Genomic DNA, 121896 nt, shown 5'->3' on the forward strand with positions numbered 1-121896 from the left:
TTAAATAAATTGTCTAATCCTGGTCATATAAAATTTTTAAATGAGACTCCATTTTCACATATAGCTCTACTCCAGGTTTGTGGCGACAATTTGGGTCTCCATTCTTTTTTAGGATATACGGAAGGGTTTAATGCAAATTACAGATGCAGATTTTGCAAAGGTAACAAACAGTTTACTCAAACTGCAGTGGAGGAAGAAATATCGTTACGGCGTAATATGGCCAATTACAATGATGATTTAGCTCTTGGACATATATCTCTGACGGGGATTAGAGAAGCGACCACATTAAATGATATTCCTTCTTTTCATGCTACAGAAAATTATGCTCCAGACATTATGCATGACTTTTTTGAAGGAATATGCATTATTGAATTAAGATTAGCATTACGCTATCTACTAAAGTCTAAGAAGTTATCTTTGCAGGAAATAAATCATAAAATTTCGACTTGTTTCAAAAATAGTAGTTATACATTGACAAAATTTCCAGAAATTAATCAGTTATTTATTTATGACGAAAAAAAGTCCTGCTTCTCAGCTTCAGAAATGAGTAATTTTTTATTAATTTTCCCGGCTATTTTCTCAGAATTGTTTGATAATGACGAAATGTTAAGCTTAATACTAATGCTTAGGAGAATTATACGAATCTTATTAGCCCCTCTAATATCACGCCAAGGCTTGGCACTTCTGCGTCTTCTAATTACTGAGCACCATAAATTGTATATTAGTTTAACTGGAAACAATTTGACGCCAAAGTTCCACCACATTTTGCATTATCCTCATGCAATAGAACAACTGGGCCCTTTAAAAAATTATTGGTGCATGAGATTTGAAGCAAAACCTCGTTTTAGCAAAATTGTAGGGAAAAATGCTTATAATTTTAAGAACATTGGTAAAACAGTCTCCAAGAGATTATCGTTAAACTTCGCATTTTCAATTGCATCAAAGGATAGTAGCGATGAAATTATGCTAATTAAATATAATCATGGCGTTAGGGTAACAATTAATTATCTTAGATTAAAATTTGACTTTTCTTCATTACATTTTAGTGACAGAGAAGAAATATTATCAATTGAATCAGTTACCGTAAATGGCACCGTTATTTCTTCTCACAAATATTTTATTCTTGGCAGTTGTGAGAATAGGCAAAAGTTCTGTCAAACTGACTTTTATTTTGTGCACAACGAGAAAGTTTACATTTGTGTCTCGCCAATAATTTGCGAAGAATTATTCATGAATTCTCATCTTTTTAAAGTTACTGGTAAAGAGAAAAGCATAATAATTGAACCTGAATTATTAGACTTGGAGCATCCTTTAGTAATAGCTAATACAAAGTTTGAGTGCGACGTAATTTGTTGCCCAATTGAATGCGTTTAAGTTGAATCAGTTTTTTTTAAAATTATTATTAGTTTAGTATTTTTGTGTAAATATTAGATAGGTAGTGTTCAGCAGCAGCGGGTGATAGAAGACCAGCAAAGGATGTTGGAAATTATTTTGGTTTGTAAAATCGTATATATTAATAATTCAACATTTCAAATTATGAACTACAATCTTGTTTAATAATTAAAACTTTGTCATATATTTATAGCTCGACCGGGAGGGAAATAATTTAGAGCCAAATGAAAACAATAATGAAGATGAAACAACTACATCTTCAAAATTTGCAGAACAAGAAATTCTTTTATCTCCTTCCGATTTACAATTTGTAAGTTATGTAGGATTAAATACGTATAATGAAATCAAATATAATTTACTAGACTCAAAAAACAATTTGTGATTGTAGTGTATTAATCATGGACTATAATTTAACTTCTCTAGAATATCAAGGAAATTATTCTTCAGGCGGATCGAGATAAAGGAGTCAATAAAGGAGAAAAAACTCTGGAAGAGTGCGCCAAACTTGGACTTGCATCTTTCGATTTTGACTTCATTAAAAGGCGAACTGTTAATTATCTGGTTAAGAACTTCAGTAATTAGTAAGTCTAATGGAGATAATAATTTTGTGGATGACAGTTTTTATGAACAGTTTTTTAAACGTGGAACTTTATATATAGCCCTCCAAGGCATGTTAAGCAAAACTTGGCTGGGTGTATTGCCACGCAGATTTTTGGACATCTATCAGAGTCTCAGCAGTTGGATATTAATGTGAGTAGCAATTTTTTTAAATTAAGTAGTTGAATTTCAAGCTCTTATAATTTTAAATATATTTTGTTTAGAATTTGTTCTACAGCGATGCTAAAAAAATCAAAACAAGCCTCACTGACGAGCAAGGTAACTTCGTCTTCAAAACCAAACCGGCGACCGGATTAATTGAAAATCGACTCAAATATTTGCGAAAGAAGAATAAAATCACAATTCGAGGGAATAAGACAGTGACAAATATTTCACCATTAGGTTAAAATGTTTAAAAATAATAATAATTCTAGTTGTTGTCTAATTGTTTTATTAGTAATAATTTTTTGCTAGGTACACCTGTCGAAGAAGATTACGAGAAGAAATCATGGTTAGAAAACTCCAAGGGTCCATCAACCCAAATAATTCAGTACATGGAGGACACTTTTAATTTGCGAAGCGTTGAGATTAAAAATTCCACTAATTTATCAGACACTTTAAAGGATTGGCCTCATTTGCTCGAGACAAGCGGAGTGGTGATCACAATATTTTGAATGACGTTTCGTGAAATTTTGAAAAGTAATGAATTAATTTATGTTTTAGATTGACTGTGATTTTGAACGTCTTAATCCCGGAAAATCCGAATTGATGCTGCGGAAGTGGCCAGGCATTGCTAAGCAAATTTGCGAATTTGCTGAAACTTCAAGAACTAACGCAGTTTCAAGCACAGGAATAAAGAAACTGTTATCGCGATGGTCATTAGGTGATACAATTTTTTTTAAACAAGTCCACAGTTTAATTCATAATTTTCAATAATATTTATTTAGAAGAAATTTCAATTTGAGCTCTCTTACTTCTTCCATCCTTGACCTATAGCCCCGCCTACAAGAAAATTGGAAACAAAAAAGCTAAAATTTCATCTTCACAATCAGCAGAATATTTTGTCCAATTTGTTTTGGTAAACTAATTTTATTTACTTAATAGACGTACGAAAATATCATTTTAACCAACTTATAAAAAAACAGATTACAATTCTTGTCATATTTGTTTAGGCGACAGATGATTTGGAGACGCTTCGAAACACAGTCCAATAGAAAGCAGCCGTTTGTGATCTGTGTTGGGGACCTTTCAAATATTGTCATAAAAGATGTGTTCGTCATGGTGGAAAGGAAATTAATTAGATCCGCATCTTTAATTACAGCAGTTGATCTTTGTTTTAAGATTTTTCATGTTTTAAAACTTCAATTCCCGGATGAGTGTTTCCCTATCTGGTCGTTTTTTGATCATTGTGTCTACCAAACAAAAGAGATACGAACCCCTCCTAAATCAGTATTAACTCTTGGATCTCACATTCATTTGTAATTTTTGACCAATTTTGTTCTACTTTAATTCAATGTTATTTGTGTAGAAGTATAATTCATTAGTAATCCATATTTAATTTTAATTTTAAATTGCTCTAAATTTTATGTAATTTTGCAAGCATAATTTCTGATAAAACCTGCGAGTAAATAAATAATTTGTTGTGTGAATTTTATAAATTATTGATATTTAATTATTTGGTAAAATACATACAATATTTTGAATAAAATTTATGCAAAAGGTTGAACAATGATTAAACAAGTAGTTGAGTAAAATTTATCCAAGCCCTTCAATAAAAAGATTCAACTTATTACTAAACATTATCCAGCAGCTTGGAGAATTTTCATGCAACCAGTTGAGTAAATCTTGTTGATTGATTGATTGATTTATTAATTTAATAAAACCCTTTCGGGCAAAATCTGCCCATAGAGTACATAAAATTCATAATTATAAAGAATTTAGTTAAGATATTGAGCTGGTTTCGTTAGTGCCATGATTAGTTAGTGAAAGCAATATAATATATATTTAATATTAAAATCTTGTGAAACGGTTTAAAATTATTTAAAATTACATTAAATTATTTAATTAACAATCCATCTTCAGGCACATTCTTCTTAGCCCCTTTCGGTCAGCATCAATCCGATTAATGTATTATATAGCTTATTTTATTTTACGATGTGTATTTTAATCATATTTTGAGCTTGCCCTAGCTATGTTCACATTCTGCTCGTTGGATCTACGTGCTGCTTGAGCCTGCATATTTATCATAAAGCACATGGCCAGGTTCAGCGACATTACGGCTAATATCCCTGCCAGCAAATAATAATTATTACTATCAGATTTGTTCTCCTCCTTCCCTGCTTCTAACATGATGGCATTGTTTTTCTCAATTTCCTCCACCATTGCCGTCAGCCTCTTGACCATTTCCTCCAATTGGTATGCACTAACAACAATATACTGAAGGATACCTTTCTGTGTATCGTCGAACCCTGCTTATCACTGAATTCTTTTGATTTCCCAAAAGCAGCTCTCACACCAGAGATGAACTCCATGACCCCTGTCCAGGTACTTTTTGCAGTTGCAAACCTCACCAGGGCCCCATTCCCCTCCGTGGTTGTAGTAAAGACGGTAGCCAATAGAGCCACGACAAGATATTTACCGGAATGCATTTCAAAAATCCTGAATCCAATCGTAAAATATGAGTAAATTCCTCCTTGTCACTTGTAAGGTGCGACGCACTAACTTTTAATTATATAAAAACTCTTTGCCTTCAGTCTAACAAATATAAAGTTGTCTTTTTGTGCGATGCATTTATTTAAGGAAAAAATGTCATTTCTCCAGTACATTGCAATACCACCTTTTGCTCTACCTTTATCGAAGACTCTTTTTGCAGCTACCTCCACTTTCGAGAAACCATTTAATGCGGAGAAAGTAATGGGAGTTTCAGACCATGTCTCATATATGCAGATAATATGTGAGCTAACTAATTCTGCTAAATCATTTTTGCTCATGTTCAGGATTTGATATGCGCCTTCAATATTCCAAAACATGCTTCTTAACCTAATATTGTTAGTATTTTTAGCATTTACGTGAATTATAGAGTTTCCGTCCATGGGCAGCCATCCTCAGATTTGTTTGATCCCTTCCGTACTGTCGTACGTAAATTGTTGATAAAATTGTCCTGCTTTCCAAGTGGTCATTTTTCCACCCTCGTTGATGAACATGGTTAGATCCTTGTCCCTTGCTTTAAGTGAACGGAAGTGCTCCCGTAGTTTATAGTCCCTGGTTCGTTCCTCTGGGGACTGATCTTTCCTCACCAATACAGGGCTGGTTTTACCAAGTGCTTTCTTTTTGATCATGGTCAGGTCCCGATCCACTTTGCGTACCAGCTTAACCAGTAGAGCCCTTGGTTTCGCTGGATCTTTTTTTCCAATTCGAAAGACATCATCCACCAGAACTGACGCCATCCCAATCTTTTTCCATATCTCATCTTCCAGGGCTTTCAGCTTGCTCTCAACATTTTCCTTCGGGTCCTTTTTTATTCCATAAATAATCAAATTTTTCTCCCGTTCCTTCTTTTCGATGCTGTCTATTCTTTTTTTCAAATTTTCACTTGAGCCAGTACAAATTTGTGTCAATGCTCGCAACTCATCGCGGATGGGCTTAGCAATCCGTTCCACTACTTGTTTGATTGCTTCCAACAGTGCGGGGTCAACAGGTGCCATGTCACTATCACAATCTTCCTCCGAAGTACTTTTTCTCTCTTGATCCCCACCACAGGATTCGAAAGAATTGTCAACCGATTCTGACGTTTTATGCGATTTTTGTGTTGCTGTTGGGGATGGAGTTATTGCTTGCTCTCTCGATCTTTTTTCAGCTTTTGGAGTAGAAGTGGTTGGTTTTTCAGTAGGTTTTGATGTCGGGGTTCCAAATGGGAACGTTTGTATAACAACACTAGTAATAATTATTTCCAATATCTAGCCTGAAGTGAATACGCTCAATCCGCAGCTAAAATTAACCCGATTCTGAGCTGTTGCATTTCACTCACGGAGCTAGTAAAGTAAAGAACCTCTCTCGACCAGACCCAAAACTCAACTCCGAGTAAATCTTGTTCAACTATAGAATAAAATATTGTGTTCAACTAGGTTGAGCAAAATTCATCCAAGACTTCGCTTGGTGGCAATTTTACTCATAGTTGAGCAAAATATTGCTCAACTTTGAATAGAATTGGCTCAACTTTTTTTAGTGTGCAGAATTTATAAAAAATTTAGTAAAATATTACATACAACATTGATTTTCGTAATGTCAACTAAAACAGGTTAATTCCTTACTCGAGATAAATTCAAATCTTGGCATTCCTTAATTTACAAAGGTTACAAAATTTCAATTCAAAATTTTTGTTGAAAATAAATTTTCAAAATTGATTAACTTCGGACTCCGAAGTTAATCGACTCCGAAGTTCGGAGTCGATCTTTAAAACATTATATTAAAGAATTTAGACAATCACGAAAACTAGATGATAAAAAGCCATGTGTTCTAGTTTGTATAAGAATATCTAATTTCTAAAACAAGTTAAATTTGAATTAAAAATAAATTTGGAAGCATAAAAAAATCAATGCAAAATATTTTGCAAAATTATTAATCAAAGTATTTAATTCATTTTTTCAGGTAAAAGTAACCGCTTGCAGGAAATAACGGGGAGAAAGTGGTTTCTTGCAGGTAAATATTTTGACCTGGGAGAAATGCAAGGCGCTAGAAACGACGCCTCGCGCGCTATAGTACATACGCGCCTAGATGGCGCATATTTCTTGCAGTTTCTTGCATTTCTTGCATCACGCATTCCTCCCGTTTCTTCCCTTTCTAGTACAAGAAATGTGATAAACCCGTAGCAAAAGAAGCCCTGGCAAGTAACCGCTTGTGAGAAATGACTGCAAGAAAGTGATTTTTTTATGCAGCTAAATATTTTGACCTGGGAGAAATGCATAGCGCAAGAAATTACGATCCGCCGCTATAAATAGTTCATACGGCGCATGGCTACAAATAAGGCGCATATTTCTTGCTCATTCTTGCAATTTCTTGCACGACATATTTCTTACTTTGTCCTACAAAAAATTTGGTAAACCCTCAAGCACTATTTAGATTATTTATTGGCGGATAAACGGATTTTGAAAAAACATACGACAAGTAAATAAAATTTGAATATTCCCCAGATTTCGTCACTTAAATGGACGAATGTCTGACAAGATAAGAATTCCGAATTCGGAATATGTCGACGACGCGGTGGACGTTATTCTGCGATTCAATTCAATTACTTAGGATTAGATAACTTGCTAGCCATCTCTATCTCGTAAATGTATATAGGAATTTGTAATTTAAAAAAAATGTACACAGCTTACAAAATTTGATACGAATGTTTTCTCTCCTACTTGATCTTTAGCTTCTTAGCTGCCTCGTAAATTTTTAAGTTAACAAAGTTCATACCATTTACAAAGCTGGACGTGAAATTTTCAGAAATAGTGCTTATTTTTGAGAATGTTATTCGTAAATCTTGATCCTCCTAGTGATGCAAATATCTGTGGCAAACCTACGTACTGGAAGATCAAATCTCCTGCAAATTTCACTCTAATTAAATTATAACTATTTTTTGTCACTAGTTTTTGTAAAATAGTCGATCGGGTAAATTTTTAAAGGGTGCTTGTTTGAATTAGGATTATTATAAAAATTCGAAAAGACTCCAGAAATTGACGGACAGTTGAAGTTCATCTAACAATTATTAATAATTAATTTTCACAACACTCATCAATGGACATTTACATTTGCATAACTCACCTCAAAAGTGCATAAATCGATGATATATGCAAATTACTTATGGTTAAAAGATTTTAATTAGTCCGATTTTGGATTGATTTTTAAATTAGGTTGAAATTAGGTAAATTTTTCAAGAGTATTTGGTTGAATTAAAATTAAATTATGATATTTCTGTTTAAAAAATCTCCATAAAATAACTACCTGGGAAATCAGCTTGATCTTACAATTAATTAGTAATAAAATATCACAACATTTAAATATTTTGACTTTGAAGTCTAGCATAATTTAATGAAGTATAAAAAAATAATCATTGACTTTTTTACATTCGCATAATTCAAAAGTGCACACATTGATGGAATTTGCCAATTTAAAATACATTTTCCTCGGAATTTGGAAGGCTTGGTGAAAAATAAGGTTTCAATCAGGGAAATTTTTAAAGAGTGTTTGTTTGAGCTAAAATTATTATGAAATTTCGAAGGCATTCCATAAATTGATTAACGCACACGTCAAAATTTATCCAACATTTAAGGAGTAATTAATTTGAAAACCATTTAAATATTTCGACTTTAATGTTTTCCACAAGAGCATTCTAATCAATCGATTGCTTGCTCGAGTATCTCATTTTTATAATACCTGATAATCGATTAATTCTTGTCAGTTTAATTCAAAAGTTTGTATCGACTCCAAACTCCTAAATGATTTTAAAATTTTCAATTCGATTTTGAAATTTTATAAATGTAACATTCCGCTTGTGACTCAAATTAAAGTGTGTGTAGTAAACGTTGGGTTTGTCGGAAACCCCATTCTCATAGTAAAATCACCTTAAAAGATCCCAATTATTGCCAATTTTATCCAGAATTTTGTTTCGACTCGTAAATCCTACATTTACCCAAACCTTTATTGAATTACAAAAATTAAAATAGTGAAAATTTCACATTTTTCAACGAAATTTTGATTTTTTTTTGGAAATCCGATTATAAAACGGTTTGCGTACATCACATTACTTGTGTACATAACCTAAATTTTAAAGTAAAACCTACGCAAATTTGATCCCGAATTTTGTATCGAGCCGTAAATCCAAAATGTTCACACTTTAAAATCAATTATGTAAATTAAATAGTGACGATTTTGAAATTGAGCTATTTTCGATGAATTTTTAAATTTTATACCAGACCAGAAACCTGATTATAAATCTTAAGATTAAGGATTTTACACCACCTAAATTTCAGTATAACAACTTTTGCCAATTTTGTCCAGAATTTGTCCAGAATTTAGTAGAAAAATTTAATTTACACCCATACTAATAACTCGAAAAATGTGCCGTTGCTCAATTGACACCTTACGAAAGTTTAAAAGTTGCCAATTTTGTCCAGAATTTTATATCGAATCTAAAGTCTCACATTTTCACAAGTTTGTTTTTAATAAAATCTGGAAACTTTGAAGGTTTTTATTTTAAATAATTATTTGAAAATTAAATTTACTTTTAAAATTTCCATGAAATTTTGAAATTTTATGAAGTATTCGAAGTCTGATTACAAAACTTTCTGTGTAAATGTTAATCCTCAACGTCACCTAAATATTAATATAACTAACCTTCCCAATTACACCCAGAATTTTGTATCGACTCGTAAGTCTTACACTTTCACAAACTTTTATTCAATTCTGGAAATTTAAATGGCCATGCAATCAGAATTTTCACAAAATTAGACAGTAAAACCAAAAAGATAAATTCTACTAAAAAATTATTTGCATAAATACAATTTTCTTCAAATTGAGGATACAAATTAAATTAGGATTATGAACATTGGCCTCATCACAAAAATCGTCAAGATCTACACATTTTTAATTATCCAGTTCAATTTAAACATCATCAATTAATTAGTTAAACATGAATCAGTAAAAATTCATAATTATTCATAAATTTGATTTATATCATAATATACAAATTTGCATGTTTCAGACATCCTAGCTGTATACATTTTTCGTAACTCCCACACCTGAAAAAAATATCGGTGAATAATTTTTACTTTAATTTACATCTACCCAAACTTGACCTAAAAATTCTTTCCACTTTAATATTTTTTCGAAAAATTTATTTTTCGACTTGAAATAGTTACATTTTAATGAATTGCGTAGTTTACAAGTATTTTAGTGAATTTTTAATTCAAGACCCCCTCGCTAAAATCGGCAACATCACCACATTTATAAACATCTTTCTGTTCTGGGAATTTATTTTAAAATTCTTAGCGACAAATTTTTATTCAAATTGGTATTAGCAATTAATAACAAATTTGGCGGCACGACGGCACTCACGGCCATTTAATTAATAATTAATTGAATGGCCGTGAGTTCCAAAGTTCCAAAGTCTCAAGTTTCAATGAGTTCTAATTTTTCTGAAGGCTTCTTAAACATGAGATTTCCTTCTTCAAAAAGTGTCAAAATCTGGAGTGTTTACGGTATTTTAAAAAATTTACACTTCCTTGCTCTACAAATTTGTTTTCTAAAATTATAAAATAAATTCCCAAAGTGGAGAAAAAATTAAAAATGTGCTGACTGTGACAATTTTGGTGATGAGTCCTTCGTTAATCCTTCATCCGCTAATCATGATTAATTAGTCTCGAACCTTTGATAAGCAGGCAACGTTACACTAAAAGGTTGGATCTAAAGAAAATCATCCCTTTATAATTTGTAAAAACAAAATTTTTGACTTCAAGACATACCAAATCTCATTTTCCTGATTTTTCCCCCACACGCTTACAAATCCTGTCTTAAAATAACACCCAATGGTATTCCAAAGAAAATCTAATCTAAGTTTTCTAAAAACAGGTCCTATGCATTTAAATTTTGCATACATATTCCAGCAAAAATTAATCTAACGAACGACACGTAAAAAGGTTTGAAATTTTCTAACAAACTTAAATTTCAAAATTTCCAGATAAGAAAACGAATCCAGCCTGGTTTCTCCTCAGATGTAAAAGAATTATCAACAATTGCATAAATCCATCCGGAATATTGCATTGCATTAAAATTATTACCAAAATGTCCAAATTTAAAGCAATATCTAATAAAGTCCAATTTAATATTCTTATCTACAGAATTTTTTCTGACTCTGAAATATTACATACTTATTACGAAGAACTACGTGCTAATCCTAAGTTTGAAACAAATCTGAAAATTCGGTCTTTTTCTTCATGAAATTTCAATTTCCTTCATTCATATTTTTTTACAAAAATATTTGAATTTAACTTTTAACTCAATGTATTTCTAACTTAATATAGAATTTCTGAATAAAAGTATTAATAAAAGTATTATGAGAAAAATTGAGATTTTTTTTGCTAATGTTGGACGTCAAATTGTGTAATTTTATAATTTTATAAGCCTAACGCGGTTTGTAGATACGTCGCAACCATCCTCGCATTTAGGCGTGTCACCTCATTTGCATAAATCTCAATAGCCCATTTTCGGCGATACGAGCCTTCCATGTTGAGTAAACTCTATGACTCTCACGAATGCGTTAAAATATGCAAATGAGGTGACAGAGCCGAGTACGAGGACAGTACATACAGAGTTTAATAATCTTGTCAAAATTTCACCACATTTATTAAATAATTCAAGAATAATAATTTTTACAAAATTTTGTTGCACCATTTACAAAAATCGGAAGATTTAACTTGGCCCAACTTGGCCAATAATTCCTTCTATAAAAAATGCATTGGGAAAAATTGGGAACGCAATTCTTCCAGTAATTTTTTCTTCAAGTGAAAATCAAAGTTATAACGTTCACTTTAATTTTTGCAGTGGCCCAAGAAAAATTCACCATGTACTTTGGAAATGAAAGTGATTAGCATTGACAAAGAAAAAAGTTCAAAATCAGCACATTTTTAATCATTTCTCCGCTCTGGGAATTTATTTTAAAATTCTGGACGACATATTCGTAGTCAGAGAGTTGATTAATGGAATGGCGTTGAGTTTTTTGAGCCAGTTTCGACGAGTTCCAATTTTTATGAAGGCTTCTTCAACTTGAGATCTCCTCCTTCAAAAGGTGTTGAAATTTGGAGTGTAAATTTTCAAAAAATCGACAACTTCCTGCTCTACGAATTTGTCGTCCAGAATTTTTAGATAAATTTCCAGAGTAAGGAAAGAAATGATTGAAATTGTGCCAATTTTTCCATCGAATCCTACATTAAATAAAGAACTCGGGAGTGGTTACCAGATTTCGCGACTATTTTTCAAGGTTTCTACAAGAAACATTTATTTATTTGTGCAAATATGTGGTAATTTTTTACCTGAAAAAGCACAGAATTTGGACTTCGCATGCTCAGATAAAGTAAATAGGAAAGGACTTTTTTTATTTCATAAAAAATTTGATCGAATTATTTAATTTCACGATTATTTACCGGGATTTCGGTATTGAAGTATCGATATTTCGGTATTTGAATATCCTAAAAATCGAAATACCGAAATCAAGATTCCCCATCAGGAAAAATCGTGGAAACCACGCAAAAATAACAATGTGGAAAAGTAGTGACTGATGGCCGCTTTTTTTATGCGGAACTCAACAAATAACACTACCATATTACCACGGTGCTTTTCACGTAGAAATTTACGTTTTATTCAACAACGCATGCATGGTTGTTTTCACGTAGTTTTCTACAATTACACCACGGTTGTTTTATACATTAATACAACGGTGGGAATAGGTGCTTATATGACGGTGATTTTTAGGTTATTTACCACGGTTGACAATATCTGGAATCAACGATATATTTCATAGTTAATTTTAAATATAAAGTTTATTTTTTAAGTATTACATATAATCAAACTACACAGAATTTAATGCCCAATTACATAATGGGCGGACAACGAACTCATTATTATTAACAGGCATTAACCAACATTTAGTTTCAATTGAGCTAAAACTAGTTGTACATTTCTTTGACAATTTCCTTACTTTATATACATTTACAGTTGAACTTACACAAGGGTTTGTATAATACTCATCGCACTTTTTAAATTTTCTATAAATAATATTTCCTTCATTTTTTTTGCATATTACTACGAAATCACCAGACTTTAACCTAAAACAATTATTAGCGTTATTGAGCTTTAAAGGTTGCGTACTAATCCTGTTAGAATTATTTGTTAGAAAATTCTGCTCCCTTTCATGCATTCGATTGACACATTGTTCAAATGGCTTGTACGATGATCTCAAAGTCTTTTTGATGTATTGCATATTATTTTCATAAGGAAATGCACTGAAAGAATCTAGGGGACCAAACTTCAATGCATCGGCAGAAATGTGAATTAAATTATGTACATTGTACACTAAAAATTCTTGAGAATAAAGTTCTTTAACTTTTTTCACAAATAATAGCATTAGTTGATTAGCGAAATTATTCCACTCAACATTAGTAGCTTTTTTAGTCACCAAAATTGAGGTGGCTATGCTAAGTAATAAGAAATGTTGATATTTCGATTTAGAAAGGATATTTTTAAGAACTACTGGTCCTGTATAAAGTAAAAAGGTTCGAAATTCGGTAGCTTTCCATAAATCTATTTCTTTGGCAGTTCTAGGTTTCCTCACAAACTCTTTAGGGCAAGTTGGCGATAATGAACGAAGGTTAGAGTTTAATTTAGTTATCAATCTAGGAGATAATTTATAAGGAAGTGGTCCCTTTACCCAACTACGCAATAATTTACGTACCACACCTAGACAAATTAAATGCATATAATCAATTGGGACACAATTAACTAAATCAAAATCTAACTGAATTAATGATGAAATTCCTGTATGATGATTTATATCATGCTGACTTTTGAAAGATTCAAATGTTCTTAGTGGGGCGTCAAACGATTCAAAAATAACTCTTCCTTTCCAGGTGCCTTTATCTATACATTTTTCGCACCCATGATAAGAATTATGATTTTTGCATTGCTTTACAAAACTTCTTGCCGGGGCGTCAGCTATAATCTTAGATAATTTAACGAGATATTTCTTTGAGTTTATATAAAATCCGCTAGTACTAAGCAAGGCTAATTCTTCAATGAAATCTTTAAAATACTCAGAAACATCTTGTGGTTTAGTTTTGCCATAATAAATCCCTATCAAGAAAACGCCAAACTTGCTTTGTGAACAAATTGCCTGAATCGGCCAAAATTGATTAGAATTACTTTTTGATATTGGAAGACCATCTACACTGATTGAAATATCTAATACTGCTTCAGAAGGTTCAATTAACTCATGAAGAAGCTGCTTTCTTAACGAATTCTCAAGGCCAAAATAACAAAACTGTGAACCGTCCTCATAAATATGTTTAAGAAATCTGCTTTTGTTTGCCCTGAGTAAAGTTTTATGATCGCTTGGTAAAAAATTAAATATTTTACGTTTTTTCAGTATTTGTAAAAGTTCTTGAATTGCGATCCCTGTTATATTTTGATTAATTGCCCAATCTCTAAGTTCATCTCTTAAACTAATTAAATCGTCTTCTGAATGATTCAAACTTTCTGACAAACTACTATTTACACTATCGCTAACATTATCACTCTGGCTATCAGAACTGTCATTGGTACATTCACCGTTGACTATTAAATTATTTACAACACGATTATTATTTTCTAATATATTTGCAGCATGACTTGATGAAGCATTTTGTATATTTTCTTGCACTCTTCTTGAAACGATTCGACGAATATTTCTTGGAGATGATCCCGTTCTTTCTATGAGACTCATTGTGCAATTACTCCTTTAGGAAGCGAAAGTAATCCTTCGACACACTTTCAATATCGTCGTCAGTAGCTGTACTGTGCTTTCTACGAACAGCTTCTGTAAAATACAACAGAATTATTATTATAACAAGTTGCGCGCATAGAAATGTACGTTAGTGTACGAACACAACCAATAAAATAGTTTATTTACCTTTCACAACCCCCAAGAACTCTAGTGGTTTTAGTGAAATTTTCCCCCCCTTTCCAGTCCAATTTATTTGACGAGCAAACGAAAAAACGAAAAACTTCTTGTACAATTTCCTTACATTTTTTTGAGGAGTTTTACCGCCAGTCAAAGCCAAATAATCAATCTATAAAAATAATCGAGAATTTATATATGTCGTTAACGAACGACTTGCATAACAATTTATAATTGTTCATCAAAAGCGTTCATGTATTTTGATTTTAATTATGTTACCAGAGTATCACGGTTGGCCTTTGCATCACGTATCCAGTTTTCTAAGATATCCAGTTCCTCTTTATTGTTCAGTGGATGAGTGGGGATGACGGAAAAATCAGCTGTAGGTCCATCGCCGTTTGTCGCCTTCAGATTGTGAAGAACAGATTTAATATCTTTTATGTCAATATTTTGTCTTTCCAAAATTTCAAAACACTGTTTTTGAAAGCCTGCATAATATGTAGAATAAACAATGATTGCTCATAATAATATAAATGTTGGAATTACTTATTAATGTAAAATATTTACCTAGAATTAATTTCTTCAAATCTTGTATTTCTTGGGAGGAAGTCAGCAAAATTGCGCCACCTTCCTCATTCACGAGTTGTACTTCCGAGTCGAGAGGATGATTTGGAGGAGTGGCTTGAAAAACAAATATTTGTAAATAACCCAATTATCAGGTAAAAATATGTACATATATTTAGAAAAATAAATTGTACCTTCAGAATCCAAAGTTACGCTTGGAGGGACCACGGCGATATCACCTTCCTCCTCCTCCCCACTACTGTCAGATGAAATTTGGGGTGGATTCCCCTCAATTAATGCTTGGGGGACGTTATTTCTTCGACGATTTGGGGGTTCCTACTCGGAGTCACTCTCAATGTTGGAAGTTTCCTCTGCCACCTTCAGCTTTTCACATGCAATTTCCCAAGAGGCTAAAATAAAAATTTATTTAGGAAATAGAAATTAAAAATAATTTAATAGCCAAGTAAATAAGTGAATACAATTACCGTATTTTCCTAAGATTTTTTCAAAATTTTGTTGTCGCCATGATGGGAGTGGGAGGGAGGAGCCTTTTTTAGACAAACTCTTTAATTTTGCTGGTGGGGGCCAACATACCACCTTCTCTGTCTCGTCAATCCATGACAGTGGTACAATTTCAACTAATTTCGTCCCCTTGACGTCAATTTGTAAAATTGAAAACTTTAATGAGTCAGGCATTTTGAACACGTTGAATAAAAATGAAGTAAGAAAATGCACGCGCTCCCAAGAGAGAGCAAAACTCAATGTGGAATTTTACGAGAATTTTCTGTTGACTTTTTTGGTGGAAAACAACGGTGTGAATCTACGCTACTTCTACTATTATTTCATGCTAGGATTTGTGCCAAAACTCAACCAAATTCCCACAGTTATATTTATGTAGACTTTATTGAGGGGTTGACAACGGTGGAAATTAAACCGAGATTTATACGTGTAATTAACCATGTTTTAGTAACCGTGGTTCGTGGTAAAAGGCTACCATTTTTCCTATATATTTTCCACCAAAATTCCTGATGGGGTTACATGCCCTCTGTATTGTCAAATATTTTTTATGAAAAAAATTCAATTTTTCCTCACATATTTCTTATTACAAAGAACTATTAGTCATAAATTAAGTTAGGGATGAAATCCAAGTTGGTAAATGGTGTAAAATTGCTTAAATGTTTGTAAACTGTTCAAATTTAACTAATAAGAATGTCTCAAACGTAAATATGTAAGTAGTTTATTTAAAAAAATATAGTTTTAATAATTGTAAAAATTTGATTTTGCGGAAATTAGTGTGAATCATACCTGTTCAAAAAAACTTTTTTCATTCAAAGTTCAGTCATCCTCATTTCTGACTGATGATTTTCATTCACATTCAGTCATTTTCTTCCAAATTCACTTCATTTCACTTCATCCGACTTCATTCTTACATCGCCCCATGTACCAAGCATATTGTGAAAAATGAAATGAGTAAAAAAATTTTCATTCACAGTCATTCATCCGAAATGACGGAATCTTTCACTCATTTTCATTCCAATCACAGAAAATTCATTTTCATTCACTATCATTCTCTATCGTAATCAGTCACATGAATGAAAGTGAACAGCTATGGTGTGAATCAATGAAAAATTTAGTTAAGATGAAATTTGGGAAAGACACGATCTCCGAACGGGCACGTTTACCGGCAGAGATATTTGCATCCAAACAGGAGAAAACGCACAGTATATTTGGAAAGTGTAAAATTGTAATAAGTGTAAAGTGTAATATCTCAAAGTCGAAGAAAAGTTGTGTAAAACAAATATATTTAATTACATGTCTTCAGATGATATTTTGAGACAATTTTGCATAGTGAATTTGTAAAAAAGTGTAAAATTTGCCAACTTTTCTCCTCTTCGGATGCAAATATCTTTGCCAAACGTGCCCATCGTGGCTTTCCCAAATTTCATACTAATTAAGTTTGTCATCGATTCAAACTAATTGTAAGGCTTCAAAGTCAAGGAAAACAAATTAGAAAAGAAACATATTTATCTAAGTTTGACAAGATAGGTTTTATTGCTTAGAAAATTTTGAAAATTTAGTAATAAATTTAACTAAACTCAACATTTTCATAACTGAATTGTATAAATATTTCAAATATTTGAACAGATTTTCCATAAAGTTTGTTTAACTTACTTTTTTTATTTTATGCTTTTTGCCATTTTAAATTTTCATTAAAAAATCAATTTTATAAGCATTTGTACAATCGAAAGGAAAGATAATAATGACAATATTTTTGTCAAGACATGGACATTGTAATGGTGCAACCAGTGGCCGCGGAAAGCGTGGGACATTAACACTATAAGTAAATTGGGGATGGATGGTTTCATACAACGTGGGCAGATGACGAGGACATCGAACAACCTTGGGGACATTTTCCTTTTGCCCACACCCGTTCCGCGCCCACTGCTTACGTTAATTTTTTGTTGTTTTGCTAATTTACCATACCTGTTCAAAAACAAAATTGTTCATTCAAATTTTAGTCATCCCGATTTATGACTGAAGATTTTCATTCACATTCAGTCATTTTCATTCAAACTCATTTCATTTCTTACTTCGCCCCCCGTACTCAGCATAGGGTGAAAAATGAAAAGAGTGAAAAATCCTTTCATTCACCGTCACTCATCTGAAATGACTGAATCTTTCACTCACTTTCATTCAAATCACAGGAATTTCATTTTCATTCACTATAATTCTCTGTCATTCTCTATCATAATGAGTCAGATGAATGAAAGTAAACAGGTATTATTGCGTATTCAATTGTTTAATAAGATTTCAAAATATTTCAGTATCTAAATGAAATTTCCTAATTAATTTTCTAAACAAATTTACTTTTGACTTTTGAATATTTCAAAAATCAACTTTTATGAGCAAATCTTCAGAAATTATGAATTTTTCAGCAACGAAATAATTAAATCGTCGCCATTTTGAAAATGTAAAATTATGTAAAAGTTCGTCATTACTCGTATAAAAAAACCGTGTAACAAAATATCAAAATATATATAATTACAAAAAATAAAAATTAAATAAATCGTCTCAAAGAAAGAAAATGTAACGTCAGAATAAATCGTCTCAAAGAAAGAAAATGTAACGTCAGAATTTGAATTTTCAAAAAATTATTTCCAAATCGAATTGATATCTCAAACGTCGAAAGTTAATTTTGAGGAGAAAATATCTAATTAACAAAAAATTATTCAGATAACGCTTCATTCATTCATAATTCAAGTTTTTCTATTTGATTCCTGAGTTAATTTCCACTTTACTCAAATAACTATTTTGAAGAGAAATTTGAAAACCTATTACAAAATTTAAGATAGAAATTAATAATTATATTTACCAACTAAATAATTAAATCGTTACGCTTATTTGTAAAATAGTTCAAAAGTCAATCGTGTTACTCGAATAATCAAATAGTTTTGCAAGATTATCAAAATAGGCAATTACCAAACATGCATACCTATTTTAAATCGTGTCAATTGAATAAAATCCATGCTAAAATTTTCCAGTAAGGTCAAAAAAGTAAGCACCATTTCTGAAAAACTCCACGAACAAAATTATGTCTCAGTTGAAATAGTCAAGCGTCAAAAGTTATTTTTTTGCAAAAAATAATTACTAAATTTGATTTAGACGCGTTTATTTTTAATATGCAATCCGAGTTTATTTATAAATTAATTTGCACTTAATTCAACAATTGACGACGAATTTAATAGTTATATGTACCCACTAAATAATTAATTCGCCATTATTTTTGGCAAAATAGTTTAAAAATTCACCATATAAAACAGTTTTAAAAGATTATCAAGATATGCAACGACCAAATTTGTATGAATATATGCGTCAGTGCATATTATGATAATCTTATAAAACTGTTTTCGATTGGATTAATTATGATTAACTTTTGAGCTACTTTACAAAAAGTGGTAAGTGTTAAATTATTTTGTTGGTAAATATAATGATTAATTTTGTCCTCAATTTTTTAATATGATTGCAAACTTTATGTTTCTTACTGGTTATGTGAATAACGAACAAATTAATTTAGAAATTAAATAAGCTTGAATTACAGAAATGGGTGAAGCATATCTAAATTAAATTCAGCAATTAATTTTGCTCAAAAATTAATTTTTGACTTGTAAGTATGGCAATTCAATGATAATATCAATTCGTTTGAAGAATACTGTTTTTGAAGAGATTTTCATAAATGCATTTTTCAAATATATTTTTATTCAATATTTAAATCTGACTTTTCTTTAGTTGGAACTATTTAACTTATGAATGCATGTTTGGTAAATACTTCTTTTGATAATCTGCTAACAAGCAAGCATGTTTTTTATGGGAGAAAGTCGGAGAAAGAAGGTTAACTTTTGAACAATTTTACAAAAAATAGTAAGGGTTTACTCGTTTAGTCGTTAAATCCTGATTATTTTCGTCTTAAACTTTTTAACAGGATTTCGAAATATATTTTTTGCAATGCGTATATGTGAAAAACGTAGAAATTAATTAAAATAGACCGATGCAAACTGTGCTCATAAAATTAAATGGAAACCTAAATGAAATTTTGTAATTGTTTTTTATGTCTAAAACCAAAATTTGACTTTTTGGCAAGGTAAATTGATTGAGAAATAATTTTGTTCATTTTGACAGTTTTTTCAGAAATGGTGCATATTTTGAAGAATTTACTTACCATTATTGTGTATGTATGTGAATAGTGTGTGAATTAATTTAGGAACTTAACAACAAATTAAATGTCATTTCAATACAATTTCCCAAATTAATTTGAACTAAAAGTTAAATTGCTGCGCATGAGTTTTGAGTCTTTTTTTAAGCTTTTGGTTCTAGATTTTACTTGCAATTCGATTAAGAAATAACTTTTTTGCGCAGTTTTTCAGAAATGATGCTTATTTTGGAATTTGAATTGAAAATTTCGAGTTTGAAAAGTCGTTTTCAAGTCCCAAGAGATTAACATGCGGTACACCAGCCGGTACCAAACTAGCTGCTCTTCTGTTTATTATCTTAATTAATCCGATTCTGAATGCATTAAAAATCAAATTACTTGATATTAACCCCAATTTTTGTATAGCTGGATACATTGATGATTTGGTTATTGCTGAAAGAGTTATTGGTAATGCACCCAAATTGCAATCTGCACTCAATATTTTGAGTGAAGAGTGTAAGGCAGTTAAAATAACGCCCAATCCTCGTAAATGTGAAATATTGGTAGTTAATTTTGGTGGAAGAAGAGTTAATTTTCCTACTAAGTCCTTTTGTATTGATTCAGTTCCTATACCCGTTGTAAAGAGCTTAAAAATTTTAGGGGTGACTTTTTGCCCAAATTTTAGTTGGGATAGTCATATAAAAAACATTGTTGCGAAAGCAAACTCTAAATTATTTCAGTTAAGAAAATTATTCAATGCTGGCTTCTCCAGTAAAGAATTATTAATAGCTTACGGGTCAAGGGGCACAGTATCTAAATAAAATTTCCTAATTAATTTTCTCACTATTTTCTAAAATAGTTCAAAACTCAATCATTCATAAAACAGTTTTACAAGATTGTCAAAATCAGTATTTATGTATGCATTCCTAATTTTAGTCGTCTTAACTCAAGAAAATTCAGATTTAAATAATCAATAAAAGAATATAAAAAGCAGCATTTCTGAACTCCTTTTAAAAAAAGTATTTTTCAATCGAATTGTCATCTCAATAGTCGAAAGTAACTTTTTTTAAAATAAATAATCCTTATATTTTAATTAGATGTTTGCTCTTGATATGAATTTTAAGTTTATTATTTTCCAAATTATTTAAATGACTAATATGAAAAAATAAAATTTGAAATCATATAAAAAAATTGGAGACGAAATTTATCATTAAATGACTAATATGAAAAAATAAAATTTGAAATCATATAAAAAAATTGGAGACGAAATTTATCATCATATTTGCAATCTAAATAAGTCACTATTGTTTGTTAAATAGTTCACAATTTAATCATTTAACTCGTATAACAAACAGTTTGACAAGATTTACATATTTAAAATCGTATTCGTTTAAAAAAATTGTATTGATTTACGATTCAGATTGTAAAAAATTAGCACAATTTCTGAAAAGCTTAAAGGTATTTTTCATTATAATTTTAACACTTAAAAGTCGAAATTTAATTCTTTAACTAAAGAAAAAGTTGAAATCCTATTAAAACATTGAGATCGAAATTAGTCATGATATTTACTAACTAAATAATTAATTCGTGATCATTTTATTTGCAAAAAATTCAAAAAGGTCATCACTAAAAACAGTTTTAAAAGATTATCAAAGTATATAATGATCAAATACGCATACATATTTTAAATCACGCAAAAATTGCAATCAAAATTCTAAAAAAAATCTGCACCATTCCAGAAAAACTGCTAATATAAACGAATTTCCTAATCAAATTTCTATGTGAAGTCAAACTTTAATTTAAAATAATAATAATTCCTGAATTTTATTTAGATTTTTGTTGGCTTTCCGTATGTGACTGAAACACCATTTTCATTATTTCATCATTTAATTTCCTCGGTATTCGTATAACCACTACAAAAAATAAAATTTTAGATCATATTAAACAACCATTTTGATCATCTTTACATCATATTTACCACCTAAATTATTAAATCGTCACGATTCTTTTGCAAAATAGTTCAAAAAGTTTATCATGTTACTCGAATAATAAAATAGTTTTGCAAGATTATCAAAATAGACAATTACCAAACATGCATACATGTTTCAAATTGTGCCAATTAAATAAAATCCAGGCTAAAATTTTCCAGCAAAATCAAAACAATAATTAAGCACCATTTATGAAAAATTCCACGAACAAAATTATTTCTTAATCGAATTAGTCAAACGTCAAAAGTAAATTTTTAGGGAAAAATAATTCCTGAAATTAATTTAGACCCTGCTTTTGTTTTAGTTAATTTCCGCGTTTATGATATAACCATTACGACAAATAAAATTTGTAATCCTATTAAACAATTGCAGACGAAATTAATCATCATATTTATTAACTACATAATTAATTCGTCATATTTTTTTGCATAATAGTTCATGATCTTCATAAAAACAGTTATCAAAAATATAATTAGGATGAAATTTGCACATGGCACTATCTGCCAATTCGCAGGTTTGGCTGAGATATTTTCATCCAAAGGGGGAAAAATGCACAGTAAATTTGGAAAATGAAATATTTACCAACCTTCATTTTCTCTTTTTATGCAAATATCTCCGCCAAACTTTAGCAGATAGTGCCATTTGCAAATTGCATACTAATTAAATTTGTGATCGATCGATGTAATTTAGTCACTAAATGTTTTTCGAGTTCAAAGTCTTTCAAAAAAACATCATTAATTTTTGCATATGCATAACTCACGTCAAAAATGCATTAATGGATGAAACTTCACAAATTCGTGATTTTAAAAATACTTTATTAGCTCGCCCTGCGTAGCACGAGAGCTATTGAATTCCTCTTGTCCGTCCGTCCGTCTGTCTGTGTGTTCACGAGTTTTTTGCATCAATTGATGCTAATTAATAATCCCCTTGACCATTATAGAATAAATTAGGCGCACCATTGGTATCGAACAATCCGTGGCGCAAATGGTGCGAATTAATTGTGCAAATGGATTGAGAAAGCACTACAATTTTGGAATAAGTAGCACCGTTCGTATTGAACAGTTGGCTATCCAAGCTGATGCAAAACAATTGGATGAGCATCAATTGATACTCACTAGAATGGATCAGGTCCATTTTTTCATAAATTAATAGCACCGCTGGTATCTGACAATCGGAAACACCAAATGATGCGAAAGAATTGGGGGCTTTGATGCATAACGCACGAATAGTGCATACTACTCGGCGGATTTTATTTGACAATTCTGACATAAATTTTTCAAAATTATCGGTGATCGTTGGTAGGTAATTCTGCACCAGTGATGCACAATTTTTGGACTTTCCTCGATGCATAATAATTATTGATCTATGTTGTTTAATATTTCTGCACCATTGGTGCAATGTTGCATAAACATTATTGCTCTACTTTGTTGGATTTTTCTGCACCATTGGTGCATAATTGCCAAAAACTAATGTGTCTATTTTGTTGCATTTTTGTGCACCTTTGGGGCAAGTTACAACCAAATCATTATTACAGGGTGAGCTACTTCTAACGTTACTACAGTTTGCCCCATTTCTTCTGTACCATTAGTGCAATTATATATGAATAGCATGGTTCTATTTTATCCGATTTTTCTGTACCATTGGTGATCGTCAAACGTACTTTTCACTTCAAATTACTTGCATGGTTTTACACAACACCAACTGGGTTTCGGCTCTCTATAAGCCCAAGACAGGTCGCTACTCCCGTTCATCAGGTAACCAGCCAGGTTACGACCCAGTGCGATTTCTATTTATGAACCCATGACATCTTACATCGCATCTGGGCCCTGGTAATGTCAACATTACCAGACCATTTGAAATGATAATTTTATTTCTATTTATGAACCCCCTTACTACTCGCCATTAGATGCCACTACCTGTCCCAGTCAGTATCTCATTTGGGAAATAATTTCCTTGTACTTAACTCCGACCAGGAGTGCACTCAAATGAGACACTATTAATGACTTGGGACACCCTAATCTCGATGACTTCATTGCAAAAATGCAATAAAATACACCTACCTTTTTTAAACGAACTTGGGTAACTTTGAACCTTGATGTATCGTTTGAATCTGAAAAAATCAATTAGTGAACCAATCAAATAACTTGGATATTCCGATTGAACCAAAAAGATAAAGATCTGAAAATTGAATAAACTTAGATTAAATACATATATGACCCTAAAATTATATAAGGGCTGGTAGTGGCATACAGGGAGAGGTAATGCAAATAATTTTATTGTCGTTTTCAGTGATTATGATAATGATGCATATTTTTATGAGCTAGTTCTGGTAATGTGTATTCCAACATTATCAGGGCAGCGTGATGATGGTAGAATGCCATGTATGAATCAAGTTTTGTTTACCATTTTTGTGACCTTTCGTGAAGCTAGTTTTGGTTAGTATCATTGTATGAGCCATGTGCCCTGGTAATGTGTATTTCAACATTATCAGGACAGCTTGATGATTGTATGCACTGTATGAATCAAGGTTTATAAGAGATGCATATTAACTACGTGTTATGACAATGGTGACTTTACGAGAGGTTAGATAGTTTTGAAGGTGGAATTATGTAGATTTGTATAAGAAAATATAGCTATCGCCAACGCAGTCCGTCGAAACATAAACATTGTTATCATGATAGATTATCCAATCATTTTCACGTCTATAATTAACAACATAATGTCCTGAGTTTAAGGAATTGCCCAAATGACTAACTATAAGTGTCAAAGCGTATACATTATCCGAGCCAGGTAACGTAAGAACATCTGATGCATACGACTTCTCCGTAATTTTTGTACCTTGATTTGTAAAAATTTTCAGATTAACCACTAACGTTCTTGGCGCCAATATCAGGTTAGATTTGAAATTAACCAATCCTGAGAACTTACAGTTCTCACAGAGATATTCCTGCTGCCCGGTGAAATGATTATTAACGCACTCTTGTAAATTTTGCGTTGACCTTCCGATGGATAGGGAAGTACACGATTCATTTCTCGTTCCTTTACTTTTACAAGTGCACGTAACCTCAGTTTCTATAGTGGAAATATATTCCTCTAGAGATAAACCAGAGTTGCGTAAGTTCTGCAGGAGGTCAAGGAGAAATAGATGGGGGTCATCTTGCATTCCAATTGAGGAGTAGAAGGTCACTACTTGTCGGGCCCCGATTTCGATCTCCTTTGGATATGTTGTAGTACTACATGAGTGTAGAAAAAGTGAAGGAGGGTTAGACTCCATGAGCCCATTTACGCCCGCCACACCCCCTCAAAGGCGCCCAAACCTCCAGAGTTGCCGCACTAAAATCATCGCCAAAAATCGAGTTTTGGTCAGATTTTCAAGAAATTTACATTTTTGTGATCCCAGATAGTTGCTCTATCATATCCAATAGCAAACTCAACTTTTTTGAAATTTTCAATATTTTCGAAGATTTTCTGACCAAGGGTATGTATTGAAAAAATTCGAAATTTCAAAAAAATTGAGTTTGCTATTGGATATGATAGAGCAACTATCTGGGATCACAAAAATGTAAATTTCTTGAAAATCTGACCAAAACTCGATTTTTGGCGATGATTTTAATGCGGCAACTCTGGGGGTTTGGGCGCCTTTGAGGGGGTGTGGCGGGCGTAAATGGGCTCATGGAGTCTAACCCTCCTTCACTTTTTCTACACTCATGTAGTACTACAACATATCCAAAGGAGATCGAAATCGGGGCCCGACAAGTAGTGACCTTCTACTCCTGAGTATGATGGCATGCATTCAACTAACTCCAGCCTGGTGCTTCTAAGGTGGCTAAGTGAAACTGGGGTGACTAATGCGTGAAAGAATCCTATTAGACAACGAGATAGACGATCTTCACTACATTTCAGAAATGCTTGAATGGAAGGAGATTCATAGATTACGTGAAGAATTGTGCTAATGTAGCATGTATTTCCTAAATTTGGAATTCCGAGATGAATTGAAGGGGTTGGTTCGGAAATTACAATGTCTACAGATAAAGCTTCGTTCTCTATGTCCATTTCCGACTCCTCGGGTTCGTCGCCTATGTCATTTTCGCTTACATCTACCTCCATTAATTCGGTGTGGCAATCTTCTAATTCCACATGTGAAGGCAATATATCTACATCATTTGGCCAAGTCACACAAATTGGTTTATGATAGCTAAAATAGCTTTCGTAGAACCAAGCTGAAACGCCATTCACATTAGAAAGACATGCATCTATCGATGTATTCCCATCCGTACTACTTTCTAAAGGAGTTATTAATCTGAAACCCATTGAAGAAAAAATCTGCCTCATTTGAAATCCATCTTGGGTTAGAAAATTCAGGTTGAAGTCGCCGAAAACAATCATTGGAGAGCCTTTTGTGCTAGTTAAAAGATTTCTGATGTCCTGTAGAAAACTCGTCCTATATTGAGGACTACGGTATAACATGCAAATTCTTACACCGTTTTGAATCCATCGAACTATTTGCAAATGTTTAGTGACACTTAAATTTCGATGTGAGTATTGAAAATCTGATATGCTCGCAGAGAATGAGTCACTTCTAAACACCAGTGTTCCAATAGATGACTGCATAGACGGTGAATCTATTCGATGCAAAAGTGTAAATCCAGGCAGTTCTACCATATCTGAAATCAATGTCCGAGTTTCACAAAAGCATTGCATATCAGCTTCCATGTAGTTTCTATCAGCAACAATATCGTCATAGTGTGCTCGGAAAGACTGAATGTTGTGGAATACGAGTTTATTGGGATCATCTAGGTCTGGTAAATAGCTGAGTTAATATGGGAATGATAATTTTCGCAACCTGGAAAGCTCTAATGCTACAGGATGCTTAAAGTATCGATTGCACGTGGAGCATTGAAAGTACCGCCAATAAATAATCCTGATAACGAAGGTGCCCGACTCATAGCTACATATATCGCATCCCTTCTCAATCCTCGAGTTGGAATATTGGCAACTGTGTTTGGGATAGACAGACTCTGTGATTTATGGATGGAAATAGCATTAGCAGCAACCAGGGGAATTTGACGGCGAACAATTTGCATTCCTTGATAGTGCCCAAAACTATTTAATGCCTTGGTTTCCGAGAAGATCGGGGTCCAATGCAGCGGAATTTCTAATTGTTTGAGTAATCCTAAGTTATTTGCCCTTGCCAGTTGTCCTACCAATTTCTCCGAGAATTCCATAAATACAATCTTAACAGCTTTCTGCCCGTTAGTAAATGGCTTTTCAATTACCCTCATTAATTTTCCTGTAGCACCATTAAACAATCCATCAGATACGTCAATATTTGTTGTAATCATATAACGAAGGCCGACTCTCAAAGCTACGTGGTATGCCATTCCTCCGGTTTGCTGCAAACTTAAATATTCGGCGGACTCCAACATTGTTGGGAGCTTGTTGGGAGGCTAGAATCTTTCCACCCTGCACTCTATCTATGGCATATGAATTGTACAATGGCCCCTTTGCTCGATTTATCGCTTCGCGATTAAATTTATCGCAATCTGTGTTGCTGTAAAACAACCATGTTGCATCATCTGGAACAATTAAGTTTTTTCCAATTTCTCTACTCTTGAACATTTGGATATCTTCTTCTTCAAGCATTCCCATGGACAGTCTATTTAGTGCAGTTGCAAACTTGGCGTCATCTTTTTGCCTCATGATTTCCTTAAGCTCAAATAGTCTAAATCTATTCCAGAGTGGATTTCCAATGATCGGGCCTAAAATTTCTTTGCTATCCTCGAAAACAAATTGTCCAAACACCGGACTAAGCTGATAGAAATCACCTACGACCAAGAGGCTAACCCCTCCGAATAATTCATCGACGCCTAAAATTTGTCTCAATCTTTGATCAATTTGGGTGAACATTTTCAAGCTAACTAACGAAATCTCATCGATTATCAAAACTTTTAAAGCCTCAAACATCGCAAGATATTGCATGAACCATGATCCAGTGGAGTCATTTTTCCTGCGTATTGATTGGGTGGGAGTCTAAATGCCGAGTGCAATGTCATACCAAAAACGTTAAATGCAGCTTTCCCTGTTGCTGCTGCTACTAGCACAGGAATTGCTTCACCACTTAATCCAGGTTCCTTGTCCGACATCCTTAATATGCACTGAACTATTGCAGTAATTAATCTACTCTTTCCTACACCGGCCTGCCCATGAATTACGTGGAAATTTTGTCCCGATCTTGCTTTCAAATTATGCAAAAGGTTCAATACATATCTTCTTTGAGATTCGTTCAAAGTCTTCATTAACTTGAGGTAATCGTCTGTTGGTATCAACTTAGGAGGTCGAATAGACATAAACTTTGAAGTTGAGTCCCCTAACTCAACAGCAAAATCTTGGTCTTCGGCAATGAACTCGATTGGAGTATGGTCGACCCAAGCATTGTCAAAAGTTTCCTCATCTCTCTGTGCCATACTGAGTCCTACCTCTAGCTCAGTTTCAAGAAAACATGGATCATATATTTGTCGTTTTTGTGTAATTTGATCTAAGAAGTTTTGATAAACTGAAACATGATCAATATCAAGAAGATCTGTGTTTTCATCCCGCCATGGTACATACAGCATAATTTGTTCTCTATAAAAATTCTCAGGATCTTGATGGAGACCGAATCTGCGATATCGGATAATTCGAGAAGTTGTTCTCTCAGTTATGTACCCACTATTGTCAATCAGACTTAATGAGGTGATCGGTTGATTAATTTGCTTCCGCAGAGAAGAGGATCCTTTGGTAAAGTTATAGTTTGCAACGTAATCAGCTAAACAAAGATTATCCAATGCCCTTGGCCTCACTACATAACGTTCTAAAATTCCTTTGAGAGCTATGTCGCATGAATCTGGATCCATTTTCTCAAGTTCGTCGGCAGGCTTAACGAAAATTACCCTGTCGTCAGGTCTACTCGTATTGATAAATGTTACGTCACGCGAACTTTGTGTCATAGGAATTTTTAATAAACAGCAAGCGGCCTCTTGAGCCGATACCTCTGAGGATTTCGCAAAAGCATTGGCAAATGAGCTTAAGCGTTCTTTCAAACTAAAATTACCGTCCCTAATTTCCTTGCTAACCTGTCGTAAAAGTTTCGATACGCCTCGATCTGACTTGCTTATGTAATTCACAACATAACTGGCACAAGAATAGGGATCCAAAACAAATTGAATGTCAATGTTTGCTCGCCAGCATAAAAGAAGCTTCTTATTATATGCATTTATGTAAATTTCATGGGTTCCACGTCGAAGAAAAACTTTGGGAATTTTGAGGTTGGTACGAATTGAGAAAATATAATTTTCTTCAGTAAGATCCAGATCTTCAAGAAACCTATCAAAGTTAATTTCTTCTGCATGTCGCCCAAATGTGGCAAGCTTTTCTTTAATCTTGGCAAATTGTTCTTTATATTGCTTCACTTGGTTCGCAGGTAACGGAAGTAGTATTCTTGTCGTCCTCATAGGTGCAATTGGAAAACCGAACCTACATCCTCGACGTTTGTCTTCGCAAGTATGTGAATGGTTGTGGATTTGGTATGCCAGGACTTCCTTCATGTCATCGGATTCATCTTTCTTGCAGGTTATGAATTCATCTATGAATTCACAACAAGCTTGGTGAGTTAGCGAATTTTCTTTGTCAAACGTCGGAGCATCCTTAATCCAATCCATTCTATGTGTGTGAATTGACCCGCGTTGTTGAACTTCTTTCCTTTTAAAGAAGTCCTGGTGTACATAAGGATGAAAGATTCCACCCACTGGCTTGATCAAAAATCTGTCCATTGCCTTCTCCCGTCTGTCGTAAGCCATTACACATCCTATCGGGTCATGTCTTATGAGATCCGTTTTAGCATCGAACTTCATATTAGAAACTTCTTCATTAGTTAACACGGTCCCATACTTCCTATTATGGAGCATGGAGATCAACTCGGGCCATTTCGTCTCTGCAGCTGATGTTGTAATGAAAAATGTTGGGAGTCCAAGTTGACGAATCATGGCCATTACGTCCTTCTTCTTCTCTTCCAAATATGACGGTGAGTTGACAATGTTTGACAAAAGCCGATACCCGTCATCGTGTTGAATTAAGCTCTGGACACATTGCTTGTTAAGTAGGTTTCCAACACTCACGATCCCACGCTTTTTCTTTTTTCGAAGACATATGTTTATGTTACTAGCGATCCTATGAGTTTGAACGAGACGGTAGCTATATAAGATCTTGTCTGCTCGTCTGCAGCGTGGATCAAATCTGCGTAGTTCGGACTTTGCAATATCACTATATGACAAGTTAGCTTCTGGATTCAGTTTTCGTTTGATGCCGCAGTAAATGGATGGAAAAGATAACTCTTCGGCGTCGAGATCCATAAGTAAAGACAACGGGCGCATTCCTTCCCCAGGTCCCACTGCCATGATTAGTTGATCTTCTTGCATTAGAGTTTCCGTTAACGGTGGATCATTGTCTTCAGTTTCGGCTTTGTCACTGATAGATAAGTCTTTAATATTTTCTATGTCTGTATAACTTTGAGTAGCATCGCTTGGGTTTACTATATATTCTACTGTGTCTGTTGAAACACTATTAGCCCAGTCTGAGGATAGAAATACCTTTTCCTTTTTATACAATTCGGTACGTACTAAATAATTTGCTGCATGGAAAACTTTGTATGGTCGAATTGTTTGGAACATGTATGGATGTTTATAAGTCATGCGGCGCTTCAATTGAACCTGAACTGTACTCGTCTCATCAAATCGGCGGGGAATAACTTTGGCGACTATGTCCATGTCGTTTGGAACGTTTACTACTCCCCCTCGGATTCCGTACTGACGGTCGCTCCCTAACGATCTAATCTGAGCAAACGGTAGCCTCAATGCAACCAAACGTTCCTCTAAGCTAGTCATGCTCTGTAATTGATGTGGAATGGGAGGAAAATACAGTCCGTTTGACATACACAACCTGGGCACGTCACCACTCTTCAGCGAATCGTGACATGTGCCACATAAGAAGTACTTGCCATCCACTTTTAGATGGGCGAAAGGTTTCTTGGGATGAAGTTCCCTCACGACTTCCATTGTTGTCGGATGCATAGATGATCGATACCAAAGACCTCCACACGAACCACATATCCATTTAGGTTGATCAAGTATCTCACAATGGAAAGATTTACACAAAATATCAAAATTGGTCTGAGCCTTATGACGTGAAATTGCTTTTTTAATTGTGTTTTGCTGCTGTTCGGCCTATTTGAAAGTTTCGTCTTCTCGGCGGGTAGCATGTTCCATCCGATTCCGCTCATTTTCCGCGTCGCGATAATCCTCGTTTCCTCGGCGGGTAACATGTTCCATCCTATTCCGCTCATTTTGCGCATCGCGATAAGCCTCGTCCGCTTGACGGGTAGAGTGGTCAATCCTGTCCCGCTCTTTTTCCGCTTCACGGTAGATGGAATCCTTTCTGCGCTCGGCTCGTCCCGCTGCATCTCTTTGTTGCTCTTGCTGTCTTAGGTTTTCATCCATCCTTTGTAATTTTTGCGCAACTGCATTTTTCGCGGCTTCTGTTCTCCGGAACTCTTCGTGTTCTCTTTTTCTCCGCATTCTTTCTTTTGCACTAATTTTTTTGCGAGGCATTATGACACTAACAGTTACGTACCTCTCACACCGCTCGATAAGTCACAGCCGTCGATACGTCACACCACCCGATTCGTTACACCGCCTGATGTATCTCTCCGACTTGATAAGCTCTCCTCTGGATAAGTTGCTCTCCCTGTGGATAAGTTGCTCTCCCTCTGGATAAGTTGCTCTCCCTCTTGATAAATTGCTCTCCCTCTTGATAACTTGCTCTCCCTCTTGATAAGTTGCTCTCCCTCTTGATAAGTTGCTCTTCTTCTCGAGTAAATAATTGGGTATGCAATTCAAAAAAACAGCGACCAAGAATTTTTAATAATTCTGCATTATTAAAAATACGGATGTTTTCTAATTCACAGAGTTTTCTATTGTTTCTATGTCTGATTTGCCGGACCATAGCTACAAAAATTTAAATTAAATGATGCATTTCTAGAATTTATTTCCTAATATCCATTTTTATACACAAGTCTATAAAAATTTGAGCCATGATTATGTCAAAATTGTGTACCGATTCCACCCACTTAAGTATAACAGGGCGAGCTTCTTCTACCCCTACAACGGTTTATTTGATCTGATTTTGGAACGATTTTTTAAAAATTAGGTTGTAATCAAGTAAATTTTTAGACAGTGTTTATTTGAATTCAAATTATTATGAACTTTCGAAAAAAAAACTCCAAAAATAGTTTATCTAATAATTAATTAATGATAAATGTATCTAATAATTAATTAATGATAAATGTTTTCGCACATTTAACTATTTCGACTTTTAAGTCTGCCAATCCGAGATTTAGAGCTATTCACATAGTCATTCCAAAATTTTGTAAATTAGAAATATTTGGGAATTGAGCGTAAAAATGTGAGTTATTTATATTTCGGAAAGATTGATATTTTTATATAATTTTTGATATCCTGGAAATTTGTGGATATAAAATTTAGAATTTCAGTCCGTGGTAAAGATTATTTTTTGAAAATTTTAGTTTAAAAGACCAACGCTTTAGAAACGTCATTGCGCAGATGCGAAATATTTTGAACGCCGCAGGATCGCAAAATGCTCGGTTTCCCAGCAGAAGCGCCTAAAACTTGCAGAATTTTTCGCCATTGCGCTAGCGAAGTATTTAATTTTGTTTCTGAAGTGTTTGGTAAATAAGTAATCTAGGTTGAAGACGGTTTGCGTCCCTAGTAATTATTTTGTAAAATTATATTTCGATTTTAAAATAAGATTTTTGCAATTTAAAAATTTCACCCTGAAATATTTCTCGCAAGGGAGAAAAATACAAATTTTCTCATGTTTTCCATCATTTAACTTAGTTTAAATTAAGCATTATGAAAAATCCTGAAACACGTGTTTAATCACCAATTATTGGTATTTATCTAAGGCTAAAGAATATCATGGTTTCGTCAAAATCGGACCGAGACCGCTGGCGTCATCGCATGATAAGCTTCGAAAATCTACGCAAGGTTGTTGAGGCATATTTTTCATTCGTGAAAAAGAATTCGAATAAATACAAAAATTATGATAATTCGAAAACCACAGTAACCGATGATATTGGGGAAGGAAAACTTCAGAACAATTTTTACGAAATATTTTTTGTGAAGGTTTTTTCCAGGTCATCTTTTTTAAATGCCGTAAATTTACGACTATCCTATAAAACTTTGGTACCTAGGTATTGTGCGAAACGAATGAAAACTAATATCATACAAGTACCAATTATGCGATATTGTTGTTTTGCATAATTTTAAATTAGACAAATTCCCTTTATGCGATATAGGTGTTATGCAAAATAAATTATGCAAATCGACCGCACGCCGTTACGAAAGTCGGGATAACCTCAGAAATTTTTCAGAAAATTTGGTTTAGGGTTGGGACATCTAAACCTTCATATTAGGCGTGCTCACTCACAACAGGTTTCGTAAACCTCGGAAATTGAGAATTTTGAAAAATATTTCAACAAGTTGAAATTAATTCAAAATTTTGGAGTTTGCAACTTATTAAAGTTTGAAAACCCACAAATCTAATTGTACATCTTATAACTATTTTTATAGTTAAAACATTATTTCGACTTGAGAATATTAAACACACGTTAAATTAAAATTTATTTGACCAGATTACAAAATGTAAAATAATTTTGGCTACTTGAATGTTTCAAATTTTTACAAATATTTGTACACTGTAAATAAAGTTGAGTAAAATTGCCACTAAAGCAACTATTGAGTAAAATTTACTCTGACAAAGGTAAAATTTACTCAAGGTTGAGCAAAAATCTTTCAACCTTGAGTAAATTTTACCTTTCTCAGGGTAAATTTTACTCAATAGTTGCTTTGGTGGCAATTTTACTCAAAATTGAGTAAATTTTAATCAAATTTATTTAGAGTGTATAATTTTTGATTGAATTCAACCGACAATGGAAGTCTCCCAACGGATGCTCTCCAATTTTGAAGAAAAACTACACTCCTAGAAAACTGTTATTAAATCATTACCAACCGGAGTTCTCTATGTGACTCTACCGGCACTGGTATTAACAAGAATTACCATTCAATAATTTTTCATTCTATGCCTAATACATGGGCCGAAGTAAGAAATGAAGTCCGATGAATTGAAATGAAATGAATTTGATCGAAACTGACTGAATGCAAATGAAAGTCTTCAGTGGGAAATCGGGATGACTGACAATGCGATGGTGTGAAGTGTAACCCTCCGATTTGGTTTAAATTTCGAAATTAATTGTCCATGTCAATACAATCAACGTTTCTTCAGGCAGTTTGTGCGATGGACACAATTTTCCAAAATATTTGAGCTCAAAGTTTAAAAATGTGCAATTTTTAGTACGGGAAGAGAATGAGAAGTTGAGTTTGCTTCCTCCGCCTGGTAAAAATCGCCCATTTTTCAGCTTTGACTTCAAATATTTTGACAAAATCCGACCATCGCACAAACTCAAGAAACGTTGGTTATATTGACATGGACTACATAATTCGAAATTTCAATCAAATCATTTCTCGTATAAAAAAAACGTTTATAATATTATGAGAATATATAATGACCAAATATGCATACAAATTTTTGACGGTGTCAATTAAAGATAGTCCATAATAAAATTTGAACTTTGAAATTTGAAATTAAGACGAACTATGAACTAATACAAGAAGCGGTGACTATTTGATTATTTAAATTATAATTCGATAATTTCGTCTTTAATAGGATTTCATATTTTTCATAATATTTATTTTAACAAGGTGGAAATTCATTCAAGAAGTAAAAACAAACTTCAATTGATTTGAAATTTATCGATATCTAAATATAATTTTACAATTAATTTTCTTAAAAAATTAAGTTTTGACTTTCAAGTGTAGTAATTCTCTGTAGCCGTATTTTGTTTTTGACAAGTTTTTTTCAGAAATGGTGCTTCCTTTTTTAATCTTTATTGCAAATTTGAATATTAATCTTCTTTAGTTAATTTTTTGAACATTTTGTCCTGGCTTATATGTAATTGACATGATTTGACACTAGTTGTGTTATTGTGATGTTTTGATATTTGGTCATTACATTTTTTTGAAAATCTTGCTATACTGTTTTTATGCAAGTAATGATGAGCTGTTTTACGAAAAATAGTGAAAATTTGATTATTTAGTTGCTAAATCGTCTCTAATTTTTCAATACATTGCTAAAACGGATTTGAAATTTCTACTCACAATGGATATATATAACGTGGAAATTAATTTTGAAACTAATAATGAAACCTTTTTTCGGGATTAACTAGCGAATTATATTAAACAATCAACCCAAAAATTAGGACTCACATGGCGCCTATCGTTCTGTTGAATGGCCTCTTTGATGAAAAATATTGGGGTCAAAGTTCAATTTTCCAGTAATTTTTTTCTCCCTTTTCCTCATCATTACTGTTGGCGAACTTGCTTTTAACATGGATTATCTTATTAGTTACCACGATTTCAAATTTGTACGCATATTTTTGTTTCAAATTTTTCTTATTACGTAACAACGTGGAAATTAATTTGAGAAACAACTGCGCATTTCTTTGTCCTAGAAGATAATGTCATCTAAATAAAACTAGATATTTCATTTTCTCAAATAATTTTAATTCTGACTTTTGAGTGGTGCAATTCGATTAATAAATATTTTTGTTTGAAATTTTTTTTGGAAATCGTGCTTATTTTTTCAAATTTTTATTGAAAATTATAATATTTACTTTCTTTAATTTGCACGATTTCAAATATGCATGCATATTTAGCCGTTGTATATTTTTATAATCTTGTAAAATATCAAATATAGATATTAGTAAAATGATTAACTTTTGACCTATTTTGCAAAAAATGATGCCGATTTAATTATTTAGTTAGTAAATTATATGATTCTTAGCTCGCCCTGTGTAGCATGAGAGCTATTGAATTCCTCTTGTCCGTCTGTTAACGAGTTTTCTTGCATCAAATGAGGCTAATTATAGATCCCCATGTCCATTATTGAGTAATTGACAATGCGATGGTGTGAAGTGTAACCCTCCGATTTGGTTGAAACTTTGGCATTATGTGGTCCATGTCAGTACAACCAACGTTTCTTGAAATTAGAGTTTTGATTATATTCTAAAGCAGTGGCAGCGGAAGCTGGAGGGGACAGAGGGACAATGTCCCCATCATCTCCTCATCTTATATAAACCACTCCCTCCACTACCCAACAATGTTGATGTCCCCACAGCTTCCGCGGCCACTGTTGGAAACAATGCAAACTTCATTTTAACAATCTAGTCGTCACAATTTTTGAAAAATAGTTCAAAAGTTAGTCATCCTCTGTGGAAAACACAATTTTATAACATATAATGATCCAATACACCCGTAAATTTTAAGCCATGCCAAGATTTTCAATTATTAATAACATTAGTATTATTATTTTTAAAAATAATATCAAGCAAGAAGCACGATTTATGAAAAACTTACCACACAAATATTTCCCAATCGAATTGCAATACTCAAAAGTCGAAAATTAATTTTTGTAGACAATTAATAACGTAATTTTAATCAGATAACGCCAACACGAAGTCTAATTTAAGCTTATTATTAAAATGAACTTCCAAGTCGTTATGCTTAGAAACTAGGAGACCTTATATGATAAAAAATTTAAGGCAAAATAAACAATCATTTAGCACATACCTGTTCACTTTCATTCATCTTACTGATTATGATTGTGAATGAAAATTAAATTCCTGTCATTTAACTGAAAATGACTGAAGAATTTCAGATGAATCACTGAATGAAAGTATTGTTCACTCATTTCATTTTTCACCCTATGCTTAGTACATGGGGCGAAGTAAAAATGAAGGCAGATGAAGTGTAATGAAATGAAACGAGTTTGAAAGCATGTGACTGAATGTGAGTGAAAATCTTCAAGCAGAAAACGGGATGACTGAGCTTTGAATGACAAAAGTTTTTTTGAACATGTATGGTCAAATATCTCTAAATTTAGTTGTTCCTCATGGCGAAATTTTGAGATATTTTAAAAACAGGAAGAATTTAAGTATTAAACTAAAACATATTTTTAGAAATTTACATACAATAAACGATTCGGATCTTTTACACCCCGCCTGCAATGCTTGCAGCTACGTCACGGCCTTATGCAGACATGACATGTTGTGTTTTCATCCGACCATGTTTGGGTCTTATAATGACTCCAAAATTATTTGCATATATTATCATGAATTTTAGTGTGCAAATTCTTTGTACTTGTAAAAAAGTGCGTTCTACCGTGATGGATGCTGCATAATGATCTGTCTGAACGACCATCACGTGACTGCAAGCATTGCAGGCGTGGTGTAAAAGCATCAACAAAGTCAACAGTAAGTAGTACATATAGGAATCCAGGTAATACATAGGTGAATAATATGGGATTTCAGACCAAATTAACCAGACCAAATTGGCTTGACCAAATCGGCTAGACCAAATTGGCCAGACCTAATTTGTTCAAGACCAAATTGACTCCAGACCAAATTTCCCAAGACCAAACTGACCCGACCAAATTGACCTGACCAAATTGACCGGACACCACAATAAACTGTTAAATGATTAACTTTTGAACTCTGTATTTTGCACAAAATAGTGACGATTAAATTATTTAGTTGCTAAAGGAGTATTAATTTTTTTCAAATTTGTACTAAATAGAATTTAGGATATTTTATAAGCTAGTTGAATCGCGTGGAAATTAATTTAAGAAGTATATTTTATTGAATTTTGAAAAAATGGTATATAAATAAAATTATTTCTTAAATACTATTAATTTTCTTTAAAAACTGACTAACTAAAGACTTTACAAATTAATGGACGAAAGTCAAGTTAATCTAGCAAATTAATTAGTAATTGCTGTTCACAACATATAAATATTTCGACTTCAAAGTCTTAAAAAGTTTTCGTTGACTTACATTTTCATAACTCACGAAAAAAATTGAAAAATTTATTAGTGAGTTTGAGTAAATTTCTTCTCTTCGGATGCTAACATCTCTGCCAAACGTGCCCATTGGGAGGTCGTGTCTTTCGCAAATTTCATATTAATTAAATTTGCGACAGATTGACGCTAAGTAAATTGCTCAAAATCCTCGCTGGGAGACCTATATTTTCAGTTTTTCTTTAAAAATTGAATCTAAAAATGTTGATTAAACCTTCGTTTATCGTTTCTTTATTTATTACCATTTCAACTTCTGGAAGCCTTCGAAATAGAGGATTAAATAGTAGAAAAACTTCATATCAAATTTATTGCAGAATTTATTTTTAGACTTTGACGATTAATAATGTTTTTAAAGAATTTTTATTTTTTGCTCAGAAATAACCAGGAAATAAAAATAAACCAAATCTAAATTAATTTCAAGTCGTATTAAGTTTCATATTTAACATTATTTCGACGTTGATCTTTCACATTTTGTGACCAGGTTAGAAATTCATAAATAAGTTTATATTAGACACATTCACATTTACAAAGAAAACATAAAAACAGGAAATTTCAGAAATTAAAAAATTCTCAAAAAAGTTATGCTTGTAATTTTGGAGTGATTATTATGATTACGTACGAATGTTCCTAAAAAATGCTCACTCCAATTTGACATGATTAAAACCTAGCTTGTTATTTTAATTAGTAAGTTAATTTTTAAAGTTTATATTTATTTCACCGTGATCGTATACGTAGGTGTTTTATTATTGATTTTCAAAAGGTATGTTCCGCACTGTTTCTGACCAAAATTTTGATGAAATAACAAACTTTAGATACATCTAGGATGCTGTGATTTTTTTCAGCCCTTTAGGTTAACATTAACACTAGCAATAAATCAGCAAACTTTACCTCGACGGAAAAAATGACAGATTTGCAAATTAAACATCGTAGTGTGATTTAAATTTTATTGCTGGAGGGGCAATATGTGTCGCAGATTTATGATTGAATGCTTAAAGTTTACGATGGAAACTGCTCAACACAAAGCACAAATACAATTGGGTCGATAAGTTCAAATAAAGGCGAAAAGATGTCCCAGACAAAAAAGTCGCCAGGATACCCAAAATCGGTTTCCACCGCAGAGAACCTCCAGAAACTTAAAGACCCAATTATTAGAGATCCACGATTGAAACTGTCCTATTTAGCAGATGAGATGGGTGTTCCAAAACCAATAATTTGTTCCATGTTAACTGAAGACTTAGGTATGAAAATGGATTCCTTCTGTTGGGTATCAAAATTGCTTTTGGCATCTCAAAAACAAGATCGAGTTGCTTTTGCAATGCAAATTTTGAGCTTTTAAATGAATACTGGAACCTGTATCATATTTTAGTAGTTGAATAAGATACTTGGGTTTACTATTATGACCCGACGACCACACAATAATTCATGCATTGGAAGCACGGGGGATTTCCACCACACATAAAAGGAAAAGTGCAAAAATCTGCCAAAAAATTGATGATGATCAGTTGGAAGGATACCAAAGGTCTCCTCCTTATAAAATTTATTGCTAGAAATACTACGATAAATGGGGTCGCGTATGCAGGAACCCAAAAGGAGCTGCGTTCTGCGGTTGAAAAGAAACGCGGGGTCAAAATAAAGAGTTGGCCTTTTTTTAGACGACAACGCGCCACCAAATACCTCACTGTTTTAGAGAGCTGATGCAGACGAAAATCGCTTTACCTGCACAGACCACCCCCCGTGCAGTCCAGACAGGACCCTTAGTGATTATTATCCGTTTCAAACGTTGAAGAAAAACATAAGGGGGAAACGATTTTAGGATGATAATGGAATCAAGTCGTAAATTTTTGCATATTTTCGAGGTAAATTTCGATGATTTGTTGCGGGTGTTTCTTTTAACCGATTGAGCTGAAAAAAATCACGACTTCCAAAATGTTTTTGAAGTTTGTTATTTCATCAAAATTTTGGTCAGAAACAGTGCGGAACATACCTTTTGAAAATCAATAATAAAACACCCACGTATATTGCGAAAGTGTTTTTGGAATTTTATCTTGCAAAAGTTTTGCAAAAGTTTATTAATTTTGTCCTCAATTACTTAATAAGTTTCAAATTTCAAATTCTCATCGTAGTTTTTTAAATAACGTTCATTTCGACAGTACACATGCATACGTACTCTAAATGGACGAAGGATTGGAGTTTACAGGAATTGAGAATTTTGAGAAACTACGCCCACGCATACCTGTTCACTTTCATTCACTTGACTGATCATGATGGTGAATGATTGTGAATGAAAATGAATTTCCTGTCATTGGAATGAAAATGATTCAAGTATTCCTTCATTTCAGATGAGTGACTCTGAATGAAAGGATTCTCACTCATTTCATTTTTCATCGGATGCTTAATACATGGGGTGAAGTAAAAGTAAGAAATGAAGTCCGATGAAGTGAAATGAAGTGAAATGAGTTTGAATGAAAATGACTGATTTTTTAATGAAAATTTTGTTTTTGAACAGGTGTGCGCCAATGCATTGGCGTAGTTTCAAAGTCCAATCCTGTCTGGATTTAGAGTGCGTAGACCATTGGTTGAAATCTATATGTACTTTACAAATTTATTTCTACAAAAAATTCATTTTTAACTTTTCAGCAATTCGATTTAGAAATAATATTATTGTTTGCGAAGTTTTCCAGAAGTCGTGTTTATTTATTTCAATTTTAATTGAAAATCTTAATCTGCATTTTCTTTAATTGCCACATTTACTGCTTGCATACAGAAACATAAGCATCAGTTCTGAAAAACCCGCTTAAATTGAAATATTTCCCGATCGAATTGCCATCTCAAAGGCCGAAACTTAATTTTTAGTTAAAATTAATTAAGAAATTATAGTTAGATCACGTTTCTGTTAGGTATAGTATACAATTTATTTTTTTTAATTATAAATTAAAGTCCTCGTTATTCAGGTAACCATCCAAAAAATAAAATTTAGAATCCTATTTAAAAAATTCAAGACAATTAATAATCATATCTAACAACTAAATAATTAATTGGTCAAAATTTTTTGCAAAATATTTCACTAGTTAATCATCTTTCTCGTAAAACCTAACATTTTTACAAGATTATCTAAATATGCAATGATCAAATATTCATACATGCTTCAAATCGTGTTAATTAGAGATAATCGACTTCAAAATTTTAAATCAAAATTCCATAAAATGGATAGGCCACATAAATTTCTTGAAAATCTATAATCAAAATTCAAATTTCTAAGAAATCAACTAAATAATCAAATACTTTGTAATCAAAGTAAAGCATTTTTTTTAACTATTAGGATTTGTTAAAACCTAAATCTAAATTCTTAAATTCCTAGAAATATGAAATGAAATACGAACATTTTAATGATTAAGTACAGACGGACAGACAAAACGATCATATTAACGTGGCATTGTATGCGGGGTTTGAGTTTGAATTGTTGTGTCTCAACTTTCCCTTCCTCCATGTATTCAAATGGCGATTTTGAAACCTGTTCATCGCCGTTCGTTTTTTAGAATATGAAGATTTTAATGCACCCAAAAATCGGTAATTTTTAGGCTTACAAAGTTAGGAGATAAAAAGTTTGATTTTTTTCTTCAACCAGAAGATAAATATAAAATAGATGAAAAATAATCAGTAAAAATTAAACATTTCCTCATTGAATTTGAAAAAGCTTTTCTTTTAACATTTAAAAAATAAGCGCCATTTATGCAACACTTTTTAAGGAAAAATATTTCTCGATCGAATTGCCAGACTTAAAAGTTAAAAGTTAGTTGTTCTAATAAAACTCATTACAAACTTCTGTTTAGATCGTCATTCGATGTTTGTTCGAGTTTATTTCTTAATTTAGAAATATTTTTGGCTGCCAAATTTTTCTTTTCACGCATGGCGTTTATTTTTTTGTGGAATTTTGACCACAAATTTTGAAATGGATTGACCAATGAATATTTACCACTGTATATTTTTGCTATCTTGTAAAACTCCACTCAAAACAAAAATTTGTCAAATCAACACCGCCGGTGTCAATATATGACTTAACCGCCTTGGTTACAATGTTGAATCCCAGTTATGATGATGTTGATACCGGTAGTTATGATGTTATGACCGGACGGAAAAAATTCATTACTACTCGGAATCGCAATTGTCACCAAGGCGGTTAACTCATATATTGACACCGGCGGTGTTGATTTGACAAATTTTAGATTTGAATGTCCTTTTCATGATTAACTTTTGAACTATTTTACAAAATAATTATTACAGTTTAATTATTTACGTGTTAAAAGATCATCAACTTCATTATTTGTTAGTAAGGTTTCAAATTTCCTTTTATAAAAGTTATTCAAATAAACCGTTACAACGAATGTAACCAAGGGGTGAAAGAACTGTTTCATACGTTAAAATGAATTTCCTGTTAAATTGACATATATATGCCTTATGACCTTTAGATGACTTCTGAGGTCAAAATGAAGGTCACCATTGGAATCAGTGTCAAATTCCCTGTTAAATTGACATATATATTCCCTATGACCTTTAGATGACCTCTAAGGTCAAAATGTAGGTCACCATTGAATTCTACGTTGAGAAATAGTTAAAAATGATGTGTCGCATGCCAAAACTGAAATGTGACACTTTTTCGTCACTTTTCGTAACTGTGACGACGTCATCGTCACAGGTGACGATGTCACAGTGTCCATCTTCGAACTCGTCCTGTCCCTTGGCGTTAGGAGTTAACGTTCAAAATTTCAAGTCTCTATGTCTTTCCGTTCAAAAGTTATCGGAGCTACGGACAGACGGACAGACAGACAGACGGACATAACGATCTTATAAAGGGCTTTCACCCCTTAATAACGTAGAAATTAATTTAGGTAATAAAAATCCAGAATTTAGTAGGTGAGGTCAACGCAATCTTAATAAAATTTTGCTATTAATTTTCTACAAAAAATTAACGATTGACTTTTGAGTCTTGCAATTCAATTTAGAAATATTTCTGACAAGTTTTTTCAGAAATGAAGAGCTCTTTTTTAATTTTACTTGAAACTTTTGACATGGACTTTTTTAATTGACACCATTTATCTACACATTTTTAGTCATTATATATTTCGATAATCTTGAATTATTAACTTTTGAGCTATCTTACACAAGATAATTAATTGAGGTGTAAATTAATTTTTTATTTGGTAAAAGATTATTAATTTCGAGCCCAATTTTTTTAGTAAGATTTCAAATTTCTATTCATAGTTACCAATTTGAATAACGTGGAAATTAATTTAGGAAATTAATAGACTCGAATTGCATTCGATACGGCATTATAGATACGTCACATTCACAGTCATTCATCTGAAATGACGGAATCCTTCAGTCATTTTCATTCAAATGACAGCAATTTCATTTTAATCCACTATCATAATCAGGCAAATGAATAAAAGTGAACAGATATGGCTAAAAATATGAAGACGAAAATCATAATTAGGTATTTAGCATTAAGTAAATAGTTAAATCGTCACTAGTTCTTGCAACATAATTTAAAAGTTCATAATTGGACTCGTGTAAAAAGTGGTTCTATAAGATTATCAAAGTATGTAATGACTAAATATGCATTTGTTTTAAATTGTGTTTAATAAGGAAAGCCCATAGCATATTTAAAATAAAAAATACAACCATCGTTTCCATACCTGTTCACTTTCATTCATTTGACTGAATATAATATTAAATGATAGTGAATGAAAATGAATTTTCCCTCATTTGAATGAAAATGACTTCATTTTAAATGCTTTCATTTTTCACCTTATGAAAAATGGTTGAAAGATATTAAATTTAAACGTTCTGTAGTTTCTAAAGTTGACAAATATTTTTCTTCAAAGGGACCATTCAAAGGAAAGATAAGTGTCATGTGACTCTTAATTTTTGGCTTGATTTTTTGACATCACTCGCTAGTCGATCCCGGTGTAGCTTGGAAAAAGGTTCCATTCAGTGCAGAATACCATACATATACTGGCTCATACTCCTCCTGGTTACATACCTTCAATGTATTAGACTTTCGGGCCGGTTAAAATTCTAGATGCCCATAGGGACTTAATTTATTTTTTACGGTATTGGGCTAAAATTCAAAATTTAAGCATTTGTGATCTTCCTATGCATGACAAAACGTCGAATGTCGAAAAAACTGAGCTTTTTATACATAGGAAGGGCAAAAATGCTTATATTGTAAATTTCAACCCAATCGCCCAACTCCAAGTAGGGCGGCCTTAGTATGGCGAAAAACAAGTCAAATGTCGAAACAACTTGTTTTGTCATGCATAGGAAGATCACAAATGCTTAAATTTTGAATTTTAGCCCAATACCGTAAAAAATAAATTAAGTCCCTATGGGCATCTAGAATTCTAACCGGCCCGAAAGTCTAATACATTGAAGGTATGTAACCAGGAGGAGTATGAGCCAGCTTGGTATTCTGCACTGGTTCCATTGTTAGTTTTTAACATCAACTAACTTTTGACTATAGCAAGTCGACTGGGAAATATTTTTGTTTCAAAAGTTTTTCGGAAATGGTACTTATTTTTGTAAATTTTCATTGAAAATTTAAAAATTTAACTGTTGCAATTGATTCGATTTAAAATATGGATGCATATTTGATAATTTTGTAAAACTGAATGATAGTGAATGAAAATGAATTTTCCCTCATTTGAATGAAAATGACTGCTTTCAATTTTCATACCTTATGAAAAATGGTTGAAAGATATTAAACTGTAAAATTTTCCTAGTGCTCATCTTGTTTTAAAGTTATTAGTTGCACCCACACCGAATAAAGCTGTGTTTTAATTGTAATTTTCTCGAAATTAATTTCCACGTTATTCAAATCACTATGATGAAGGGAAATTTAGAATTCTTTTTGAAAATCAAGGCAAAATTAATAATCATAACTAAACAATTAAATCGTCACTATTTTTTGAAGTTAGTTTCTTAATTAGTGTTGTAAAAAAGGGTTTTACAAAATAACTGGGCACTTATCAAATTTGCATACATAAATCGTTTCAACTTCAATCGTTTTCTACAAAAAAATTCAGTTCAAAAGTCTCAAAACAAGTATAATCAGAATTTCTTGAAAACATTAATCAAAATTAGCAAGACAAATTCATCACAATTTCTCAAAAAATAATCAAATATACAAAAAAACACTAAAAATAAGCACCATTTCTCAGAAAACTTGTCAAAAAATATTTTAAATCGAATTGCCATACTTAAAAGTCAAGATTTAATATAAATAAGAAATTAATTATGCAATTGCGTTTAGATCGTATTCCTATTTACTTAAATTCAGGTCAGGTGTATTTATTTCCTAAATTAATATATTTACTAATTAATCATTTTTTGTAATTCTCATTGAAATAAATTGCCTGTAATTTATATGATTTAAAATTTGTTTTTATATATGGTGAATTTATATTTTGATAATCCTGTAAACCGGTTTTTAATAGGAGTAAGTGATTAACTTTTGAACTATATTACCAAAATTGATGAAGATTTCATTATTTAGTTGGAATATGATTATTTTATTTTATTAATTAAAAGAATAAATACATTTTATTTTCACATTATAATTAATATTTCAAATTTTATTTCTCGTACTAATCGTTAGGTAAATAACGTGGAAATTAATTTAGGAAATAAATAAACCGTAGTAACGTTAGAAGTAGCTCACCCTGTCATAATGATTTAAGGGTGCCAATTAAACGGTCCAACGAAAATGTAGTTTTATCCGACCAAAATTAATAATATCGCCAATAATGCAATGTGCAACGGCTTTAATTTTTCTTTCCAACGAAAATGTAAAAGCATCCACCCAAATCATAGATGTTTTGCATATCTTATTAGCCCACTTTGCCTATCATGTTATTGATATTATATGGATATATTATGGATTTTCATCATTCATTACTATCACTAACTCGATCTTCTCACTCTTTCCCCGCCAGCCCATTTATTCTCAGCCAATTCCGTAAATAATTGACTAAAATGCAAAATTTTCAATAACTTACAATGCGATGGTGTGAAACGTAACCCTCCGAATTGGTTGAAATTATAAAATTGTGTGGTTCAAGTAAATACAACCAATATGTCTTGAGGCAGTTTGTTCGATGGATTTCTAATTGGACCCATCTACATCCTCTGTACCAAATTTCAACTTTCTACTGTAAAATTGAAATTTTGGTGCATGATATCCCACCCACTCCGATGACCCCCACCGGTCAACCACTAGACCGATGTCGCCCATCTTCGAACTCGACTTGTGTATTTGCATAGTCTATATGTGTGGAAAATTTCAAGTCGATCGGATAAGCTTAAACAGAGTTATCGTCGGACAGACAGACAGACAGACAATACAGGTACATACATAATATGTATGTACTACATAAGCCCTGGTTCGGGGTAAAAATCATGTAATTTTGCACTAATTGTATAGAATAAGTAAATATCTAATTTTGACATAATTTCGATTTTTGTGAAGAATGGATGAAATGCTTTCTTCACTTTATTCCAAATTTATTCGAAACTTGTAGTCATTTCTCGAACAATTTTCCGAAATGATTCGCACCATTTGCGTCATGAATTGTTCGATACCAATGGTGCGACTAAGATATTCAATAATGGACATGGGAATTTATAATTAGCATCAATTGATGCAAAAAAAATCGTTAGCAGACGGAGAGACAGACAGCTTACAAGCTTGTTTTTGAGGAAATTATTTCGTTGGAAATTTTAATGAAGTGTTGTAAAATAAATCAATTGGTTGCACATGTCATGATTGGCGAATTTATTAATTTTGGTTGGAATAAACCGTTGTAACGTTAGAAATAGCTCGCCCTGAGACATAATTTGCGTATAACTTCGCACCGAAGGTGCAAAATAATCGGACAAATTATATGCAAAATTTTGACACAATTTTGCACCAATGGTGCACAACAATCGCTGCAAATAAATGCATTACTTTTATGTATATAATTTGGCACCAATGGTGGAAAATAAACGGACAGAATAGACCCAAAAATTTGACCTAATTTCGACTTTTTCGACCCCTCAGGTGCGAACGCATTCCTACTGGTTATTCTGCACTTTTGGTGCGTATGGCATCAATTCCCCCAATTCAGTCAAGGAAAGGGGGTAAGATTTAGCCGAAGAAGAGCTAAATTTAGCTCCGGCTTTACTTATCCGATCTGGAGCTAGATTTAGCTCGGAGAGCTAAATCTAGCTCCTCAAGCTCAATTTTCCTCTGAAAAGGAGCTAAATTTAGCTGATCCTCGGCTAAATTTAGCTTGGTCAGACTTTGAATAGACGGATCGCCTTTATTATGCACTGACGGTTGCTTTTGTCAATTTAGGTAAATTAGGCAGGTTTAACTTAACAAATACGCAATGGCCCAGCTTTGTGTGATCTGGCCCACCGTGGTTACAAAAACTTAAACGTAAAGGTCATTTTTAATTCATAGTTATAGATTGAATAATTTAAATTTGGCGGAAGATTTGGAGCAAAATTTACCTTTCGGAGCTAAATTTAGCTCCGGATCGGCTAAATCAAGCCGGAGCTAAATTTAGCTCTTCTTCGGCTAAATTTTACCCTCTTTCCTTGACTGCAATTGCTTAGGACCATTTTGTGTCGTCGCTTGTTCAGTACGAATGGGGCCATTGATATCCTAAAAAATGGACATGGCCCTATTTAATTAGCATCAATTGATGCAAAAAACTCATTAACAGACAGACGGACAGACGGACAGACGGGCAGGAGGAATTCAACAGCTCTCATGCTACGCAGGGCGAGCTAATAAACCATATTTTCGTTGGATGGTATAAAATAAACCCATGATTTAAGCAACTTTGCACTGAAAGATTCAGTACCTTTGGACCAAAGGTACTGAATAACCGCAAGTAAAAAATTTATATATTTTAGCGTCAATGGTGCTGAACTAGCCCACAAAATAAGTTCAAAATTTTCACACAATTTTGCACCATTGATGCAGAATAATTGGAGTGAATAGATATATCATAACCAGATAATTATGCACCTGTGGTGTATAATAAGGCGACAAAATAAATATCTAATTTTCACATAATTTCGATTAGTTACTTGCATCAAAGGTGCAGAATATGCCGACATAGGAGATACATAGTTGCGAAACAAATTAGTATCAATAGTGGAAAAAAAGTGATGAAAATAGATACATAATTTTAACCTAATATGGACTCTTCGCTCGCTCCCCTATAACTGCGGTGTCAAGATTGTTACTGCCAGTTATTCTGTACTTTTGGTGCGTTTTGCATCGATTATCCCAATTGTTTTGCACCATACAAAACGACAACCTAGATATGTGATTTTAATAGAACTATGCACCAATGGTGGAAAGTAAGCGGAAAAAATTGTTAGCCAATTTTGACATAGATTATTGCATACCAATTGTGCTACTCATTTGAGTTAAAATGGTGTTGGGACTTATTAATTAGCATCAATTGATACAAAAACCTACTCCAAGCAACTTTTCGGGGCCTTTTAAGATGGCATTAATACCATCTTGGTAGTTAGTGGCAACACATTTGGGTGGAAAAGACCCCCACCGGCCAACCACTTGACCGATGATGCCCATCTCCGAACTCATCCTTACTTTTCACCCGAAGATGAAGCATGCAAAATTTCAAGTCGATAGCTTTTGTTTAAAGAGAGTTATCGTGCGTACAGACAGACGGACGGACAGAAAGACATCTTGACAAATCTATAAGGCCATCTTAAAAGGCCTAAAAACTCGTGAACAGACAGACAGACGGACAGACAGACAGACGGACAAGAGGAATTCAATAGCTCTCATGCTGCGCAGGGTGAGCTAGTAAACTTAAATCACGTATTAAGAACTACCAAATCTAACAATGGAACCTTTTTTAAAGCTACACTTTGATTGTCTAGCGGATTATACTGAAAAATCAGGCCAAAAATTAGGAGTCACGTGACCCTTATCTTTCAGTTGAATGGCCACTTTGAAGAAAAATATTGGCGGCAAAGTTCCCGTGCCAGCTTTGGTTTTCGCCTCGTGGAGAAAAAAGCGAGAAAAAATTAACTCGAATCGAAAATTGAAAATTGAAAACTTCATCGCCAATATTTTCTTCAACGGGGGCATTCAACGGAAGTACAAGCGTCACGTGATTCCCAACTTTTGGCCTGATTTTTTGATATAACTCGCAACTCAGTCCCGGCGTAGCTTGCGAAAAGGTTCAATTATAAGTAAAATGCCGTGCGTGTTTAATTTGTCACAAAAGCATGGCAATTCGATAGTGACTAATTTTTTTTAGTTAACAGGTTTTAAGAGATTTTATTCTTCCCTGGCTGCCGTCGTACACAACTGCAGAGGATTTTTTGGGTGTGGTGGGGATGGGGACGCCCTGCCTACAACATCTCGTCGACCTTGAGGGGACGCCCAAAGGGTCATCCGCTGGGAACTATTGGGGCTCTGGGGACGCCTGGTCGCACCCATGGAACCTGGCATTCATTATTGCTGTAGGAATCTGGGGGTGGAACATTCTCGCCTGTCACATATTGGGATTCTGCTCTCACCATGCCCGGAATGTGCTGACACCGTCTGGACTTTGTACGCCCTCGACTGCATACATCTTACTTGAATACGTATGTTTGTAAAGTGTGATTACACTGACATTATGAGCAACCTCGCACCACCACGACTCTTCGCTGAGGAATTTTGCATCTGTTATTATTAATGCACACGTCTCCGGTTACGATGTTATATGTATTACGTTGTAATGTTATAACAATTAAGATCTTGTAACTGCATGCTGTTATTGTACTTTTGCGATGTTATTTTGTCACATTGTTATGTTGAACTTTGGATATATTTGAAGCAAATTGGAGCACCTTGTTACACAGAATTTTGTACTGTTTAGCATGCTAACTTACGACAGGTACGGCGGCTCGAAAAAGTTATTTGCTATCTGTTATAACGCTTTGACTTTCACATGAGTAGTTGGAAATTTGTAATTGATAAAATGCAACTTGTTACTCTGCTGTTATGATGTTATATCGTAAATTGTTACGTAGAACTTTTGTCATTTATGACATCAGAATATGTCACAGAACTTTGTTGTACGTTACTGCGAATAATGTTATATTGTCACATTGAAAAGTCAAATTTCTGTAATGTTTCGGCATCTACGTGATTATTTAGAAAAGTGTAATGGATACAATGTAACCAGTTATATTGTTAAATCATGTTGAGAATTAACCTGTAATTCTATGGGCCACGAGCCTTGAAAGAATTATTCATTGAATAAATTATTATTATTATATTATTATTATAAGAGATTTTATTTGTATTGTTTTTAAGAATTTTTGCTGAAAACTTTGATACAAATTTTCTATAATTAACAAGATTTAAATTTATATCCATATATATTTTGATATTTGTCAAAATGTTTTATTTTTCGAGTAAAATGATTACGACTTTTGAGATATTTTAGTAAACAAAGTTGTGATTTATTTATTTAAATAAATTTATATCCATATATATTTTGATATTTGTCAAAATGTTTTATTTTTCGAGTAAAATGATTACGACTTTTGAGATATTTTAGTAAACAAAGTTGTGATTTATTTATTTAAATCGATAAAATGATGATTTATCCCGTTTTCATTTTTTCACTATATAAAATTTCAAGTTTATATACAAATGGTTTTCCAGTACTTTGAGATTTTTGACATGATTACTACTCTAACAAGGGACACTCACGACCTGTCGTTTGAGTCCAGGGTACCGACTATGTTTTTTAGAATCTACTACGGTGCGTCTCAAAATGAAAAGATAATTCTGCGATTGGTCATAATTAAATTAACATGCATTATCCAGTGCTTATATTTTTACAGTTTATTCTTCCAATAGTATGTAATGTTTGATAGAAATGGTAGCCAAATGGGGCAAATTTTAATATGGCTATAAACAATTTTAAATAATTTGCAAAATTGGACTGTCTCAAAATAGGAAGATGGGCAGTTTTAAATCGAGCTTAGAAGCACAATTCTTCTGACTGGAGTGCTATATTGGTATCAGTTTGTAAATTAAAATTTGGTGAAACCACCATGAGCCAAAATAACCTCAAATATTCGACTTTTCATGGAATCAGTGAGGTGCCGTAAAGTTTCGATCGGGATATTGGCCCACTCCTGGTGAATGGCTTGTTCAAGTTCCCATTTTGACCTATACTGGCGTCCATGACTATAGACCCGGCGTGAAAGTTCAGCCCAAAGATTTTCCATAGGATTTAAATCCGGACTTCGAGCCGGCCACTTCAAGGTCTGTACGTTTTTGGCGGCCAAAAAGTCGGTTGTTGATCGGGAAGCATGGATACTAGCGTTGTCCTGTTGGAAAATCCATCCGCGCCCACCAATTTTGGACCCCTGCCGGATAAGATTGGCTTTCAGGACATCTTGATAACCAGCCGAGTTAGTCCTTGGTGGAATTGACACGAGCTCAGTCTTGCCATGGTATCCATATGCCCCCCAAAGCATAACTGATCCACCTCCTGAAAATCAATGAATTTATTTTTATCTGTGCTTTGATAAATGAGTTCATATGCATGTATATTGCTTTTTACTTTACATATTACACATACCAGCTTGCCTCTTGGAGAAAATTTCTGGACTCTTTCTCAAATTGTGCCAGTAGTAGGCATACCCGTCTGGACCATCGAGATTGAACTTTTTTTCGTCGCTGAAGACGACTTTCTGCCACTCCTTGTCCCACGTCATGTGTTCTCGAACAAAGTCCAATCTTGCGTCGCGATGCCTCTGAGTCAACGGGGGCTGTGTTATCTTTTTACGCCACTGGAGGTCCGGGTTGTTGCACAGAGTTCGATGAACTGTGTCCTTTGACACGGAAATGGGCAATTCCCTCGCAATTTCACGAACAGAATATTGGCCTGTTGATGCTAATTGCGCAATTTTCCGTTCGTCTCGCTCAGTGAGAATCTTTGGGCGTCCGATTTGAGCATTTTCGCCACCCTGATGGGTTCTTGAGTTCAGATAATTTGAAATAACGCTTTGAGAACACCCAAGAAAATCTGCAATTTTTTGCTGCGACAGACCTTGGTCTTTTAGGAGCTGAATTTGCCCCAATTTGAAATCGCTCAGAGGCTGACCTTTCGGCATTTGTTTGCACTTTACAACTTAGCAAATTACACTTACGACTCTTAACTTGCCTGCCCAAAATAACACTAGACATTAAAAATAAAACGCCCATCTTTCTATTTTGAGACGGACGAATTTATCTTAATTTAATTATTTTATCATATCTTCCCCATTTTATATCACACGTGGATGAATTTTTGTGTGAATAGTACCAGATAGATTATCTGTACCATACATGCACGGTATCGCTGAGACATGATTCGGTCATTTAATTTTGGTCATTTGTATGATTATCTTTACATTTTGAGACGCACTTTAGGACCCCAGATGAAGGATTCATTCTTATTTCCGTGTAAAACTTATATTTGGCGTCGTGCCGTGGCGCCAAATTCGCCAAATTTGAATGTTTTTATTTTTGAAACCGCCATAACTTTTGAAATCCTGGACGGATTTTCAAAATTTTTGGCAAAAATCATGACAAGGAGTTCAAGTTTCTTATCCCATGAAATTTTTTCCAAAATTATTGCTTTTAAGTTTTCGCAAAATTTCGTAATTTTCTTAAAAATGGGGGTTCGTCGAAAAAATGCTAAAAATATTTCAAAAATTAGAAATTTTTTATTTTTATTTTTTTCTCTAAAATTTCGACTTCTACGATCATTTCAAGCATAAAATTTTGAAAATCCGACATAAACTACTAAAGTTATGAGGGTTTGAAACTGGTCGAAATTGCAAATTTTTAAGTTTAGCGCCACGCCATGGCGCCAAATCTGAGTTTAACACGGAAATATGAATGGATCCTTCATCTGGGGTCCTAGTAGATTCTAAAAAACATAGTCGGTACCCTGGACTCAAACGACAGGTCGTGAGTGTCCCTTGTAAGTTTTGTAGCAAGGCGAGCACTCTGTTCATCTGTAAAGGCGTAACTTGAGGATCAAACATGAGATTGAAAATTCGATCACTTATTTTTACTGTGAGACAATTGTTCATCAACTTGCTCCAAAATACTCGGTCCTGACCTGTTATTATTTGGGCCAATATGATTGATGTATTTAAATTGTGGCCAATAAGGTTTATTTGAAGCGTGGAATAATTAACGTCAATATATGCAGAAACCCCTTGCGCGATAAGGTCTCGGGGGTCTTTTGAACGGGTTGACACCCACGCACCAGTCACGGCATAGTGTTCGGATGCCTTTTCCTAATAAATTATTACTGTAAATTAAATTAAATTCTAAACACCAAGAAAGTAAAAAGATGGAAATTTACGTAGCATTTTCCATGAAATCGTCATAATCATTATCATTTTCTGAATATTCATATTCCAATTCAGGGCTGTTTAATTACCGATGAGTATTCAATTACCAATTAGTACTGGACGAAGCATCTGAACACTACTTTAATCAGAGGTGGGAAATTAATGATTCTCGAGATTAAAAATTGACACCGTAGACACACCCAGAGATAGGGTTAGCCATACCGATTTTTAGAAATTGATTTAATAGCATGCAGGCTGCTCATGAAAGAATATAGAGTTAAAAGTAAGCAAAAATTCAACCAGAGGGACCCTGGGGGACCCATACCGTTTATAAAAGTTATTTTCGTCTGAAATTTGGTGTGGAGCTGGAGACTAAAACCTTGGATTATACATAGCTTTGGAGTTTAAGATATTAAAGAACTCCATTAATCCTTGAAGGCAAGGGGAAAGATTTGTAAATCCTTCAAAAATTTGGTGCCAAATAATAGAAAATATCTAACGAACATTTAACCATTCACACCAGAGCTTGGTAATATTATGTCGGTCAAGTCGGAAAAAATTTAGATGTGAGACCAGACTCACCGAGTCAGGGACTCTGTCCCTGTCCTGACGCAGGCTAAATGGATTCGGCACTGTAGTTTCTTTTAGAAAGGTTTTTTACCAGGTCCTTTTAAATTCAAACATTTACGAGGGCTCGACTAACAGATGGCGTCATTTTACATATTGATATTTATATATTGATTAAAATTGAACTTGAATATTTAAAAATTAAAAATTAAATTGACCTTACGTTCGAGATTAACATCAAAATAATTGATTTATAAGATCAAATTTCTTCATTAAGTTTGTGAATTAAAATTAATTAATCTCAATCTTACCCATGTTAATCAAAATTTTCCCAGCTCTGATTTTAATTAGTATTGGCAATACGTTTAAAAAATTCCGGAATAATTAAAACTAATTATCAATTACTTTGAGTTTGGTAATTAAGCGAGTAATTAATTACAACAACTCTGCAATATTCATTTGTGTTAACTAAAGTGATTCCTACCCAAATTTGATTCTTGTCATTATCCTCCACGTTTCCTTCTAGCTTGACTCCGGACATTTCCCTTCCAAGTTCACCAAAGCTTCGACTGCATGCCATTTTGAATGCGTAGCTTGGACTACTTGCTAATTAATCACCTGCAAACAAAGTTTAGTTGATGAAATGCATGACAAGACATTTTTATTAATACTATGTTTAAGGAACCTTTATTTTATCTTCTGGTTTATTTATGTTCGCAACTTACACTCAAAATAAGGTACCTTATTTTGAGTGTAAAGGGTAGCACACTGGTCCGGATTCCTTTATTTGTTTGCCAAAACCTCTAGCTCTCGAACCATTTAATTTTTTCTAATTCTGCCTTCGGGAATCGAGATATGAAGTTCCAAGGGGCATAAGCTATGCAACTCTTATTGAAGCCACACCCCTTTGGGGGTGTGGTCACAGGTGGATATTTATTTTCTTGCATTACCCCACCAAGTGGGGTGTCATTTGAAAGGTATAATCAAGCTCTAAACAACTCCGACCATTATTGGGACATTATCGGCACACCCACTGCCAGAGGGGTGTGGTCAAAATACAAATTTGAAAGTTTTGTTTTGATAATTCTGAGGATGTATTTTCATAAAATGACAATATTCTATAGTTTTATGAAGTATTTCTACCCTCTAACTTGATTAACAAAGAAAATAGGACCAAAATTATAAATTTAGTTATGCCTCCTCAGGGGGTCACCAATTCACAAAATCCCCCCGCTCGTAATAAATTTTTTAGAGGGGTTTGGTTTAGCATATTTCCTTCCCCTAGGACTTAGCAAGATATTTCGAGGCGATTGTGTTATTTGGAACACTCGAAAATTTCATACGTGACAATAATGGAACAATCAAGATATTTTGCCTATGGTAATTTGCAATTACATAAATTCAAATCTCTCTGCCTATTTATAATGGTGGCAGCTGGTGGCAGCAGTTTTTGTAGATTAGATATGGGGGATTAATAGTACATTAACGGTTCCTCAGAAAAGCACAGGAATAGACAGGATTTTCAACTTGAAGTTTTCCCCATTTAGCCCAATGTTATCAGCCAAGTTTGAGTATACGCCACGCCTTCACCGGTGGAACAATCCAAATGAAACTTTCGAAGTTGAACATCTATGTCAAAGGTACTGAAGGGGTTACTTCGTTTTCGAATCGGTGAGAATAGGTTTTGGCCAATAAATTCAGTATTCCGGACCAACGTGGGTAGTAATGAATCATTACCATGCGGAATGACTATGTGGCTCTCCCACGTCGGTTACGATTTGTCGTAGAAATAGTAATATTAATTTCAGGGAAATTTAAATTCATTACCAAATATTAAGGAAGTGAATACCATTATGTATTAAATTTGAATTTCCCTGAACTTATTATTACCATTTCTACGACAAATCGTAACCGATGTGGTAGAGTCATTCCGCATAGTAATGATAATGATTCATTACTACCTTATTTTGAGTGTACTTCTACAAGTATTTTTTGCGAATTCCTATATTTTATTTTTCAGATTTCTGACCTAGTAATGAGTTCAATAATGTGCAGATACCAAATGAGAACAATTTTATGAGATGGTGCTGTACACCGTGATTTGAAAGGCAGCACCAGTTGCAACACAAATTCTAAGAAAATGTATTTATAACCACTCAACTTTCTAATCTATTTTTGAATATAAGCATAACGGTTGGAGTATTAACCCTTAAAACTGTAACGACGACAATAGTCGTTTTATAAGAAATGGTTTAATTCGGGAGTACGACAAAAGTCGTCCTAAAAAATCGTGGTCATGGCGCGGAAGGACGACAATTGTCGTTTCTAGGAGGTCATTGATTTTCACCATTTTCTCTCCGCGGCCTAAAATTTGTTGCAATTTTGAGGGATTTCTCCTATGCCAACACAATGCTAAATTTGAAGATTTTCTTCCCAAAAATTTGGATATTTCCCTATACAACTCAACGTTAAATTTTTTATTTTCCAGTTTTTCGAGTTTTATTACAAACTCCTGAATTTCTCCTCCCGCGCCATGACCACAACATAATTATAGTGTCCCCGATTTAATGCATTTTCTTGTCGTCAATCATACACGTTAAAGGGTTAAGAGTCCGGACACTTAATTTGAGTCTCCTCGAAGCGGAATTCTAGGGATTCGAGGAGACTGGATAAAAAAAGGAAGATTTGGACTTCATATTATTATAAACAGGATGAAAGATGATTTTCTACGACTTTTGAGTGTTTCCATTTAATTTATTCAAGTTATTGGATTTTGAAATAAATTTCGGCAATGTTACTCGTCTCGGAGATCTTGACGCTAATTCAAAATCTAAACTACACAAAATTGTATTTTCGACTTTGAAGTTTATTTGATTTGCTGCAAAATATTTTTTGCTCAGATTATCATTAATTTTAGCCTTATCTTTTAAAGCAATACGTTTGTGAAAAGTATTTTACTATCACAGACATAAACCGAATTTAAGATCAAATTTACGAATTATTTATTTTTTGCCTAATTAATGTCGGTTTTGAATTGTTACAATCGTTTCGGAAATCGTTCAAACGATCGTGTTGGAAATTCGATATTTAAGATGTAGCTACATTTTAGGAAAATTTACAATTTTTCCATTTAAGTGTTTGATGTAAAATTAAAGTGAAAAATTGCATTTTTCTCTGTCGACTTCAAATTTTAGATTTAACATATTCCAGCCAAAAATTATAAGAAATTTAAAGTTTCCTAAAAAAATGAACTTTCAAAATTTTCATAAACTTAGTTTTGTAAAATATGCAAAAAGTACCAGACTTTATGATATACTTATCAGGACATCTGTCTGTCCGTCCGTCCGAATGACAACTCTCCTTAAAAATGAACTATCCATTCATTCCACATCATGCTTGTGAAATTCAGGAAACCATCCAAAAATTGAAGATTAACTAGTAGAAAAAGTTTATTTCAAATTTGTTTCAAAAAATATTCTTCTTTTTTTTTTAAATTTGGTCCAGTTACTTAGTTGCTAATATGTGCTCATATACAAAATCACAAAAACTGATGTACATACATTATTTCATTTAATTTATCGGATTTGTAAAGACCTGATGAAGGAATAAGTATTCCGAAAGCTAGTCAGATTTACAATAAAGAAAATGTCCTCAGAATCCATGAATTCTTCTACAAATAATAATAGAGGATGGACGCCACTTATAACAAAACTACCAAAGCTTGATGGAGGAGCAGTAGTACAAGTTCGAAAATTAGAAGAAATGACCAAGAAACAAGCAACTCTTCAAAATCATATCATATTTCTTACAAGGTGTCGAAAACTAAACATCACTCCAAAAGGATTTCAAATGAAAAGACTCCTTACACAATTTGGAGACCACGAAAAGATTCGCACTACTGTGAAAGAAATGGAAGAAAAGCTAATGAAAACCATGATTAAAATCCACTATGAAAATCTTCATAAGATTGACAATACCATAAAACAAACCAATACCACAATTAGAGAAAAAACACCAGAATTGTGGAGTGAAATCAGAAATTTGATAAACAAGACCAAAGAAATTACGAATATCAACCTGAAAGCCAAACATATAACGAAATTAAATCAACTTGTTCAAAATAACGGAACAAACACACCTACAAAATCAATCCAAATTCAACAATCCAGTACCACAGCAATTGAAAATCGGTCTACTCACAAATTTAGTGATTCGGAAATGAATCTACTGAAATTAGGATTGAATTTTTCAATGAAAACCAGAGACCTTAGATTACCTTTGATTGAAACAGCTGCAGCAGTAGAAATGAGAATGATGAACGAGACGGAAGAAGTTTTACCAGAATACTTAAAGAACAATGTCCGGGCCGGTATCTCTCACATAATGAAAAACAGTTTGACCAGGGATAATTACCGAAACAAGTGGGATTCACAAACAATTGAAGCAATCAAGTCAATCAAACAAAACAAAGACATAGTTATTGGAAAAGCGGACAAAGGCAATTGTATTGTAGTCATGAACAAGACAGATTATCATGCAAAAATGGAAGAAATGATTTCAGATGGACCATATACCCAACTTCCTCATGACCCAACAGAAACATATTCAAAAAAAGTAGAAATTGTCTGCAACAAGTTACTACTACAAAATAAAATAACGAAAGCAGAATATGATCGATTTATCGTGAAAGATGCCAGATCCCCAATCATTTACGGTGCCCCCAAAATACACAAAGATAATTGCCCCCTAAGACCCATTGTCGACTTCCGAAAATCACCAACATATAAGATTGCAAAATATCTATCCCAGATCTTGAAAACATTAAGCAAAGATCACCACTACACCATCAAAAATTCATTTGATTTTGTCAAACAAGTTAAAAACATCAAAATTCACAGAGGAGATGTGAAAGCCTCGTTCGATGTCAAATCTTTATTCACAACCGTACCAATTCCCGAAACTTTGATTTACATCAAGGAACAACTAGATCAAAAATACGAAGAATCTGCAGATAAATTATCAAAGAATGACATAATGGAACTACTAAAAATTTGTTTATCTTCCACATATTTTCAGTACAAAGATATGTATTTCCATCAAAAAGGCGGCACAGCAATGGGTTCCCCCATATCACCCATTGTGGCAGAGCTGTTTTTACAAATGCTTGAAATGAAAATTATTCATCAAAATCGCGACATCCGTTTTTGGAGAAGATTTGTGGATGACGCTTTCATCATTGCAAAAGGGAGAAAACTCAAGAGCATCCTTGATAAGCTAAACAATTTCAACCCAGCAATTGAATTTACCTTGGAAGAAGAGAAAAATGGAAAACTCGCATTCTTAGACACCATGCTATATGACAAAATAGATGGAAAAATTGGACACTATGTACACAGGAAGCCTACTCATACTAACAAATATTTGGATTACCAATCTTTCCATCCAAATGCCCACAAGATAAGCGTATGTGACACGTTACTACGAAGAGCCATAATTCTATGTGATGATGACCACGTGAACGAAGAGATTGAATTCGTAACAAACACACTGAAATCAAATGGATACCCCAACAAAATGATCCAAAGAAGATTACAAATCGTAAAAGAAAAAATTTCACACCCTCAAGAACCAAGTGAAATACAAAAACGAGTAATTTTACCATGGGCAGGAAAACCAACAACCAGAATTGCTCAATTCTTACGTAGGAAACTATCTTGGGAAATTGGATATTATCCTGGACAAAAAGTATCAACATTGGTATGTAATATGAAACAAAAAACAATACCATTAAATACAGGAGTATATGAATTTACTTGCTCGAATTGTCCTAAAAAATATATTGGAGAAAGTGGGCGATGCATAGAGAAACGTTTTTTAGAACACCAAAATGACGTGAGAAGATTAAACATTAAATCACCAATTTTCCTCCACACCATTGAAAACCAACATCAAATTGATGCAACCTCGCTGAAAATGATCATGAAAGAACCGAGGAAGTATCATAGAAAATTTAAAGAAGCTATATTAATCAGAAGCTCAAACAACATCATGAATTCATCCAAAGGAATGAATGTCAACCCTATTTGGTGCGCAACACTTGTAAATTTTTTAAAATTTGGTCCAGTTACTTAGTTGCTAATATGTGCTCATATACAAAATCACAAAAATTGATGTACATACATTGAGGGTATTCATTACGAGTTCGCATGTTCGCATCGCAACATAACTTTTTCGAAATTGCGAATTTTGCGAAGCAACGAAGTGAAGACACTTTGCAAATGAAAAAGTTCGTAAAATTTTATTAAAATGTCTGGAATTTTGCAATGGGAAAAATACGTTAATTTCCATTAGTTACCGAAATTTTGCATCTGAAATTTACCAAATAAGAAAATTCAAAAATTTGAATGGCACAACTTTGGTAACTAATGGAGATTTATGGACTTTTCCCATTGCGAAATTTGTGAAAAATATTTTGCGAACTAAATACTAGCCTTGGAGATGCGCAAGTTCGCAAATCAATTTTCAAGCCAAATTGTTTTGCGAACTTGCGAACTTTATTTTTTTGCGAACGTTGCCAACGATGCGAACTCGAAATGAATACCCTCATTATTTCATTTAATTTATCGGATTTGTAAAGACCTGATGAAGGAATAAGTATTCCGAAAGCTAGTCAGATTTACAATAAAGAAAATCTCCTCAGAATCCATGAATTCTTCTACAAATATTCTTCTTAATTAAAAATTTTTATGACTTATTATTTTATTTCTTTTACTGGACACCGACGCATCTAAATAAATTGCATCTTACAATGCACATGTCAGACATGTTTCGCACGGATCTTGTTGAAACTAGCACTAAAATCTAAGGGAACTAAACACTAATAGTTAGTATGAAATTTGAGCACTTCTGCAGAATTCGCGAAATGGCGAACGTTTTAAGTTGGCGAAAATGCGTATTTTCATCATGCGAAACTATATGGAGTTCACCTCTGCGCTTTCCGATTTTCTCCTGCACTTCTCTTCGCCAGGTCATCCGTTTTCACTCAAAATTGAATTAATTAATTTCCTAACCAAGTTCTCATCGGATTTTTTATATTTGGCTTTTACATAATTTTTGAGCACTTTTTAATATTTAAAATGGATTCAACTAACTTATAAGTGGATATTATTTTTCAAAATTGTTTCAGAATAATGGATCCGATGTTTCTATTTATTTCCCTTGGCCTGTCTTTAAAGATTTCGATGACAAAAATCTTATGACTTTGTGTAATGTTGGCCCTTATCACACATAGGGAACTTGGTATATTTGGTTTTTTTATGGTCTAATAAGTTTACATATAAATATGCAATGTGAAAAAAGGAAAATCGAATCCACTCTGAAATCTGAACAAATTCTTAAAAAATTCCAATGATAACAACTTAATTTTTATTTTAAATATTAAAAAGGTTAAAAAATTGTGTAAAAGCCACATATAAAAAATTGGATGAGAACTTGGTTAGGAAATTAATTAATTAAATTTTGAGTGAAAACGAATGACCTGGCGAAGAGAAGCGCAGGACAAAATCAGAAAGCGGCCGTATAGTTTCGCATGGTGAAAATACGCGTTTTCTCCAACTTAAAACCTTCGCCATGTCACGAATTCTGCAGAAGTGCTCAAATGTCATACTAACTGTTGTTTGTGTTTAGTTCCTTGATATTTTAGTGCTGGTTTCAACAAGATCCGTGCGAAACATGTCTGACATGTGCATTGTTAGTTTAATTTGTATATTAAACATTTTATCGACTTTAGACTTTCACATTTTCGTAACAAATTAAAATTTCACAGAAAAATTAGCTTTCCTCATATGTACTACTATATGAAAATATGGAATTATGAAATTTGAAATTTTTTGTACAAATTTTATAAAACATTTCCTAAACTATCTACTAAACCGATTTTTTTTGTTACGGAAATTGAAACTGGTTAATTCCTTACGAGATCAATGGATTATTGTATTTTTATACTTTCAAAAGGGTACAAAACTTGAGGCGAAACTATAAATTCGTAAAACTTCCGAGTCGATATGTGACCAACTTTATTAAATAATTTCTCTAAAATTACGAAAATCAGATAGATCTCGAGTTGGAAAGAATGACTTCTTTGCCAGAATAATTTCTAATATATTCAAAATAGGTTCAGCAGCCTAAAAAATAATGCAAATTAGGCAAAATTATGCAAAATTATTAGGCAAAATTATTTGACACATTTATGAAACTTATAAATTAATGAAAGTCTTTTATTTTTTTAAATTGTTTTTTTATAGGATAAATAAACGAAATTTGAATATTCCCCAGATTTCGTCACCTTAATGGACGACATGTCGGACAAGATCAGAATTCCGAATTCGGAAGATGTCGACGGCGCGGTGGATGGAATTCTCCGAATTCAGTCCACTTATGGAGACTCGATCCAGCAAGTAATTAAATCCTAAAGGCTCAATTTATTTGTATGCATATTTATTAGTCTATCATGTCAAGAAATTTTGCAAACCTTACAAAAACCTTGAAATTATTATATACATTTTCAATTCATACAAAAAAAGATTTTTGAATCATAATTAAAAAGAAGATTTTATCTTATAGTTGAAGTGAAACAAAATCTTGTATATTATTTAAACTAACAAATTTTTAAGGGATTGTTTTACGGCGTTGAAAACTAGCTAAAAGGATTTTGTATAGTTTGCGATTTTTTAACGAAAATTTAGCATTTAGAAAACGTTATTAGCAATTTCTAACTAATTTATATCAGGTAACTTTCTAGCTGCCTAGTTAATAAATTGGCATGTAGCAATTTGTAATTTAACAAAATTCGCACAGTTTACAAAGTTTGATATAAAGATATTTTTTCCATGAATTGATTTCTAATAACTTTACCTACCTCGTAAATATAGAGCAATTTGTAATTTAACAAAATTTACACAATTTACAAAGAATTTTGCCCCAAATTGATTTCTGAACTGCCTCGCACAAATATATAGCAATTTGTAGCTAAAAAAATTCACACACTTTACAAAGTTGCACAAGAATATTTTTCCTCTAATTGACCTCTAGTAACTTTACCTACCTCGTAAATTATGTAATTTAAAAAAATCTACACAGTTTACAAAGTTTTAACCGAATATTTTTAAACATCATCCCGAGTGCTTGCAAGCTGCATCCTAAATATTTAGCAGGTTGTATGTAATTTAACAAAATCCATACTGTTTACAAAGTTTGATGTCCCGTGATTAATCTCTTATAACTTGCAAGCCGCCTCAATAAATTTATTCCAATTCGTACTCTAAGAAACCCGGTAACCAAGTTATTCCCAGGCGGAGTATCTATGTGACTCTACCGCATGGTAATTTATTTATTATTGTTATGTTATTTATATTAATTAAACTCGAAAACAGAATGGAAAACTAAAACCAATTTGGAAATCGATGATATAATGAAACTTTTAGAGGTATGCTTAGAATGTTCCTACTTCACTTGGAAAGACAACATATACAGTCAAACAGACGGCGTTCCAATGGGATCACCTTTCTCTCCCATTTTTGCAGACCTCTATTTAGAAAATTTAGAGAATTCGATTGTCTACACGCACCCGTTCATCTTATTTTGGAAAAGATACGTTGACGATACACTTACAGTCTAATCAAAGAAAGTAAAAAAGAAATCATACTGAGAAAACTAAACGGATTTCATCCCAAAATACAATTTACAATAGAGGAAGAAACAAACAACCAGCTGCATTTTCTCGATGTTCAAATTTACAGGAAACCAAATAACAATTTTGGACACAAAGTATACAGAAAGAAAACCAACACAGATAAATATCTAAATTTTTCATCGTTCCATCACATGTCACACAAAATTTCAATTATTGACGCTCTCTCATATCGTGCCATCAAAATTTCAGATAACGAATCCCTAGAATCTGAAATTACACACATCACCAATGTACTCAAGAAAAATGGATATCCAACAAGTCTCATAACAAAAAGAATAGCAATAATGACAAACAAATTAAGTCAACCAAAAACACAAATATCGGATGAACTAACGCCTAGATTCATACTGCCATTTTTAGGACCACTCACAGGACGACTAACTGATTTCCTCAGACGCAAAACAAATTTCGAATTCGGATACAAACCTGGAATCAAACTTCACAAGTTTTTTACCACACACAAAGACAAAAATCCACAAATTAAGTGCGGCATATACAAAATTCCATGTCAAAATTGCAACGCTGTATACGTTGGACAAACTGGACGGGACCTAAAAACAAGAGTCAACGAGCACAAAAGAGATGTCAAAAAATTGTCACCCTCTTCTGCAGTAGCTCAACACATCAGTCAAAACTTATCACATCAAATTGATTTTAATGCAGCAGCCATAATTGAGACCGAACAGAAATATTTCGCAAGAATTTTCAAAGAAGGTCTATACATCAATGCTAAAAAAACAGCCATGAATCAAAAAGATGGAATGATAATCAACCCGATTTGGACATCTGCTTTATTACATTTACTGTAACCAAACAACCTAATATTATGACTGTCATAATCTTTTACTGATGCATGCACAAAAAATATTTTTTGCTTCTCTATATTCTCCCCTGAAGAAGACAATAGTTAATTGTCGAAATATTGGGACAATAAATTGTTTTAAAAGTCAACCCACAATGTCCGTCTCAACTAATTTAACTAACAAAATTAAGTTTACAAGGCTTGACGTGAATATTATCTTTTCTTCCAGTTTGTCTCTGGCAAGTCCCCGTAGTCGGCCTGACCTCCGCGTTTGACCAGCATTACGTTGGCGTCAAGGCGTTGGCGACGGGTTTTTATGCCGTCGGCCTCCAATGGTTGGACACCGCGAGGAGAACCCTTCTCCAAAATTATGACCCCGCCGAAATATTTATTCATTCAAACTTCATTAAATTGAAAAGTTGAAAAAAATATTTGTCCATTATTCATTTTTCCTTAATTTTATCACAAACTTTCCCGCTTTATTACAAGGATTTCTTAACACGATTAATGAATATGAAATGAATATCTATCTATATTCATTCGAATCAGTCCAAATCGTTCAGACTCATTGGTTCAAAAATTTCGAAAAATTATTCACTTTCATGAATTCATAAATTTATTGAGTAATGAATGAAAAATTTATTCAAGAAAACAAACAAGACAGACGAAACAAGAAAACAAACAAGAAAACAAACAAGACAGACGAAACAAGAAAACAAACAAGAAAACAAACAAGACAGACGAAACAAGAAAACAAAATAATCTTATTAAACATTGTGTTTCAAATATATATAAAGTCACGTTTCTTGGCGTCGTTCCTGATGTCGTAAGCACGCACGGCTTAGCTTCCAACGACAAATGTCCACGTGGACATTTTTGTGTCCATTGTTGGTCAGGAAGAAGTTCGTGGACAGTCGACAATATTTTAATGGCTGGACAGTGGACAAGTTGACAAATTTGTTTTTTAAGTGGATATTGTACTGTGTACATGTTTTTGGTGGACAGTGTACTGTAGAAATCCTTATCTCTACCCGCGAAGAGGTCTCTATTCTTAAAATGTGTTACTGGCTGTAATAACCGAACTAACTGGCGTGAGTTAATAGGACGAATCAAACCTCAGTGTTAAATAAATTAGCCAGCCGATTTATTAATATCGTCACACATTGGTTAGTTAATTATGAACCGAGAGAAATTATAACTTTACTTTTAATTACTTAAACTTGACTTTAGAATACTTAAAATGTCTACTCTCTTGCTCAAACTTAAAGTTCAACTGACTGCTAACAACTTAAGTACTCAACTGACAAAACTACAACGACATTGGATGGGACGGACTGCTGAGAGGGACGTTTGAATATTAAGGGAAATATGAGACTACAAATATCTGACTGTAAGGTGGACAAATTGTTTTTGGTGGACATTGGATAATTTTTTTAGTGGACAGTGTACAGGGGACAATTTTTTGGGGTGGACTTTGAAATTGGAAGCTATAGTTGCGGTTCTGTAAAAAAAACTCGTGGTTCATACAGTCAGCGAAGTTGCACTAGGTGAAATATGTCGTTCATTCGGTTGGAGTACACTCAATTAAATCCGGCAGATTGCATCTTAGCTCCACTGAATCAAACAAAAGCGGCTCAGGACACTGAAAACCTGAGTATAGCCATGGCGGCAAATTAAAAATGAGGCACACTCTTTCGGATGCTGATAAACCCCGTCCGGCCTCCCAGAACATTGCAACTCGCATACGACCCATTCCGCGAGGGTGCATCGCAACTCGATAGGGTGAAATAATAAAGGTTCCGGACATCGGAAAGAGGAGCTTGTTCCCTCTTCACAAAAGGCAAACATAGCGCAGCTCGAAGGGTGAGGGTAAATACCATCGGTGCGATTAGAGCAGTCAAACGTGTCAGGGACCAAAGTGGTGGTGGTGACTCAAGTTGTACCGCTATTTTCGAATATAAATTTTGTTGTATAGATTAAAATGATTTAAATTTCCGGTTGTTTGCACATTGTGTTTAATCATGTGCTCTTAAACTGAACCAGTTTATCTCTTAGTGCTACTCAAAATGCAGTTGTAAATAAGTTGATCCCAAACGTAAAATTGTGCAATCGACTTTAAATTCGAAATTTAAGGATACAATTTAGCAACGTTAAAAATTTACTTCTGCCATGTTTTTATCGCTATAATCTTTTACCACACGAGATGACCTGACAGGCTAAAATTGGGCGATCGACTTGAAATTCAAAATTTAAGGGTTTACTGACCTAAAAATTTATTTCATTACATGTTTTAGATATAATCTATGCATTAAATTTGTAAACCGATCGTCCAATTTTACTAAGTCAGGTCATATCGTGTCGAAAAGTAGAAATACATTTTTAACTCCCCTCGCCATTATAGCATCAGATCCCCTCCCCCTTTAGCGTTACATAATGTATGGACGGATTCTTCGAATTTGAAAGGCTTCAAGAGCACATGATTAAGCACCGTGGTTGATTGTGCTCGAGAGGTACCTTGTTGTTGGATCGGTCACGGTAGACCAACATCCCTCACGAATACTCCCAATGGTACCTACCTCATTTGCTACATAAGTTACCCCGTACCCTCGCTGTTTAACAATAGCATCGGCCGTGATACATCTCGAATTTTCGTCGAAATTTGCACCTTCGTACACCGTCCAACTATGATTTCCAGTATGAAAATAGGAACCATAGCGAAGTTGTAGTTGTTCCGTCGACGCAATAATTGTTCTTGAAGTCCCATCGAAATTTTCAGCCGAGTTAAATGCGATGGATTTTGCGGCTTGGGTAGAATCCCCAAAACGCGAGACATAAATGTCACTTCCAACAGGAAATTGGTAATCTTCACACAGGGTAATGCAATTTCAAAAAAATTGCATATGTTTACAACCAAAGGGTTTGGATTGCCATACAGTTAAAATTTTAATGATTGAATTCCGCTATCTGCTACAGATTGCATTTTCTTCTTCAGATTTCGCGTCAAATTCCGCCCATAGGCTGCACCTACTTTCAAGCTGATTTTCTTCCATCTGTTCATAAATTTTCGTAACGTGTCTGGCGTTTCTGAAAGCTTAGAATATTTGGATTTAGTCAGCGCCCAGAATTTCTCAATTGGTCGCAGTTGAGGAAAATTTGGTGGGTTTCCATTTTTTGGCACAAATTCAATTTTTTTCAGATGTCGGTACTGAGTGACCTTTTTGGCGTCATGGGAAGTTGCGAGGTCAGGCCAAAGCAAAACTTTAGTTTCTTATGATCCTTGGTAATAAACGATTCCAATCCCCCTTTAATGCATGATTTAAGATAAACCCCCTGGTTTACAGTACCCTTCAAAATGACGGGATCGGAAACATGACCAATGCTAGACATGCGTTGCCAAATTCTTCATTTTTTTGGGAATTGGTCTTTCTTTTGGACTTGGTCTTCATATTTTACTTGATAGGGGTTGGAACTATGGAAAAAATGCCTTCCTGGAAGATTTGAAGGGTCAGCTGTGACGTGGGGCTCATTGTCCATGATGACCACGTTTCCCCGAATCTTCTTCAACAATTTCTTGCAGAACGCATGAATCCTTTCCTGTTGGTTTGTAATTCGGTGCTGGTTTTTTTGCCCTTGCTGTAATCCCTAGTTTATGGACTTCGATTTTGCTAAGATAGCTTTTTAAAATCTTGACCTTCCTTTCCGCTGCAGCCATTGTCATTGATGGATAATTTTTGAAGATTTTTTTTATCCGATTTTTGACTTTTGTCGTCGCTACCTTTACAGGTCGACCAGTGGGGACTTTGAATTTGAGTTCATTGGATTCCTCGTACTTTTTTATGTAAGAATTGACATTTGAATGAGGAATACCTTCTTGCTAGAAAAATTGCTAAGTGATTTTAGAATCATAGTTTGTTCGATTTTTATGAAACTCAATCACTCTTTTTTTCAACTCTTGCCTTTCAACTCAAGTTATTCTAGTCTTAGCCATGACTCAATAATTGGTGACATATATCAATGGAAAGCTTATAACTTGGTCTATTCAAAAATAATTTTTTCGAAATTTAATTTCGCTGTTTTCCCGCCTAGCGCGCCCTTTACGGGGAAGTCCGCGACGATAGTGGACCCTCTTTATTTTTAAATTCTGCCACATTCGAAAATACGCGCATTCTAAAACACGAGAAATATGTTTCCGCTTATTTCTGAGCATGACAATTTAGTGTTAGTCTGGTCAAACTTGGAGTCCGTGTTTGACCAGATTAACATTAAATCTCTCCGAGTCTCGGAGATACGTATGTCCTATCTTACACGTCCCCATTGGTAGCATGATTTTAATTTTTAATAAGCAAACCCTCAAAAAGTGAGAAGTGTTAAAGAGGCCATAACAATATTCAATTATTTTTTTCAGGAAATAAAAATATTTAACTAAGGTTATTAAAAATGCTGATTTTTTTTAAAATTTACTTGTGTTGTATACATTAAAAGGAGAGTAATTTTTACATGTGGCAAAACTTATGGCAGGTAATGCTCTCTTTTTGAAGATAACCCCACACTGCAAAATGAAAATTTGTGTACCATTAAAAGTGTTTAGAGCACCAATGGTTCGTGCACATGGGGCGCCATAATGGTTTTGCCTAGGGCGCATTGCCTAGAACGGGGCCTGGTTATGTTTTACGTAAGAATTCCTCCTTGGTCAAAATTTTGGTAACAATTTTTTTGTGTCAAACAGAACCGGAAAAAACGTTAGAAATCTGGTATAGTCACGCGGGTATTGATTTCTCGGTAGTAAAGTTAATACCACTTGGTATCAAATTAAATTATAGCGGCCGGTAAAAATTTATTACCGATATGGTAAAACTTAAATAACGCGCTATTACTACACGGTATTACTTATTACTATCACTTTAGTAGAGTCATATATAAAAACCGCTTGGTATTATTTTAATACTGGATTTCTAAGAGTGCACATTTAAGCAACTTTAAGATTAAGCAACTTTATTACTAGTTTTGTTCTAATGAAACGAAATTTATAGGTAACAAAGTTTTTCCCAAATCGTTACCATTTGACACTCCGTCAAGGCGGGAATTTCAAATTTATTACCTAGCTTAAAATTTATTTAAAAACGGTTCTTTACTTGTCCGTCGTGTAGGAATATTCAAATCGATTTGCTAGTTTTATTACCAGTGGAAAAGAAATTGAACAATGACAACGTTTTTACCAAATCGTTACCATTCGACACTCCGTCCAAGCGGGAATTTCAAATTTATTACCCATTCTGAAATTTAATTATGAAAAATACTGCATCTTTAGTTCTTCAAAGTAACGATGGGTGGCGGGATGGCGTTCCCTCGCGTCGGCGTCGCCACTCCGGCGGTCCGAAGATCGGCGGCATTTTGGTATAACCTCAAGAAAAATGGGCAACCTGACCCCTTATCGTTGCATGGCGGATGTCCGTTGGTCAATGGATCAAATGGGGTAAGTATTTTATCAATTTTTATCAAAATTTGAAAGAAATATGATAATTTTGACGAGTTTCTCAAATGTGCCTGACTTTATCTAATACTAATTTTTAAAGTTTATTCACAATTTTTTTCTCCGATGTTAAAGAATTGCAAAAATTAACCACTAGAGCGTCAAATTGAGTTTGTATTTATTTTATCAATTTTCGAGAAAATAAAAAAAAATATTTTTTTTACATTTGGACAAGTTTAATTTTACAAGAAATTTAATTCAATTTTTGATATGATATATACTTAAGTAGTCCCTAATTTTAGGAATAAACAGTTCTTATTAAGGACTGTTTGTTTGTTTCTTTTCCAACGTTAAACAATTGCTTTAACTTATTGCAAATTCTTTTAAAAAACTAAGTCTATTTTAATACTTAACTTGGAACTGTACATAATTTAGCATAAATTTGTATCAATTTATCAATTTTTTATTGCAAATTAAAAGAAAACTCATTATTATTTTTAATTTGGGTAAGTTTCTGAAGTTTCATTCTGTTTTGGATCTGATAATTACTTTAAGGACGGCTTATATTCATAACATTAGCATTCGTTACTGAATTACAAGATTTTTAATCACTTGAGCGTCAAATTAGAATTGTACACAATTTATCAATTTTGGTCAAAATTTGAGGGAAAACATTATATTTTCTTTTAATTTGGAAAAGTTTCTGAATTTTATTTTTGGCTTGACTTGAATCTGATAATTACTTTATTTATTCTTTCTCGTTAAAATTTTATTACTTTTTTTAGAATTTTACGATCTTTTTTATAAGAACTAGAGGATCAAATGGGGTATACTATTTAAGAATTTTCAAAAATTTTTATCGTTTAAAACTTTAATAATTTTATGAAATTCACTGTCGTTTCAACTGCATCTGATTATTACTTTAAGTATTATTTATCTCTAAAATTTTCGGTTTCAACGTTAAAGATTTACAATTTTATTTTCAATTTAATGGTTACAATTTTTTAAAAGCTTAAGCACCAAATGCGATATTTACATAATTATTTATTTTAGTCAAAATTTAAAAGAAAAATTCATATTTAATTTCAAATTTGGGTAAGTTTCTGAAATTTTGCACTGGATTGTTATAAAGTTTTTAAAAGTTTGTTTTCATTTTTTTGACAATTTGCTGAAATCCTGTCTCCACCAAATTCTTACTTGGAGTATTCTTTGTTCCTAAAATTGTCATTTTCAACATTAAAGATTTACTTGCTTAACCTTTTAAAAATTAAAATATGCTTGATGTATTTTACTCGTCAAAAGGGTTAAAATACTTTATTTTCCATGGTAATTTTTGTACACAGGGTCATACTCGTTCTAAATTTCCAAAAATTTGACTAACCAAAATTTTAACCTACGGAATTTTGCAGCTCAATTTTGATTCACCTTCTGATTGACAACACCTCTTCACCAGCAAAATTCGTGTAAATTAATATTTCAATTAACCTAATTTTTGAAAATGTTTTACCTACCTAATACAACCCAGTGTACAAAAACTACTATTAAAACTAAAGAATGGAAACCCAGCGGTTTATTAACTTGCATAATTTTTCAAAATTGTACACCATTTAATAAGCGAATTGCTCACTTAATTTCTAAATAATAAAAAAGCACGTGGAGAAGAATTAAAGTATTTTCCCTCGAGTGAAAGAAAAAAAAATAATAATAATAGTATTTATTATACTGATCTTATCATAATATGTGATACAAAAAAAACATCTCATGTTACAAATTAGAGAAGGAGACTCTACCAACATTAGTTAATTTAAGTAAGCATCATACATGGTTTCGACAGTTTACAAACTCTCTAAGCCACTACTATTAGTTATACATAATGCTTAATAATACTTATAAATACACACTTACAACATGTTTTGTTCTCTCAGCGTTAAAATTGTTTCATATTTGCAACTAAATATAGTGCATTTTTCCCTGTATTCGGTATTAATTAATCTAATTAATGTGGGTAATGTCGAATTATAATATTTTACATTTTTAATTTACATATTTAAAAAATGCTCACTGCGTACATTAACATGCACATACATTACAAACATTTCAGTGAATTTCTACTTTTAAGTACACTCTTAGACAACTGGTATTGAATTTTTATGAATCATTACCGGACGGAGTACATATGTCACTCTACCGGCATCGGTAATATCGATCGTTACGGCGTAGTAATGAGTTGGTAATGAAATCTGTACCGCTCAGAATCAAACTATAACCAATCCAGTAATGAATTATTACCAAATCAATACTAACCCGGAGTACATATGTGACTCAACCGGATGCTTTACAGTGTATTTATTTACACGCAAACTGGATCTGCAGATTTTTCCTTATCTTTTTTATCGTCAACCTTTATTTTCCGGCTTTGAAGAATTTCAAGTGAATGAATTACACAGTTTGCAAATATTTGACTGAATTTTCACTTAACTACTTAACGCAGGACTCGACATTCTGTCACCAAAATCGTCAAAATCATCACATTTTGAATAATTTCTACCCACTGGGATTTTATTATAAAATTCTGAACGAAAAATTTGTAGAGCAGTGAGTTACCAATTTAAAAAAAAATATATACACTCCAGATTTTTACACTTTTGAAGGAGGATTTCTCAAGCTTAAGCTTTCAGAAAAATTGGAACTCATCGAAACTGGTTGAAAAAACTCACTGACCGCAAATTTGTCGTTCAGAATTTTAAAATAAATTCCCAGGGGAGTGAAACGATTAAAACTGTGTTGATTTTGACGATAAGACTTCGAGTAATGCGTCTTGATTTAAAAATTTACTCAAATATTTGCAAACAACGCAATTCATTCACATGCATGTAAATCTATAAAGCCGGAGAATGAATTTTGCAAAATAAAATATTCCACAACAAATATTTTCAGATCCGGCGCAACTCCCGTAAAATTTTACTGAAATGTCTGTAAAGTGTGCAAGTCACGAAAAATGTGTACAATTTTGATGTCTGCAGTATATAAATTTTTATTTTCAATCGGGAAAAAATATTTCAGTTACCAATAAACACTTAATATTTTTAGGTTATACTAACAATGCAAGTCTTTTACGTGTACAACTCAGATCTGGTTGGGACCAATTTTATTTTGCTCACCACAAAAAATTAGCATACCCATATTTTTTTATTTTTCATAATGCGCTAATTTGAGCGCGAGGCGCGAATTTTAAAACATTTTTCAGCCAAAACCTCGCTTTTTAAAAATCCCGTAAATTTTCGAATTTTAGCGCGAATCCAAAAATTCGAAAACATGTCTCTTCAGAATGACTTACCTGACTTATGAAAAATCCAAATGGATTATTTTTTGAAAAATTAAAAATTTGAAAGAGTGTATAATTTTAATGAATTTCAAAAACTGGCAAAAAAATTTGAAAGTCAAATTTCGAGACAATTGAATTTTCCATAAGTCAGGTAAGTCATTCTGAAGAGAAATGTTTTCGAATTTTTGGATTCGCGCTAAAATTCGAAAATTTACGGAATTTTTAAAAACCGCGGTTTTGGCTGAAAAATGTTTCAAAATTCGCGCCTCGCTCTCAAATTAGCACATTATGAAAAATTAAAAAATACGGGTATGCTTATTTTTTTTGTGGTGAACAAAATAAAATTGGTCCCAACCCGATCTGAGTTGTACACGTAAAAGACTTGCATTGTAAGTTTTTAGATAATTCATCTTTTTTATTGGTAACTGAACTCATAGCTCGTGTTAAATTGGTGCATTCACTCTTAGAAATGGGGTTACGATAATAACCAAAAAGTAAACGTATGTAACTCTACCGCCGTGGCTATGAATTTGTCAGCAACTGGTTATAAATTTATTAACTCTGGTGGCGATTTAATACCAAGTCGGTGAAACTTTATGATTAGTTGGTGACAATTGTAACCACTTGATGACAAATTTATAACCACGGCGGTAGAGTCACATACGTAACGTAACTGTACTGTACTGCATGTAGATTTATATTTTTACATAAAAAATACAAATCAAGAAATTTCAATCGTTTCAAAATCTAGATAATTTTTTCTAATCCTAAATTTACGAAGTTGCGACGAACAAACTTGATAATACAATAGTTCGTAATTTCTTTGAGCAAAGAAATCGACCCATCATTCGATTCATCACATTTCGACCCCAATTTGATATCGTTCAAATATTTGCAAAATATTCCAAATAATTCCAATGTAATCAAAATGTATGCTAAAAAATTGCGATTAATTTTGCTAATGTTGGACGCCAAATTGTATAATTTCATAACTTACGAAAGTTATATGATTTGTAGATGTTGTCTATTTTTGCCTCTAATTTAGCAATCCAATCAAAATTTTATTAATTCAAATTCAATTTTTTATTTTATAAAATTCTATAAAACGTAGGAAAAAAATATATTAAAAACATTTTTACATCCTTTTCAAACATTGAAAATACAAACAGTGAAGTTTCCTACACTCTTAATAATCCGATAAAGTAATGATTTCTAGGTAATAAATTTTGTAAGAATATTTTACCAGGTAATAAAAATTCGTTGCCATAATGGTAAAACTTTATTGTCAAGCCATTCCCCCACACGGCACAACTTATCATTACCACTTTGGTAGAGTCATACTTGTGATTTTCGGTAATGTTTATTACCAGATTATTTACAGTGTGGTGGTCTACTTTGGTCTACTTTAAATGGTCTACTTTAAACCCATGAAAATTAAAGCGATTGATTTTCACAATGCAAAAAAAAATTATAATTAACTGATTAATTCCTAATTAGTGAATTCGTGAGTCGTGACCATTGTTTGAAGTTACCAAATTCCCAGTTTTTGCAGGGAAATTGAGTGTTTCGGGTGCAAGTAAGAAATGTGTAAGTTACATATTTCTTGTTAAGGAACTTAGTTTTTGTATGGAAAACATCGAATTTGCACTACGCATGCTCAGATAAAGATAACAACCACAAACTGATCAAATACATGGTAAAAGCCAGCTAAATAAATAATAAAGATTTTTTTTAATTTCATACAAAATCTGAACAGATTATTTGCACGATTACGTATTTTTACACAGGCCATGCAGAAAGTATGGGGCAGAATTCGCAATCTAATTAAACGCTTGCAAAATAAAATGGCACGAAAACATTTCTGCATGATCCCTCCCTTCATCTCAATATCGCAAATGCATGAAAATTAAATCTAAACTCATCCAAATCATTTCATTTAAACGTATTAGAAATTGCAAATAATTCTAGGAAAACGAATTAAAATAGGATCAACTGTTTGCACAGATTTGTGAAATTTTGCAAAATCAAATTTTGCGAATTGCGTTACCAACATAAATTTTTCGAGCTTTGCAGGCTTGCTAAATGCGAAAATAAGACGTCGATGTTGTACTTATTAAAAAAACATTAAATTGCAAAGAATTCAAAAGATCAACTGTTTGCACAGATTTACGAAATTTACAAAATCAAATTTTGCTAAACGCCTCACGACCACAAATTTTTTTAAACTTAGCAAGTTTAAGTTTGTTAAATACGAAATAAGCCGTCGCCGTGAGTTGTACATTTATTTCAAAAATTAAAATCATTTGCAAAATTTGCAAAATTTAATTTTGCAATTCGCGTCACGAACATAAATTTTTCAAGCTTCACAAGTTTACTAAAATAAGACGTCGTCGTTTTTGTACTTTTTCAAAAATTAAAATTGAAAATAATTGATGGAAATCAAATCAAAATAGAATCCTGAATTTGTGCAGATTTGCGAAATCTAATTTTGCGAATCGTGTCACGAACACATATTTTTCAAACTTCGTAGGTTTGTTAAACACGAAACACAAGTCGGTGACTACGCTCAGTGTACATTTTGTTCTTCAAAAATCAAAAAAATATGGTGGTCGTAAAATCGTTCCCTCCGAAAAAATCCGTGCTAAATTTAAAATTAATCGTCGCATTAGGGTCGATCTTTTTAGTGGGTTTGGTTTCCGGGAAGGGTGAGGATTACTACACGTCGTTGGTGGGTTTGGGTCAGCTGGCGGTGCATGAACAGGTCATCCTCGAATCCGTTCTGGACAACAAGACCGCCCTCCTAAAGAGATTAGGACTTATCGAAAGGTAATGTTATTCGAAATTCAGACTTTTTCTGGGAAATTTTAAATCAACTTTCGCATCGCAACCATACCTGTTCAAAAATTGAGTTTTTATTCAAAATTAAATCATCCCAATTTCTGACTGACGATTTTCATTCATATTCAATCATTTTCTTTCAATTTCATTTCACTTCACTTCATCCGACTTCAGTTCTTACTTCGCTCAATTCATTAAGCATAGGGTGAAAAAATGAGTGAGAAATCACTTGATTCACAGTCACTCATCCGAAATTGCTGAATCTTTCAGCCATTTTCATTCAAATGAGGGGTATATCATTTTCATTCACTATCATAATCCTTCAAATGAATGAAAGTGAACAGGTATGATCGCAACATAACTTAAACATGTGACCATTACTATCCTTGGAGTTAGCAAATGATTTTTGATGCCAAAATTTTAGCGAGAATTAGCGAACTTACAAGCTTTCGAACTATTTTACAAAAATAGTAACAAGTAACTTAATTAATTGTTTAATAAAGTGATTCTAACTTTCGTAGGATTCAAAATGCTTCAGAATATAAATATTTCAAAATTTCAAAATAAATTTTAGGAGATCTCAACAGACACTTAAAATACTAAATGTAAATAACTATTTTTTCCTAACAGAACAAATTTTCAACCTTCCAGTATTACGATTAAACTGAGAAAACACCTTTGTTTAAGAAGTTTTACAGAAATAGTGCTCTTTTTTAAAAATTTTCATTGAAAACCTTGATATAAATTTTGTTTAATTGACGCGATAAAATATGTATGCATACTTGGTTATTAAATATTCTGGTAATCTTTCAAAACTGTTTTATCATTCGAGTAAAATGATTTTATTTTGAACCACTTCAAAAAAATTATTTATTTAGTTGCTAAATATGATTATTAATTTCGTGTTGAATTTTTCAATAGGATTTTAAACTTATTTTTCATAATGGTTATGTGAATTACGAGGAAATTAATTTATGATCTAAATAAAATTTTGGTAATTCAATTTTTTTTCCAGAAATTAAATTTTGACTTTAGACTAATGCAGTTCTACTGAGAAATATTTTAGTTTGAGTAGTTTTTCGGAAAAATTTTATTTTCTTCATAATTTTAATTGAAAATTTTAAAGCGGATTCTATTTAATTGGCATGATTTAAAATATGCATGCATGGATTTGTTCATTATCTACCTTGATAATCATGCCATTTAGAACTGTTTTTATGACGAACTTTTTGAGCTATTTTGCAAAAAAAAATCAAGGCGAGTTAATTATATAGTTGGTTAATTTGATTACTAATTTCGTTTTCAATTTTTTAATAAGGTTTCAAATTTTCTTTTTCTTAAGCGTTATGCACTGTAAGTAAAGTTGAGTAAAATTGCCACCAAAGCAACTATTGAGTAAAATTTACCCTGACAAAGGTAAAATTTACTCAAGGTTGAGCAAAAATCTTTCAACCTTGAGGAAATTTTACCTTTCTCAGGGTAAATTTTACTCAATAGTTGCTTTGGTGGCAATTTTACTCAAAATTGAGTAAATTTTAATCAAATTTATTTAGAGTGTGTGAATAACGAAGAAATTAATTTAGGAAATAAATAAATTCAACCCGTACAAATCAAGTTGACACCTTAGTAAAGTATAGTAATTTAATTTTTTCCAGAAATTAAATTTTGACTTTAGACCTATGCAGTTCGACTGATTTTGAGAACTATTTTTGAGTAACTTATTCAAAAGTCAGAAAAAAATATTCATTCAATATTAATTCAAATTTTGAATATTGAATGAATAATTTATTCATTCATCATTAAATGAATGAACGTGAATGGGTCGGTACAGGCAAAATTGCAACATCTCGTTTCTATGGTTTATTTAGTTGATACATAATTATTAATTTAATCTCCAATTTTGGTTACTAAAGGATTTCAAATTTTTTTCGTAAGAGTTAGTTGAATCGTGCAGAAATTGATTTAGGAAATAAATTGCATTCAATTTTATAATATTATGCTAAATGTCTGTTTAAATATACTTTTGCAATTAACTTTTGCAATTAATTTTTGCAATTAACTTTTGCAATTAATTTTTCTGCAAAAAATTAATTTCTGGCTTTACGAGTCGCGTTTCGATTTGTAATTATTTTAGTTTCGAAAGTTTTTCATGCATGGTGTTCATTTTTGAAGGAATAATTTTGATTGGCAATTTTGACCAGAATTTTTTTAATTGACTCGATTTATGCATTCATATTTGGCCATTACAAATTTTGACAATTTTGTAAAACTATTTTATTCCAGTAATGATTAACTTTTGAACTATTTTAGTCACAAAAAATGGTGAAAATTTAATTATTTCGTTGGCAAGTTATTAATAATTTCGTCCTCAGTTAATTTTTAATACGATTTCAAAGTTCTCTCCACAATAGTTATTTACATAACGTAGAAATTAATTTAGGAAAATAAAAAAAACCGGAATGGTGTCTTTGCCATCTCAAAATACTTTAGGTATTACTTCTCCAAAAAAATTTAACTATTGACTTTTAAGTGTTGCCATCAATTTAGAAATATTTCTGACAAGTTTTTCAGAAATTAGGGTTCTTTTTTAAAATTTCCTTAAAAATTTGTAATGGATTTCCTTTAATTGTATTCTTATTTGGTCCTTACATATTTTTATAATCTTGTAAAACTGTTTGTATGCGAGTAATGATAAACTTCTTAACTGCTTAACGAAATGTGGCCATTTAATTATTTAATTGTTAAATGGTTATTAATTTCGTCTTTCATATTACTTCTTTTAATAACATGGAAATTAATTTAGCACGATAAAAACTTGAACTTCCAATTGTGAAATACACGTGTGTGTATCTTAAAATTGTAAAATAATTTTGCACTTTTTCAGAAATAGTACTTATTTTTGAACAGCTTAATATGCATTTTCTTTAATTAACCACTTAACAAGAGAAATTTCATACGAATTTTTTGTGAAATATTTGTCCATATTTTTATAACCTTGTAAAACCGTTTTTTATACGACTAGTAATGAACTTTTGAACTGTTTCACAAAAAATGTGACAATTAAATAAATTATATAAATTATTATTAATTATTTTCTAAATACCTACAATTTCTAAACCATTTAAATTTGTAATTTAAATTTCTCTTAGTTTAACGTACAAATTAATTTAGTAAATCAATAACCTTTAATTGTCCAAGAACCACGCTTCACCTGATTAAAATTATGAAATTCCTTTTCTCCTAAAATTGACTTTCAACTTTTGGGTATGGCAACTGTTCAATTCGTAGTTATAGCTTAGTAGAAGATAAGTTAAAATCAATTGTAAAGATATGAATTGGCCTATCCAGTAATTTTTATAGCGTATTTTTTAAGTAGGTGCTATGTAGATACGCATTCCATATCCTATGTATGGCAATATCCTTTGTATGGCAATATCCTTTGTATGGCAATATCCTTTCTATAAGGTGGTTGAGGGATTCGGATAATGAGTAAGTGTAAGTGGGAGAATGAGAAGATAAGGGGCGCGATGGTTTTGGTAGTCAAGAACTACGTATTTTTTAAGTTAGTATAAGAAAAGTATTGTAAGAAGTCAAGTTGGAATTTGTGGTCGTGCGAAGAATTAATTAAATAAAGTCCTAATTAATTAAAGTTGCTATAACTAATTACAGTATTCAAGTTCTTTATTGACTCGCCGACATTATAAATAAAGTGAAATTGTTGGGACTAAAGTTCTAAGTTAAAAGGGCACATCTAGGCATCCAAGTTAATTAAAGTTAAAGTGCCCTTATCGAGCTCAATAACCAGATCTGCAGGCATATTCATAGGTGTTACGGATTCGACGGTTAGTTGGATCGACCGAGCACAACATTTTTTGGTGACCTCGACGTGATGCAGATCTGAGGAAGGTGCCTTGTGACCGTGGATGCAAAGCTGAATCGGCGAGGACCAGGAGCTTAAAAGGAGATATCACAAAATTTTGCCACCTTGTGGACCCCACCCTGAGTATTCGGGGTCAGAGCAGGTGATATCCATTTCAATTGATTGTTATTGTTCGCGTGATAAGGAGCCATCAGGATTAATTGAGATCATCCCACCACCTTGTCGTCGTGGAATATTTGTTGAATTGCCACTTTGTGGGCCCGACCCTGTGCATTCGGGGGCGATTGAGGTGGAGATTGTTCCTTGGGATATTTTGAGAGAATATTTTTTAATTGTTATTTGGGTTTATTGGTCCTGAGATTGAAGCATCACCATGGATCGGCTCAAGATGGTCAGGAAATCTGGGAGATCAGCCATTACGAAGACGGTGAACGAGTTGACGGCTGAAGTTGAAAGAGAAAACCCAGGCTTAGTGGAACTGCAGGTCTTGCTCCAGCGTTTGGAAGTGATAAGTGAGGAAGTGGAGGACTTGGACCAGAAAGTGCTCGGCTTGATGTTGGATGGTCCGTGTACTGAAGAAGAGTACGAAAATGAGAAGACGACCATCATCGGATACAAGGACAAGATTTCAAGAGCAAGAATCCGAGCAGGAAGAATTCTGAATAAAACTCCAAGTCCACCTCCAAGTTCGGCTGGAGGTTATGTGTCAGTGTTTAGTGATGCAGGATCAGGAGGAACTCAAAAGCAAAAGCGATTCAAGTTACCGAAAATTGAGTTACCAAAGTTTGATGGCGTTTTGCAGAAATGGCTTGGATGGTGGAGTCAATTTGAGAAGATACATGAACAGGAGGACCTCCACGCCAGTGATAAGTTTCAGTATCTCATCCAGGCTACTGAAAATAAATCTGAAGCAAGAGACATTGTGGAATCCTTCCCTCCCACGGGTGATAATTATGAATTGGCGATAGCAGCCCTGAAGGAGCGTTACGGAAGAGAGGATCTCCAACTACAAGTTTATTTGAGGCAGTTATTGGGACTCGTCATCAACAACGCTGGAAAGAAAGAGAAAATAGGAGTGGACAAGCTGTATTTGAAGTTGGAGTCGGCGCTACGATCCTTGAGGACCCTTAATTTGAGCAAGGCCGACCCATCCATGTATTTCTATCCCCTCGTCGAGTCCAGCCTCCCAGAAGAGATTTTGCGGGCTTGGCAAAGGAGTCCAATGTCCCGAATTGATGACGGAAGTGTTGAGAAACTGGACATGCTGATGAAATTCTTGAAAACTGAAGTACAAGGCGAGCAACAAATTGCATTAGCCCGATCTGGCTTTTCTAATGAACCCCAAAAGAAGCAAGAAAATAAGAAGAAAGCCAGCATCGCCCGAGAAGGGGAGGATGTTCCCACCGCAGCAGGATTGCACGAAGCCAAAGTGAAAGATAAGGAGTGCATATTCTGTGGGAAGTCGAATCACTCCAGCGCCGACTGTTATCGAGCCCACTCCATGTCTCTTGAAGAGAGAAGAATTAAAGTTAAGGATAGTCGAGCTTGCTACGTTTGCTTGCGCAAAGGTCATGGAGCCAAGGTGTGTCGGTCTGCAGTGAAGTGCAAGATGTGCTCAAGACGTCATTATAATTTGATGTGTCCAGATTTGTCTCAACAACGACCAAGTTCTGATAGTGGAAATCAATCGGTTGTCAATCAAGCTTCAACAGAAACTTCGTCTTACCAATCAAGTATCCAGTGTGATGGCGAAGTACTGCTGAAGACCGTGCTGGTGCGAGTTCGGAACAACAAGGAGAGCAGAATTGTACGGCTTCTATTCGACGAAGGAAGTCAGAAGAGCTACGTGACCAGCTACATCTCCAATGGCATCAAGAGTAAACCAGTTGGAGACGAGGTGGTGCGGAATGTGATGATCGATGGCTCCGTTACCAGCCCCCGGCGGTATAATAAACATGAAATGGAATTGGTCAGCGTCGACGGGAAAGTTAATAGGAAGTTACTGCTCAGGGAAAGGCCACAAATCGGAGGAATTCCACCGCGAGCAAGAGTTGGACCGTGGCTACAGCAACTTCAAAGAGACAGCATATTTATCAGTGATCATTGTCAGACTCCACTTGAAAGGGCGGACATCGACATCCTTATTGGTGGCGATTACCGAGAGCAATTGATGACAGGAAGAAGAATCGACCTCAAGTTTGGATTGTTCGCAATTGAGTCTGTGTTTGGATGGATGCTCTGCGGGCCGACCTGCAGCGTTGATCAAAGTGCAACGGAGATGGTCATCCATAGTTATTTGTCGGGTGACATCTCACAGTTATGGGATCTGGAGACGATTGGGATCCAAGAGAGTGCCACCAAGGTGTCACGTGAGGAGAACGACCTCCAGGTGAAAGAAACCTTCCAGAAGAAAGTTACCAGAGATGAAGACGGAAGGTACGTGGTCAAGCTTCCCTGGATTCACGATGATTTGAAATTCACCATCCCCGACAATAAATCAGTTTGTGAGAAGAGATTGGTGTCAGCGACAAGAAAATTGCAGAATCAAGAACAGGATCAAGTTTATGCTGACATTTTCAAGGGATGGGAATTAGAGAAGATGATTAATCAGGTTCGAGAGAACAATTCAGCGTCAGGGCATTACCTCCCGCATCGTCCAGTTTTTAAGCCAGATAGTTTGACCACTCCCGTGAGGCCAGTATTTGATGCTTCATGTAAAGTGGCCAGTTTCCCCTCTCTAAACCAGTGTCTCGAGAAAGGACCCAATATGTTGGAGCTCATCCCGTCAATTTTGTTGCGATTTCGGGAGAAGAAAGTTGGCGTCATCTCGGACATAAGGAAAGCATTCCAGATGATTGGGGTCGCAGAGGAAGATCGCAAGTATCAGCGGTTCTTATGGTGGGAGGATCTAGATTACAACATTTTGAAGATTTACGAACACTGCCGTGTTGTATTTGGGATGACTTGCAGTCCTTTCATCCTAGCCGCAGTTCTAGATATTCATTTAAGTCAAGCACCCACAGAATTAATCAAGGTGGCTGAGTTGATAAGAAAATCCTTATATGTAGACAATTGTGTCCTCTCCTTCAACCATAAAGAAGATTACATGGCGTTCAAGGAATCTTCAGTTGAAATAATGGCCGATGCGAAGATGGAACTGAGACAGTGGGAATCTAATGCAGATGAACTAATTGAAGGAAGTTATATCACCACTGTTCTGGGATTGAAATGGGATAAGAAAGAAGATGTATTGTTTTGTCAATTGCCTAAAGAGGTTGCGGAGGAGTACAAGATCACAAAGAGAAGAGTATTATCAGTGGTTTCTCAGATATTCGAACCAATCGGATATGCTTGCCCTTCACTCCTTTTGCCAAAGCTAATGTTGCAAGAGGCGTGGTCCAGAGATCTCGGATGGGACGACGAGTGGATGAAGAAAACCGGATCCGATTTGAAACTTGGTTCACAGAGATTGACTGCCTAAGCAAGATCCGGATCCCTCGAAACGCGGTCCCTCGAACACCACGCCAAAGTGAATCATCATTGCTTCAGATTCACACTTTCACTGACGCCAGCCAAGGTGCATATGCTGCTGTCGTTTTCGCCAGAGTTGCAAATGGTAAAGATGTCTCAGTCCAACTGTTAGCAGCCAAAAGTCGAGTCGCACCCCTAGATAAGAAGCAAAAGAAACGAGTTACGATCCCCAGATTGGAATTATTAGGATGCCTCGTTGGATCAAGATTGACATCCGTAGTGAAAGAAGCACTGGGTCTCGTCGACACACCCATTCACTACTGGACAGATTCGACCACTGCCAAAGCATGGATTGAGAGGGAGGCAGATTGGGGAACTTTTGTTGGAAATCGGGTCAAAGAAATTGCAGAATTGACCAGAGGAAGTAAGTGGAGACATGTTCCAGGAACACTCAATCCAGCGGACCTGCCATCAAGAGGATGTTCACCTCAAGAATTATTGGAGTCGAAATGGTGGGAGGGACCGAGCTGGTTGAAAAAGGCCGAAGATGAATGGCCACGGTCAGCTCCACTTCCAGAAGAAGATCAGATTAATTTGGAAAGAAGACGAACCGAACATGCTGCCGTTGAGATTCAAGTGCCAAGATTCTCATCGTATTTGAAAAATGTGAAGGTCGCAGCATGGGTCCGTCGGTTTGTGAATAATGCAAGAACAAGTAAGGAATTCCGACAGTATTCCGTCTACCCAACATTCAAAGAGTTACGGGAGGGTGAGAGGGACATTGTGAGGAAAATTCAACAGCGTCATTATCCAGAGAAATTTGAAATTAAGAATTTGAAAGTGGATAGAAGAGATGATGAACTCCTCCACGTAGACACAAGACTCCTTTATAAAGAAGATACGGAGGGCTTTCGACACCCAATTCTACTCCCAAAAGAAGATCCCTTAGTCCACCAGCTAATAGAATATATTCATATGGCTTACAATCATGCTGGAACACAATTCGTGCTTGGAAAGTTGCGTGAACGGTACTGGATCATTCAAGGAAGAAAGACGGTTGGGCGAGTAATTCAGAGTTGCACTGTCTGTCGAAGATATTCAGCAAAGAGTTTAGAAAGTGACCCTGCCCCATTACCTCAAGATAGAATAGAAACGGTTGCTGCATTTCAAATCACTGGAGTTGACCTTGCCGGACCGGTGATCCTTCGAGGAGGAGAGAAAGCCTGGATCGTGTTGTACACTTGCGCAGTTTATCGCGGTGTGTATTTGGATATTGTCACGTCCTTGTCAAGTGAAGCTTTCCTCCACTCCCTGGAACGGTTTGTATCCACCATCGGTCGGCCGAAGAGGATTTTTAGCGATAATGGTACGAACTTTGTGGGCGCAGTTAACCTGATGAAGATGATTGATTGGTCAAGAATGGAAGATGAGTTGCAGGTCAAACAGATAACCTGGACTTTCAATCCACCTGCATCGCCATGGTGGGGTGGGTGGTTCGAGCGTCTCGTAAGGTCCGTCAAGGAAATATTAAGGAAGATGTTAGGGACGGCGAAGTTGTCATTCGACGAAATGAGGACATGTCTCGCGGCCGTATCCTGCACCATAAATGATCGACCTCTGACGGCGTTAACGGAGGATGGAGACGACTTAATCGCGCTTACGCCAAATATGTTCATGCGCGACCTCCCTATCGCCTGCTTCCCAGAGGGAAAAGAAATCGGTGCAAATGAATTGTGTGGATCCTACAACAAAATGCAAGCGATTAAAGAAGGACTCCAAGCCCGATTCAGAAAAGAATATTTGGGAATTCTAGTTCAAAAGAAGAGTGAAACAAAGTCAAGACCACCTCAAGTTGGTGACATTGTTCTTGTCGGGTCAGAAAACAAGAAGAGATTTGAGTGGCCGCTAGGAAAGATTATGAAGCTGTTCCCCGGAAAAGATGGAAAGATTCGAGTTGCGGAAGTCAAGATTTGCAAGAATCCCCGAGGACAGAATTTCAGTACCACTATTTTGACTCGACCCCTGCAGCGTCTGTACCCCTTGGAGATGCAGAAAGTTTCGGACGTGCCAACCAGCAAGAAGGATGCCGTCATAAGTGTTCAAGACGACGAGGTTCCAATAAAAACTCGAGTGGGACGCCCAGTGAAACGACCCATTCGTTATGGAGAGTGGAACAATTAGTGTAATTTTGTTGAAATTCTTTTGGTTATATATATCAGCTCCCAAAAGAAGGTGGGAGAAATGTTCAATTCGTAGTTATAGCTTAGTAGAAGATAAGTTAAAATCAATTGTAAAGATATGAATTGGCCTATCCAGTAATTTTTATAGCGTATTTTTTAAGTAGGTGCTATGTAGATACGCATTCCATATCCTATGTATGGCAATATCCTTTGTATGGCAATATCCTTTGTATGGCAATATCCTTTCTATAAGGTGGTTGAGGGATTCGGATAATGAGTAAGTGTAAGTGGGAGAATGAGAAGATAAGGGGCGCGATGGTTTTGGTAGTCAAGAACTACGTATTTTTTAAGTTAGTATAAGAAAAGTATTGTAAGAAGTCAAGTTGGAATTTGTGGTCGTGCGAAGAATTAATTAAATAAAGTCCTAATTAATTAAAGTTGCTATAACTAATTACAGTATTCAAGTTCTTTATTGACTCGCCGACATTATAAATAAAGTGAAATTGTTGGGACTAAAGTTCTAAGTTAAAAGGGCACATCTAGGCATCCAAGTTAATTAAAGTTAAAGTGCCCTTATCGAGCTCAATAACCAGATCTGCAGGCATATTCATAGGTGTTACGGATTCGACGGTTAGTTGGATCGACCGAGCACAACAGCAACTCAATTGTGAAATATGCGCGTTTTGAAGGTTTTCCTGAAATTATGATTTAATTTTAAACTTACACTTTACTATAAATTTTTTATTATTAATATAATTTAAAATTGGTATGCATATTTGATCATTAAAGATTTTGATATTTTGATAATCTTGTTTTTTACACGAGTAATAATGAACGTTCGACTTGTTTTACAAAAATAGAAACAATTTAATTATTTTGTTGTTAAATGCTTATTAATTTTGCCTTCAATTTCAATCTTTAATTATCGAGAAGTCCCTACCCCAATCATGATTGGGGACTAATGAGACACTTGAAACAATTATGAGACACTGAAAAATCTGGGTTTTCCATCAATTTTGTGATTTTCCAACTTTGTTTGGCATAAAATTTAAACAATTTTTAACAACATTTTAATTCATCACATTGATTTTATTATTTTACGATATTTTTTGCAGTGTATGTATTCGAGCCAAAAGTAAAAAAAAAAACAGAATTTCCTAAAAATAATCGACTTTCGAAATTTCCAGATATTTGCAAGAATACGAATCCAGCCTGGTTTCCCCTCAGATGGAAAAGAATTACCCACAACTGCACAAATCCATCCGGAAGTCGAGGGCGCGTCACTGGGACAAAAAACGCGTCCCAACCTTCCAGGAACACGCGGAATTGACAGATTTGCAACGATACACGGTCAGCAATCCGATCGCCGCGTTCAGAATAATTCGCAGAATTGGCAAACAATTGGTCGAACTTTTAATGGATTTTGAAACGGAAATTGAAACAGGTTTAAAAAATTTGATTTTTCTGGTTTGCGACGAAGTAAAACCGAACTCTATGAAAAATTTACCTAAATATTTATGTGCATACTAAATTGATTTTTAACGGAAATTGAAGCAGGCAAACATCATAAAATTTGGAAAATTTTTCCTAAAGTTTTCGATTAATTTGATTTGTCACATTTGCGAAAAAGAAATATGAAAATATGGAATTATGAAATTTTAAATTTTTTGTACAAATCTTATGAAAGATTTCCTAAACTATCGACTAAACCGATTTTTTTCTTACGGAAATTGAAACTGGTTAATTCCTTACGAGATTAATTGATAATTGTATTTGTATACTTTCAAAAGGGTAAAAAAACTTGAGGCAAAACTATAAATTCGTAAAATTTCCAAATTGTAAAACTTCCGAGCCGATATTTGACCAAATGTGTTAAATAATTTCTCTAAAATTACGAAAATCAGATTTGTTTCGAATTGGGACAGGAATTGGAAGTATTGAATTCTTTGCGACAATAATTTCTAACATATTAAAAATAGGTTAAGCAGCCTAAAAAAATAATGCAAATTATTAGGTAAAATTATTTGAAACATTTGGGAAACTTATTAATTAATTAAAGTCTTATTTTTTTAAATGTTTTTTATAGGATAAATTAACGAAATTTGAATATTCCCCAGATTTCGTGACCTTGATGGATGACATGTTTGACAAGATAAGAATTCCGAATTCGGAAGATGTCGATGGGGCGGTGGACGGGATTCTCCGAATTCAGTCGACCTACGGAATCTCCATCGACCAGGTAATTAAATCCAATTTTTACTCGTATTAGTCCGTCTGTCACTTCAAGTTTTTGCAAACCTTGTATAACCCCGTAAAATTTTTATGCAAATTCATACCTGTTCACTTTCATTCATGTGACTGATTATGATAGAGGAAGAAAATGAATTTCCCGTAATTCGAATGAAAATGAGTGAGATATTCCATGATTTCAGATGAATGACTGTGAATGAAAGGATTTCTGACTCATTTCATTTTTCACCCCATGCTTAATACATGGGGCGAAGTAAGAAATGAAGTTTGATGATGTGAAATGAAATAAGTTTGAAAGCAGTGAGTGTGAATGAAAATCTTCAGTCAAAAACCGGGATGACTGAACTTTGAATGAGAAACGTTTTTTTGAACAGGTACATATGTGCAAATTTTGAATTTGAAATGGACGTAATTTAAGTATAAAAGGGAAATACATGCTCAAAACACATGCTCAAATTTTTGAAATATAATTTTTTTAAATTCATCTTCAACCGAACAACAATTCAAAAAGAATCTTCCAAGTTCCTGAATTTGTATTCATTTTAATCTGCCTGTCACGTCAAGTTTTCGCAATAAAAAATGTAAACACGTTGTTTAAATTAAAAATAAAAAGTTAAAGCACGATTTCTGAATTAGTATTTTTAAAAATTAATTTAACCTTTTACCTCATCCATTATTCAACCTTTAAAGTTATTTAAAATAAATTAACATTTTTTTTAATTTCGTTTTACGGCGGTGAAAAATAGCTAACAAGATTTTGCAGTTTATAATTTTTGTTTATCACTCTTAATAATCCCGTAAAGTCACGCAGGTAATGAATTCTCGGTAATAAATTTGGTAATAATATTTTACCAAGTAGTAAAATTTGTTACCATGATGCTAAAACTTTATTACCAAGCTATTACCACACGGTACAACTTATCATTACCACTTTGGAAGAGTCATATACTTGTGCTTTTCGGTAACAGATTATTTACATTGTAACGAAAGTTTGCAGTATAATTTGTTAGCAAATTTTAACCAATTTATATCAAGTAACTTGTCAGCTGCATCGTAAATTTATCTGTGGAAATTTGCAATTTTACAAAATTCGCACATTTTAAAAAGTTTGATTATGTAAATTTGATTATGAAAAGTTTAAAAATGTGTCTTCCCCTAATTAATCGGTATGGTAGCTTGCTACACTCAAAATAAGGTAGTAATGAATCATTACCATGCGGAATGACTATGTGGCTCTACCACGTCGATTACGATTTGTCGTAGAAATGGTAATAATAAGTTCAGGGAAATTCAAATTCATTACCAAATATTAAGGAAGTGAATACCATTATTTATTAAATTTGAATTTCCCTGAACTTATTATTACCATTTCTACGACAAATCGTAATCGACGTGGTAGAGCCACATAGTCATTCCGCATGGTAATGATTCATTACTACCTTATTTTGAGTGTAGGTGCCTCGTAAAATTATAACTATCCGTAACTTAACAAAGTTTACAAAATTAAACGTGAATATTTGTCCCCTATTTGATCTCTAGTTAATTTAGCTCCCTTATAAATTTATAAAAATTTGTAACTTAAAAAAATTCACACAGTTTACAAAGTTTAACGTGCATATTATTTCGTCTAATTGATTTATAATTGTTTTAGCTGGCCAGTAAGTACACAGCAATTTGTAGAGTTTACAAAGTTTTCAAAAATTGAAATGTCAAAGTTTGACGTGAATATTTTTTGCCCCGAATTGCTTTCCCGTTTTGCAAGATATCTCACAAGTTTATACCAATTTGTAATTTAATAAAATTTACACACTTTACAAAGTTTAGCGTGAATATTATTTTTTCCCTCTAGTTTGTCTCTGGCAACTTTGGCGTCCCCGGAGTCGGCCTGACCTCCGCGTTCGACCAGCATTACGTTGGCGTCAAGGCGTTGGCGATGGGTTTTTATGCCGTCGGCCTCCAATGGTTGGACACCGCGAGGAAAACCCTTCTCCAAAATTATGACCCCGCCGACGAGACCTCACTCACACTAAATATGGCCGAAGAAGTCCTCTTAACCACTGTGCCAAAGGTATTTCAAAATATTTTGACACCTTTTTTATCCCTTTTTTCCAAACCCAGCCCTTTTGCATACCTGTTCGAAAAATATTTATTCATTCAAACTTCATAAACGGTGTTACAAAATATTTTGACACCTTTTTTACTCACATTTCTTTTCGTGCTTCGAGTGCAACTACCCCGTGTAAAAAATAACGGGATAATCAGCATACTTTTGTGTTTAGAATTGTCAAAAAATGTAAAACAAATTAGAATTAAAACCTTTAAAGTAAAAAGGCCTATGGTTTTTTAGAAACTTAAGAAAGAAATATAGGGAAAAAATTGATTTTGCTACAAATCGACCAGGGTTCGGAAAAACCCAGGGTTTTAATCAAAAAGTAACGACCCAGGGGTTTTAATGGGTTTTAATGGGTTTTTTTGGGTTTTAATGGGTTTTATTGGGTTTTATGGGTTTTATTGGGTTTTATTAGGCTTTACATAAGTAATACACTGAACAAGAAATTTTCACAACATTGCGATCCAATTCTAGTTATATGCAAATCCTCGTGGTCCAAGTTAGAATTTGTATCCGTTGTGAAGGGATCCTATTTAACTGATCATAGTTTAATACTTATGCGACCATAAGTATTACCTTTTTACGGAATACTTCCTCTCATTATAATGAAATCCAAGTTGTTTAAATGTTTTTTAAAATTTATTGTTTCAAAGAGTGTTTCAAAACGATCTTAATGTGCAGTATCAATTCTGGAAAGAATCAAGTACTTATGAACAACGGAATTGAACCGAATCACGTATTATGGTCGAAAGTATAATAAGTGCTTTTTACAGATATACATCTTTTGCTCATCATAAAGTATTTCGCTGTCCACAAGTACTCGATTTTTCCAGAGGTGATAATTAAGATCGCTTTGAAATTTTAAATTTTAAAAAACTTTGCAAATTTAAACAAAATACTATAATATTTTTTTTAATTGATTCGTACCAGTGAAATAGTGTATTGACTCGATACTATCGAGAAAAGAAGAAGTATTTGGGAAAAACGTATTAATTATGGTCGCAAAAAGTATTAAATTATGTATGACCAGTTACACATTCTCCTTTCCGAAATTAATTTTTTGTATCACTTGAAACCTATGGTGGTAAGGGGAGGTATGCATTTGCTGATTTATTCCTGGTTTTCAAAACTTATGGTACTAATAAACTAAACTGTTTAGCTGCCGTCAAATACCTTCGTCTAACGTATAACAGATGTGCTCAACTTTTAGAATATAGTTATAATCTAAAACACAGTTAAAACCCATTAAAACCCTAATAAAACCCATTAATACCCAAATAAAACCCATTAAAACCCAAATAAAACCCATTTAACATGGTAAAACCCGTTGGGTTTTATTCATTAACAACCCATTAAAACCCATTAAAACCAAAAAAACCCAACCCATTAAAACCCTGGGTCGGAATACCCTGAAATCGAGGGAAAGGAAACCTTGACCCGTTTTAATAAAAATATAGTTATTAATTTGTTACAATATTTAAAATAAAAATTCCTACAATCTAAAAGTACAAACAAATAGTTTTGCAGATTTCTATCGTAAAATCACATAGAAAATTTTAGCATAGTTTTATCTGTTTCCTGAAAAATAGGAATAGTCATAAAAGCAAAATAAAAATCGTCAAAAAATCGAATGAATTTTAAGAAATGCGACACATCCATATTTTTTAAAAGACATATTGACAAACAATGTTTTTTTTTAATTAGCATCCCCACATTTATGTATTTAGAATTTTCAAAAAGTTTAGAAGTGAAGCCTTCCAAGCTAATTAATAAAGCAAAAAATTTACCAAAATATTAATGTGCAAGATCCTAACGTCGAAATAAATTACAGGGAAATATTATTTGTAAACTACATATCTTCTACATATCTATCAGATTTGATAACCTGGTTTACCAAGTAAATAAAGTTCATAAATAACAAATTACACCTCTTGATTGAAAAGTCAATTATTAGAAAGCCGCAAAAGTAGTAGACCTATTTCACTCCAAACTACAGATCTGTTTTTTAATTACAAATCTACTCACAATGCGATTGTGTAAAGTGTAACCCTCCGATTTGGTTGAAATTTTGAAATTACGTGATCCATGTCAATACAACCCACGTTTCTTGAGGCAGTTTGTGCGATGGTCAAAATTTGCCAAATTATTTGAGGAAAAAGTGAAAAAAATATGCAATTTTTTTTCACGGGAAGAGAATGAAAGTTGAGTTTGCTTCCTCCGCCTGCTAAAAATCGCCCATTTTTAAACTTTGACTTCAAATATTTTGGCAAATTCTGACCATCGCACAAACTGCCTGAAGAAACGTTGGTTGTGTTGACATGGACCACATAATTTCAAAATTTCAACCAAATCGGAGGGTTACACTTCAAACCATCGCATTGTGTGTCCAAATTTTTGGTGAAAACAGAAATCACAATTCGCGAATAAATCATGGGGTGTGAAAATTACAGAAATCATTGTCCTTTATCTAATGAAATCGTGCCAAATTAATTTTTGCACAAATATTGTTTCGTCTGCAAAATGTTGCGTCGTTTGCTTTACATTAAAACAAAAATTTGCCTAATTTTGCAAAATGTATTGCGGTGCATGGAAGTAAACGGGACAGAATTTCTACGCGCCAAAATCACGTGCCCACTTGATTAACATTGGAGGCGGGCTGAAATTCAAATCAAATCTGTCCCGTTTACTTCGAGAATTCACAATAGCACATCAGAGGTTCCGAATCTAATAGTATGAAATTCTCAGATGACAAAATAAATTTCATTCCTATGAACCATACCTTTTCACTTTCATTCATGTGAATGATTATGATGGTGAATGGAAATGAATTTCCTGTGATTTGAATGAAAATGAGTGAAAAAGTCAGTCATTTCAAATGAGTGACTGTGAATGAAAGAATTTTCATTCCTTTCATTTATCACCCTATGCCTAATACATACATGGGGCGAAATAAGAAATGAAGTTAGATGAAGTGAAATGAAATTAATTTGAACAAAAATGACTGAGTGTGAATGAAAATCTTCAGTCAGAAATCGGGATGAATGAATTTTGAATGAAAAAACTTTGTTTGCACAGGTATGATATTAACGCCAAATTATAAAATAAAGATAAATTATTGCATCAAAATACTAATAATAGGTTATTCGTTCTTGTTGCTGGCTTTTTAGCAAGCTCAAAGTAAGATTTCAAGAGAGATTTCGTCTCACATCGTTAAAACATTTACAAAATACACCCTCCAAAATTTTTGACATAATTGTTACCGGCGGAGATACTATGCAATTCTATTCTACCACGTGGTAACACTAATAAATTGTCTTTTGATGGTAAGAAATTTCCTCCGGTATCGGTAATATTTGTATTACCTGAGCGTTGACATTCGGGGCTGAGCAGGATTTAGCCTCTGTATATATGTTACCCTTCGGTGATAAATTGTTACCCAAGCGGTAGAATTGCTTAGTACCTCCGCCGGTGACAATATCATCAAAAAATTATTGAGAGTGTGTATTCATTTTTTAAGAAAAATATGTAAGAGATTTATTATTTTCTAAATAATATATAGCGGAAATATTTCTAAATACACTGTTAAAAATAGGGTTACGATTATAACCAAAAAGTAAATGCATGTGACTCTACCGCCGTGGTTTTATAAATTTGTCATCGAGTGGTTGCAATTGTCACCGACTAATTATGAAGCTTCACCGGCTTGGTATTAAATTGTCACCAGAGCTAATAAATTTATAACCAGTTGATGGCAAATTTATAACCACGGCGGTAGAGTCACATACGTTTCCTTTTTGGTTATAATCGTAACCCCATTTCTAAGAGTGTACTTGCATATGTTAATACCTAGAAATATGTGAAAATATGCATTAACTTATTTTAATTGTAAAAATATGTGAAATATGAAAATATTATTTAAGTATTCTGAAATTTCTGTTTTCAAAGGGTTGATCGTCATGAAACAAAAAATTTGGAAATAACCCCTCTCTGATCGCGTTAGCAGTAAAAATCGTGATAAAATTTCTATTTTTTACAATTTTTTTTAGCACAACGAAGGGATGACATCGAAGGAAGATGCGATGAACAAATACGCCTATTTCTCACACCCTTTGAGCCCCAATGTTTCCACGTTAATCGTCCCGAGCCATAATTTGTATTATGTTCCGGACAACTTGGTCGTTGGGAGGGAAACCGAGAGTTTTATGGATGCCTGGAACTATCAGGCAATTTGCGGCGGGAAAAACCTTTTGGTGAGGGAATAGAAAAATTTATAAGAATTTCAACTTAAATTCTCCCCAAAGTTCAAAATATTTCGATTTAAATTATCCTTTAAGTTTAAAATATTTCAATTTAGATTCTCACAAAAATTAAAAATATTTCTATTTAAATTCACCCCAAAGTTCAAAATATTTTAGTCTAAATTCCTCCAAAATTCAAAATATTCCAATTTAAATTCGCCAAAAAATTCAAAATATTTCAATTTAAATTCACCCCGAAATTCAAAACATTTTAGTCTAAATTCCTCCAAAATTCAAAATATTTAAATTTAAATTCCCCAAAAAATTCAAAATATTTCAATTTTAATGCCCCCCCCTCCAAAAAAATGCACAATATTTCGCTCCTTACAGCCTCTCGAAATTCGTCGCCAGCTCTTCTGCTACTACAAATCCGACACTCCTCTCACCTTCCTGTCCCCCGTGGGGGTCGAGGTGCACTCAATTAAACCAAAAATCCTCCAATTTTACGACATTGTTCGAAACACCACGATCCACCATATTTTAACTCGAAATGCCGCCACGCTTTCCCGCGGCCGAGTTTTAGGCTCGCGTGACGACAGAGATGTGAAGAGTGACGTGAGAACTTCCCAAGTCACGTGGCTTTACGACGAACCCACAGATGAGAAAGTTAAGTACGTTAATTTTTAATATTTTAGATGCAACAGAAAATTCGTTGTGGAATATTGCAAAATTTTATGTGCAAAATTTAATATGCGAATTTTGCAAAATACTAATGATAATGCTAGATTGAACTTCGAAGCTTATTTCGAGTTACTTAAATGCAATTTTTAAATAAGCCGTCTTAACGTATACAAAATTTTTGTTTAATTTGAATTTGCAAAAAGTTAATTGTGTTAATTAAAAAGACCTTTACTAAAATTAAGAAAATGGCTTAAAATAATTACAAAAATGCAATCTTCGACTTGCAAATTTTAACTTTCGCGAATTGCGTACAATACTGTTGATAAAACGAGATTAGCTTCCAAGCTTATTTAGCAAACTGTCTAAACGTGTACGAAATTTTTCTTTAATTTGAAAATCATAAATTAAGAATTTGTAAAATTTACGAACTTTGCGACGCTAACAAACTCGCAAGAAACTTTCTATGTCCTTGGACCCTATCTAAAAGTTAAGAAATTAGTTTTGAAATATTTTCAAAATTGCAACCTTTGGCGTCAAACCTTTTCAAAATTTTATTTTAAATTTTATTTTCTCAAATTTTAGGAATACAATTTTTGGCAGGCTTTGCAAATTTTAAAGTTAATCCAATTTTATGCTACAAATTATTGATTAATTCGATCAATTAAATTCCATTTTGTTAGGAGAATCCCTGCAATAATTGGAGATCTGACGGGATTGAACGCCCAGGCGGGATCCAACGCGGAGGAATTGCAACTTTCCAGCTATGGCGCAATCGGGGGACATTACCAACAACATTTTGACCTCCTGTTTAACGAGGCGGTTAGAAAAAACAAATTTACATATTGGACCCTGAAAAAAATACGTCACCGATTTGAAACACGTTCTGGGGTCATAAACAGAGGGCGGATATGTATTTATTTTCAGTTTTTTTTAAATTTGTTGACCTCCGACGATCGAACTTTGTCTCTTAACTTTTATAGGTTACGAAAATTTTAAAATATTTTTACATAATTTCCAGGTTTTAAGACATAAACATGTCCGGTATTATCTGAAAAACATTTAAATCTTTTTCATACCTAACAAAAAATCATATATTTTGTAAATATTTCAACGATATAAGACACTTTTTCTTGCTAATTGGACCCATAAACTCAAGAGTATGAATTTCAAAAGTACGAATTTTTTAAAAATTCTACATATATACGTGACATATATGTTTCACAAATTTTTCTTAAATACATATCCGCCCTCTGTTCAATTTATGGCATGGAGATCATTTCAGTGGTCAAAATAAAATACCCTTCAAATCGATCCATCTACATATTTGCAGAGTTCCCCAAATTAATAAATTTTTACAAAAATATTTTTTTTTAATTTCAGCATCTGCCATTTATCCCAGAAAAAGAATTAATTCGGGGCGACAGAATTGCAACGGTCATGTTTTACGTAAGAATTTCCACTGTAAAAAATTTGGTAACAACTTTTTTGTGACTACAGACCGGTAAAAAACTTGTCATTTCAAAATAGTGATTGCTAATTTTATTATCAACTAATGAAATGAAATTTAACGGAACAAAGGTTTTACCAAATCGATACCATTTGAGTTTCCGTATAGCCTGGAATTTCAAATTTATTACCGAGTTTGAAATTTATTTATGAAGAAAATACGGTTTCCTTAGTTCTCCAACGTGACGATGGGTGGCGGGACAGCGTTTCCTCGCGTCGGCGTGGCTACTCCGGCGGTCCGAGGATCGGCCGCATTTTGGTATAACCTCAAGAGAAATGGGCAGCCTGACCCGTTATCGTTGCATGGCGGATGTCCCGTCGGTCAGGGGATCAAATGGGGTAAGTATTTTTATCAATTTTGATCAAAATTTGAACAAACCTGTTCGCCATCATTCATTATGACTAATTATGATGGTGAATGAAAACGAATTTCCTGTGATTTGAATGAAAATGAGTGAAAGATTCAGTCATATCAGATGAATGACTGTTAATGAAAGGATTTCTCACTTATTTCATCTTCACCCTATGTTTAATACATGGGCGAAGTAAGAAATGAAGTCAGATGAAGTGAAGTGAAATGAAATGAGTTTGAAAGCAAATGACTGAATGTGAATGAAGTCTTCAGTCAGAAACCGGGACGACTGAACTTTGAATGAAAAAAAGTTTTTCTGAACAGGCATGAATTTGAAAGAAATATGATTATTTTTACAAGTCTCTCATATTTTCCCTCAAAACTGATGTATCTAATATTCACTTTTGAACTGTTTACTCATAAAATTTTGGTTTCCAACGTTAAATAATTACAAACTTTAAAAACTACAGAGGAATCAAATTTGGTTTGTGCTTATTTTATCACTTTTGGTCAAAATATGAAAGAACAAATAAATTGTTTTGGAAATTTGGACAAGTTTATGAAATTTGATTCAATTTCTGATGATACTTAAGGACTGTTTATTCATAAAATTTTGCTTTCCAATGTTAAAAAATTACAAGTTAAAAAAACTATGACAGGTTTATTTTAAAATATGGACTGTACATAATTTATCAGTTTGTATGAATTTATCAATTTTATTTCAATTTAAAGGTCAATTTGTTATTCTTTAATTTGAACAAGTTTCCGAAGTTTCATTCCATTTACGATCTGATAATTACTTTAAGGATTGTTTATTCATAAAATTTTGTTTTCCAACGTAAAAGAATTACGAACCATAAAAAACTACAGCGTTAAATCGGGTTTATGCTTATTTTATCAATTTTGATTAAAATTTGAAAGACACTAATTATTTGTTTTCAAATTTGACAAGTTTCTGAAATTTGATTCCATTTTGGATCTGATAATTATATAGTTTAAGGACAGTTTATTCATAAAATTTTATTTTCCAACGTTAAACCTTTGGATAAATAGAGTATCAAATGGGATATACTCATAATGTATCGATTTTGATTAAAATTTAATAAAAAAAAACTATTATTTTTTCTAATTTGAACAAGTTTCTGAAATTTAGTTCTGGATCGAATCTGATAATTACTACATACAAGTACTCCTTTTTAATAAAATTTTGTTTCCAGCATTATTGAATTACAAGATTTTTATTAGACCGTCAAATTAGAGTTGTACACAATTTATCAATTTTGTGGGGTTTCTCGCCACGGTGGGCCATCAGGTGACGCCTAAATCCATGGCGACTGGAGAAAGTGGTCCCACACTCATGGCAAACTAAGGGCCCCGTGCTCCCGGATCCGGTGGGCGTTCAGTCGGTTCCGATACGCAAACTTTTCTCCACACGTGTCGCACGTGACCGCCTTGGATTTGGATGTCTCATGTTTCCCCTTCACGTGACGCCGCAGGTATTCGAGGAGCCGGAAGCTCCTCCCACAGAGGTGGCAGATGTGGCACATGTTGATCAGGGCTGCAGGCCATCTATCTTATAAGCTGGAAATGTTTGTTGGCAACGGAAGTGAAAGTAATTTGTCCGTGACGGAAGTGAAAGTGGAGTAAGTTAAGTTTTGAATGGCGCGAAAATTCAAAACAAATTAAAAATTCAAAAATTAGGAGTCAGATGTTAGTTATCTAGGAGCGGTTGTCTGATGGTGCTTATCTGAGAGTGGTTGTCTGATAGTGCTTATCTGGGAGAGGTTGTGTGATGGTGTTTATCTGGGAGTGGTTCTGTGATGGTGCTTATCTGGAAGTGGTTGTCTGATGGTGCTTATCTGGGAGTGGTTGTCTGATGGTGCTTATCTGGGAGTGGTTGTCTGATGGTGCTTATCTGGGAGTGGTTGTGTGATGGTGCTTATCTGGGAGTGGTTGTCTGATGGTGCTTATCTGCGAGTGGTTCTGTGATGGTGCTTATCTGGGAGTGGTTGTCTGATGGTGCTTATCTGGGAGCGGTTGTCTGATGGTGCTTATCTGGGAGCGGTTGTCTGATGGTGCTTATCTGGGAGTGGTTGTCTGATGGTGCTTATCTGGGAGTTGTTGTCTGATGGTGCTTATCTGGGAGTGGTTGTCTGATGGTGCTTATCTGGGAGTGGCTGTCTAATAGTAGCTATGCTGGGTGATTATTTCACTGCTAAGTGAAGTTGAAATTAGTTAGATTTGTCACTCCACTGCGGAGTGGAGTGGAAGTGGAGTGGGGGTCAGACGGAGTACTCGAAATTTGTCACTCCACTGCGGAGTGGAGTGGAAGTGGAGTGGGAGTCAGACACGAGTACTCAGAATTTTTCACTCCACTGCGGAGTGGAGTGGAAGTGGAGTGGGAGTCAGACACGAGTACTCAGAATTTTTCACTCCACTGCGGAGTGGAGTGGAAGTGGAGTGGGAGTCAGACACGAGTACTCAGAATTTTTCACTCCACTGCGGAGCGGAGTGGAAGTGGAGTTGGAGTCAGACACGAGTACTCAGAATTTTTCACTCCACTGCGGAGTGGAGTGGAAGTGGAGTGGGAGTCAGACACGAGTACTCAGAATTTTTCACTCCACTGCGGAGTGGAGTGGAAGTGGAGTGGGAGTCAGACACGAGTACTCAGAATTTTTCACTCCACTGCGGAGTGGAGTGGGAGTGGAGTGGGAGTCAGACACGAGTACTCAGAATTTTTCACTCCACTGCGGAGTGGAGTGGGAGTGGAGTGGGAGCGAGTCGCGAGCAAACAAAAGTTGTCACTCTACTGCGGAGTGGAGTGGAGTAGGAAAGAGCCATGAGCATACAAAAATTGTCGGAGAAAGTTCGACTGAGGAGGACAACCCTTCACCGACAGAATCACAGATCTTGATGCCCTTTGGATATGTTGTAGTCCTAGGTGAGTATAGCAAAAGTGAAGAAGGATTTCATTCAATGGCCCCATTTGCGCCCGCCACACCCACTCAAAGGTGTGAAAAACACGAAAAATACCCTGTTTTCGTTCATTCAAAAAATCACCAAAAATCCAATTTTGATCGGATTTTCATAATTTAAGTGTGATCTTTGTGATTGTGTGTGTGTGTGATTTTTGTGATCCTAGATAGTTTCTTTATCATATCCAATAGCTAACTCAATTTTTTTGAAATTTTGATTTTTTCGAAGGCATACCCCTGGTCAGGAAATTTTCGAAAATACTCAAAAAATTAAAAAAATTGAGTTAGCTATTGGATATGATAAAGCAACTATCTAAGATCACAAAAACGCTTAAATTATGAAAATCCGATGAAAATAGGATTTTGGTGATTTTTTGAATGAACGAAAACAGGGTCTTTTCGTGTTTTTCACACCTTTGAGTGGGTGTGGCGGGCGCAAATGGGGCCATTGAATGAAATCCTTCTTCACTTTTGCTAGACTCACCTAGGACTACAACATATCCAAAGGGCATCGAAATCGGTGATTCTGTCGGTGAAGGGTTGTCCTCCTGAGGCCCATTTACCTAATTGAGTACGATACGGCATCGTAGTTCATAGTTTGAAGGCGGAGGTTTGGGGTTTTACTTTAATGCAATTGCATCTCCAATTTAATTTAAGAAACACCGCGAACGAAAAACACATAGGGAAATATTATGACGAAGGTGCTAGCCAGCCAGGATATTATTTACTTTACTACGACATGATACTATACTCAGTGAGTCGACATTGACCTCACTTCTACTTCACATCGCAGCGAAATGGTCAAGATAACCATAACCTTTAATGTGCTACCGCCGTTGGCCTGGCTGTCTCTATTAATGAGTAGTCTGGTCACCCCACATACAGATAGTACATACAATAACATAACTACCATCATTTTTTGAAATTAATTTGTTTTTATTTTCGCGCCATTCGAAACTTGACTTTCTTTACTCTCGCTTTCGTTGCGGAAAATTTGCTTTTAATTCCGTTGCTAACAGACATTACCAGCTCATAATTTTCGCTCGCCCGGCGGGAGACGGGCTTATACGCTAGTATATCAATAAATAAATAAAAAAAATATATAAATAATAAAATTTATCAATTTTAGTTAAAATTTGAAAGAAAATGTTTTTTTAAAAAAATTGGACAAGTTTCTGAATTTGATTTTTGGCTTGCTTGAATCTGATAATTACTTTATTTATTCTTTCTCCTTAAAATTTTTTTTGATAGGATTCTGTGATATTTTCAGAAACTAGGGGACCAAATGGGGTATACTATGTTAAAATTTTCAAAAATCGTATTTTTTAAAAGTTTGACAATTTTCTGAAATTTACGCTCGTTCCAGATCACTGATTCGAAATGTATCTAATTATTACGTTAAGTATTCTTTATTCCTTAAATTTCCGATTTCAACGTGAAAGATTTACAATTTTAATTTTATTTTCAATTCAATTTAATGGTCACAAATTTTTAAAAGCTTGAGCATCAAATCGATATTTACATTGATTGATTTATTGATACTAATCTTCCCTCGGGCCATGATCCCATTAAGATATAAACATTACAATTTTTATTCCATTACAAAGCAGAGATTGAGTAAGGGGTGGCAGATCTTCCAGTCTGTTGATTTTTAAATTCTGGCACTCCCAACACAATTAAATTTCTGCTGCGCCTCTCTCCTGCTAAAGCTTTAATAGCAATTTTAACACCTCTCAATTGTAATTCGTGATTTCTTCCCAGCTCACCAATATCTTTGGTGAGCTGGTCAAAACGTTCGTCAAATTTCTTGCACAACATATCTAACTTTGATGCGAGCTGTTCCATTTCGCCAAATTCTTGTTCAATCTGGTCCTTTAAAGTTCTCCCTTTTTTAGCACACTTTGTAGTGTTGGAGACAAGTCAGAGTGGGTGGATGAACTACTTGTGCTTGCTCTTGGTCTTTTTCCGTCCCCCTCTTTTGTGACAACTCCGTATGCACTTCTTGGTGTAATTGATGGTGAAAAAGTGTCTCTATTATCACTTTGTTGTGGTGGAGTACGTACTGTTTTTCCACTTTTGTTAAACCAAAAAGACGTGTGAGAAAGTGTAATGAGCGGAGCTGACAAGGGACACTCACGACCTGTCGTTTGAGTCCAGGGTACCCACTATGTTTTTTAGAATCTACTAGGACCCCAGATGAAGGATTCATTCATATTTCCGTGTAAAACTCATATTTGGCGTCGTCCCGTGGCGCCAAAGTCGCCGAATTTGAATGTTTTTATTTTTGAAACCGCCATAACTTTTGAAATCCTGGACGGATTTCCAAAATTTTTGGCAAAAATCATGACAAGGAGTTCAACTTTCTTATCCCATGAAATTTTTTCCAAAATTATCGCTTTTAACTTTTCGCAAAATTTTGTAATTTTCTTAGAAATGGGGGTTCGTTGAAAAAATGCTAGAAATATTTCAAAAATTATAAATTTTTTATTTTTATTTTTTTGTCAAAAATTTCGACTTTTGTGATCATTTTAAGCATAAAATTTTGAAAATCCGACATAAACTGCAAAAGTTATGACGGTTTGAAGTTGGTCGAAAATGAAAATTTTTAAGTTTGGCGCCACGGCACAACGCCAAATATGAGTTTTACACGGAAATATGAATGCATCCTTCATCTGGGGTCCTAGTAGATTCTAAAAAACATGGTGGGTACCCTGGACTCAAACGACAGGTCGTGAGTGTCCCTTGTCAGTCGGACTCGATGCTTCTCTGTTGGCTGCCACCACCAGACTCTGCGATATTTACATAATTTATTAATTATGGTTGGAATTTAAAGGATTTTTTTCTTAAATTGGGTTCCTGAAATTTCTGAAGTTTCTGAAATTTACCGTTCATTTTCAATCTCAAAATTACTTTAAATACTCTTTATGTTCATAAAGTATTATTTTCCAACCTTAAAGAATTACCATCTTCTTAAAAACTAGAGGCTCAAATGTGGTACACAATTTGTCAATCTGTTATAAGATTTTGAAAAACTTGTTTTTTAAATTTTGACAATTTTCTGAAATCCATTTTTTCAATAAACTGTATCTAATTACTACTTTAGACATTCTTTATTCTTAAAATTTTCGTTTTCGACGTTAAAGATTTACTTTTAAAAATTAGAATATGCTTTACGTATTTTACTCTTCAAAAGGGTTAAAATACTTTATTTTGGATAGTAATTTTCGTACACAGGGTTTTAAATTTCCAAAAATTAGACTAACAAATTTTATCTACGGGAATTTTTCAGCTGAATTTTGATTCACATTTTGCTTGACAACAACTCTTCATCAGCAAAATTCGGGTAGATTAAAATTTGAATTATACTTCAGATCAGAATATATTCTGAGTTTTGAAATTTAGAACTTGATTACCTCGTCAACAAAAATTACAATTAAAACTAAAGAATAGAAATCCAGCACGTCAGGGTTCCTTAAATTGCGTAATTTTGCAAAATCTTACACCATTTAATCCGCGAATTGCTCACTTACTGAATTTGTAACCAATAAAAAAACGTGTGCAGTAGACTTAAAATATTTTTCCCTGAGTAAAACAAAAAAAATACATATTTCAGACATGCTCACTGCATACATCTTTCGTAACTTGCGAACTTTACAAACATTTCAGTGAAATTTTACTTTAATTTATTTACAAACAAACTGAATCTGAAAATGTGTGCTTATATTTTTTGTCGTGAAACCTTTATTTTCCTGCTTTGAAGAATCACACATATTACACTGCGCAGTTTAAAATATTTGAATGAATTTGCACTTAACTACTTAACGCAGGACTCGATGTTCTACCACCAAAATCGGCAAAATCAGCACATTTTTAATCATTTTTCGCCTTTGGGAATTTATTATAAAATTGTGAACGAAAAATTTGAAGAGCAGTGAGTTACCAACTTTTTAAATATATACACTCCAGATTTTGACACTTTTGAAGGAGGATTTCTCAAGTTTAAGAAGCCTTTAGAAAAATTGGAACTCATCAAAACTGGTTGAAAAAACTCATCCCATTAAAAAACTCACTGACTGCAAATTTGTTGTTCAGAATTTTAAAATAAATTCCCAGAAGAGTGAAACGATTAAAAATGTGTTGATTTTGACGATGAGACATCGAGTAATGCGTCTTGATTTAAATAGTATTTGCACACAACGCAATTATCTCACATGCATGTAATTCTTCGAAGCCGGAAAATAAAATTAGCAAAATAAAAATAGCAAAATAAAAAATTCCAAAATGAATATTTTCAGATGAACTCGTGTAGATTTCTCTGAAATATCTGTAAAGTAAGGAAGTTATAAAAAATGTTTGCAGTTATGATGTCTGAAACATGTAAATGTTTATTTTCAGTCGGGGAAAAATATTTCTGAAATATAAAAAATGAATTTAAAAGACTCAATATTTTTAAGTTATGTAAAGTGTTTAATTCATTTTTTTAATTGATAACTGGAATCATAGCTCGCAGTAAATTGGTACATGGTCCATTTATGGACCAATTTTTTTGTGGTCCATGGTCCATTGTCCATTGCGAGCTATGACTGAAATATTTTTCCCCGAGTGAAAGTAAAAATTTACAACTTTCACTTTTATTTTTGCAGTGGCCAACAAATGGATTCGTTCCGGCGGACAAATGTTTAATCGTCCCTGTTCCCTGGATCCGTCCGAGTAATGAAAATTTAACTGATTACATCAAAAAGTTAACAATTAAAATTAGTTGAAAAACATGTTAGTTTTTTTGCTTCAACCGTAATGAAAATTGAACTGATTATATCTAAAAGTTCATAATTAAAATTAGTTTAAAAAAACAAGTTGAATTTCTCCTCTAACCATGTTTTCCGGCATCCATGAAGTACATATTTTGATAGCGATATAAAATCAATTTCCTCAGAAAACAAAAACATTTCTGAAAATTATCAAAACATTTCTGAAAATTATCAAATTGTCAGAATTTGCTAACTTTGACACCAGAAAAATTTCTCGAGAATTGCAATTGTTTAAAATATGTATGCTAGATATATTGTTACCCGCGATGTGTTTTATTAAATTGAAGTATTTCGAGTTACTCTATTCTACAAGCTTGAGTTTTATGTGACAGTTACTCCGACTTGACAAGTTAGTCTAAAATACGAGTTTTTTTTAGAAAATTGAACTTTTATCGTCAAAATTCTGTATGTTTAAAACTTCGTGATAACAATGTATTTTGACCGCGATGAAACGTTAATTGCTTCGCAAAACCTGCACTGTAAATAATCTGGTAATAAACGTTACCGAAAAGCACAAGTATATGACTACCAAAGTGATAATGATACGTTGTACCGTGTGGTAATGACTTGGTAATAAAGTTTTACCATCATGGTAACGAATTTTTACTACCTGGTAAAATATTATTACCGAGAAATCTTTACCTGCGTGATTTTACCGGATTATTAAATACATATGTATTTTCGACTGACTGTTGTCTTTTCGAGGTAGATTTTCGCCATTTTCTGGGTGTAACAACCCCAGAAATCCAAAACCTAAGAAGAACCGAGCTTAAAATACTCCATTTTGTTTAGGTTACATTGGTCAGCAAAGGATTTTGGCCACCTCTGTAAAGGTTGACGATCCATTACAATTTTAACTATTAAAATCCATCCGAATTTGTTTTATGGCGTTAAATTTTCTCAATTTTTAAACGACTTTTGATACACGATCACCTCGTTTCGCCGCACGTGTCTTCCTCGCCACGACTAAAAATTAAGTTAATAATTTGACCCTAATTGCTCGAGTAAATCACTAACCATTTCGATTTAATGCTGACAAAGAAGTTATCAAAATTTAGTTTTAATTGCATTTTAACTACGGAATAAACCTTCAATTTAATCTTAAAACCACCAAAATTTAATACATACCTTTCACAAAGTAGAAATCATAAAAAAAACTCAGATTTAAAAAATCCCTAACTCGCTTTTTAAAAGTAAAAAAATGCACATTTTTCGCCAAACTGAAAATCATAAAAGCGCTCAAATTTAATAAATCCTTAACTCGCTATTTAAACGTTTGGGTTATAATGGGTAAGTGTCGAACCAAAATTTATTTTTTTGCAACAAAAAGCAATATTTTTCGCAACATTAAAATTTGCAAACAATTTTGTCCAACCAAAAATACCAAAATGTAAAACAATATAATCAGTAATTAGAAAATGATTCGTGAAAAGTATGAAAAATAGGGTGAAAAACAGGTCACGTTTATGTATTTGTTTATTTATTCTTTTACAGACTCGCTCAAAATTATTACATATGTCCACACAAATTGCATGTAACCTTCTCTCACTGTTTAAAATTGTGGATAAAAATGAGCCTGAGCTGCATATTGTACAAAACTTAGACATGTGAAAGGGGTGGGTGAAAATTGTTGGTATAAATAAATCATGCCAAATTTTGAACAAATTGGTCACAGGTCATACATACATATTTATTTACTTTTATATTTTTTTTACTCGCCCAAAATTGTTAACACAAATTTCACGCAACTTTCTCCTCTCTATTTAAACGTGAGGAATAAATTGAGCGTCAACTGCATACAATTATTCAGACAGCAGAGAACGATGGAGTTTTCGAACGTGTACAACGACCCGGCCGTGCAGCGCACCGCGTGGAACGACTTTTGGTACGCGATCGCCTCCTTTTTCGCCCTGTTCGACGCCCTCCGCGCCACGACGCCCTGCTTCCACTTGGCGACGACCTCCTTGTTCTGGTCGTTCACGTCGCCCGCCACGGCCAGCGGGGTCACGGCCTCGAAAGCGCACCGGATCCCGCACAGCGGACTGTTAAATACAGTTTAATTAACTATGGAACTTTTTTTCAGGCTACACTGCTTAATACAAAATTTCATATGAATTACAAATCTGGTCGCAACATGTAAAAGCATAACGTCGAAAAAATGTTTAATATACAAATTAAAATAAGATGCAATTTAATTAGATGCGTTGTTGTCAAAATCAAAGTTTAAGAAATTAACAAAGACTCGGAAATCATACAAGTTAGTTTTACTGACCTTTTTTCAGCTACACCGGGATTTTCTAGCGGGTTATGTCAAAAAATCAAGCCAAAAATTAGGAATCACGTGACACTTATCTTTCCTTTGAATGGTCCCTTTGAAGAAAAAATATTTGCAATGAAGTTCAATTTTTTAGCAAACTTTCTCTCCCTTTCTCTCCACGAAGCGAAAACCAAGGCGCTCGTGGGTACTTTGACCACCAATATTTTTCTTGAAAGGGGCCATTCAACGGAATTATAAGTGTCATGTGTGTGGTTCCTAATTTTTGGCTCGATTTTTTGATATAACTTGTTAGAAAATTCCGTTGTAGCTTGAAAAAAGGTTCCATTGTGTAATAGTAAAATGTGAGATTTTTATTATTATCAAAATGCTTAGCCAAGACTTACAACATGAGATTGGATCTGGGTGAGTAGTGCCAAATGCGTATGAAGCTAAACATCAGAATGGACACGATGGCGAAGAGAAGGTTCGGAAACGTTGAAAGGTACATGAAAAATGCGTCATTCATTAAGGTCGCGATGCACTCGATGGAACGGTACTGATGCACGGAGGATCCAACCTTTGTGGATAAAGCTTCCCTGCAAAAAGTTTGCGAAAACTACAGTATTTGCGATATTTGTCAAATACGATAATCCAAGCGATATAACTATAAATTGACACTCGTGACCTCAATTTGAGCAAAATACAGTCGCAAAAAAAAAAATTCGCAAACAAATATGTAATACTCCTTGTTTTCCCTCTTCGGATGCAAATATCTCCGAAACTGGAGATGTTCACTCAGAAATTGGGATGACATTAATTTTAATCTCGATTGGATAAGGTTTACGAAGGAAATCATACACGTTTTAAAAAGTAAGAGTTTGACACCAAAACAAAACATTCTAGAAAATTTTAATACTTAAAAACATGATAGATTCGTGCCCAATAATTGGGCAGCCCAATTCTTATCTAAGATTTTGAGTGTCAAACGAAATTATTGAAATAAATTGACTAGTAGAGAATACAGATTTTTACGACTTTTTTTTATAAACCAAATAGTACTCTGGGGATTTTGCATTGCATTTATTCTTTCAAGCATACCTGCACACTTCATTCATTTGACTGATTATGATATTGAGTGAAGATGAATTTTCTTTCAGTTCAATGAAAATGATAGAAGGATTCAATAATTCCAGATGAGTGAATGTGAATGAATGGATATCTCACTGCTTTCATTTTTTCAATATGCTTAATACATGGGGTGAAGTAGGAATGAAGGCAGATGAAGTGAAATGAAATGAGTCTGACGGAAAATGACTGAATGTGAAGGAAAATCTTCCGTCGGAAATCAGGATGAATGATTTAAACTGTATGAATGAAAAATGAATTTTTGAACAGGTATGCTTACGACATAACTCTAAGTTCCGCAATGATCCAGGACATCCCCAAATAAATTATGGTCCAGTTAAATGACCACGAGAAGAAAATAACCGTCGTCAAGTAATACTCGACCCCGATGAAGGGCGCCTTTTGAAGGAGGGAAACGCCATGATTTTTGAACCCTTCACACGGCAGGAAGAGAGAGCTGATGAAATTTGGCGTGCAAGGGCTCTCCTCCACAAGTAAAATGTGTACAAACGGATTTCCCGCCAACATCAACATCCCGACGAGAATGTAGCGTGACACGGACTTCGTCACGGCGGCAGAGTCACGTTCGGAATTCGACCTTAACGTGGAATAAGGCCGTTATAACCCATTAATCTCAGTCTACCCCAATTCAATCTCTTTGCATGCCAATTTCTCAAATTGCATCAACTTCATGAATTTTGGAATTTTTCATATTTTAATGTAATGTTAATTTTTGGTACTTCAAAACTATCGATTTGAAAAAGATCATGGAGTTTATTTTTGGAGAAATTTAATGTGAAAAAATTTCAAATGAATTAGCAGGTTTTTAAAATACCTTGAATACCTTAAATACTTTTTTTAGTACTAAAAGTTAACTTTACATAAAAATATGAAAAACTGCATTTATCTGAAAATTCATGAAATTTGTGTCACTTTAGAAATTTTGCACTTCAAGAGGGGTAAAGCGAGATTTCAAATCTATGACGCAGAAAATCCTCATGTAACCTTAAGTAAAAAAAGTATGCATGCGATTTTTGAATCATATTTAAAAAAAGTAAGATTTGACCTTAACTTGCACAACAAACCAAACTGTACCTTTGCACGTATTTAAATCAACATTTTTCTTAAAAACTGCATTGTGACGTTGAAAACTAACAGAATTTTGTATAGTTTACTACACAAAAATTCAGTAAATTTACATTACATGAAATTTTGAAAAATTGCATTTATCTGAAAACTCAAATTTTCAAACTCTGAAATTTTAATCAAAATCTGCAAACTTTAGAAATTTGCACTTAAAGAGATTTAATCGGGGTAGAGTGAGATTAAAAATCCATGACACAACAAATAAAATCGCCATCCAATCGCACCTTAATTCGTCCTCCATGACCTCCTCCATTTCAGACTCCTTTTCTTCTTCAGGTTTAATTTCAATTTTTGGGATCACATTTTTTGGCACGTCGTCATAATTTGCGGACTCGATTTTGTCCTCTTCTTCAGTTTTGAAAAATGTAACGTCATCCCAACGTGGAGTGTCGACACTTTTTCGACTTGGACTTCTCGACGCTTGGATTTCGCTATTCGTCAAAATATGGTCGACTTGTGACGTATTGACGAAATCCGGCTTTCCTTTTTCCTCCAAGATGTCAAATTGAATACTTAATCGTGTCAATCTTTGCTCGTTATTATTGGGCAGCTTCAACTGAGGAGGAGCAGAATAATCTGGCAAAACTGGAAATATAACATGAAGTTGTAAATTTTTCGAAGTATGAAAATCCAGATCTACCGAAAATTATATTTACATAGATATTTTGCTTAAGAAAGCGTTCGCAAAAATATTTCAATTTTGCAACCAAAATCATCCACATTTTCAATTAAAATTTGTATAAAGAAATTATTGGAGGCTTCTTAAAAAATTCATACATTTTCGGTTTGAAATGAGTTCGAGAGAAATTATGCAAATTTCTCAAGCGTCATTATTTAGGATAAACGCAGCTTTTCATACTTTCAAGTAAAGTAAATTTTTGAAAAAATTAGAGATTTAACTTCAGGAAATTTATTGCTAAAAAATGATAAATGAGTTGGCAAGTTTTTCAAATCTATATTTTGGTAGTATCAAAAATTAACTTTACATTACCGTATGAAAAGTTGCATTTATTCTAAAAATTCGTGAACTTGATGCCATTTTAGGAATTTTTATTTAAACAAATTGAATACGGGCAAAGTAACATTAAAATCTATACCAAATCAACTCGTTACCCAATAGAACCTTAAGTACACTCTTAGAAATGGGGTTACGATTATAACCAAAAAGTAAACGTATGTGACTCTACCGCCGTGGTTAAGTTATAAATTTATTAGCTCTGGTGACAGTTTAATACTACTTCGGTGAAACTTTATAATTAGTCAGTGACAATTGTAACCACTCGATGACAAATTCATAACCACGGTGGTAGCGTCACATACGTTTACTTTTTTGTTGTAATCGTAACCCCATTTCTAAGAGTGTATTCTCACCTTTTTTCGACGTCCGTTTCACATAAGCGAGCAAGCAATTAACAAATTGAAAATTTCACCCTCCTTCCTATCAAACTGGACGAAACAGATCATGGTCAACGTATACGCAAAAATCCACACGGTGTTTAGTACGCGTAAAAGCAGGGGGAATTTCCCCCTGTGCAAGGCTTGCACGAGTCTCACCGCGGCAAAAACGTTCATCGCAATGTTTATAAATTTATGAATTTTGAAATAAAACCGGTGCCGTTTTCCGGCCCTTCTGACACATTTTTCTTTCGGATCCCAATCGAAGGGGAAGAGTTTCAAACCACTCCCCACGTCGAGGAGGCAATGCACAGCAGAAATTGCTCGATCGGTCAGCATTTTGGGCAAAAAGTTGGCAAAATTTCAGAAAATTTAAAGAATCAAATTATTGTCTAAAATTTTGCAAAATTGAAGGCGTCAAATTATTAGGAGTTTACAATCGACTTATTTTGGTTTTCCCACAAATTATAAGTCATTTCTATAAATCAATTATAAGTGGGTTCTATTTGAATGCTCCACTTTTTGTTTAAATTTTATGTTGCATGCAATTCAGGCGACCGAATTCCATTAAACGTCAAAATCATTGCAAAAACAAACATAGTAGCTTTAAAAAGACCTAAAACTTCAACAATAGGTACAACCTTTCAATTCTTGCCTAATATATCAATTACATGATATTTATGAAGTGGAATGATTGAAAATTTAATCTTCACTCTCATTTGAACTCCCCATTTTAAATATTTCACTGCACTATCGTAATTAAACTAATTTCAATTATGCACCATTTTAAATAACTTGAATACGGATTAAAACTCGATTGAAAAATAATTTATTGAGCAGCAAGTGCCCTGCAGCAAATTTGAGTGAGTGAAATTTCAACGGCAGCTGATGCTCAAAACAAGCGAAATAAGTGTCTTATTCCAGAAAAAATCAATCCAGGAGACTTATTTTCCGATCACTTATAAGTGAAATACTAGCTACTGCGCATGCTCGCGCAGTGTCACTTAAAAGTGGAAACGACTTATAAGTGGTCGGTACACTTAAAAGTCAACATTTTGTAAACACCTAATATTTTAATATTGTAAATTTTTCTAAATATTTGAGTAATTAAGAAATTAAGAAAATAGTGTTTTTATAAGGTTCCCAATCAGTTTAGAAGGTTAGATAACCGGATATTATCTTTGAGATAGTAGGAAAATTTATAATTTCTGGAAACTACGAAATTCCCTGTATTAATAGCGTTTCATTCAATTTTATGGCTTTTTATTTATTTTGTGCATTTATGTAATGCACTTTTATGCACTATACACTAACGAAACACTGGCATGTTCATACAATAATGTCCGCTACTGCAGGCTACTTCTTTATGAACGTATGTATGTGGAGCGAATATGCAGATGTAACTGTCCGTACTCCTTCCAAATAATGGATTCACGGTCATTTCGAAGTTTTTAATCCGAGAATGAATACTTGTCTCATCATCGGACCGTGTTAATTTGTAAAGAGGGACCGATGACTTTTTAATCCTTTGATGAAACCGTGGACTAACAACGACGGAAAATTAGCCGTCATCACATCCATCACCTAATCTCTTCCTCCCTCCATTTGCATACGCGTCCATTGCGGACGGGGAGAAAATTAAGACTCGCTTTGAAAAGAATGGGAGGAAGACATTCACACGGAAACAGGAGCAGCGTCCAATTTTCCGACTCTTTTCTTCTCCGGACAAGATTATGGAACTTGTGGCAATGTCCCGAAATAATAAATTATGGGATCAAGCAGACAATAAAACATAATAGAAAGTTAGAAATGCATGAATGTGAATGGATTATATTTACCGGCGGAGAGATGACCATACGACCCGCTGGCGGCCGAAGACCCTCTGGACCCATTGACTAAGGACACCAAGCAAGGCGAAAACCGGATCATGGAGTTGATGTCGAAGGAATCCGAGTACGGCGAGCATGAGAGCGCTGAAATGCATAAGTTTCGTCAAATATTCTAAATAATATTCTAATTGTTTCGTTTAAAATATTCTAATTCGAAAATTGAGGTGTCCCAGCGTATGCTAATAAAATTTGATCAGATCAGTGTCAATCGATCACTGTCAATCGGAAATTTAATTAATATGAAATTAGGCAACGACATAATCTTCCAACGGACATGTTTGGCGGAAACGCGATGTTTCGGCAAGTGTAAAATTTGTCACCTTTACGACAGGTTTTCTCCTCTTCGGATACAAATATCTCCCCAAAACGTGCACATTGAGAAATCGTGTGGTTTGCAAATTTCATACTAATTAAATTTGACACTAGTTTGGTCAAAATCTGCAAAGCAGATGTTTGGAGACCTCCATTTCAAGTTTGTCGATGGGTCTTTTTTCGGAGATTTTTAGTGGGAAGTCACTTACCACGCTTCCTGTTGGCACGGGCGTTGAGACTGGCGCGGGGGCTGGAGAATCGGGCGTCTGTAAAAAATAAAGGAGGAAATAAATACTGCAACTTTGATAATTTATTATTTAAGCCCGTTAACAAAAGGTAATCGGTCCATCTCCCTCAATTTGTCGTTTGCCTCGTCACCAAATTTTATTTTATTGCTGGATTATGCTAATTTAAGACAAACAAGGCATTGTCATATATTTATGTAGATTATACATAAAACGTCCTTCGGATGAAATTTGCGAATAGTTATTACCAGAACTTGGCACGGGTTTGGGTTCGAACCCGGTTTCCTGGTTCGGCTTCACTCCAATCCGAGTTCGAACCCGGGAGTTCAATTTCTGTGGTTTCGGCGCGGGTTCGACTTTTCGAGTCGTGCACTGATTATTACAGATTTCCTCAAACCATAAATTGGAATACATGCATACATTCAAAAATGGCCGTTTTTAGTATATTTTCGATGATTATAATTTTTCAATCTGTCAATTTAAATAAAAGTGACCACAGTTTTTATTATGATCCAGTACAAAGTTCCAATTTTACCGAGGTGCCACGAGTTTAAGGGATCGATTACCACCTAAAAAATTGACAGATTTAAAATTCAGCTATCCGATTAATTTTTACATTTCAAATTCATTTCCTTCAAACGCAACATGAAATACTCACATCAAACTCATATGTTTATTAATACTCAAATTGAGCCAAAAATGCATATGTATGTATTACACTTTTAATAAATAACACACATCCTGACTTGTACAAATATCGTTAAGAACATAAAATTAATAGCTATTGAATTTTTGATGATAGGATTGCACTCATTCACACAATTTGCTCTGCTTGTTTTGTAAATTTTTACCGAGCTTTGCATAACAGGTAACAAACATTGTTACACTTTAACAAGTGGAATAATTTTTTCGCCGTCTTTTGCCCCATCGAGTCACCATGCTTCTAACAATGGAGGCGCAACCCATGTTCAGCCCAGATAATTTTTTGACCTTATTAGTTTGAAAGAGCAAGTCTATACAAACAAATTTGGTTCGGCACTTGGGCAGATGCGCAAATTTCAGCACGTTATGGGCGCCGCAAGTTCGCAAAAAACGCACGAAGTTGAGCTCGCGCTGGGGCATTGCCCGAAAAATCGTGCGTTTTTTGCGAACTTCCGGCGCCCATAACGTGCTGAATTTTGCGCATCTGCGCAAGTGCCGGACCAAATGTTGTTTCTAAAGACTTGCTCTTCAAACTAACATGGTCAAAAAATAATCTGGGCTGAACATGGTTTGCGTCTCCATTGTAAGTTAGTCACCTTAATTGTAAAATGGTAACATTAATTTCCATGTAGTTCAAACTCATGTACTACTGTCCAATTTCCTGACCAGTAGGTTGCATTTTTTGAAAAGGCTATCATCTTTCGTTGGTGCGAGTACGAAGGGACTACGCGGTAATTTAGTGAAATTTAGAGTGTTTTGAACCGATTTTTTACCATTATCAAAAATTTCAAATATATTTTGGAATTTGTGATTTTTTTCAAGACAATTAATTTAGAAGTAGCTTCACAGTAACTTCACAAACTTGGGCTGGACAGAAAAAATTTCGGATTTCCAAACTAAATATTAAATTAAATAGTTTCTTGCCCACCCTTTCCGTAATTAAAAAAAATCGGGTTTCGAAATTTCATACAATTAATCCCTAATTAATGGTAACCTCCCCACAACACCGGTACCTCGTACATTCCGCGTACAGGCGAAGATGCCCGTGCAGCAAGGCCTCCCAAACCTGCAAATATTTTTCTACCCCTTCATTTTCCCCCGTTTGATGGAGGAGCACCCTCTTAAGTTGCCCGTAGTCGGCCACCTCTTCCGAAATGAGATGGCACACCTGGTTCACGGCAGTTTCGAGTTTTTTATTTTTTTCGATAACCTTAAAAACCACGAGGTTATCGTGCGCCTCCGGCTTGAAGTCTTTCTTCAGACCGAGCACGTCATTCGTGAAGGCCCCTATGCTTGTTAAAGAGTCGACCACGCGGTTGAAAATCATCCCATCCTCAACCNACGGGGTTGAGGATGGGATGATTTTCAACCGCGTGGTCGACTCTTTAACAAGCATAGGGGCCTTCACGAATGACGTGCTCGGTCTGAAGAAAGACTTCAAGCCGGAGGCGCACGATAACGTTGCCGCCAAGGTCGACATTATTTAGTACCGCTAACAGTTCCGCAATCCCGCAAAAATAAGAGTTTGGCTTTCTAAAAGCTTTAAAAGTCGTTTCCGAATATCTGCCGTCAATATGGCAAATATTCATCCACTGCAGGGCTTGCATATAGGTGGCCATGCAGACGTTAAAACGTCTCATTTTACGCGAGTATTCCATAATGGCTCGACCAGCCAGTTGATGCCAGGCGTAGAGAGAGTTGCCAAAATTCCAGAATAAGGTTTGCACATCGTCCTTACTCGGTGGGGGTGGGGTGGTCTGGGCGGGACATTGTGGGGGAGGAGCGGCTCGTTGAGGGTCGAAACACCCCTGCGTGATTTTCCCGATACGATCCGTTTCCTCCTTAAAGACTGAGGGGTCGATGTTTTTGCGGCTAAGGTCTTCCATCGCATCGTCAAAGAGCCAGAGCCACATGGCAAACTTGATGGCGATGTCCATCTCCGGAGAGGTCACGCTACACAAGGGGTTACCATAACAGATGTAGTATATTGAGGCGAGGGCTGTCTCCTTGTAATAATGTGGATTTTGTTGGACATCGGGAAAGTAGTCGCGACACCAGAGGAGGAGAGCGTCCACCAGCCGAGCTAAGGTTGCAGGGCAGATTGGATCTTGTTCGAGGGGCAGTCAATCCTGGTGAAGTAGGAGCTGACCGATTTGGGCCCAAACGCCTTGTGGTTCACGCACCTGAAGAGGAATTCGACCTTTGCGCCAGACATCTGAATCATACATGTTAAAAAATATTTATTCATTCAAAGTTCGCTCATTCAAAGCCTTGAAAAAAATATTTATTCCCTATTCAACATTCATAATTTGTAAAAAAAAATATTCATTAATTATTCAACATTTATTCATTATTCATTCATTCCTTCATTATTCATGTTATTCAAAATTCACAGTATTAGATGAATTTCTTAACTTTCCCTATGTATTAAGCATTGATTTAAAAATGAATGATGAAAAAATATTCATTCATTATTCATTCACACGAATTGAATAGATATTCACTCAATATTCATTTATTCAAAAATCAGAATAAAATATTCATTAAATATTCATTCAAAATTGTGAACATTGAATGAATAATTTATTCATTCATCATAAAATGAATGAATGTGAACATGTATGATCTGAATACATATACAAGATGTGGGAGAGGTTTTAAGTTAATCATAATTTTTTGAGCGACCCTGATCATTTAGATTTTTAATGGTTAAAAATGTTAATGAATGTAAATGGGATGAATATTATTTAAATTCTTTAATAATTGAGGTATCCAAATGTTCGTGGATACGGATGTATGTATGTATGGAAATATGTACATTAGCGTAAATCCAGTTTTGATTTTTTTTGTCACCTAAAAACTTTCCCTGTAATTTTGTAAGTCCACGTGTCTAAGAAAAGGCAGTGATTTTATGCACTTAATGGTTTTTGTTTTATATTTTCATCATGTGTGGAAATGCACATGTATACATTTCCACACGATTCACGAAAAGATTGATGATTCACGATTCAATATTTTGCTAGATTTTGTAGACTATGAAAAATGTAGGTTGTATTTTGCAGTGCAGGGTACAATGCCATCATATTGACGTGAAGACCCCGATTCACTTAAAAATGCTTTCACTTTGGTCAAACTTGGTTGAATTTACGAAGATCAGAGCTACACTCAAAATAAGGTAGTAATGAATCATTACCATGCGGAATGACTATGTGGTTCTACCACGTCGGTTACGATTTGTCGTAGAAATGGCAATAATAAGTTCAGGGGAATTCAAATTCATTACCAAATATTAAGGAAGTGAATACCATTATGTATTAAATTTGAATTTCCCTGAACTTATTATTACCATTTCTACGACAAATCGTAACCGACGTGGTAGAGCCACATAGTCATTCCGCATGGTAATGATTCATTGCTACCTTATTTTGAGTGTACTTTCCCTAACATATTTATCCTAATTCATGAGTGCACTAATTTCTGAATCCTACGTATACTATTATTTGGATTCAAACTCAGATAAATTAAGAGAACTCACCGTAAATCCTGGAAATTAATTCTTGAAAACTCCGCAGAAATCTGTGTACGATTCCTGTCAATTAGAAAATTAGAAGGTTTATGAACATTTGTATGCTAAAAATTCATTAAAGCATTAAAAATTTCTATGGCTTTGCACTTACGGAAATAATTCCAGATATTTTTCTTGCTTTCCAACTGAATATTTCCAGCACCTGCAAAGTCTAGACTTGAGAACGCACTGAACCAAATCCGAGTGCTGGATGGCTAAAAATTTATTTTGGTCCGGTGTCATTGTACCATCTATTTGTTTGACAGTGCTTCGTCAGAGAATGTCTGAATTTAATTTAATTTTAAATTTAAGATAATGCAGATTAATCCCGTTAAATCAAAGGGATTAAATCTTTTTGGAAATAAATTTGAACTAATAATTTTTGTTTTGTAAATAATTTCTGTTACTCAATAAGATTCTTGTAAATATATGTGCTTGTATAATTAGTTACGTGCATGTGTATTCTCCACCACGAAAAGCTGACCCGTATTTAAATATGTCAGAATAAATTTGTATAATTACATAATATGTAAGCAGAACCGTGAATGTGCCAGTGGTTTTATTGAAATGATACCAAAAATGTTAGAAAACAAGTTTTCGAACAGATTTCATGAAACCCTGGTTGCGTATAATGGCGTCAAAGCCTTGTCGATTAGTCTAGATTTATGATTCGGAAATCTTACTTGGCTCCATATTACTAAAAATTCCAACCAAATTTGTATCGCTTCCGCTTTAAGGCTTACCCTCACGCTCGGAGGAGAAGTTGGAGTTGGGGCAGTCTTCCCAGTTTCATCCTTCTCAATCGCTTTGCGTAATGCATTGAATCGCCTATCTCGAAACTTCGCATCGACCCTGTGGGGGGGAGGAGTCGACCTCAGGGAAATGCATTCTCCGGTGTTTAGAATTTGGTTTTCTTCGTCTGATGGTATTTTTTTCAAATTTTTTGGACTGGCGAAAAGTACTCTTATGCCCCTTACCAGTCTACATAAGGTTACATCACTTGATGGTAAGGGGCATAAGAGTACCTTGCGCCAGTCCAAAAAATTTGAAAAAAATACCATCAGACGAAGAAAACCAAATTCTAAACACCGGAGAATGCATTTCCCTGAGGTCGACTCCTCCCCCCCACAGGGTCGATGCGAAGTTTCGAGATAGGCGATTCAATGCATTACGCAAAACGAGGGAAGACTGCCCCAACTCCAACTTCTCCTCCGAGCGTGAGGGTAAGGCTTAACCATGTAAACTGTGATGTGAGTAGGCTGCTTCAACTATCAAGGAAAAGGCAAGGGAATGCGGTGTGAGTGGTTTTAACATTTTTTGCTCATTCCACTTTTACCAGTTTTTCGGAATCCTCCATTTCCTTAATTTGCGTATTTATTTATACAGGCTTGGATGGGACAGACATGTGTGCCTTCTTGTAAAATGCGACAGAAAAAAAAATATTGACAATTTCGATGCCGGAAGAAAATGCACCAGACATGTAACAAAAATGTTCCAATTTATTCTGGAACATTTGTACATAAATGGTTAGTACGAAATAATGAGACAAAATTTTACATGTAAAATTACAAATATTTCACAAAACTCGACAATCTGTGCATATGTATGTATGAACATCATTAATTACCTGCCATTCAAAAATACTATACAGCTAAAAATTCCACACCTCCTTCGGCGATCAGTTTATCGTCGTACTAATTCATAAAAGACCTAAGTGCAGGCGATGCTAAATTCAGAAAAGACCTAAGTGCAGTCGGTGTTTAATTCAGAAACGACCGAAGTGCAGTCGATGCTCAATTCAGAAAAGACCTAAGTGCACAGAAAAAAAAGTAAAAAAAGACCTATGTGCAAGTATGTATTTACTTATGGCTAAATCGCGCGATATATATGAAAAATCATTTTGGCAAGATTTAGCCATATGTAAATACATACTTGCACATAGGTCTTTTTTTACTTTTTTTCTGTGCACTTAGGTCTTTTCTGAATTTAGCATCGCCTGCACTTAGGTCTTTTATGAATTAGTACGACGTTATGTAATTTTGTGTCTGAGATTTTTTATTTGATTTTTTCCCGAGTTCCAGGCTGATTGTCTTCAATCTTATTTTGAATTTGAATTTAGTTACTTCATGTTACGTAGCAGAGGGATGTCTGTAAATTGTGTGACCGAAAAATCCCGATTTTTATACATATGTGGCCTCTTCTCTTTGGTGAAAATGGGCCTGCATAGAATTGGCCGGTTTTTATGCATGGAATTTGTGCGTATAATTATGCCAAATTATGCACAACTTGCTAAGATTGGATACATAATTTGTATATAAAATTTTCCACATAAAAAAGTTAACATTTGTAAACATAACAATATGTAATAAATTATGCATAGTTTTTTATACCTAATGCAATATGCATAAATTCTTTAGAATTATGCAGAATTATGGACGTGTTATATGCATAAAGTGATTATGCATAAAGACCAGCCAATTCTATGCATGATCATTTTCACCCAAGCTTCTTACGTATATGTAACGTTGATTTCACGATAACTGAATAAATCATCAATAAATTAACATGTGCAAGATTCAAAAGCTTCCCTTGTTCCATCAACTTGTTACTAGAAGTTCATATAACTAATTTGTAAATTTTACCAGACTTAGCGTTCTCAAACAATTAAAACTTTTCCACGAGTTCAAGTTTTCAAGATTTTTGACAAGTTTCTGACAAGCATTAAAAAATTCACGAATTCATCATTTGCATGGTTGTTTTTTTTTCATTTTTTTATAACATTAGAAATTTTTTAGGTTTTAGTTAAGCAGAGGAAATGGACTTGAGGTTTTATTTGATTACATACTGCATTGCGTCCAAAGGACGTTGAACGCCCAACCATGTTGAGCGTTGGGTTTGCTATGATAGCAAAATGCTCGTTGGTTAGATTATCCCAATTTTTTGATTTGCTGCACATCTCGATTTTCTCAACACAATTTAAATTAAAGGCAAGGTCAAAATTAACCTCTGTGACCTTCTAGGGTTAAAAAGTTTGAGGGGTCAAGTTACTTGATTTGTCCATGAATGCGGTATAGTGGGAAAAGTGATATCAATAGGAGTAAGCATATACGAGGGGTGCTCAATAAATAGTGCGAATCTTTATGTATCTACAGGGTTTGATAAACAAATTTGGACAATAATGTTTCAAATGGCTTCACCTCCATGCGAACGATTTTAAGACAATTTGCGTACACGATTTTCGTCGCACAGTGTAGTATAAAAATTCAGTTTCAATAAGTATCAAAGTAGCATTTGAATATGGTAGTGAGGACTAAGGTACCCCATACTCAGGAAAAAACAATATAGAAATTTTTACATTACGCCAAGAATGTGAACAGGGGTAAAAGTCAATTTTTTTTAATCCGCTTACATTTCTTTCCGAATATGTGAGGTCAACACTAGTACCGCGGGCATATTCATAAATAATGTTCCAAATATGTTGATCTTTGCTAGCAACAAAAACCCGCAGGAAAAAATAATTTTACATATACTTTATCTGTCACAACAGTCAAGAAAACGACGTTTATGTGTCTTTTGTGTCTCCCATTGCCGTACGGCCAACCCAGTCAAATTTTGTTTTCCAAAATGTTTTGTTTTGTTTGGAATTCTCAATTGTTTGGAATTCTCATTGTACGAACTAATCTTAAATATATGTAATAAAGGGTTGAAATTCCCTAAATTTATTTGAGTCGAAAAAAAAATGTTTTCCAAAATATTTTTTCTTCAAGAAGCTTCAACTACTTGTCTAGCAATGTACAATTCAAATTCTTGAACATTCTTGCAAGAAAACTATGTAGAAACTGACAATCACAATGGAAAATTGAAAGTTTCGCATGGTGTAAGCATTTGATGGATTGAGGTTATTTTAAAAACTTTCGTGCAGGATGAGTTTTATAGTTTGGTCCAAAATTTCTTTTGTACTGAACGCATAAAAATATTGTGTTTCTCGCACATAATGAAAAGTTGTCAGGGACGATATATCCAACCAGGTAATCATGAAAATCTTGCTTGTGTTGCTTCTATATGTATTTATTTAGGTACCGTGTTCGGTGCCCAGCATCGCTCAATATTGAGCATACTTTCATGAAATAAATATCAAGTGACGATATTGAGATATTATGTAGATCGCGAAGGATTTATCAGGTCAATTTAAGAATGTTCATGATTAAAAGTTAATGACCGCGTGTCAACTCTTACAACGCATGGATATGTGCTCGTTTGTAAATATTTAGTAACTATGTAAGCTCACTAAAATATCTAATATTGGCCGACCTAACCCAGGAATTACTAACTTGCCTCTATTTACGATCATCTATTAAACTAGAAAATATAGCAAACCATGTTAATTTCATAAAACAAGTTTCGTCTCCCCTTCTACATATTTACATTTCAGTGTCTATTGTTTCCACAAAACATTGCCGGAACGTGTCGGTGGCTGCCAACATTATTAATATTTTACGGATCCTAGGAGAACATTTTAATAAAATTGGATACACAAATGACCCGTATGCATAAGCGTATCAGTCTTTGCTTCATGGTGACGAACGACCCACATGCATAAGACGACTACGCAT

At 34.0% G+C, this 121896-nt stretch overlaps 6 protein-coding genes across 9 annotated transcripts; 2 read left to right on the plus strand and 4 right to left on the minus strand.

Annotated features, from left to right (window-relative positions):
• Window positions 1–26778: 26778 nt before the first annotated feature.
• On the minus strand, window positions 26779–27826 carry LOC110859042 (ATP-dependent DNA helicase PIF1-like). Its single transcript, XM_022107905.1, has 2 exons — window positions 27289–27826; window positions 26779–27209 (listed from the first exon to the last, which is right to left on the minus strand). The coding sequence occupies exons 1-2, from the start codon at window positions 27824–27826 to the stop codon at window positions 26779–26781; spliced, it is 969 nt and encodes a 322-aa protein (XP_021963597.1).
• Window positions 27827–27867: 41 nt separating this feature from the next.
• LOC110859043 lies at window positions 27868–31008 on the minus strand. Its single transcript, XM_022107906.1, has one exon. It carries the CDS (start codon window positions 31006–31008, stop codon window positions 27868–27870), a length of 3141 nt encoding a protein of 1046 aa, XP_021963598.1.
• Window positions 31009–57655: 26647 nt separating this feature from the next.
• LOC110859045 lies at window positions 57656–62481 on the plus strand. The gene is made up of 2 exons (XM_022107907.1): window positions 57656–59642; window positions 62345–62481. Exons 1-2 carry the CDS (start codon window positions 57656–57658, stop codon window positions 62479–62481), a joined length of 2124 nt encoding a protein of 707 aa, XP_021963599.1.
• Window positions 62482–69303: 6822 nt separating this feature from the next.
• Window positions 69304–104689, plus strand: LOC110859046 (prolyl 4-hydroxylase subunit alpha-2). Of its 2 annotated transcripts, none has more exons than XM_035859209.1 (10): window positions 69304–70036; window positions 86915–87171; window positions 87845–87966; window positions 89827–90045; window positions 94134–94337; window positions 94716–94996; window positions 95687–95825; window positions 96387–96452; window positions 96686–96851; window positions 104483–104689. In XM_035859209.1, the coding sequence occupies exons 1-10, from the start codon at window positions 69975–69977 to the stop codon at window positions 104551–104553; spliced, it is 1587 nt and encodes a 528-aa protein (XP_035715102.1). In that variant the 5' UTR covers window positions 69304–69974; the 3' UTR covers window positions 104554–104689. The 2 variants fall into 2 exon arrangements, with proteins under 2 accessions (XP_035715102.1, XP_021963600.2); XM_022107908.2 differs by lacking the exon at window positions 69304–70036 and adding an exon at window positions 75294–76184.
• A 1627-nt stretch (window positions 104690–106316) lies between these two features.
• On the minus strand, window positions 106317–114034 carry LOC110859121. 3 transcript variants are annotated; one of them, XM_035859210.1, is made up of 8 exons: window positions 113552–114033; window positions 113265–113487; window positions 112981–113037; window positions 112409–112543; window positions 109400–109760; window positions 108310–108627; window positions 107309–107500; window positions 106317–106689 (listed from the first exon to the last, which is right to left on the minus strand). In XM_035859210.1, the coding sequence occupies exons 2-8, from the start codon at window positions 113428–113430 to the stop codon at window positions 106407–106409; spliced, it is 1512 nt and encodes a 503-aa protein (XP_035715103.1). In that variant the 5' UTR covers window positions 113431–113487; window positions 113552–114033; the 3' UTR covers window positions 106317–106406. The 3 variants fall into 3 exon arrangements, with proteins under 3 accessions (XP_035715103.1, XP_021963686.1, XP_035715104.1); XM_022107994.2 differs by lacking the exon at window positions 113552–114033 and having other exon boundaries at window positions 112981–113176; window positions 113265–113406; XM_035859211.1 differs by lacking the exon at window positions 108310–108627 and having other exon boundaries at window positions 113265–114034.
• Window positions 114035–114356: 322 nt separating this feature from the next.
• On the minus strand, window positions 114357–117532 carry LOC118438660. The gene is made up of 4 exons (XM_035859212.1): window positions 117396–117532; window positions 117254–117307; window positions 115177–115933; window positions 114357–115058 (listed from the first exon to the last, which is right to left on the minus strand). The coding sequence occupies exons 3-4, from the start codon at window positions 115653–115655 to the stop codon at window positions 114698–114700; spliced, it is 840 nt and encodes a 279-aa protein (XP_035715105.1). The 5' UTR covers window positions 115656–115933; window positions 117254–117307; window positions 117396–117532; the 3' UTR covers window positions 114357–114697.
• Between the last annotated feature and the right edge of the window lie 4364 nt (window positions 117533–121896).

Source organism: Folsomia candida, unplaced genomic scaffold, assembly GCF_002217175.1.
Source record: "Folsomia candida strain VU population unplaced genomic scaffold, ASM221717v1 Fcan01_Sc024, whole genome shotgun sequence".
In the NCBI taxonomy this organism is placed as follows: Eukaryota; Metazoa; Arthropoda; class Collembola; order Entomobryomorpha; family Isotomidae; genus Folsomia; species Folsomia candida.

Excerpts from the sequence above, each read along its gene's own strand:
- LOC110859043 (XM_022107906.1), bottom strand. The coding sequence starts at position 31,008 with ATGGAAGTCGTGAGGGAACTTCATCCCAAGAAACCTTTCGCCCATCTA.
- LOC110859046 (XM_022107908.2), top strand. The coding sequence starts at position 75,961 with ATGGTGGTCGTAAAATCGTTCCCTCCGAAAAAATCCGTGCTAAATTTA. Across the intron at positions 87,967-89,826 it reads ACGGAATCTCCATCGACCAG|TTTGTCTCTGGCAACTTTGG; the intron begins GTAATTAAATCC and ends TTTTCCCTCTAG. Across the intron at positions 94,338-94,715 it reads GCGGCGGGAAAAACCTTTTG|CCTCTCGAAATTCGTCGCCA; the intron begins GTGAGGGAATAG and ends CGCTCCTTACAG.
- LOC118438660 (XM_035859212.1), bottom strand. The coding sequence starts at position 115,655 with ATGGACATCGCCATCAAGTTTGCCATGTGGCTCTGGCTCTTTGACGAT.
- LOC110859042 (XM_022107905.1), bottom strand. The coding sequence starts at position 27,826 with ATGTTCACCCAAATTGATCAAAGATTGAGACAAATTTTAGGCGTCGAT. Across the intron at positions 27,210-27,288 it reads CCGGAGGAATGGCATACCAC|GAAAATTAATGAGGGTAATT; the intron begins GTAGCTTTGAGA and ends ATGGTGCTACAG.
- LOC110859121 (XM_035859210.1), bottom strand. The coding sequence starts at position 113,430 with ATGTATTCCAATTTATGGTTTGAGGAAATCTGTAATAATCAGTGCACG. Across the intron at positions 113,038-113,264 it reads CAAACCCGTGCCAAGTTCTG|ACGCCCGATTCTCCAGCCCC; the intron begins GTAATAACTATT and ends TATTTTTTACAG. Across the intron at positions 109,761-112,408 it reads GTATGGTCATCTCTCCGCCG|TTTTGCCAGATTATTCTGCT; the intron begins GTAAATATAATC and ends TTATATTTCCAG.
- LOC110859045 (XM_022107907.1), top strand. The coding sequence starts at position 57,656 with ATGTCCTCAGAATCCATGAATTCTTCTACAAATAATAATAGAGGATGG. Across the intron at positions 59,643-62,344 it reads TTCACACCCTCAAGAACCAA|ATTTCGTCACCTTAATGGAC; the intron begins GTGAAATACAAA and ends AATATTCCCCAG.